Here is a 144,179-nt window from a genome sequence, read left to right as displayed (position 1 = left end):
GACAGTCAGGAATAACTCAATGGGTTGGATAATGTGCAAATCACTACACATCTTGCTATTAGTATAGTTTATTTTCTCTCAGAATATTTGGAACATGAAAAATTTATCTTTAGCAAAACAGCCGATCTGACACTTTGCTGAGAGCAGAACTGGCTGGCTAGCTTATTGTAACACCCCTCCCCCAGCCCCATACATACACAACATCTATAATCATTTAAGTGAGATTATCATATCAAACCCCTTCATTATCTTTCATTGAATTGAGACCAAACACCTAATTTCATATATTGTTTGAGGTATCCCAATAACATTGCTTGCAGCCCTCTATACTCGCTCTTCAGTTCAAATGTGTAAAAGGCTATTTTCTATTCTCCACTTCATCTGCTTTATTTACCCTTTCCTACACTCTGCCTGAAATCAACAGGATAAGTAATAGTTCATCCTCACATAGTAATAACATCCTTTAAACTTCAGTCTTCTAGCCAGATGGGAACCTGGTTTGAAATGAAATGTAGCACATCCAATGGGGCTTAGAATGAATGAACAGTGTACAAAGATTGAAAGAGAGTTACTTTCTGGTTAATTTAAGCCAGTTCCATTTTCTCTCTTTACTCGAATAGGTACCAATCAGAAGCAAAATGAAATTAATATGACATTTCATTTTACTCTAAATTTGTATTACATACAAAGCCACCACTAAGTATGACGAAGAAAAAATTCCTAAGTAGCAAATCAAACTCTGAGTTCACCTTGAGATCAAAAAGAGCTTCATATACCAACAAACAAGAAAAGAAAAATAATAGAAAATATGGCACCCATAAGAACAAAAGTGGCTAATCATGTGTGGAAATGCTGCAGATAGATTGTTCACCAGTACAAGTAAAGTGCATATCCTCTTTTTACAAGATGGAAGTTTTTCAGTGCCAGGCACAATGAGAACTGCAAACTCATTGCTTGAGCTCTCAGGTCCTGTGAAGAGGGAAGAAAGGTACATTTTTCAATCAAGTTAGGACAATTAAGCTAGCTCAAGTCAGTTGAAAACCCCACTTAACACTATTGTAGACACAGCTTAACATCTCCATCTTGGTTTTTAAGAGCTCAAATTATAACTTCCTTAGGCTATAACTCAATTTGCTAATTTGTGTGAAAACGACAAACTGTCTTGTCTTCACTAGGATTTTAACTCAAGTAAAGAGCACACTGTTTTTAAGTGAAGACAAGGTCCGAGTCTGTATTGGTGTTAATAAATTAAGCTAGCTTGATTTAAAAAAACAACAACCACCTTTATTTTTAGTCTAGACAGGATCTCAACCTGTAAAATTTACTGTCACAACAGTTCATAAAGTCAAGTGCCATGGCTGGATTTAAATCAAGATTGAATAACTTTTTGGTAAATAACAACATCTAGAGCTGTACATAAGATAAGGCAACCTCTTTTTTCAAGATGTAAAAGGGTCAGAAAAAAATTCACTTTTCCCTAGACAGCATTTCATAACTAGGTAGGTGTACTATGGGAGCTTTTCTCTTTCCTCTAGTCACTGCCAAAGACAGGATCCAATGGACCAATGGTCTGATCCAGTATGGCAAACCTTACATTTCCTGTTCAAAAACTGCTGGCTAACGAAAATTTTGAGTTTTTGTGGGCTGGGTGTGCAGTGGATGAAATGTACTATCACAGCAATAGTCTTTCACTACAAAATAATAATGATGTCAGATCTGACTCAATCAGAAACTTGGACTCAAGTGATTGCAGATCAAAATTTGTTAGTGACTGCACAGTTTAAATTGCTGAAAAATAAAAACAGAACCAAAAAATGTAAATTTTGCCCTTTATGTAAAGTGAATGATAGCACTAATTTGCAGCCATCTGCTCTCCCCAGCTCTTGATTCTTTGGTCCCCAAATGCCTCCTCCTTCTCCACAACTCTGCAAATCACCATAGTTCAGAGATGAACTGCCTTCAAACCTGAAGAAGAGTAATGTGTACGCTTGAAAGCTTGTCTCCCTCACCAACAGAAGTTGGTCCAATAAAAGATATGACCTCACCCACCTTATCTCTCTAATGGAGCATTAAGACACTGACCTGGAACAATCGTGACACAAAAGCTGCTCTGAATCATATCAACAGCAATGCAAGGAATTCTGACAAACATGGACTGCTACCAAGGGGGAAAACTAAATTAATTTTCTTCTCAGCTGCCACAGACCCGGGAAGATCAAGTCCTCACAACTATTTTGACTAATCAACCAGCTAATCAACTGCCTTGAGCTAACCTGTGTCAAAGAGGCCTTGTCTTGTTTTGATGACAAGATCAAATAAATATGGGAGAGTCTCAAGCATTCCACTTCCCTGGCACTAACAGAGTTCTGGTCTACATTTAAAAGTTAAGATGACATAGCTATGGCACTCAGGGGTGTGAAAAATCTATTCCCCTGGGTATTGTCATGATGCCGACCTAACTCCCAGTATAGACATGGCTAGGTCAATGGAAGAATGCTTCTGTCAACCTAGCTATGGTCGCTCAGGAAAGTGATGCAATACAGCACTGGAGAGACCCCTTTCACTTGCTGTAGGCTGCATCTATGTAGGGTTACACTGATATAACTATGGAGCTGTAGCAATGCTATTATAGTCCTGTAGTGTAGACATGGCCTGAATTCACACAAACTAAATGAAGTGCTGGAAGTGATGAGGCAGATCTGGAACACCTCCAGTGAAATAGATTTCTAGCCCTAGCGGCTAGTGAAAACTTGTGAGCAATGCTTGGGACATCTCCTGCCCTACATCTCCTTCAAATAAGGCAATATACTAAAGATCTTGAAATAGGCAATTAAAAGATAATTCCTTAAGAAACCATCCCTTAATGTCATTGGTCTTGCCGACTACCATGCATTGTCAAATTTCCATTTCCAAAACAAGTTCACAGAGTTGATGTTGGTAACCAAATTCCCAATATCATTTGTCTGCTGGCATAACTCTAGACCTCTAAACCCAGGACATGATGGAAATATGCCTTTGGTGACACTGATGGCTAATCTCCTTATAGCCATGGACCAAGGACAAACTTCCATGCTTAAACTATCATCCTCTTGGTACTGATACTGAATGTATGCAGTTGTCTTCACCCCCACTAATCACAGCATGCTGCTGTATCACATACACCTAGCAGGTGATACTAAGTTTGGCTTCATTCATTTTTCTAGGACAAGTACCTGACCGTTCTAATGAGCAATTGCTTTTCTTCCACAAGAGCACTCATAATCATATGTAGAGAACTGATGGGATCTGTCTTCTATCTTCTCATTTTCAACATGAAAAGGAAGCTGTCTTCTTCTCAGCAGATGCAGGCAAGTCCATCATTCACATGTCACAATGCATGTGGATAAAGAGCAATTCAGGCAAGACGGAAGTGCCAGGAGATCAGCCTTATCATTTAATGATGGCATCTGCACACCAATCATTAAAGCTGTGATCCAATTTCAAAAGACATTTGTTTTGCAAAGCTCTAAACCCTACATCTCCCTTCAGAGAAGGATATTAAAATCAATAATTCTAGGGCCTGGACCCAATCTTTAAGGGTCTGAAAGCTTAATTAGGCAATCAGGATAAATCCAGGCCTAATCATCTTCAGAGTTTGATGTAAGACCCACCTCTTAATCAAGGCTTTCCCACTATGAGAGGGGTAAAGAGCTCTTGACTCTCATGAACAGATGAAAATAGGGTAGAAAGTAGAAAAAAAGAGTGTGGAGGAAGAGAGAAAAATAAAGGAAGAGAAAAAGCATGAAAAATATCTCAAAGTTAATAGTACAGTCTGCTACATAAAAATCTTTTTATGATCCTAAATTATTGCTTCGCATCTATTTACAATGCTTATTGGCTTTATAATTACCAAGAGAAACAGACCAATATATATCCAATTAAATATAGACACTAAGGTGAGAAATAAACATTCACGATCAAACAATATTCTTAGGATCATTTGCTTCAGCCAGAGTTCCATAGACACAGTGGAACTGGTCCAATTCTGTGGTGACAGCAGCATCTGAGGAACCTGTAGAGAAGGTGCTCCCCAGGTAATCCCTATACCGCCCCACACAATGGCATTTGGAAAAAGTCATAGTCGGGTGAACGGAAAAGCAAGGATGAATCCAGTGGATCTATTGCTACACATATTCATCAGCCATCGTTCCCTGTAGAACTGGAATATAGAAGCAGACACAGAACTATAAAAGTGCATGATTTAGATGGTAGGATTCCTTCCTTCACTAACCTCTGATGAAACCTGTGCCCAAGGCCGGCTGTTTAGGCTTGGGAGATGACCCTTATTAGTTTTTATGTAACAATTCCCATCCTTTTAGATTCTGTACTTGATTAGAATTCTGAGACACATGATCAGGTTGGGGAGGTAGGTCATGAAACTGCCTTTCTCAAAATCAGACAGTATATAATTTGTGAAGTGCCTTTTGAACAGGGATCTATTACTTCCATTCCGCTTTTACGACATTTGTTCATATACAGAATGAGCCCATGCTTTATCATCCTTAAACCAGGAATTGGTTTTAGTAGTCAGCAAAACGTACAAGGCTTGCCCTAAATGATAGTGCAAACACACATGCTTTTCAGACTGCCAAATTGCTAAGTCTATGTCAACTCTGAAATGATTATCTATTATCTTCAATTTGGTCAGTGTCTAGACAGAGAATGGTAACCAAAGTATGGTTTTTCCACAGTTTGCTCTTTGGTTTTAAGCGGGAAACATATTTTCCCTATGCAGCTGGAATGAAAAAGACCCTGTTTTTGAAAACGTTTCTCCTTTTAGTTCAGGATGCCATGTCTTCAGTCAGCTCCAAGCCAGGCTAGTGAAGGTATATTAATCTAGAAGGTCACTTAACAATATGGTTTCTAGAAAGCGGAGCTTGAAATTGAAGCATATGACATATATATAAAAATATCTTTTGGAACGATGAATGAGCTACTGCTGGGATTCAGTTCCATGAGGTGTTAAACCTATGGTGTGAAGGTAAGTTAATGCTTTTCCATCACACCAGATTCAAAAGAATCTTCATATGAAAGATGAGAATGAAATTATTGCCAGTGAGTGAGCTGTCCTATTAGTATAGGAAATGCTTTGGTGAGGTCTTTCTTGTTAAAGACAATGTTCTGTTAAAAAAAGGCAGCATTTTCTACATTTTAATTTTACTGCATTTCCTTTCTGCTTCCTCAAAGCTCATAATATTCCACTAGAGAGGTCGGTGAACCACAAGGATATGTTGGGGGAGGTAACAGCTCTACTGGGACATTTTTGAGGTGCAAAAAAAGTTAGCTAGAATGCTCTACAAAACCCTTTGGGCTAATCATAGAGTTAAGTCTGGAAGGGTCCCATTCAAAAATGAACTTGGAATGTTTTGTTATTCCTTCAACTGTTTTGTCTGGTTTAAATAGCTTATCGGATTGCTCTCTCTTTGTTTTATTTTGAATAAGAATCTGTTTAGTTAGGATACTGCAAGCAAAGCACTAGAAGGGAAATCTCAAAATTGTGTGATTTTACAAAGGAAAGAGAATAATTTTAATACACACACCTTTGAGATACGTACACCACTGACAGACACAAAGCAGTTAAAGACTTCTTGCTTCTGATTCTTTTTTTATACATCTTTTATGGGATCTGATCCAATTACCAGAGCATGGGATTTTATGTTCCAGCTGTGCCACTGATTTACTGTGTGACCAGGAGGCTGCCAAGTCACCTTCCTGCCTCAGTTTACTCATCTATAAAATGAGTGATACAATTATCCCATCAAGGCTTAATTATGTTTTATAAAGTGCACTGAGAAGCTCAGATTTAAAATTCTAAGTTAGTGCAAAGTATTATTATTATGCTTTTTTCCCATATGGAATTACCACCTGTTGCAGTTTTCACAGGACAGTCATGATTTTTAGTGATCCTGTTCTTCATAGTTCACTGCTAACAGGTCAGTCAAAGAATCCTAAAGTTACTTTCTCCTGACTTAGTCATTAATTTGTGGCACACAGTGTCTTACATCCTGACACAGGATCTTGGGCATTGCACAGGAATAACATAAGGTCATAATATCATGCTTTCTCTTGCATGACAAGAACTAAAACATGTCTTTATCTATTTTTCTGTTCCATTCTTCTCCTGTGGTAGACCTGATCAGCAGAATGTGGCACTAGATCTACCAACAACTACAACAGTGAGTGGATTAGAAATCAAGACATGTGTAACAAAATGGGGCAACATTCTCTTCTCTGATCTACTCTATGGATCTCTTTTATCCTGTGAATTGTAGCAGGGCTACTGTTGTGGGTGAGTGAGTGAGTATTCTTGGCACAGTCCCAGTCCCCAAAGGACTTAGCTCCTCCCATAGGGAAAGGACCCCAGTTCAGGCAGTTATTCTGAAAGGATGTTCTGTTTGTCTGTTCTTTCTGTATCCGAGTGTGAGGGGAAACTAACATAATTTAACAAGGAAAAATTGTGCCTAGCTGTGGAAAAAGAGAGACATCACTGGATCAGGAATAAACCCTATTAACAACTGGAGAGAGGGCTCAAAGCTCCAACACGATGCGTAGCCCTATCCTGAATGGATAACTATCCCTGACAGAGTCCGTGTGTTTTTTCACACTGGCAACTCTTGTATAGCTTGTCATGCCACGTCTCATTGAACTGAACTCAACTGAACTTATAACAGCCTAACCAGCAGCAGGAGAGGTAATTTGTAATTTCTTTAAAGTCTTTGTAATTTACTGAACTAAACAATCCCTTGTGTTAGCCCCCCCAATAAGTGCAATGCCTCCATTAGCTGCTTCATGTTTTAGGATTTCCTGAGCCCTTCTTGTTTCCTACTATTGCCTTAACTCTTGGACAAGGAAGAATCCCCCCGCCAGGGCAATTGGTCAGTAGCACAAGCAGACACACTCCCTGCAATAACAACCCTGCCACACATTTATTTAATGTGGTCTATTCATTGCTGCCCCTCCCGCTGTTGGTTTTACCATCACATTCAGTTGCCATCTCTCCCAGGGGCAGGAAGAGCAAATACATGGCTGAACTTCTTCTCAGAATTACTTCCTGATCCGAGATTCCTTCCCATAGGGGAGGAATTACAGTCTTTGGGGCCTCTGTGTGTGTATGGCAAGAAACACTCACAGAACCAGCATGGTAATTCTGCTACAACAGATATACCTTCTATACTATAGCATGAGTCTCAGCAGCTTAAGCAAGCAGTCAATTTGGCCTAATGATCTTATGAACCATACTATTTCTTTCAGCGAGTTTTCAGAAATCTTTATTGTTCCTAGCCAATCTCTGTATTTATTTTTGTGTTTAATTTTATTCCTCTAGTGTTCTATTTCCAGGGGGCTCAAGAGCTGAATCACTGTTTGACTGAAATATCCCTGCATGAAAAAGCACGAAATAGCTTAGTCAGTTTCACTACTACTTTTCAGAAAGTACTAGCAAATGGGACTTGCCTGGATTGGACTGTTTGGGAGCAAATGCTTCTAAATGTTAAGTGCGCAAAAGGTTTTGAAACATGGTTTAGCTATTTAGGCCAGCAGAAAGGGGAGAGAAAGCAGGCTTACTCATCCAGTTGGGAATTCCCCTCATATAGATAAATCCCCAAGTGGTGTGAAGCTGGTATAGCCAATCCTATACCACCTCTATATTGCCTCCCTTGGAATAGGGGGCCTACCATGGTGAGAGGACCCATGTGGAGAATGTGCTGTGCTCTGGTAATACTGATGGGCAAAACAGTTCTTTGTTAAGCCATTTTAGCTGCTGCAGGTTAGAAACGTGTTGTGACTGCTCTAAATTGTGCCAGGGCCCAAACTGCCCCCATGGCTATCCCCAGGTTTGTGGGCAAGCAAGGTGAAAAGCCACTAATATCTCCCCTTATTGGGGGAGCACTCAGGCACACTTCAAGGACCAGCCCTTAGAATCTTTCTGGATTTCTTTATATTGTATGTCTGTCTGCAAATGGAAAAACTAAAATATTACTAGGGTGGGGGTTAGGTGATACTTCACTGAAGCTGGTTAGCATAACAGCTGCCCAGCGTTCAAGGTAAATGTAAGATGCAGTTAAGCTCCTTTTGGAGTAAGATAGCCGATAGAACAAGAATAGGAGCTAAATAATAGGAGCCAACACCCTAACCACAGGTCATATGCAAGGCCAGTCAACAACTGAACTATGTGGGTGGAGGGTTTTCACTAGGTTTTGTTTGATGGAGCTGTATGAGATGCAGTCAGAAATACCTCAGAAGCAGACAGAAGGTAGCAGAAAGCCAAGGACAGCCAGTGAAGCACTTGTAGTGTGTCCCTGAGAGAAAGCTAAGAAGCATTGCTTTTGGGCTTAGAATATTGAGCAAATAAAATGTCTCCTGCTTTGATTCCTACTGTGTTCAGTGAGACATTTCTTTGTGTGCATGCTTTATAAATAAACTGGATTGCATCAAAGAAATACCTGACTGATCATCAATTTTTCCTCCTAACAAAAACAACTCCAAGTAGGGGATAACCACTCAGTTCAAAAGGGGTAATACTATGATGACTGCATTCATGTCCTGTAAAGTGTATTTGATCTTGTTAATGAAAGTGCCATGCTGATAGATGAAGTATTCTTAAAATTTCCTGTTGGGATCCTTTCTTGATATTATAGGCTTATAGTAAACGCTAAGCATATCTTCAAGATGATGCTTCTCCAATCTTGACAACTGTGATCAGCCAGGGTTATTTAAAACAGTATCATGTATTTAAAACCATTTAATAAAGAAACATATCTATATCTAATATCTATATCCAACTAATACTTCATAGAAATACCTAAACTAAGTGGGAGCCCAGAAGCCAGAGAAGGATGAAAGGCTGTAACAGCTGAGACAGCTTTTGTGAAGGCTCCACAACTGGACCAATCCAAAATAGCTATAAGTAGAGATAAACCTGAGCTGCAAAATTTAAATCTGAAATGAGAATCTTCACTCACCCCACCTGCAGTTCAGCAATGTTCAGATCTAGGTTTTTGGGTCAACCAGAATGGGGTTGGGCAACTCTGTCTCACCCCTATTTAGACCAGTGCCTTAGTGACCCAATCTGACCCAAGACATTCTGCCATTTCAGATGTACATATTTAAAATCATACCTTATGAAGCTTTTATAATGGTTTGTAGAGTGAGAGTCCATTTTCCTGGCTATTACCTCAGGACTGCAAGCTGAAATTTATCAGTTGACTTTATCCTCAACATCAAAAACTACTGTACATACGCGAATACCAAATCCTTCCCATGTTTTGCAACCCTCCATTGCTGAAAGCTACCTTGATTGGAAGATTATTACCGATACAGATTATTCTGAGTTATTCCAGATAGTTTATTCCCATTTAAACAGGAAACAGTAAGGACTGTAACACACAAAATAAACAAAATAGTAAGACCGCATGCAAAATAATTATATACAATCTATTTATATGGATTTCACTTTTCTAGATTCTTATAGGATCAGAACAGCGTTTATTAGACCTGTATCTCTTTAGGACCCAATCCTGTAATGCTAGGGTCTAACCACTTGGATTGCAGGATCAGAACCATAGGTTGGAAACTCCTGAGAGCACAGACTGTAGCCATTGACACCAGTGTAGATGAGAAGATGTTTTTACACTTTCCACACACTGTTTCTTTTTAAAAGAGAAAAATAAATGCAAAACATGGGGCTAAATTCAGCAGTGATGTGAAATGGTGTAAATTACACACCAGTGTTACTGGGTCAAGACACAGGAGTGTGCGGTTGTAAGTGCAAAGCTGTTTGACTTTGGTATTTAGTGGGAGTGCAAAATGAGTGCAACTTACATTCCTTGAACCAAAGCAAGAAAAGCAGCCAATGGGAGGGTCATTTGGAAAGTTACACAAGGTTTGCGCATCCACTGAATGCCAGATTACTGCAAATTAATCTACTTTGACATTTACATCAATTTTCTGAACCGCTTACTTCCAAAAGGTCAGATCTTCAGCTGATGCCAATAGAATTACACTGATGTACAACAGCTGAGCATCTGACCCCGATGGTAACATATAGCATTGTTTAGTCACCACTGAATTTGACCAAGAGATTTTTGATACTCTGTCTTTATTCATGTATTGGACAGTGTCAAGCACACAATCAGTGATTTTAAAATAAAAGTAATAATAGTTAATTCATAATACTGGAGCTACTGATGGAGGGGGTAAAGTGCTATGTATGGGCTAAAATTCCCTAAAATATGATGAATACCCTCTATCATCTGAGGATCTATTGGTTCCTAAAGTATTACCTTATTTGGCCTGTCATCCCTTTCAAAACATTTTAAACATGCAGAGACCCCAGCAGAGATATCAGGGATTTCACTACGACAGCAAGAAGCTAGGGATAAGACTTAAAGTCCCCTCCCCCCAGCACACTTTTTTATGGCAAGAGAGATGCTGTGCCCGCAAAATCATTTCTCTAACCTTCTCAAAAGCCTCAGGCTGTCTCTAAACAGGGTGGTATAAATGATGGCCAGAAGTCAGTGATGTTGCGGGGAAAGGAGGGACAGAAAAAAAATACTTTGCAGACCCACCTGAAAACCCCAAGGCAATCTCTGAGGAGGAAGTTGGTAAAGGGATGAGTATTATGTTGGAGAAGTGAAGCATAAGGGAGACCTCAAAAGGTTTGGAAATGCTTGTAATAAGCACCCACATTTTTAAGTATATTTGCCCATCACTAGTCAAAGGTCTTATTCTTGTATCACATGTATTTCCCCTGAGTAAAATGGTCTTTACTTCTGGAAAATGCATCTCATTTTAAATTGCTGCCAACGCTAATCAAAACCACCTACACAACAATACTGAGCTTTTTATTCCCCCCCCCCCCCCGTCTTAGATTTTCTTTCATGATTACTGAAAATTGCATACAAGCAATTTTAACAGATAAGGATAAAAGAATTTAAACTAACAAATCCTGTATCCTATGTATCTGTATTTCTGTACTCTAGTACAATTCCTCAGAGAAGCTGATAATACATCAGTGGATAAGACATTCCCTTATAGTCATGCAGACACTTTGCAATGACATTAGAAACCTCCCTTCCATTAATAATCTTGAGTCAGGCTTTATCAATTTACTATATGGAAGTTGGTGATCAGCAGTGATTTATTTGCAAAATTCCCAGTGGAGGGAAAGCCACACAAAGGTTTTCTGGGGCAAATAGTGTGTTAAAATACAGAACCAGATTGGGTAATCTTTACTCAGACTGAGTAGTGCCTTCCTTCTGAGGCAGTCCCACTGAACTTTGTGGGATTGGTTGTGGAGTAAGGTGCTACTCAGAATGAGTGAGGGGATCAGAATTTGGCCCACATTTCACAAATGGAACCATGGAATATGCAGATGAAGGCAAAAATACATTTTCTAGATTTGAAGTTATTGATTGTTTAGAACCAGGGAAAATATTATTTTAGAAGGGGAGATTTCCCCCTACTTTGTCCCTCATGTTCTTGGAAGTGCCTGCGTAACAGTGCAGTCTTCCTTCTCCAAAAAAGTGCTTGTTCTTGTTATATTTCTAGATGTGATGGAATGTACTGCAGGGACAGGTTTGGATACACTTCCTATCTGTGAAGTTACTAATAAGTTGCTACCTTAATTAATGAACCGTTTACTATGTTTTCAGTTTAAAAGTAGATTGTACTAAAATATTTTTAAATACAGTTTAACAGTGAAAAAACTATATAAGGCCAAATCTAGGTGTAAACTGGCAATGTCCCATATTTGTAAAGTTACTATATTTAAATTGTGATTGGATAATTTAGAAGATGAACAATTGAACATAGAGCCTTTCCCCAATAGGGCAATACTTTTAACTTAGCCCAGGTTGATAGTGACCAAATGCCATTGCCATTTGCTGGCTCCTTAATTGTGTATCTGAAATGAGTTGGAGGTCTCCATAGTTCACGTCTAAGTTGGCAGGTGCCCACATTATAATTGAAGTAACTGGCAGCTGTAGTAGAGAGACCAAGGACTTGGAAACTGAACGACCCTTTCATTCTGAGTGGTGATCCCCTACCAGTGAGGGTTGTGGTATAGTGGCAGGATACAGTGAGGTGGTTTCACCACCACTACCCATGCTGTACCTATTTTGTGGATAGAGTTTAACCGCAAGAATTTCCGAGGCTTCCAGTTGGGCACCTTTCATGAGCAGTAGATGCACTTTTTAAAAAAGATGTTACCATTATAAGGATTTCTGATCTAAACACAGTGTTGCATTTATTTTTTCAGGTCAAGAGCTACATTGATGAGAAAATGTAAAATATATAGATAGATGAATATTCCTAAAGAATGATCTATTTGACTTTTTTGTTTGTTTTTGCACAGATTGTCAGGCAACAATTCATTGAAGGCCAGTTTCTGACAGCCTTACTTACATTGAATTCTAGAGCTAGTCAGGAATTTTTAAACAAAATGTACCAATTTTGATTATTTTTTTTTGTTGGGAAGTTTTCTTAGGTCCAGGAGACCCACACCCTCTCATTTATGTTTTATTGCAAAAAATTTTTTGAAAGGTCTTGGAATTAAACCAGAAGTTGCAACAAGTAACTTCAGTGAGAGTAAAAGGCTGATCAGTGAGAGTAAAGTGAACAGATTCTGCCACTCATTAATTCCTGCAAATAACTCTTGGCAGGTAGATTGGTCATACAGAATTCATTCCAAGTACCTGATATTTGAAAAATGATCTGTGTTGGTAGTTTTTATTAGATACATAAGTCACATGGCTTGTTCTATTCATTGACCAAATGAACATAACTGTTAGAATCAGGTTTACAATGACTTCGTTTACAAATTCAGTATTCACGTTTTATGAACATTATCCAATACTCAATTTTGCTATGAGTGTTACTAGCAGTATATTCAGTCATTTGTATATGCATGGAAATCAAACAAACACAACATTTAAATTAATTTAGGGACAGATGCCATGCTTACTCACATTGAATATTACCTTATTACTACTCTGCAGGAAAGCAGAAATTCTCAGGACCTTAGGACCAATTTAGCCCTGATCAATTTAGCCCTGATTCATTCTGAGTGCAGTCTCATTTCCTTCAATAGGATTGCATGGGATATAAGTTAGCAAATAATTTGACTTGTGGTCTCTTGAACTGGACACAATGGGTCTGAGTTTATTCCAATTTACACTGGTTTTACACTGGTGTAACTCCATCAGTTGCAGGGGGTTACTACTGATTTATACCAGGAAAATAAAGTACTTTGATGCCTTTGTTCCAGCTGTTTTGAAAATGCTCCAGGATAACTTATCTAAACCAATTTCCTCCTCACCAGTTTATTTTCTCTAGCCTAAAAAGAATGATTGCAGAAATTGTACTTTATTTTTCATTGAATTGTTCTTTCAGCGGTGTCTGCAATTAAGAACCAGCTCGCTAAACAAACTGTAATTATTGCAAATTGTAGTAAGCACTAGTAATTGATATGCTTCAGTAAAGCAGGCTAGTTTTTAGATGGCCTTTAAGAACAACAGCATAAAATGAAACTGTAACTTTAGATGATGTTTGTATTAGGAAGAAAGTAAAATCTAGGGGACACTTATTCCCATTAAACAAAAAGGGCACTAGTAATAAAGTTAATTGTGAAAATGTACAACTATGCTGTTGTACAACCTGCACTCAGTGCCCTCCCTACAAAAATGGCAATAGCCCGGACACATCCATGAATTGGTGTTATCTCTGAAAAATGTATTTTTTCTTTATGTAGATGTTTAGGCATTTCTTTGTAATGCTTACCTGGATGCAAAGAAGCTTAAAATCACAGCATTATTTTGAAACCAAAGTCTATTTTAAGTTATTTGTAGATGTTTTTAAAATGTATTACTCATAGTTTTCCTTTCTCTCTGAGGCCTGCGAAGTTGGACTTAAAGGACGGGACATGGCCTTACACAGGAGGTAGAAAAATTAGTACCAACAACATTTTTTTACAATTCTTTAAAATATTTCTAAAATAATTTCTGTAAAATACATGGCATATATAAAATACATGAGAGTGAGGTGTAAAATAAAGGCTTTATGGGTATATGTTTGGGATGACCTGTGTAACTAAGGCCTGGTCTACACTGGGGTTGGGAGGGGCAAGCTAAGTCGGTCTAAGTTATGCAACTTCAGCTACAAATATAGTGTAGCTGAAGTTGACATACTTAGAGCTACTTACTGTGGTGTCTTCACTGCGGTATGTCAACTGCTGACGCCTTCCCGTTGACTCCGCCTACACTTCGCACTCCGGTGGAGTACCGGAGTTGATGGGAGAGCTGGATCAATCATTCCAGAGGTAAGTGTAGACATGCCCTCAGTCATCTATTGACAACCAGGAGTATCGCAGGCTTCCCTAGATGATATCAATAATACCAATATATCACAATGTATTTCCTTATTCATTGTGTATGTATCTATCTACCTATAATTATAACACACACACTCACACACACACACACACACACAAAACTACATTAAAACAATTAAGTTTGCAAAGTCAAGCTCTTAAAAGTTAAGAAATGCCAGAATTAATTTGACCCCCATGTGCATTTGTATTATGTTGCAGTCTTTAATTATATGATCACATACTATTTTTCCCCACCGTGGCTAATTTCTGTTTAACACCTTTTTAAAATACTTTTAAAAAAATCTAAGTGGTAGAATTATGGCAACAACTACAAAGGGTAATAAACCCACACTTTTTATTCAGCAGTCATTTTAAATTTTCCCCAAGTGGTCATTGTAGCAACCTGCATGGAACTAGGAGGGAGGAGCATAGGTTTCAGGAAGGAAGAGTTTGAAGGAGGTTCCAAGAAGTCAGTCTGCTTGCACATCGTTGGAATGCCAGTGGCAGTTATAGCATTAACACGTCTCTTAATAAACAGCTAATTTAATTTTAGAGACATGGAGTCCTCATGTTATTATCTAATATATGATACGTTGGACAGTCAGAGCTTCAGGAACCTGCCCTAGAGATCATATTAAGTCTTTTTTGTAACTGCACTGTGGATGTTTTTAGAGAAACGTCCACCAAGCTGTTTTTTAGGGATATTAAAACAGCCCTAAAAAATCAGGCCCTTAAGACTATAATCTCTGAATTTAGTAAATGCACAACGAATAACACCAAAAAAGGGCAATATGTTTGATATGTTTTGAATAATGAAGTCATGAAGTAATTCCAGATGGTAAATGACTGTCAGACAAGTCTCTCAGCTTACCAGCATCTGAGACTCTGCTTAATAGCAACACCCAACTTTAGGAGCTCAACAACCCTACATCATCATGCACCACATTGGAAAAAAACAATCATTTGGCAAGGACATTTTGGTTCTTTACCTCAAACTATGTTTTGATCTCATTTGCAGTTTCGGTTTAATTACAAGTATTTGTTTTATGACAAAGTCTAAACATGGGGTGACTCTTCTCTTTTATCGCTTCCTTTGTTACAACAACTTTGGCTTTATATTCCATCCTGCTATGATCACAGGCAACACATTTTTGAAGTGAGTGGAATGGTGTAGTATTCTTTATGTATAACGGATTATGTGGCATCCATTCCAGAACATTTTCTATTCCCGTGCCCTTTGAATGGTGGAGAGGAGAATAACAAGGGGATGAGGTGGGAGAGCCTCCTGCACTCACAGATAGATACATAAAACCTAAGTCCAAGTCTGACTTCAATATAGCTTCACATGGACATGTACAGTTACTGGGTCAAATCACTTTTGCTCTTCTCCAGCAGAATGCCCGGGAGAGAACAGATTTCCACTCCAACAGCAGCTGACTGGCACCCTGACAGTAGAGGCTCCTGAGGAGATGCACTTAACCAGTGAATCTCCCCTGGTTGCCATAGCCACCATGTTCCCCAGGCAGAATCACACTCTTTTGAGGTTGTGCCATCTGCAGGTTCCACAGTAAAGGAGATGTTGTAGCCACATTTTTTCTATGGACTTTCTATCAATATGGACCCCTTGCCTTGGTCTATGCCTGGACCCTCCATGAATTTTGGCCACTGCATGTTACTCCACAACATGCCATGCAAGTGGGCACAATTTAGCAGTATTGCAAGTCTACATGCAAGAGAAACAAATTTGGGGGGGGGGTTAAGAAATAATGTATAAGTAAAGAGAAAATTTAGAAAAACAATGTACAGAATTATTTCTACCACCTGGGGCTGTGTGTACCCAGACAGAAACTTCATCCTGCTCCAGGCTTAAAAAAACTCTGAGTTCATTGCAAATTCAAATATAATGTCAAAGGTATGAAGGATTTAGTAGGAAATACACCTTTCCAATGTGTGTATAATCCTTGGTTTTTTTAAAATTATTGATTAGAAATGCTTACTGGGTCATGAGAGTTCCAAGTATGCGTCATTAGACAAAAAAACTTGAGCTAGAAAATGTCAGTGCTGATTTATCTTGAATACTTTCATGTCACTCCAAATGCTTTTGTGAGCTTCATTTCATTCCATGTTATTTAATTGAAGATGCTTTTACAAAATAGTTTAGCAAACCCAAAGATTTGTTGATAGTAGGGTATGATGTGTATTCTAGTAGGTTGCAGAAATGCCATATATTCGTGCTATTAGCAAACTATCCAAAGTGGTAGAACATGGCTATTGCTCCATTACCTCCCTTCTCAAACAGATTTATGAGGAGCTGAGGTAGTGCTGTTGTATAAAGAAAAGTTTGAATGATGATAGCTCTGACTTTCAGTATAATACATGTACATTCCCATTGTTGAAATGTTGGGAGCCAGTGTTCCATTGAAAGGAGACCTGAACTTGTTAGCTCTTCGGAGCTGAGTCACAGAAAAAAAGCGGCAAAGCTGTAAGTATGTTTTCTGAAATATTCATCATGATTCTTGAAAAGACTTGAAGAAATTGCTTTGAAATTGCAAGTAAAAGGATATCCCTCAGTAGCCTCGGGTAGAATTATGGAGGAGCTTTATATTATACTACACTTGGGATGGTAAGTAAATTCAGATGAATTAGTTCCCTCTACATTGGTCATGCTTAAGCACTTTCCAATATTGTCTTTGATAACTCAGGATGATAAATTTATCTAGTAGTTAAGACTCTGGATTTAAGGGAGGTGGATTCAGGTCTTGGCTCCACCTCAGACTTCCTCATTGACCTTGGGTCACAATCTCTCTCTGTCTCAGTTCCCCCTCTGTAGGCAGTTTCACTGAGGAATGCAGTGAATATTGTGCAATGAGCACCTTATCAACACTGAAAATAGAACACATAAATGGGTGCATAGTAAAAATAGGCCTAGTGGCAAATAGATTCAGCTCAGAGGAGTATTATCTGTGCAGTGATAAGAAATTGTACCTTCACCATGAGATCCCTCACTTGTGGACTCCTACAAGGATCAGTTCTCTTTCTGGTCCTTTTTACAATGACTAGGTGAACTGGTTAGTTAACATGGATACTCATTCCAGCACTGGGGGTGGGGAAGGAATAGCTCAGTGGTTTGAGCATTGGCCTGCTAAACCCAGGGTTGTGAGTTCAATCCTTGAGGGGGCCATTTAGGGAACTGGGGTAAAAATCTGTCTGGGGATTGGCCCTGCTTTGAGCAGGGGGTTGGACTAGATGACCTGAGGTCCCTTCCAACCCTGATATTCTATGACTATGGAGATGACACAGTTCTCCCTATCCTTCATCACATACCACTACCATCAAAATGGCCCAGTGCATGGATAAATGCAACTGACTGAAACTGAATCCAAGCAAGACAGAATCCAAGCTGGTGGACAAAGGAAAACATTTTGAATAGTTTTCAGTCACAGTGCAGTGATTTTGGTTGAAGGTACACTTACCATTGGTCAGGTCAGTGCATAGTTTAGTACTGTTCTTGGATTCCTTACTGACCACAAGCTGTCACATAACATCCTCCATTAGTAATTCTATTATCATCTCTGGTTAGCTAAGAGACTCCATCCCATCCTGGTGCGTGATGATCTGGTCTCAATTATCTACATCTTTGTCACTTCTCCAACAATGCAATATACCTGGGCATGAAGCCATCTCAACTAGTACAGAACACTGCAGCACATCTCCTCAGCATCACAGGTTACTACAAGCTTTCTACATTAGCTTCACATAGAATTTTGAATCAAGTTCAAGGTCTCAGCCTTTATCTTTAAAGCATTCCATGGTCTGAACACAGAAATTCTGAAAGATCATGTAAAGCTCAGTGACAAAGACCATGGTCAACAATTAAACTCCTCTGATGCAATGGAACTCTCTACAGTAAAGGTAACACTTGTCTGCGAGAGATTGAACTTTCCCGTGGGCCAGTCTGAGATTGTGGAATTAACTCCCCCAGGAACTAAGGACCATCACAAAGCTCACCACTTTCTGCTCCAAGTGAAAGGTGTATTTCGTTGACCTTGCTTTCTCTCACATAAATACATAGCAACACATATATTTAATAACCAAAAAAATACACTCTACTAAAACTAGAAAGTCCACTGCACATGCTTCTCCCCTTAGGGAAAAGATGAGAAAACAAAGAGCACCGAACAGATGTGTAGTCAGTTTTCTTAATGCGTTACTGGAAGGTGCTCAGATACTATATACAATAAAATATATACAATAGAATCTATTAAACCCATGGAGATTTTGGAAGCCATTCCAAAAGTACCTTCCCTTTAATCTTTCCCCCAAACAATATTGTTACCAGGATGAAATCCCAGCAACATAAAATACTGACTAGTTGGCACGATGAGGGTAGATGCAGGGCATTTTCAGTAGGGCATTCTAAATTCTGAATTCATTCCCTTACTGGTCCAACAGAGGCCCAGAAGTCTGTGATCTTCAGAGCATGCTGCTAACTGAGGGCCTCCTAAGAAAGGAGAATAAATGTGATCAAATAAGCACTTATTCTTGGAGGAACTGGTGGTGACTCCTAATAGTGAAGGTTGCCTAATACTTTCCATTAAAAGCATCTATTTTTGGTTGCTTATAACTATTTTCATGTATATTTAAAAGTTTCACCAAAAATGGTAGAGCCATTTCTGAGAATGAAGTTAGGGGAAAAAAGAGAGTTTTGCCAACGTTAATTCCACCTCTGCCCCACCAGTTCTTTCACTGAAGAGCTTAGCACCTACTGTGTTTGGAGGGGAAACTTGAAATTAGGCAGGGTGGTCCTGGTGTTACAGAGGTGCCTTTTGCTGTCCCTGTGAAAATCAACCCAGATTTATCTGAATCATAATCCTCTGCAAATCACCATTTCCACATTCCCAGTAGAGGTTGTTAGAAGTCTGCTGCTAAAATCTCTGAACATGCCATCTGTACTAAGCATGCTCCAGCCCTGAAGAGCTATTCTATTCTACATTTTGTTCTATTCAGCTCTATTCTATTCTACAGGCCAATTGTGCTGAATATGTTCCAATACCCCAGTTAGCCTCCATATGATTGGCCCAGGCTAGATTTCCAGTCAGTAGGTGGGCATGAATTTCATAGATGAAGCAATCCTTTTGATATTGAGCAAAGTGCCAACAGAAGTCCATAGGCGAAATCCTGGCCCAATAGAAGTAAAAGGCAAAATCCCCACTGATTTCAGTGGGGCCAGGATTTCACTCCATATATTCTATTCTCGGCTCTTCCACTTACTGGCGTTAATAGTTCTGTGCACCTTACAATACAACCTTACAATAAGAAGCTACCCTTGAGAGGTAGCACTAGCCACTTTTCTAATAAAGCTATATGGAGAAGTGACCCCAGTCATATTGTAAGAGCTGTAATTATGTCTCTCATTATACAAGATGCACTTACTTTAAGAGCAATACCCGTGGCTCTTATACCATGTGAGAACAATGGCAACCCACATTTTCTCTCCATGGAATTTCCCTTCTAGAAGATTGGAAACTGCATCACCATGGCCATTTTCACTCACCTCATATTTATATGCATACCTTTTTCTGTGCAAAAGGATGTCTGCTCTAATGTAGTCCCACTATATACATAGATAAGCACCATCATTCCCTCCACCCCTGAGGAATGCAGAGAGTGGAGACAGTTCTGCTCCTCCATACATCCAACTTGGATGTGGGAGTCATCATTGAGAAAGTCTGGGACACAGAAACAATACATCTGGAACCATTTCAGTGTTTAAAATCTGACAAGGGGATGGGGAGCGTTGAATGATGGATGACATTTCCTCCACACAGAGGAAGGAAATGGAGGACTTCCAAAGGCAGGCTCTCTATGTTTTCTGGTCATCTCCTTCTCTTCTTTCCTTGGAAGAATTCTCATCCATCATTTAAACCCCCATTTCCCTCTTTGCTGAAGTCCTCTGATATACCAGCTTCACCCAGAAACAAAGCTGCTCAGACACCTGGAAATTATCATTGGTGCCAACCAATTGGTTACCCCTATGTAATCTATTACTTCTTTTCTGAGATGATCAGCTATGATGCCAATAAGTCCTACATTCTAGTCTCCCCAAGGAACAAGACAGAAAACAAAAACTAATTTCACAAACAAATCCAGAAAAAATATTGTTTAAAAGTATTTATGTAAATGAGAGATTCCTGAAACTGTCTCGCACCTGGCATTTTCAGTACAGTACTAGTTTTCCTATTCAGGTCTGACAGTACTTCTGTCCCCTTCACCTAGAATCCATCTACTGGCTCTAGTCCTAGACCTGTACTGATCAAAGTATGTCAATCATAGCAAATTGTCTTAATGGCTTCGTGAGGTGCACAGATGTCAGTTAGGGACTAGGATAAAACCCAACTTAGTTTTACCCATGGTTTACTTTAGGCTCCCTTTGAGTAGAAGTTCCATGGCTACCTAAGTTCTTAAAGTTTTATAAAATAATGCAAAAACCTTGAAAAAACTTTAATTATACTATTTATTTAAAAAGGAATTATATTTGAACTAATATATTTATTTGAAGTGCTGTTGTAGCTGTGTTCATAGAATTATAGAAGATTAGGGTTGGAAGAGACCTCAAGAGGTCATCTAGTCCAACCCCCTGCTCAGAGCAGGACCAACACCAACTAAATCATCCCAGCCAGGGCTTTGTCAAGCTGGGCCTTAAAAACATTTAAGGATGGAGATTCCACCACCTCCCTAGGTATCCCATTCCAGTGCTTCACTTCCCTTTTAGTGAAATAGTGTTTCATAATATCCAACCTAGACCTTCACCACTGCAACTTGAGACCATTGCTCCTTGTTCTGTCATCTGCCACCACTGAGAACAGCCGAGCTCCATCCTCTTTGGACCCCACCCCCTTCAGGTAGTTGAAGGCTGCTATCAAATCCCCCCTCATACTTCTTTTCTGCAGACTAAACAAACCCAGTTCCCTCAGCCTCTCCTCATAAGTCATGCAACCCAGCTCCCTGATAATTTTCATTGCCCTCTGCTGGACTCTCTCCAATTTGCCCACATCCTTTCTGTAGTGGGTGGGCCCAAAACTGGATGCAATACTCCAGATGTGGCTTCACCAGTGCCGAATAGAGTAGAATAATCACTTCCCTCGATCTGCCGGCAATGCTCCTACTAATGCAGCCCAATATGCCATTAGCCTTCTTGGCAACAAGGGCACACTGCTGACTCATATCCAGCTTCTCATCCACTGTAATCCCCAGGTCCTTTTCTGCAGAACTGCTGCGTATCCAGTCAGTCCCCAGCCTGTAGCGGAGATGGGATTCTTCCGTCCTAAGTACAGGACTCTGCACTTGTCCTTGTTGAACCTCATCAGATTTCTTTTGGCCCAATCCTCCAATTTTTCTAGGTCACTCTGGACCCTATCCCTAACCTCCAGTGATCTACCTCTCCTCCCAGCTTAATGTCATCCAGAAACTTGCTGAGGGTGCAATCTATCCCATCCTCCAGATCATTAATAAAGACATTGAACAAAACCGGCCCCAGGACTGATCCCTGGGGCACTCCATTTGATACCACCACTAGACATCGAGCCGTTGATAACTACCCCTTGAGCCCGACAATCTAGCCAGCTTTCTATCCACCTTATAATCCATTCATCCAATCCATACTTTTTTAACTTGCTGGCAAGAATATTGTGGGAGACTGTATCAAAAGCTTTTATAAGTCAAGATATATCACGTCCACTGCTTTCCCCATATCCACAGAGCGAGTTATCTCATCATAGAAGGCAATCAGGTTGATCAGGCATGACTTGCCCTTGGTGAATCCATGTTGACTGTTCCTGATCACCTTCCTCTTCTCCAAGTGCTTCAAAATGGTTTCCTTGAGGACCTGCTCCAGGATTTTCCCAGGGACTGAGGTGAGGCTGACCGGTCTGTAGTTCCCCAGGTTCTCCTTCTTCCCTTTTTTTAAAGATGGGCACTATATTTGCCTTTTTCCAATCATCTGGGATCTCCCCCGATTGCCACGAGTTTTCAAAGATAATGGCCAATGGCTCTGCAATCACATCAGCCAATTCCCTTGGCACCCTTGGATGCATTAGACCTGGACCCATGGACTTGTGCATGTCCAGCTTTTCTAAATAGTCCTTAACCTGTTCTTTCACCACTGAGGGCTGCTCACCTCCTCCCCATACTATGTTGCCCAGGACAGCAGTGTGGGAGCTGACCTTGTCTGTGAAGACTGAGGCAAAAAAAGCATTGAGTACTTCAGCTTTTTCCACATCATCTGCCACTAGGTTGCCTCCCCCATTCATTAAGAGTCCCACACTTTCCCTGACCTTTTCCTTGTTGCTAACATACCTCTAGAAACCCTTCTTGTTACCCTTCACATCCCTCGCTAGCTGCAACTCCAGTTGTGGTTTGGCCTTCCTGATTACACCCCTGCATGCTTGAACAATATTTTTAGACTGCTCCCTAGTCATCTGACCAAGTTTCCACTTCTTGTAAGCTTCTTTTTTGTGTTTAAGCTCACCAAAGATTTCACTGTTATGTCAAGCTGGTCACCTGCCATATTTGCTATTCTTTCTGCACATTGGTATGGTTTGTTCCTGTGCCCTCAATAAGGCTTCTTTAAAATACAGCCGGCTTTCCTGGACTCCTTTCACCCTCATATTAGCCTCCCAGGGAATCCTGCCCATCAGTTCCCTAAGGGAGTCAAAGTCTGCTTTTCTGAAGTCCAGGGTCCATATTTTGCTACTCTCCTTTCTTCCTTTTGTAAGGATCCTGAACTCAACCATCTTATGGTCACTGCTGCCCAGATTGCCACCCACTTCTACTTCCCCTATCAATCTTCCCTGTTTGTAAGCAGCAGTAAGCAGTGTTGATCCCAGAATATGAGAGAGACAAGGTAGGTGAGGTAATATATTTTACTGGATCAACTTCTGTTGGTGAAAGGTGTGAACAGGAGCAGCCAACAGGAGAGTTTTGTAAGGGAGTTCTCCAGGTGAAGGAGGAGCGAGGATTCTTGGGGTGAGTTTGTCGTCAGTTTGTTTGTTTGTTTGCTTGTGTGCTTGCTGCTTGACTGTAGCATATAGTGTGGTCCATTTGAGGATCTATGCTGAGGATCTGTGCTGAGCCCACTGGCCTGCTAGGAGAAGCTGAGGGCTTCTTAATTAGGCTTTTAGCCCTAAGACTTTTAGGATCAGTTAACTGTTAACCAGGGTGCAGAGCTACTCAGGGAGAACAGGCCAGCTCCTAAGAGACCATAGGAACTAGTGAACAGGAGCAGCAGACGTGGCAGTTTTGAGAAGAAGCATAAGAACCAGATACACCTAACATTCTCTAAATTTAGGCTAGTCAATATCTTCTCCCTCCCCGAAACAAACAAACAAACAAACAAACAAACAAACAAACAAACAAACAAACAAAAAGGATGCAGACAGAAGCCCAGCAACAGAGTGGGGGCTATCCAGTTTATTGCATTGAATGCAGTATGTATGATTACCTGCCTTGTGGGCAGGTGGCATATGTGTGCATTTGGTGCAAGGAGCTCATGGACCTCAGAGACAGAGTATGGGCTCTGGAGACCAGAGTGGCTCAGTAGAGGAGCTAAGAGAAACAGAGAGGTATGTAGATGAGACTTTCTGGGACACAGTACAAGAGTCCCATCCCCAGTCTAACAGCCTCTGTGCTGTTGAGGAAGATGAAAGTCTCGGTGAAGGAGAACATCAAACTGGAGTGGAGAGAAACAATCCCATAGTTGGGAGCCTCCTTCCAGATGACTTTGTGGTATCCTCTTGCACTGAGGTTACCCCTCCAGGGGGAGGATCTATTAACAGGAATTCTCTATATTCTATAAAAAGGAGAGGATAGAAGTTGATAAAATACAGGTAGGAACTGAAGAGAAACAGTTAAATGAAAAAGAGGCTAATTTAATTACATCATCTCCATACCAGGCAAATTGGTTGAAACTAAAGTAAAGAACAGAATAATCGGACACATAGATGAACATGATTTATCGGGGAAGAATCAACAGGGTTTTCTAAAGGGAAATCATTCCTCCCAAATCTATTAGAATTCTTTGAGGGATTCAAACAAATGTGGACAAGGGTGATCCAGTGGATATAGCATACTTGGACTTTCAAAAAGCCCTTGACCAGGTCCCTCACCAAAGGCTTTTAAGCAAAGCAAACAGTCATGGGATAAGAGGGAAGGTCCTTTCATGGAACAGTAACAGGTAAAAAGACAGGAAACAAAAGGTAGGAATAAATGGTCAGTTTTCAGAATGGAGAGAGGTAAATAGTGGTGTCTGCCAGGGATCAGTACTGGGCCCAGTCCTATTCAACATATTCATAAATGATTGGGAAAAAGGGTAAACAATGAGATGGCAACATTTACAGATGAAACAAAATTACTCAAGATAAGTAAGTCCAAAGATAACTGCAAATTGTTACAAAGGGATGTCACAAAACTGGATGACTGGGCAACAAAATGACAGATGAAATTCAGTGTTTATAAATGCAAAATAATGCATATTGGAAAACATAATCTCAACTATATATACAAAATGATGGGGTCTAAATTAGCTTTTACCATTCAAGAAAGAGATCTTGGAGCCACTGTGGATAGTTCTCTGAAAACATCTGCAGTCAAAAAAGTGAACAGAATGTTAGGAACCATAAGGAAAGAGATAGATATTATATATTATTAGTATTATAAATATTATAATGCTACTTTACACATCCAGATGGTATGCCCACACCTTGAGTACCGCAGAGAGTTCTGGTCACCCCATCTCTAAAAAGATATATTAGAAATGGAAAAGGTACAGAGAAGGGCAACAAAAATGGTTAAGGGTATTGAACAGCTTTCATATGAGGAGAGATTAAAAAGACTGGGACTGTTCAACTTGGAAAAAGAGATGACTAAACGGGGAGATGATAGAGGTGTATAAAATCATGAATGGTGTAGAAAAAGTGAGTTAGAAAGTGTTATTTACCCCCACACACAACACCAGTGCTCTCCCAATGAAATTAATAGGCAGCAGTTTATAGCCCTACAAAAGGAAGTACTTCTTCACACAACACACAGTCTACCTGTGGAACTCATTGCCAGGGGATGTTGTGAAGGCCAAAAGCATAACTGGGTTAAAAAAAGAATTAGCTACGTTCACAGAGGATAGGTCCATCAAACCAAGATGGTCAGGGATGCAACCCCAGGCTCCGGGTGTCCCTAAGCCTCTCGCTTCCAGATGCTGGGTCTGGATGACAGGAGATTGATCATTTGATAATTGCTCTGTTCTTTTCATTCTCTTTGAAGCATCTGGCATTAGCCACTGTCAGAAGACAGGATACTGGGTTAGATGGACCATTGCTCTGATGCGGGATGGACAGTCTTATGTTCCGTTGGTGAAAGGCAGAAGCTATCAAGCTATGCAGGGCTCAGACCTTCCACCAATAGAAGCTAGTACAATTAAAGGCATTTGCTCACACATCTTGTCTCTCTAATATATTTATAGCATTCCGCAAAGATGATGAAATAAAAATAAATGCCACTTGAAAGTAGATCAGCCCAGTGGTTCAGTGGCAACTTTAGAAGTGGGTAGTGGGTATATTGCATGCATTGATATTTATTTATGGTTGACACCCTCAGTCCTGAGATGGAGTAGGAAACATGACTTTTCTTCAGAAGTTGGCTTCTTCACATATCCAAATGTGGGGTTTACTGAGTTAACTCTCTCAAAGTCAGTTGTGGTAAACCTTGGGATTGGAATCTATATAATTTAAAATACTCCCCCATCCCCACTAATTCATACCAGTGTTCAAAGGCTGCCAAAAAATGGAAATAGGGTATTGCCACTAAAAATGAAAGGCTTAGACACTGGATACACACAGATTTTGCACTAGTTGTTTTCTACCAAGTGGAAAACTCAGGTACATATACCAGACTCTCCCAGTCATTTCTAACTTCTACTGCAGAGGTAGAAGGCTCTTATTTTATTTATTTATTTATTTATTGGATGAATGGTTATTTTAGTATCCTGGCACAGTAAAATTGGCTGGGGTATTTTTTTGTTTTTGTGTTTTTAATTTCTACATATTTTATGGGGTGATTGGAAATTTCAACATTTTAAAAAAATGTTTGAAGGGTTGTTTGGACTTTTTCCAAAAATTCAAAATGTCAACAATTTTTTTACATGAAACTTTTCAAATGAATTTCACCCACAATTGTCTCCACTATTTCTCTTCTACAGAAACATAACCTGACTCATCAAAATCAGATTTAACTGAACTCACAAAAAAGCCTTCACAACTGGAAGATAGTTGTACTGATGCAAGATATGCTAGAAAAAGAAAAGTTACACACAGGACAAAGCCCTCATGAAAGGCATAGAGTTAAATTTCAGCTCTGCCACTGAGGACCCAGATTTAGTTCTATCCTGCCTCGGAGAGGAGGGATTTGTTCCACAGAAGACAGATGACAGTTGTGAGAATTGGAGGAGACCTGGCATTTAAGGGAACTTCCTCCATCTCCCACCACTCCCCCCAAAAAGGCTCATCTGATAGAGCATTGTTATTCAAGGTTCTTGGTAAATTAATGTACCTAAAATATGTGGTGTAGCTTGGATATATTTTAAAGGAGCATTCTTTATTTTAAAGGGAAGATGCAGCAGGCAGTACTAAGTGGCAGGTCCAATGCCCCTTGAAGTCAATGGAAGGACTCCCATTGACCTCAATGGATGTTGGATCAGGCCCTAATTGATTACTGCTAAATATGAGCTATTTGGATGCTTTTAAGTTCCCATTCCAGAGCAGAGATGCTATTGCATTCTGCCTGTTAGAAAAGCCTCTTTTCAACTCAGACAGGGCCATCTTTTGATCTTAGTTGGGGGTCTACTGTTAACTGCTGTTGGGAAGCGGTTTCAAATCAGCAGGTCAACTAAATCTTTTGAAGATAGAGACATTTATTCAGTAGCTAGAACAGCAACCGCAAGCAGCCAGAACAGCATAAATTTTATGTCTGGAGTTGGTCATTAAAACAGGGCTTTACTGTTTGTGGTCTTAAACTGACTCAGTAACACCACTGCTACAGTGAAATGATAAACGTGTATTCATTGCAGTTTTATATTTTAGTTATTGAAGATCTCTATACAGAGTGGTTGTTTGAGAATGAATGCTTGATTGCAAATACATTCTGACACCATTGTATCAATCTGCACTCGAGATGGGGGAGGGGAGAAGGTGGTGATGATGACAGGTGTGAGTAATCTACCCAGGGAATATATACTGACATATTCATGGGTATTTATTGTTCACAAAGCAGGATAGCTTTTGGTTTAACACATGCCTGAGGAGCTCAGTATTCTCAGTTGCAAACATTTAGGAAAGCAGGTGAACATTTCCCTGGTCTTTGGTGGGGACTAATTAAGCTATCCTTCTTCCAGTGGAAGAGTCTTTAATAGATCAAATATTCATATAGTGTACGTAATTTGTTGTCTCTGATAAAAGTGTAGGGCCAAATGCTCCCCATCTAATTCAATGCAGTTACATTAAGATAATTTATCCCTTAATGTTCAGAACATGGTTAAACTTGTTTCATAGTCAAAGGTGACATTTTAAGTAGCTACAGTAAACCTTTGTTTTGATTTAGGCAATAATGGATTAAATAAGCAATGCTAAAATTCCTTCCTAAATATTTTTTAAAGCAGTCACTAGTTACAGAACCAGATGGGTTCGCAGAACTAATGGCTTTTAAGTGTGCAATGTTTAGTAACAAAATAAGGTAGCTAGTTTGCCTTGATGATGTTTTTTTTCCCCTGGTTTCTACCCAGATGTGGAAGTCTGAGGAAGCCTGTACTATCTTTCCAACTTTTGATGTGGGCCAAAACTAGTCAGTCTTTAAGAAGATTACTTCCTGTGGAAAGATTCTATGCACACTAGAATTAGTGTTAATCCACAAGAAGATTATAAAAGCTGGTAAACGAGCAATGAAACAAAACCCAGTGCAGTTTGTATGTTTTTACTGCAATCAAGAAACTAAAGCAGACATGGGAAGAAATTAGGATTCTCTGCAGGTATTGTTAGTTTTGGAAGGTGTTGCATGCCTATGTCATTAGAGACTATATTTTTGCACTCCTTGAATCCTTTAACAAAATTACCTTTGGCACGTGGAAGAACTGTGTCTCCTGAACACAGAAATATTCTTTCAGAGGCTATTCCAAGATGATGTTTCGGTTTGCTCTTTGGCCTTGCAATTTCTGGCAACCCTGTTCTACCATCAGTGTTTACAGAAGGTCAATAAAACTAGCAAATTCTGATGCTGTCTAGTGTGAATGTGAGAAAACCTGCTGTTGCGGTAAATGCAGCGTCCACAAATTCATTAGGAATGCTCTCATTCCTGGAAGTGCCAGCTATTCCTGTAACCGGCCGCCGCCAATGTTTTTAACCATACTCTCCTTTCGTGCAGACATTACAGAACGGAAAACCAACCTTGTACTCTCACCGCTCATATCAGTTTGTAGTTTGTAAAATGATCTGATCAAATAACATTCTGTCTAGCGTAAAGGGAAATCTAAAGGTCTTTATAGAGTGTAGATTCTTGAGTCTGTTTTAACAGCTGAGCTTTGCGACTGTAAAGGCTTTGCCTAAAAGTTTACTTTAAGGCCAAACCTAAACATACTTAACCTATTTAATACAATGGCTGGGCGGGGTGGGGGTAGGGGGTGGAGCGGAATCAAAGAAAGAAGATAAAAAGGGATTTTTCACTGCGCTCTGCTTGCATTACTGTTATTGTTTTTAGAAAGGATAGAAACAGAACTTTATGGTAGTGTAGGGTACAGTATACATCAGTCTATGGAATATGCTCACTCCTTGTTTCAGGGTGTAACTGTGTGTCAGCTGTGAAAGCAGAGGAATAAATAAATGTCAGGCTGTCAATCTCCAAGAGGTATGAACAGCAGGAGTTCAATATACAATTGCAATATATTATTAATTATTATTATTATAAGTGGTTCTCCAAAATTGGTTGCCATCATGACCTCACAAAGCTATGCAGTTTATAATGTATGATATCCCCACTACTAAACTTATACTATACCAGACTATGTAATTAATGCGTATAACGTTCAACTTTTGTACTGTTGGCTTCCAAGTTGCCCTTATTCTTTCTCCTCCTGTTTGTTTTTCTCTCTTTCAATGTTTAGCTTTCCTGAAAAGTTTAAACCTCCTAACACACCAAGCAGGAAGAATTTAATTAAAAACAGAATGGATTTGTTAACATGCCTCTATAGTTACATACTGATTTATAAATAGATGTCTGAAATAATGGTGACAAGAGCAACATACTTCAAGTATCTGTCAAATTTAACCGTTTCATTTTTCTTCGCATATATTTATGAGGATAATCAGAGCTGAGATTATTGATATAGTATCATTTTATTGCACTAACTGCAAATGAACTTCCTCTGAGAATGGAACCCGACAATATGTGGCATCAGTTTACTTGTAACTGGCATATTAGAATTTTTCAGATGCAACAGACCCTTCTGTCAGGAATGGATCATGTCTATCCAGGAAATATTCATTTACAGTGCTGAAATGCTTTTAGTTTAACTGCCCCCAAAGTATCCTGTGCCTCATGTCAGAAAATCCTTAATATTTCCTTCCCTTTTATTTTGATGAAAGTCTTGCTATATTCTACTCTTATTAAATACCTTCTGCAATCTCCTATGTACTATTTCACAATGATGTGCATAGGAAATCATAAACTGTGCTTTGACTGCCTATGTCCAGCTGAACATGATAACCATGATAACCACTTCAAAAAACTATTACCACACCAATAAATTGTATTTCATAAACAGAGTGGCTCAGTTTCCAACCTCTGGATGTGGAAAAATAATTTTTACAGTATATTTCCATATTGCAGTAAACCTGTCTTTTGGGTGAAAAAAACAGTTTCTTTAGATTTTTCTAGTGATGTGTTCATAGATTCGTAGATTATAGGATTGGAAGGGACCTCGAGAGGTCATCGAGTCCAGTCCCCTGCCCTCATGGCAGGACCAAATACTGTCTAAACCATCCCTGATAGGCATTTATCTAACCTACTCTTAAATATCTCCAGAGATGGAGATTCCACAACCTCCCTAGGCAATTTATTCCAGTGTTTAACCACCCTGACAGTTAGGAACTTTTTCCTAATGTCCAACCCAAACCTCCCTTGCTGCAGTTTAAGCCCATTGCTTCTTGTTCTATCCTTAGAGGCTAAGGTGAACAAGTTTTCTCCCTCCTCCTTATGACACCCTTTAGATACCTGAAAACTCCTATCATGTCCCCTCTCAGTCTTCTCTTTTCCAAACTAAACAAACCCAATTCTTTCAGCCTTCCTTCATAGGTTATGTTCTTAAGACCTTTAATCGTTCTTGTTGCTCTTCTCTGGACCCTCTCCAATTTCTCCACATCTTTCTTGAAATGTGGTGCCCAAAACTGGACACAATACTCCAGTTGAGGCCTAACCAGCACAGAGTAGAGCGGAAGAATGACTCCTCATGTCTTGCTCACAACACACCTGTTAATACATCCCAGAATCATGTTTGCTTTTTTTGCAACAGCATTACACTGTTGACTCAGATTTAGCTTGTAGTCCACTATAACCCCTAGATCCCTTTCTGCCATACTCCTTCCTAGACAGTCTCTTCCCATTCTGTATGTGTGAAACTGATTTTTCCTTCCTAAGTGGAGCACTTTGCATTTGTCTTTGTTAAACTTCATCCTGTTTACCTCAGACCATTTCTCCAATTTGTCCAGATCATTTTGAATTATGACCCTATCCTCCAAAGCAGTTGCAATCCCTCCCAGTTTGGTATCATCTGCAAACTTAATAAGCGTATTTTCTATGCCAATATCTAAATGGTTAATGAAGATATTGAACAGAGCCGGTCCCAAAACAGACCCCTGCGGAACCCCATTGGTTATGCCTTTCCAGCAGAATTGGGAACCATTAATAACAACTCTCTGAGTATGGTTATTCAGCCAGTTATGCACCCACCTTATAGCAGCCCCATCTAAATTGTATTTGCCTAGTTTAGCGATAAGAATATCATGCGAGACCATATCAAATGCCTTACTAAAGTCTAGGTATACCACATCCACAGCTTCTCCCTTATCCACAAGACTCGTTATCCTATCAAAGAAAGCTATCAGATTGGTTTGACACAATTTGTTCTTTACAAATCCATGCTGGCTATTCCTATCACCTTACCACCTTCCAAGTGTTTGCAGATGATTTCCTTAATTACTTGCTCCATTATCTTCCCTGGCACAGAAGTTAAACTAACTGGTCTGTAGTTTCCTGGGCTGTTTTTATTTCCCTTTTTATAGATGGGCACTATATTTGCCCTTTTCCAGTCTTCTGGAATCTCTCCCGTCTCCCGTGATTTTCCAAAGATAATAGCTAGAGGCTCAGATACCTCCTCTATTAGCTCCTTGAGTATTCTAGGATGCGTTTCATCAGGCCCTGGTGACTTACAGGCATCTAACTTTTCTAAGTGATTTTTAACTTGTTCTTTTTTTATTTTATCTGCTAAACTTACCCCCTTCCCATTAGCATTCACTATGTTAGGCATTCCTTCAGACTTCTCGGTGAAGACCGAAACAAAGAAGTCATTAAGCATCTCTGCCATTTCCAAGTTTCCTGTTACTGTTTCTCCCTCTTCACTGAGCAGTGGGCCTACTCTGTCTTTGGTCTTCCTCTTGCTTCTAATGTACTGATAAAAAGTCTGTTGACTGGCTATGATATTCTTCACTTCCTGTCTTAAACTGTATTGTACATAGATGGGCTGGAACCAGAACATTGGAGCTGGCAAAGTTGAGATTAGACTCCACCTCCACATATTAGCCTCTAAATTTTGACCTATCTCAAGTAGTGTTGTTATGCACCGTTAAAAACTGTAGTGTTTGACCCCATAAACTCCTGTATTTACGGCTGTGCAAAACCTGACCATTTCCGTTTGCATTATCCTAGCAAACCAAATATGTAGGATTTCATTTGCCCTAGCTCCAAAGGTTAATTATTATTTGTAGTAGTAGATATATTACAGTGCTACCTAGAGATTTCAATCAAAATCAGGGACCCATTTTTCTTGGTGCCATATAAACATAGAGTAGGAAACAATCTATTCCAAAGAGTTTACATTCTGCACAGACAAAACACACAAAGAGCAGGTAAAAACAGAGGCACAGGGACGTGAAGTGATTTGTCCATATTCATATATCAGGACAGGGGCAAGTCTGGGAATAGATTCTAAATCTCCTCATTCCTAATCTACTGGCATCTCCACTAGACCATCCTACCTCTCAAATCCCTTGAGGTTATTTGAGATTTGTTAAATAAAATCACTGGAACCCTTTGAGGTTCACTTCATGCAAATTTGTGCTGGCCATCCCTGAAGAGCAGTCAACTTTCCTCAAAGACATGGAGGGAAAAAGAATATGATTCAGCCTCCCTCCAAAAGACAGATAAAGAAAAGCAGTTGGGAGTCAGGACCTTTTAGAGAAACTAAATTCATAGACTACGTAGGTTCATGAAGAGTTTTACTGAGGGGGCTCAAAACTGGGTGATTTTTTAATAGTCCTCAATTCAGACTATAAACCTCTGAGCATTGAAAGGTCTTTAGATCCAGGGTTTGGAGTCTTCAAAGCAGTTTGGGAACGTTAATGATGACAGATGTTATATACATGAAATATTATATATTCAGAGGAACTATGGGTACCTTTGTAGTTAAAATTGTATCAACACTTTCATTGTAAACCCAATTTTTCGGGCAGTTATAACTTAGTCAGAAAATGTTCAGAACATGGTTAAACTCAGCTTGGGAATAACTTCTTCTTCAAAAAAAGTCAATAAAAAGTGTTTCATAAGAATCTCCCTCCCAGAAAATAAATAAAAATAAAAAAATACCCAGAAAGTACAACACTTTTTTACTGTTTTATCTGTACGCTGCACTCGTCTAATACACTCTTTAAAATTTCCCCAGGATATCTGTTTTGAAGCTATCATGATAACCATAATATTTGGTTTAGTAGGGTATCTGTCTACGATGTCAGGGTCAAGAGCAAATAGGCAGGAGTAATGGTGGGGACAAGCTATTTCTGAATATGATTGGTATTTGAATTAAGTGTCTCCATACACAAAGAGAAAATACTTTCTGTAAGAATGGCAATTATTTTAGATTAAAGGAACAACAAAACAAGAAAGAACATAAGTAAAGTTTCCATGAGAGAGTACATAAAGGGTCTCTTCTGATAGTCTTCTGATTGAATGGACACAAAATGGCTGCCCATATCTTCATATAGAGTCCTTTGAGATTTAAAGGGGCAATACTCTGCCAACAGAAAGGTATAACACTTACATAGTTAATATACCACCTTAAGATAACTCAAACTCTATTCAAGGGAATTCAAAGGCAATGATCTACCGTCACGAGGTAGCTCCTTGATCATAGGCACTAACTTCTGGAGTTCCTGGGGGGGTGCTCGACCCCTGCTCTGCCCCAGGCTCCGCCTCTTCCCAGCCCTGCTCTGCCCCCGCCCCGCCTCTTCCTGCTCCATTCTACCCCCCGCTCCCTCCTTTTCCTGCCCCCACTCGTATTCTTTGGGCCCAGCACTGATTTAGCTGTGTCAATAATCACATCTTTGAACTGGTTCCATTTTTTCTGTTGGGTTGCCAGTGAATAGTGGATATAGAAAAAGCTTGTCATCAAAGTGACTGCTGAACCTGCACCTGATATTCAGTGTGCTTGAGCTTTGCCAGATCCTGATCCAGGCACCAGCATTCCAAGCAGGTGCCTGGGGTGGCAATCTGCAAGGTGCGGCAGTCCATGTGTTTTTGCTGCCCCAAGCAGTGCGCCGAATTGCCGCCACAGACGGCGGGGGCAGTCCGTGTGCCATTAGGGTGGCGCACGCATTTCCACAGCAGAGGCAATTAGGCGGCAGCTTCTATGTTCAGCTGCCCGCGGCAGCAATTCAGCGGCAGCTGAAGACAGAAGCTGCCGCCATATTGCCACCACCACGGAAATGTGCGTGCCGCCCTAATGGCACACTGGCTGCCCCAGCCGTCTGCGGCGGCAATTCGGTGCGCTGCTTGGGGGAGCAAAAACGGTAGAGCCGGCCCTGAGCTTTGCTATGTTGAAGGCTTTTCTGTTGAGCTAGGGGTTCTTGAGATGTGGGGGGATTATATGCAGATTGAGCACTGCTCTTACCAATCTGTAGCCAAACCAGCATTCTGTGCCACACATGGCTATGGTGATTCTGAAATTGCTGATGTCACCTTCAACATAGCAAAGCTCAAGCTCCTTGATGACCTAGCTTCCAAAACATGCAGAAGCAAGAAAACTAAAGTCACACACAACTCTCTATGTATATACAAATCTATGCATCAGGTTACCATCACAAGATGGAGTTTCTTCAGTCTAGATCATGAATTGAGTTTGTGAAAGCTCTTGCCCTATTACATTTTTAGATTTCCTAAAGTTCCCCTCACCCTAAGAGAAGGTTGTCTCTTTAGAAGATAAGGGGTTGCCCAAATTAAGTTTTCTGGTGTTTTGCATTACAGCAAGGCACCATGCAGTGGCACTGTTGATTCTAGGTTGCTTACCTTATCCAATACCCAGTTCCACAAATTGGTTCTGACTCCCCAAAGAGCTGCATATGTGTCTTGGGTACTGGTAATACCCCTTCACTCCAAAAGGAGAAAAAATGGTTACTAGAGGCTGCAGTGTCTTTGTATTAGGCAGCCAGCATCTAACTAAAGGAAAGCCAGACACCTGCGCTGTAGTGTCAGAAGAGATAAGTTACTTGTGAAATTCCTAATGTGTTGTATACATCTCATTTAATTGTCCACCCTTACACCTTTTTTTAAACAGTGTAAGTCCAAGGACTTCAGTGGAGCTACCCTGGCATAAAATGGTATAATAGAGTGGCGAATCAGGCTCATCTGCACGTTATTAAACTTAATATGCTAGGGTCTGTGGAGGTAATGGGAGTTTTCACTAACAGAGGGCTGTGGCATTTGACTCTGGTTTTGTGTTGGATTCACTAAGGGCCTGATTCCACATTGCCTTTCATTTTGTGTGGTCACTCACACGTGTGCAAAATGGGTATGAAATGTCACCATTCTGGTTTTGTAGCATTTTACATTCACTTTGTACTTTGCACCAAAGTAATTGCATGAGGTGTAAGGAGTACCCTAATTAATTTATTTGTGTGTGTGTGGGTTCTTCTCTTAGCAGGTTGTATCTCCTAAAGTATTGTCTGACTCTCCCTGGGTGTTTTAGCCCAGATACCCACTCATCAAATTCATCTCTGAGACCACTCAAGTAACACCTAGAGTTGGAGGACAGATAGCAGGAAAGTGCATGGAAGAACATCACATTCTGGTAAAGTGAATAAGATTTAGTAAGGGTGATACTTTTCCTGATTACTGTTATATTAGTCCTAATGTTATTGTTGGCTAATCCTGTCTCCCTTTTTATCTTTCAGATCTCCACTGTTGAAGACCTACTACTCAAAGTGCTTCATAAGCAGGAAATGACTATATTTCCAAATGTTATATTCTTCAGAAACTACTTCCTTTATTTCAAGACTCATGAATTATGGAAGGTTTGCACTTTTTTCCCTTCAGTAGTTTAGAGTCATCTGAGCTGCTAGTGTTTAAAAAACAAACTGTAGAAAACACTCATGCATGAAAATCATTACTGCTGCTTTTGTTATAGGGATGCTACAGGCTTCCCATCCCCCAGTAAATACTATTATTGAAATGTTTCCATATCTTGTCTTTTTTTGTGTGTGCACAGGTGCAAGGCATTGCTCACATTTTTTTAAGCACAGCCAAAAGCAGCTGAGTAAGCTCCTTGTCTGTTCTAGGACTTGCTCAGAAATTCTCAAGCAGCGTCCTCAGCATTCTCTGCCACAGCTTGCTGTAGTAGTCAGTGAAGACTAATAGCCAGTTTACTTATTATTTGGCAGTGAGAAAGCCCGCATAGAGAGGATTTATTTGGCCAAAGCACCTTAGCTACTGGTAAACATATCCTAACTAAAGCACATTAGGTAAGGTCCAGTTGTAAAGCATTTTAAATAGATGAATTTAGCTACAGCATTTCAATTATCTTGATCCTCTCCCCGGCTCTTGGCTCCTCATTTGCTACTGTTTTCGTCTGTCAGGCTTCCTGTTTACTCTTCATCCTCCTTTCCTTTGGCTTTTCCAGCTCCCTGATTTGCTGAGGAAAGTAATTCTGATAATCCAACCCCTCTGATTAGCTGATGCTTTGGGGTGTTTCTTAAAGCAGGGAAGAATTCATGTGATTGCAAATCAGATTGTTCCATCTCCCTCCTTAGTCATTACTATAAACTCTTTTGCTGAAGTTGAATAATGGAAACAATATTAAATCCAGTTCCTGTTGGCTTAGTACTTCAGGAACTAAAGATAATACTCACTTGCTGGCAACTACAATAGAACATACAGAACAACATTTTCCTTACAAGACTGTCATAACAGCAGCTGTTGAAAAGACTTTTGATGGGGTGGAGTGGGAAGCTCTAGAGGGGATGGCTTTGAAAATACTTTCAAAGGATTTTTAGGCCTTCCTGGAAGCTATATTGTGATATCTGCTGTGAACACTTTTGTGGAGCAGCTATGGATACTTGTTACTACTCTGTTCCCAAGAGCATTGTTTCTTGGTTTACTGCTTCATAATGGAGGATGTAAACAGACTGAGCCTGATTCTGAACTCACCGCAGTTCATGACAGCTGTGATTTTGTTTGCTTGGATGAAGTTATTCCAGAATTCACCAGTATAAATGAGAGCAAAATTTGACTCATTACTGCGGGAGAGCAGGGAAGGAGAAAGAGGGTTTGGAAGATTAGAGTTGCAAATTGGATGCGTTCCTACCTTGCTTATATGTTGGACTCTGAGCTGCAGAAAGTTCCATCCATTTTTGGAACTTCTGAACTGCCGGATTATCTGAGCTTTTTTTCCATCTGGATGTGACTTGAGAAAGCCATTCAAGCACACTAAACCATGGCCTGTGGCCACTGACTAAAAACACTTCACTGCAGTTATCTTTTCCCATTGCAGCCAGCAGGCACACAAACCAATCATGTCTATCCTAGATCAGAGACAGTGTGGAACAAAAATTCCATCTCTTTAGCTTTGGCTACCTTGAAAAATTAGATTCCTTTTTGGATGTCTATATTAGGCATTCCAAGTGAAGTTAGTCCTGGCTTCTGAGAAATTGCTGTGAAATTTGAAAGTGGTTAGTTGAATTAGCCATAAACTAATGCATTAGTTCTTGAGGTTTGGGCTCAAGTAAAATTAGTTTGAGAGCCTCTGCTTGCTCTTTATTGAACATTTATCTGCTGCAACAAACAAAAACAAAGAAATCCACCAAAGTGTTTGGCTCAATTAGACATCTCTGCCTAGTGGGATCTCAGCACTACAATAACAGAGTTTTGTGGTTTCAGTGGAAATAGATATTCAGTGGAGTTGGGGACTGAGAGAATTGCGGAAGAGGAGACGGTCTGCCCAGTCACTTCCTCGATGAAAGTGACAGACTAGGAGTAGAGCCAAGTGGATAATCTGCACTGTATGGTTTGTTCAGGGAACATAGTCCTTCTTTGCTCATGGAATGGCCAAAAATAGATAATAATTTCCTTTTTTGTTTGAATTTACACACATTTTGCCCTCACATTTAGATTTACTCATGGATTCATCATTAACTGCTTGCAGTGAGTTGTGACATAGCATGCGTGCATGTGTGTGTGTGTGTGTGTGCGTGAACAGTTTGAAAAAAACCAAAATGAAAGTATTGATGAAATAATGGAAACCAAGCACTAAAAAATGTTTGGTAACATTGTTGGTGTTTGGTTAAAAAAAATGCTTTTGAATACTGAAAATTTTATCAAAATTAGAAAATTACCAAAAATAATTTTAAAAAGCAGACAATTTTTCTGTGTTAAGTTATGGTTTTTCATTAAAAAACTGAATTTGTTTTTGCTGGAAATTCTGAAAAAATCTTGAGAGAAATGGGTATTGTTGACCATCTTTAATATTTTATCTTACATGATAGAAATGTATACTGTATTGATTAGTCATATAAATAATTGGGCTATTTTCCTACTCTCTTCATTTAGAAAAGTCACTATCTTATCTTTACATGATCTGACAGATTTCTTCTTCTCTATCCATTGTGGATATGTAAGCTTCCCATCATCCTGGGACCTGCCCAAGATATTTCTGATGACTGAATGGACTCAGCTCCAGTTTTGGGGCCTCACCAATGTGATTATCTGGACCAAGTTGTCTAGTAATTCCTTCCAGATTACATGATTTATTCTGGACTGATGGGGATTCTGGCTCTGCATTTCATAAGGCCTCAGAAGAGGCTTAGGTTCTTGTACGTATGTTTGACTCCTAGATGGATGTTCTAGTTACTTCACTATAAGAGAAAGTAAAGCAATCAATCTTTAGACATAGTGGCTGAAAATGAATATAGATCACAATGTTTTCTGCTAAGAAAAGGCATAGTCTGAAGAGGATAGGGCACTAGACTAGGTCTCAGAAGACGTGGGTTCTTTTCCTGGTTCTGCTAGTGATCATTGTGCCTAAAAAAAAAAAAAAAGGATAGTGATATTTACTTCCTTTGAAAAGCACATTGACATCTTTGAAGGAAAAGAATGAGTTATACTTTTTTTTCTGAACATCATTCTATGACATATTTAATTCATCTACATTTGTATCCCGAATACTCAGATATACATTAGTGAGGATCATGTCAGGGGCCAAATTTTGCTTTTAGAGTTGCTTCAGCACATCCAAGACAATAAGAGTATTTATCTGATGGCAGAATTTGATGGATATAATTAAAATAACGAGGCCAGATCATCAGCTGGTGTAAACTGAGTTAAACCAGTAATGGATTTGGCTAAAATATATACTACTGCAGACCTATGAATTATGCTTTGAGTTTTTGTACATATTGTTCCTTTTGTAATATTGCCCTGTTTTGTCTGAGTTTTAGTTAGACAAAGCTGAACATGTGGGAGACAAACTGCTAAAGCAAAACAAGGAAAACAGATCATAATTGGCTTCTTGGCCTCCTTCAGTCACTTAACATTTTCTATGCTCAATACTTGTGTTGTTTAAAAGCCTTTATTAAAAATTTTATCAGTTCTAGGAGTGAAATCTTGGCCCTGCTGTAGTTAATGTCAAAACTTCTAGTGACTTCAGTGGTGCCAGGATTTCACTCAAGATTTTTGTTGAGCATAGAAGGGGAATAATCCTAGCTGATAGCATGAAGTCTAAAAAAATGCATTTGGACAATCATCACTTGCTCATGTACATGTAAAGTACAGTCCATCAGTTTTCAGCAGGGTTTTAATTCGCATAGCTATGCGTTACACAACCTTATTAAAGTCAGTAAGTGTCAAGTTTTGAGCTATGGGCTAGACAATATTGCCCAATAACCACAATTATAGGTTCCAAAAATCTGTTGTTCCTCTTTTGTAAATCTCATTTATTCCCTTTAAGTGATACCATGCATGCTTGTGCATGCTGAAAGAGAATAACTTCTCTGCACTATGACCATCGCAGGCTGTCTTGCCATGGTGTTTGGAAATCATTTGATCCTGCCTGAAGAAGAGAAAGAAACTTTACCAAAAAAAATGGTTACTCATTTGACAAGCATTTATAGAGGGGTTTTCCTTTCACACATTGTATAATTATATTTTTCTGATGGCTTTTTGGTACTTATCCCATGTAGGATATCTACATGTCTGTGTTCAATGAGGAAAATCATAGCTAAACTGAGAAATTTGTCCATGCAAATTCTGAGTTTAGAAGACAGGTCAGGTCTTTATTGTGTGAAGTTCTCTAACCTGCAGTTTATGATTTTTATTTTAAAAATGTAGTGATGACTGGGCCTTAGCCTTCCAAGCAGGTGGAAACACTTGTCTCTTTGACCCACAGGGAGGCATATTCCATTGGGGCTCTTACCTCTGCAAGACAGTAACTGCAACATAAATATAGCTGCCCTAAAAAGGAATCCACTCCTTCCATCCAGACTACATTTGTCTCTCTTCATAATCCCATTCTCCCGCCCTTTCAGCAGCAGCTGCAATCAGTGCACTCATCTTGAGGTTGATAAAGTAAGCAGACTCCACTAAGACTGCAGTGTTGCTCTGTGGCCAGCTGTTAGGAGATACCAAAGTGAAATGCACGATATACTCTCTCAGTGGAGGCAGAGAGCATCCCATCCATAAAGCCCTGATCTTCAGGCATATGAATCCATATATTTGCATGCTGGGCTGATGCAACTCCAAACGGTTCTGGAGGTTGTGGGAAATATGCATTCATACAACACAAAGATCTAAGGAACCACATATTAAAACATTCCAACCATAGATAGTTATGTCAGGCTCCAAAACGTTGTATGGAGAGAAAAGTCTGGAATTGTTTTGACCACCTGTCCCTGGTAAAGATCAAGACATATGATGATAGCTTATGCCAGCTGTTGTTTTCCCTCTTTGCTGTTGGTTGAATGTCCTCTTGTCTGGGAGCTACTAACCTCAGGCTGCTACTGTTTGTGCGACCACCCTTGTTATTTCTATTACAGCAGTCTGTTTCTGCCCTTTCACAATCTCACAAAAATGGTGCTCCTATTAAGGCTCTAAATTTCATTGAGTGTCACATCTGACATAAATAGCCATCCCTCACTCCCCCACCTCTTCTACTTTAGGGCCCCTGTGCGCATAAAAGGCTCCCACAGGAAAGGATGGGAGACAGAGAGAGGGACAAAGAAGATTACAATGATCACAAATCACTTATCTTTCAATTTATAGTTTACAAACTAAGTCATTAAACTATTTTTGGAAGAAACTTTAGTAACGGCTGATCAAAATACTGCATTGTTGCTACATGTACAACTCATTTGTTCTGTAGATATAGAACTGCAGAATTCTTTCACACTGGAAATAATTGACCAGAAAAAGCTGGAAATGAATTGATAGTAAGAATGTATTTAAAAAAATAACACCTGCTATCACTGCTGGCATATTCCGATTCAAACCTTTGATACTGCACTGAGGTAATCCAACCACTCTGAGGCAGCAGTAAAGTGATCAAGGTTTTAGATACTATATTAAAATGACCTAAACTTTTTAAATTTTCATGGAAGGGTGGCTAAAGCTCTTACATTCAGCACTGAGTAGATCCAGGTGCTTAGATACCGAAATAATGGAGCTCAAGGCCTGAGATGGTTCAAACCCTCTCACATTATACTAAAATAATCCAGTTCTTCCCTGTGATATGCTTCAAACCTTTGACAACACGTTGATCTTTTACAAGGTATTTAATGCTGTATTAAGATGATACAAACACTCTTGCTGCAAACTATCATATGCTCCATTGTTAAGATCTAGGTTTTTTGCTACTGTGTCGGGACAAAAAAGGCTCTTAAGGCTATGTTGATTGAACTCAGTGAGGCATGTTGAGACAACCTCCTCCTCACCTAGATGGCAGGCATACATCTGTTAAGTAACAAACTACTGAGTGATGCAGTAGGACATTTTCAAATACAGTAGAATCTCAGAGTTATGAACACCTCGGGAATGGAGGTTGCGCGTACCTCTGACATGTTCGTATCTCTGAACAAAACGTTATGGTTATTCTTTCAAAAGTTTGCAAATGAACATTGACTTACTACAGCTTTGAAACTTTACTATGCAGAAAAAAATTCTGCTTTTAACTGTCTTAATTTAAATTAAACATGCACAGAAATAGTTTCCTTAGCTTTTTTTTAAATTTAATTTAATGTATTTATTTATTTTTGTCTCTGCTGCTGCCTGATTGCATACTTCTGGTTCCAAATGAGGTGTAAGGTTGGTTGGTCAGTTTGTAACTCTGGTGTTCATTACTCTGAGGATCTACTGTACTTTTAAGCATGTACATGTACTTATGAAACATGTGAAATAGTACATGACTAATGCCAATGCCATGCAGTACTGTTTTTAAAGGACTGATTAAAATTGCTTTTTTTTTATTATTGTTGGATATGAAAAGTGTCCATCAAAAATAAGTCTTGGCAGTCATCATACTCCTGCTTGAGCCTAAGTTTACAAATTCCTTCAGCCAGATAGTTCAAGTAATATCTGTGGCTTGCTACATAGTTATACTGTAGCACAGGACCAAAAGGAGGCTCTTGGGCCTTTGATTTCTGTAGCAGCTTGAAATCTCTTCCATCTCTACTCTGGAGTAACTTCTTTTTCCAATTTAAAATATGATTGTACTTTTAAACTGTAAAACTGGCAATATGGGAATCAATGCTGGTTGTGTCTCCATGATTTACATATCCAATGTGACCAGTTTACAAGGAAAGACAGTTTAGCTCACATCCTCAGTTGGTGTAAATTGACAGAACGCCACTGACTTCAATGAAACTATGCAGATTTACACCTGCTGGGGAACTAGCTATTCCTTCCTAACTGAAAACTCAAGTTGAGGTCTAGAGGTTATGTCACGCTGTATGAAAGTCAGGTATACAAAATGTTTAGGGACAGAACTGAATACACAATTTGTGTGCCTATCAAAGGGCATGCTTGCCTTATAGCACCCCCTGGTCACCAAGCATGGCTCAGCAGCACCCTGCCTCAGTTTCCTTTTTTGGATTCCTTAAAAACTACACAGAGGCTTTTCTCTTCCAGTAATACCCTATATCAGAGGGGTAGTCATGTTAGACTGTATCACCAGACTCCTCATTGTTTTAGTTAAAACCTGATTTATTACCATAAACTGTTCCAATCAAAATAAAATCCTCAGAGTCCAAACATCATCATTCCCAGTCCTACCTGGCTGGAGTCTTCTTCTTTCTTGGAGTCTGCTCTCTGCTCAAGCCCCCAGCTCTCATGCTAGAGTTGGAGTTGTAATTTAGGCCAGCTAGCTTCCCATGCCACTGGCCCTTTCCCCAATCAGTCCTTTTACCCTCAGGCGAAGAGGGTTCAGAAGGCAAACTTTCTCCTGCTGGTATGTCTTGTGTTCTGAGGAAGAGACAGAATATATACTGTCTTCTTCCTAGAGCTTGTCCCAACTGGCTGGGAGAGAGGGGGAGCCCTGCCCAGCCACTCTACAAAGGTACTGGTTCCAGCCCCTTAAGGAAACAGTAGCAGAGTTTCCCCAAGCCTAAACTATTCCCCTGGGACTATATTCTTCTCTCTCAACACCTATCTCTGCCCTTCCCTAGGTCTTCATCCACTCTAAAAAGTCCCAGGAGTTAAAGGGACATACCATGGATCAGGTGTTGATTGACCACTAGTCCTTACTCCCCATAAGGGGGTAGTCACTTTGTTACTTCATACATTTGTCTAATTTACATGTGCAATTACTGCAACTAGGCATGTATATTTAATATTTTCTATACCAAAGTGCCACATTGGATCCTATAAAGATCCAGGGGTCAAACTCTGGCCCCACTGAAGTTGAAAGCCAGACTCCCAATGGACTTCAGAGAGGCCAGGATTTCACCCCTGATTTGTTAACAGTAGTGAAGTAAAGCAGGCATTTAAATTTCTAAAAAACCCTATCATCATAAGCAATAGTATGCGTGCATATAGAATATAATATGATGCATGAATCATGTTTGTCTGTAGCTCATTTCAGCTTCTCAATGCACATCTGATATTATTTCAATGTTTACACAATTAGGTTGCACATTTTAACCCAGTTTGTGAATCTAATTTTTATTCACATTGTAGAGGTATGGCCTATCACCAGTAATTTCATTTCATTTGATCCTTTTTATATTTGGATACTTGTTTAAACTCCTTTGAAGTTATGAACCAGTAAATGTGTATTGTACTGGAGTCAGTTATACTAAGTTTTGCTATATTGCAATGAAAAGAAGCCGTTTTCACTCAACAGTGACTTTTACTATGGAAAAAAGTAGAAAGTCCAGCAAACACCCTCAGACTCACTTCCTGCCAAACCTGTATGATAATCAACATGGTCATGTTTTCTGCTAAAAAGGAAGGAACAGACCCTTTTGCTTCCCATGTGGAACCAATATCTTGGTTTTGCTCCTCTCCTGGGAATGTGTCTTGGTCTGATTGAAATCCAGCCACTCTCCACATTCTACATTTTATCAATGTTAACACTTTTGGTCTATCTTAATATCTAAAGCTATAACACAGTATTTTTCCTTCCAGGCTGGAGTTTAGTTTCCTCCCCATCACACTGTCATCCTCACATTGTTTTATGCTACTCAACTGAATTTGTATGCTACCTGCACAATATTTTTTTTCTGGTTCCTCTAGATCAGTTCAAACTTGTTAAAATAAAATAAGAGTTATCCTGAACTTTCATTCACAAACTCACAACTCAGAAACCATGACTGACAATGACTGACGTGAAAGATGATAAACAAGAGTGCCTCACCAGAACTATTGAACTGCTGACAAACAAAGGAATGTTCTGAGTAGTAGAAACAGAAGTTGCACAGGAGCTAGACCTAGTCAATCTCTTCAGCAAGAGATAAGAATGACCACAGATGAACCCTTTCAGAACTTACAGCAAAATTCATTTCTTCAGCCTAGCTATCCCTCAATCATTTCTTCACACACAGACATAGATACACAATACACATGAACGCATATATTTTTAAAAAGCGTGTAAACTAGTCAGGCTATTTTTCAGGTTGGCTGGGAATAGGCAGAGAGAAATTATTATTTCAATTTTAAAAATGCTTTGGAGGTGCTCAGATACTAGAGTGATGTGGGCAATATAAGTACATATTATTTGATTAGCATAAGGCATAATGAGTATGAATTTTCATATGTCTATAATAACATGCATAACTATATTTGCATGTGCAAATGGAAGATTTGTGGGAGCACATGCATTTTTGGAAGTGCATCCACAATGCGGAAAAATACAATTCATAGCACTGAAGTTATCATCTTTTAATTCAATGTTTAGCTTGTTTTAACAAGAACTTAACCTGTACAATAGCTAGTCATTATTAACTGGTTGTAGTTACATAAGGCTTTATTCACCCCTCTTCTTAGTTGTTTTTGCCAAAGAGGTCACAAAGTGATGGAACTTAGAAATAGAATATAAATATGTACAAATCAACAGACTATATTTTTTGCACCCGTGCACAATTCCAATATTTCATCAATCGATCTTTTTTTTTTTTCCATTTGTGAAAATTACTTATATTGCGAATTGGAAAAAACAAAGAAAATGAGAATTTTGAAACAAGAATAAACTAGAATGAATTGCATTTGAAAATCTGGGAAAGTCAGGAGAACATGCAACATATTTTCCCTTGATAAAATTCTGTGAAGCACAAAAGTACTCTTGAGACATATGTATATCCTTCTGCTGACTGACAGCCTTAAGGACAGTACATGTGAAAAAGATGTTTTTAAGGTAATTTTTTTTTATTTTAACTGAATAGCAGAGAAACCTGTGATATCTGAAGCATGTGTAAAGCGACAGTGTAGACTACACTATTTTTCTCTATTTCCTGGATATTTCCACGTTCTGCCCTCTTGCTGTCTCTGTTTAAGGTTTCGAACCATTATCAAGGAGAAATTAGATGCACAAAGGCACAGGACTTTGAAGAATCACAAAAAACACTGATGTGTGAAACAGGAACTCATAGAAATGTGAAGGAATTTTATTATCCATTAATCATATCTACCCACAGGCAACCAAAAATACCCACATAGCTGCTATAACCCCTCCAGAAGACTATATATACACATGAGGATTATGAAACTGTGAATCAGTATTTTCACACAGTAATGTCACAGTTTCATAGAGTTTAAGGCAAGAGGGGAACATTAGATCATCTAGTCTGACCTCTTGTATAACCAGGCCATTACATTTCACCCCGTAACCCCTGAATGGAGGCCAATAATTTGTGTCTGGCTGAAGCATTTCAGCCCACACAAGGAAAACTGTTGTGCACTACAGGCAGACAACAGGAGAGACCAAAGTGCCACCAATGACCAATGGTGTCACCAATGGCAGGGAATTGCTTAGGTGAGTTATACCCAGACAATCCTAGCGAGCAAACTACGCTCCATGCAACAGAAGATGGCAAAAATATATATATAGTTTCCTGCCAATTTATCAAGGTCGCACTCGCCTTTACAAGTGCCATCACCTGAACACAATTGTGTTTCCACAAAACATGTTGCTGCAAAACATAGCACTGTTGCTATCTGAGTTACATGAAAATGAAAAATAATTCAGAACTTTATCAGTTCTTGTAATAGGCATTGAGATTTTGGAGAAGAGTTTCAGTGGGTGGAGGCTATCTCATCTGAACTGCTGCACCCATCTACAATCAAAATCCCCATCCTATCTACAGTTCTGCAAAGACCCATTTGCTTGGAAGTATGTGTGTCCTTATATAACTAAAACACACATAGACAGGAAGAGGACCCACCAGATATGACTTTGAAGGAATGAGCAGAGAGTTGGGATAAGAACCAGATGTGGAAGGTGGTATGAAAGCTAAGAGAGGACAAATTTTCAACAAGCAGGTTATTATTTACTGCACCAAAAGCAGCCACAAGACCAAGTACAGATGGGGGTATAGGCCATGGAATTTAGCCATAGAGAGACTATTGGAGACTTTGGTGTGAGCCACTTTAGTAAAGTGCAGAGGATGGGTGCTAGTTTGGAGGGGATTCATGATGGAGTCAGAAGTGAGAAATTCAAGCCATCAGTTTAGATGACACACTTGTTATGTTTGGAGACAAAGGCGGAGAAGGTAAATAGAGCAGTAGTTGGATAGGTGGGTGAGGTCAAGTGTTTCTCAAGACAGGAGTGATGAGAACACACTGTGAGGGGAAGAAAGTAAGAGATTAAGGAGGAGAGTCGAGGAGTGAGAACAGAGACAAGGAAAGTCATGAAGTGGAAGAGAATGGGGATTATTAGCATTGGTAACGGTGTCGGGAAGAGATTGGTGTGGAGAGGAAGAAGGAGGTGGCAGATCATGGTGGATCTTTCAGAAAAATGCTTCAAAAATTAGTCAGGGATTATTTATCTTTGTTGTGCACTCATTAAAGTCTTCAAAAAGAGTCTATAGTTGATTAAAGGATGTCATTGTTCCATTCCTGTTAGAAGCAACTTTTTGATGTTTATATATTAGGAAGACTTTGCTGAATTGAAAACTCCTTTGTAGAATTCTGGATTAGCCACTGTATAGTAACAGCAATGATGGCATCCACTAAACTCTATTTTTACAAACAAATCAAATACAAATTGAATGTAAATGGGTTTTGCCTATATACATTCCAGCATTTGTATGCACAAATGATAGAGTGCAAAAACTGTACATTGAGTGATTTTTGTGTACAGAAACAGAAGCTGAGTCAAGGACCCTTTGAAACTTTGTCCCATAATTGTCTCCTGTTCTCAGTCTGTCTAGCATTAGAAAGTTCTCTTCATGGTTATTTGATCAACTCATTGCAGTTGGCATTGCTAATTAGAGCATTTTATAATGCCCAAAAGAGACACGCAGAGAAGCTCTTATACATATTCAAACAAAGAAACAGAATATTAAATCTTAGTAATTCTAGAAATTACATTTATAATTGGAAAAACTCTTCAGATCATGAGTTGGCTTTTTTGCACCATCCAGCCTCAAAGTGAAAAGATAAAAGCAAATGGTTAAGAAACAAACAGAAAAGGTTTTTGAGGTTCTAACCAAAACGGGGCTACAAAAGGTCTCAGAACAGTTTTTTTCTGCTGGTGGTACTTCTTCAGTTCACCAGTCACATGATTCACACATTGGTTCATGTTTTTTTCCAGAAATAGAATCAATAGAGAACAGACAAACCCACAGTTGCCAGTTTGTACAGTCTTGTGGTTTTTGTCTGGGGCTCCAGCCTTGCACAGGTCTACCAGATAATGAAGACAAACTATTTCAGTTCCTGTGTGTCCATATGCTCTTCTGCTGGGTTCTACTTATCAAATAAAAGTACAGCAAAATAAGTGGTGGTTGAAACTGTCTAGCTAAAGTCTACATTTAAAAAAGACATTGTTTAAAAACTACCCTCACATTCTCAGCAATAGTTTCTTTGCAATGTATTCCATAAATCACTCATAATTTATGTTAAAAGCCTTTTAACAGAAAATCAATATGTTTAGGCAGTTATGAAAGCATATCATGCCACAGCATTAAGTGCATAGAGCAGCAAACATTGTGCTCTGAGTCCTTTGCATTTATGACATGAATTTGAACACTAAAGGCTACTCTGACTCAAGTCTCTTCTAAGAAAGCCCTCAGCCTTAGCACAACATTTTCTCATATCCATTTTCTCATATTCCACTCCCCCAAATGTGTGCAGAACCTCTACTGACATTAGTGAGAGATTTGTGTAAGCAGGCATCAGTATATGAGAGTCAAGTTCAGCTGTATGGATCTGAGAGGAAACTTTTGCCCTAATAAAACTAAAATGGGGGTGGGGTGGGGGGGGGGGGGGGAGGAAGGCCTGAGTTATAGTGAGACCTAATAACATAAACCCATAGAGAAAGCAAAATCAGTTCTGCTAAAGATTAATAAGAATTGAAACCTTGAAATATCTGTAGGAAAAGCTTACACACCAGAGTTTTTCAGTGACTCTCTGAAACTGCTGGAAAAATAACAGGCTGGAGTTTTATCAAGCTTACCCCAAAACAGGGAAAATATCTTTCTTGGGGGAAAAAAGTTACCATGGAAAAATTTTGACCGGCTTTAGTATCATGTATTGTTTAATAAGTATCCAACAACACTGCAAATGATGAGGTATAAAGGGAGCATGGAAGAGAAATTACAAGCATTTTGTTTTTTAGGTGAATGGGCTATGATGTGGCTTTCAGCTGTTCATCCAAGAGAACATCCTCCTAGTGATCTCTCTTTGCATCAGGTTGAAATATGCTACTGACTTAAAATCATTTTGGTATTCTTATTGCAGGCACAAAATTATTCATGAGCAGGTAGAGAAGGAGCAGAGTGAAAAGCATTTGGTATGTTTATAGCCTCACCACCCTCTCTTCCTGCATATGTTGTAAATGGTCGAATACAAACAGCGTTTGAGTCTTTACAAACTTAGGTATATTTTACCACGAGGACTGTTCCAGCAAAACGTAAGTTCAGTAGAGGGATGTCTTTATGTTCATTTATGGACTGCAAAGAGGCTAAAACAAATACGGAATCAGCCATCTTCAAAACTGTATGTTCTTGAATTTTTTAAGGGCCCACTCCTGAATGATGCCGAGCACTCAAAATACCCATTGACTTTAGTGGAAGTTGAGGGTGCTCAGTACCTCACAGGATTGGACTCTATTGGCTGTCTGGTAAAATTCTAATAGTTTGTAATATGGATGCAGAAATTAGTACACATACGTTGTATTGTATATTGAATTATTGTGAAAACTGAGATTAGAAAAGGATAAATTGATTCAGATAAAATAAGGATTTACCTCCTCCACAGCTTCGTTTGAACAGGCACAGGAATCAGAACAGCCAAAACAGCATGAAAAATTCTTTTCTTACAGGATTTCCAAATTAGATGGAATAAGGAAGTAGCAGAAATCTTTCCAGAAGACTGAGATTTTCTATTCATTTCTACTGTAGAGGTTTTGATAAGTTTCAAGTAACATCTAAACTTCAGGGTGGGTATCCAAAGTGAAATTCTGAACTTCTGAGGTTTGCTCATCACTAGTTGGCAATATTCCACAGTATTGCTTCTACACTAGAAGCAGAAAGGAAAGGATTTATAGGCCTCAGTTCAAATAGGTAGTTTTGAAATTATAATAAATGTACTTTATATAAAGATTTGTATCTTTATTACTACCCAGTCCAGCCCCCTTCCTCACTCCCCAGGGCACCAGCACAGCAGGCACTGAAAGCACAGAAGAGACAATCTCTTTTTCTTGGTTCAGGTGCCCAGGGTCCCAGAAGCTGGAAGGAACAATTTTAGGGAAACTCCTGCTCAGCTTCTGCAGTCCTGGGATGAAGCATGCTCATTTGCTCAGTGGGGATAGTGAATTCTGAATGTGAATTCCATGTGTACTGAGAATGTTCCGAACTGCGATTTCAGAGGCCTATAACTTGCCCACACTTGGGTGGATTTTCACAGGGATGACAAAAGGCACATCACTGCCATGAGGGAACCCCTTCTGCCAAATTACAAAAGTCTCTGCTCCCTGAGTGTCTCAACTAAACAGTTGTAAGAATTTTTCAAACATGTCCAAAACAACATATTTGTTTCCTAATCTTGTTCTGAGAAACATTTGAACCATTTCTGGTGAAGCTTTCAAAAAAATCCAGCCTTAGGCAGACACCTGACATGGAAGAATTTCAGCCCAAATGGTTATAGTTTGGCAAAGTTTCAACTTTCTATTCTATTCTATTTTGTTAAATATACTATACTATACAATAATATAAAAGAGTCAAGTTGATAAAGTTGAAATGACATTTTCCAAAACAAAATTTGGGAATTCCTTCCTGTTCCATGGGAAATTTTGAATGTTTGTTCTGATTCAAAATGAAATTTCAGAATTTCCTGCAGAACAGGAATTCTAGTTTCTGACCAACTCTAATAAATATGATTAATTCCCCCACCATTCTACTACTTTTCTAAATAAAAATAATCCCCTACAGTGTAGGGACCTTTCTTCCAACCAACTGCTAATATACAGAAACATATTTTTATTAATTCCACTATTATGGAAGAAATTCTCTTGACCAGTGGATTCTATTTATTTGCAGCCTGCTACTGCTTCCTCTGAAGCCAATGGATTTTCCATGGGCTTCTGTGAAGGCAGGATCAGAGCTAACTGATATATACTGCAGCTCACAGCTTTACTGGGAAGTATTTATTTCTTAATCATGTATCTCTTAAATTAATTGTTTGGGATGATCAAAGGCTCAGCAGGTGGTGGGGATGATTTGGAAGCCACAAAATTGGTGTTATCTTTCTGATTGACATCCTATTAGTGTAGCATACATTTCCTGTTTGTCAGGAATGTAAAGTCTGAACATTCTGTAATAATATCTAATAATATTTTGGAAAGAAAAACCATTGGCTGACTATAATTTAACAAGCTGAAAAGTCTTTTGATTTCCTTCTGTCAGAGCTGAAACAGACGCCGAGCACATGTATCCCAACCTTTTCTGGAAGAAAACCTATCAACAAAGCAGCTGCTGCTGCCTATTACTGCTCCTGCCTTGATCCACAATCCTTCTCTCAGTGGTGCCCCCTTAAAACTATCAATTTAGTAAACAAATCAAACACAAACTAACCAAAAAAGAAAAATTCCCTAATTAAATAAGAAACCATCATTCCCCAGAATAGGCTTAGGACACAAACAGGTAGAGCTTGGTTCTAGGAATTGCTTCCCCTTACCTACCTCTAGCAGGACTGCCTCTCTTGATTCTGGTTCAGGCTTCTATAGCACTTACTCAAACCCTTTTTCCCCCTTCAGTCATAGCAGACAAACCAACACACATTAACACAAGCTGAATTGTTGCTTCTGTGTAAAGCAGTTTCTCAGGCAGTTTCCTTCTCCTTGTTCACAAAAACTCCCATCATGGAACAGGATGTGGGTTTAAATGGTGCTGCCATTTTCCCTTTTTAAGTCAAATCATAATTAGGCTTTTAGCCTTGTTATATTTCACTTCCTACTCAGACAAATGTAGCAACCCTTTTTCTTTTCCTTCTCCTTTCTTCTAATCTGGGAGAAGACAGATATATTTGACGTATGAACTTGGCCAGAAATAAAAACATAAATAGAGACTGAAAGATGGTGGCCAGATATTCTCAGTAAAGGAGACAAAGAAAGCAAAACTAGAGAGCTCAACAAACCAGGTTGTTTTTAATCAGTCACCTCTATGGGGAGAGGCCTTAGTGTAGTCTCAGCTTTGACCACAATCACACCTTCTTTCAAACATTTCTCCCTGAACAGAGAATTCCTCCTGTCAGAAGCAGGAAGGAACAACTTCCAGACAACTTTTTCAAGGGTTCACCATCAGAGACACTGTAAAAACAAAAAGCAAATCAGAGGAAACCTGTCTTTGGCCCACCCCAACAGAGTTAACTATATAGTACCCTTTTTCCAAATTTCAGTGGAAGGCAGAGGTCAAACTAACCTGATGAGGATTGACATCATCACAGTGGACATTGAGGGTATAACACATTCAATGGCAAATACTCTGCCCAATGCTCAACTAGGAGGCAGGACTGGTGCACAGCAAAGGGATCCTCCCTCTAAGTCATAGAGCAGCTCCCAGGCCACTTCACAGAGACTATTCCCATACTCTCAAAGGCCCCTTTTATGATCCCATCTCCACAAAAAGGAGGGCACGAAGATCTGTGCATTGGCAGGTTCCTCCAACCTGCTCCTACTCCTGCCTCAATCTGCTCATGCCAAGCTGGGGTATGTCCCTTGCCCAAATCTTCTTCCTACTCCTTTTGTTCAGGAGTACCGTGTGATTCTGGTGAGCTTTGTCTAGCACCACCTCACTTTTCCAGGTAGGGTGGCTAATTTTCTTTGCAGGTAGAGAAGCTAATTTTCTTTGTATCTAGAGTTCTCAAGAACTCCCTTTAGTTATGATTTCCTAGGATCATTATAGGGCAGATCTTGTGATGGATCAGATATAGTTCAGGATGCTCAGGAGGCTTAGCACCTTACAGGATTGGGTCACTATTGACCAGTATCCCTAAGAACAGTTGCTAAAACATCATGTGTAAGTTCTTACTGTAAAATTAAAGAAATTGTGGTGGTACCTTGTTGCCAAAAGGGTTAGAGTTGTGCTGTCTTGCCTCTGCTATTAATCATAGAATCATAGGACTGGACGGGACCTCAAGAGGTCATCTAGTCCAGTTGTTTACACTCATGAAAGGACTAAGTAGTATCTAGACCATCCCTGACAGGTATTTGTCTAACCTGCTCTTAAAAATCTCCTCAATGGAGATTCCACAACCTCCCTAGGCAATTTATTCCAGTGCTTAACTATTTTCTAAAGTCCAACCTAAACCACTCTTGCTGCAGTTTAAGCCTATTGCTGACTGTTACTTATCATCTTATTATCTTCTAGGTATTTGCAAACCGATTCTTTAATTATTTGCTCTATCATCTTTCCAGGTACTGAAGTTAAGTCTGTAATTCCAGGGGCTGTCCTTATTTCCCTTTTTTATAGATTTGCACTATATTTGCCCTTTTCCAGTCCTCTGGAAACTCTATCTTCTATGACTTTTCAAAGATAATCGCTAATGGCTCAGATATCTCCTCAGTCATCTCCTTGAGTGTTCTAGGATGTATTTCATCAGGTCCTGGTGACTTGAAGACATCTAACTTGTCTAAGTAATTCTTTCCCTATTTTAGCCTCTGAGCCTACCTCATTTTCATGGGTATTCACTATGATAATCATCCAATTGCTACTCACCTTTTTGCTGAAAACCAAAACAAAAAAGTCATTTAACAATCCTGCAATTTCCATATTTTCTGTTATTGTTTTCCACTACTCATTGAATAATGTGCCTTGCCTGTCCTTGGTCTTCCTCTTGCTTGTAATGTATTTGCAGAATGTTTTCTTGTTACCCTTTATGTCTCTAGCTAGTTTAATCTCATTTTGTGCCTTGGCCTTTTTATTTTTGTCTCCACATACTTGTGTTTTTGTTTATATTCATCCGTTGTAATTTTACCTAGTTTCCACTTTCTGTGGGACTCTTTTTTGAGTTTCAGATCATTGAAGATCTCCTGGTTAAGTCAGGGTGGTCTCTTGCCATACTTCCCATCTTTCCTATGCAGTGAGATAGTTTGCTCTTGTGTCCTTAATAATGGCTTTACTGAAAAACTCTCTTGAACTGTTTTTTCCCTTGAACTTGCTTCCCATGCAAGCTTACCTACCAACTCCCTGAGTTTGCTGAAGTCTGCCTTCCTGAAATCCATTATTTTTATTGTGCTGTTTTCCCTCCTACCATTCCTTAGAATCATGAACTCTACCATTTCATGACCACTTTCACCTAAGCTGCCTTCCACTTTCAAATTCTCAACCAGTTTCTCCCTATTTGTCAAAATCAAATCTAGATCAGCTTCTGCCCTAGTAGCTTTCTCCACCTTCTGAAATAAAAAATTGTCTCCAATACATTCCAAAAACTTGTTGGGTAATCTGTGCCTTGCTGTATTATTTCCCCCAACAGATGTCTGGATAGTTGAAGACCCCCATCACCATCAAGTTCTGTGCTTTGGATGATTTTGTTAGTTGTTTTAAAAAAGCCTCATCCATATCTTCTTCCTGGTTAGGTGGTCTGTAGTCGATCCCTATCATGACATCACCTTGTTTTTTACCCTTGTTTTTCAACCAGTCTGTCTCCTATTTCCATCTCAACCTCAGTCCAAGAGTATATATTTTTAATATATAAGGCAACACCTCCTCCCTTTTTTCTTTGCCTGTCCTTCCTGAGCAAGCTGTATCCTTATATACTAATATTCCAGTCATGCGTATTATCCCACCAAGTCTCTGTGATGCCAACTATGTCATAGTTGTGTTTATTAACTAGCATTTCAAGTTCTTCCTGCTTATTGGCATTCATCTCCAGGATGCATCTGTCTTTGCCTGGGCCCCTACCTTTGACCGGAAGAATCGAAGAAAACAGCACCTGTGCCCCCAGCTCCTTCACCCTTACTGCCAGAGCCCTGTGGCCACTTCTAATTTGCTCACGGTCATACCTTGCAGTATCATTAGTGCCCACATGGATGAGTAGCATGAGGTAATAGTTATAGGGCCAGATAATCCTCGACGATCCCTCTGTAATATCTCAGATATGGGCCCCTGGCAGATAGAATGCTATGTCAGGCCGACAGATCGGTGCCTCCATCCCCCTAAGAAAAGAGTTACTAACCACCACTACCCTAGGTTTCCTTCTGGAAATGGTGGCTGTAATCCTCCCAGCCTTGGGAGTACAGAACTTCTCCTCCTCCACCTTTGGGGGTGATTCCTCATTGCCAGGGCAGCATAAAAGTTCTTCATCACTATGGTGGGTGGGTTGGGAGTAGGGGTAGAGCATTGCCTACTGCCAGAAGTAACCAGCAGCCAGTGTCCTGCCTGTGCCAGAGCCATATCCTCTTCCCTCAATGGCATGACAGCCGTCCTCTCTAGCTGGATAGCTTCCTCAGCCTTGGACTCCACATTAATATTCTCAATGAATTCCTCGTGGGCATGGATGCTCCACAGCCTAGTCACCTCCTCCTATGGCTCTGTCACCTGCTTCCTGAGAGATTCCACCAGCAGACACCTTTCACACTGGTTGGCTTTCTAAGAGTGGGAATGTAGGCCATGGTCTCTACAGATCCACACCAGGATCTGTGTAGAGGCATCCATGCCGCTTTGGTCATTTGTGTTGACACTAGGTACTATAATTTACATTTCAAACCTATCACAAAAATAATGTCAACTTCCTTATAGACTTATTACCAGCCTCCTAAGCAGATGTCTAATTTTTTATAGTAGGTGCTGTTTTGATTTTAGCTAAATAAAATAAAGGCACTAAGAAATAATACTTTTCAAGCTTTCTGTTTATAACATAGGCGCTTGTAGATTGACACGGTTGATTATTTTGGAGTACACTTTTGTTGGAAGTTCATTTTATAAAAATAAAAATATTCCCTCCCCCACTTTCTTGGTTCCTTCTAATCAAATGTGCTTGTTGATGCATATGTTTACAAATACAGTGCAACATCAGTTGCAAAAAGCTTATCAGTCATTGCTCAACAGCAGCTTAGTCTCTGCTGCTAAAAAAAACAGCAACCCTGCTGCATGCTAATGCAAGGGTTAGAAATCAACTGTTTGTGGTTTTGAGTGTGTTTTAATTAACGGAGTAGGAATTAATGTGTTATTCATTGAAAATGTAATAAGCAGAGAATGCTCAAGAACAGATTCATATGAGAGAGAGCTCCAAATTAAGATACCAAGGCCTCTTTACATAACGTCAAAGATCAAGAGTGCAATAAAATGCCTGAAAAGCCCTGGTTCCGGCTGAGGGAGGATTTCCTTGGCCACAGAAGATAGCCCCAGGCTGTGTTCCAAGAAGTCCTTTGCAACTCTTGGTGTGCAGGGTGTGCTGGGGGTTGGAGGCCTATGTCCGGATTGGGGCTGCACATAGCACTGTGAAGATTCCCATGCAGCACAGAAGCCTGCAGTAACTTAGACTTCCATGGGAGCAAACTCAAGCCTTGGCTTAAACTTGTTGAAGAGACAAATGTATACAAGCAGAAAGACATAAATGTGGCTGACACATGGATTTTGTTCTTTTTGTTTGAAGAGAATGTTTTTTATTAAAATATTTTTGTTGGGGTTTTTTTATAATGTTTTTATTGTGCAGCAACCCGCAGTGCCTCTATGGGGAGGCAGTTTATATGTTCAGACTTATTAGCAGTATTTATTATTCTTTCAAAAGGCCAGATTAGATCATTTGTATGCTACAGTTACAAACATATCACAAGCTCTCTTTTTCTAAGCTTTAGGAGAACAGAAGACAAATCCTAAGAGGTGATAAGCACTCGCAATAATAATATAAATATATGAGGCCACTGACGTCCCAATAATACATATTTGGGGGCAGATAGTTATTATTTATAATACGGTAGCACCTAAAAGCCCCAACTGAGATCTGGATATCATTGCACTAGGCATTGTATTAACATCGCAAGACACAGAGCCTGTGTCCAAAAGCTTATTAAAATAGACAAGAAATACAATGGATGGGAGAATGGAAATTTCATATCCCAATTTTACAGATGGGTAACGGAGGCAGAAAGAGATTAAAAGACTTGCCCAAGGTCACTCAGTAAGCCGGTTGCTGAGCAGGGAACTAAATCTAGGTCTCCTGCATCCCCATTCAGGGGCTTAATCACAAGTCCATTTTGCTTCACCACATCAGCCCTTCTGTAGGTGTGCAATAAGGGGAAATGAGTTCTGGAGAGGGTACAAGGAGTCCTCCCCTTTGTTCAGCCCACCTAAGGCCCTGGCACAATTGTAGTCCCTGTATTCAAGGAAAGGAAGAAACTGTTCTCTCTCTTCCACCTCGGGCATGCACATTGCCACAAAGGAGGCAGTAAGGATGAGGGGACATAGTCTTGCTCTCCAATCCCCGCTCGGCTGACTGGCCTATAGAATGGGACTGGCAAATAAGCTGAACCCCTTAAGTGATGTAACAGCAAAATTTCTCTCCCTGTATTCTAGGGATTTGGGGAGTGTCCTACCTCAAACAGAATTCTATCCCAACTTCCCCCAGCGAAGGTGCAGCTCTACACCACCCTTACTATGGATTGTACCTCCATGGACTAGTTGATCCCTTTAACTTCAGTAAGAGTTTCCAGGTCTCAGGGGCGCTCAGAATATGGACCATTATTATTGTTCTCTGTAAGTCTCACTGCTATATCATCTATTTCAGACATCACTTAAATGTACAGTACTGAATTTGAACCCTTGTCATTAACTGATCTAACTTATGACTTTTATGTTATCTGTAGCAGTGATCAAGAAGAGGCCACAATAAGAGTATGTCTTTTGTCCTAAACTCATTCAGTATTCATAGTTACACAAAATAAAAAATGGTGGCTCCATACGGCCTGAAGCTCTAGACAGTAAGGAGCTCTCTGCTCTCATTTATTGGTTAAAAGAAGGAAAATGGCCACATTGCTGCTTTATCTGCTTAAGCTGGTTACCCAGAACTCCAGATCCATAGAAGATCCAGAGTGGAAGGAGCATTCTTCCTCCAATCTATTGGTAGACAGGGAAGCACAGACACAGAGAGCTTCATTAGCCCAAGCTATCTACCCAGAATTCCTCCAGTGACACTTTGGGAGTCACCATAATTGTACTCAAACACAGATTTGGTTGGGTGGTAGAACTGAGGATTGTTGAAGATGTAGAGGTGGCTATTCAATGAGGTGCAATGTAGAGAAGGTTCTTTGCTAAAGTTGCAAAAGACAGCAGTAAAGCTGAGTGAACTCTGGACAGGCCCCTCTTACCCAGCCAACAAATAAAACTGAAATTACTATAGCTGGATTAGATGATAGAACCTCAGGCCACGACCAGGGAGAACTTTACAAGAGTCTGGACGCAGGTCCGCACAAGTCACCTCATGACTCTGGGACTATGCTAACGACTGGCACCAAACAATGAGTGGTGTTTCTTGGATGGGGAAGCATGTGGTAAGGGGGGATTTGCTTATTGGACGTTTGCACATATGCGCGGAACCAAATTAATGGACTCATGCCAAAGCTGCTGTGGGAGAGTGTTTTATTTATCGTATTATCAAGTTAATGCAGTGTACCCTTTTCCCCAATAAGGTTTTCTTTCTTTCATATGCAGACTAAGTTCTTACATGTGGGGAAGTATTGTCTATGAAGAACACCCAGGGAAGATATTTAGTGATCACAGAAAGTCTGGGTATGGGCTCAAGCTGGTAGTGTTTCTTAATTTTAAGAGGGACGCTAAGTTATTTGACACTGCGCTTGTTCCTGCCAACACCACCTGCCAGAAGTTTTACATAGGGGAATAGCTTGATGGTATGGATGTACAATGGGGAAATAGTGTTTTAGGATTTGATACATGAATTACTAACTTATTGAGAAATTAGGCATAATTTGCAAATCTAATTGGGATTTATTTTTATATTTTATTTTGTTATTCCGTGTGTATTGTAAGAGGCAAGTGAATCTTGGTTTTGTAATTTAATAAAATATAAATAAAAAAATAGATTTTTTGTTTTGCTTTGAATCTGAAAGAGAGATCTTGAGCTAAGTGGAAAAAGGAAGGAGTCTGATTTTAGCTTTTTTAAGATCTAGTTTTCATTAAGTACCAAATCCTCAAGCGTCTCTGCAGGCAAAAACGATTAGTATTCTATTCTGAGCATGAATGGAGTCTGACTGACAAAGAATTAGGTTTTCACAAAGTTTGACAGCAGCTTTTATGTTGACCTATACATAATGTACCTTTTTAAAAGAAGAAATTAGTTTTAAGTTCTGTTTAAAACAAATGCTTACACAAAATTATGTTATTCAAGCTCAATTAATAAAAACATTTTCTTTGTGGAGATTTCTTCAGGAAATCTTACTAGCATTGTGGCACAGGAGTTTAGTTGTAAAATAACAGCCAAGCAAACTGGGCCTGGTTCACCACTGTGTTGCTGCAGTTTAACACTAGTAAACTCCATAAGGCTGAGACACATACATTTTGTTTGACTTAAGATAACTGTTCATTGTTTTTCTTTATTTTCCTGAACAACAATGTTATTATCAGTGAAATGTGTAAAAGTTTTGGAGTGCAAGTTCCCTTCAGATAAGCATCTACAAACTCAGATGCTTAGCTGAATAATCTCAATTACTTGGTTCTGCAAAAGAGGGCTGGAAATCTCATGAGAACATATTTTCTTGCAAGGCTTTTGGTATTACTGAGAGATCAGCCTGTGACACTTTATTATGGCACTGCAGCATTTATCTGAAACCTGTAAAATGCATAAAAATCAAGAAAAAAATTAACAAAACATTTTGAAACCTCATTTAAGGTTCACTTCAAGTTTAGTTGATGGTTTGCCTCAGTTCTTAATTCATCTGAACTGGTTTGTTGATCCATATTTTATACTTTAGGAATATTTGCTTATTTAATCTATTTTTAAGTTGGCTATGGCAAGGTATCTATGTGTGGTACAATAAGACCAAACACAAAATAAAAAAATTACAAAGGAACTAGCCGATGCACAGTCAGACAATGACAAACACTATGACACATGGACAAAATGAATAGCCACCAAGCAAGCCACCGCACCACTAACTAATAAGAGAAAAGGAGAACACAAAAATGTTAGGCAATATAACAGCGAGTAGGGGGAAGTGGTAAAATAGGCCAGCTGAAATAAATGAGACTAACACCAGGCCCTGATCACAGTAACTGAGACATTCCAGTGCTCTCCTCCGGGATAAATTTCTACAACTGAAGAGTATCAAGCAAGAAAGATCTGCCTCAGGGCTAAGTGCTGAATGAACCTAAGGATTGAGAGCCCAACAGTCCCAGCTGATGAGAGCCCACCAGCCCCAGCTGATTGCAACTGCTACCTACAGTTCAAAAATGTTATAAAATGAAAACTATCAGAGCCCCTCAGCTAGACCTTGGCACTCTAAAATGCTAAGGTCCCTTTTACTCTGCTTCCAAGAAACAGTTTCGCTGGGACCCAGTCCTGATCCCACTGAAATCAATGGCAAAACTCCTATTGGATTTAATAGAAGCAGGACTGGTATGGCAATTCCTGGGTTCCTGTGTCCCTGAGAATGCACATACTATTCAATACAGGGGCCAGATTCTGCCACTCTTATGTTAAGTATTATCATGAATAGCCCTATTTAAATTAATTAGGCTACTTGCAGAGGAGGATTATACTCAACATATGTAACATTGGCAGAATTGGATCCAGGTCAATCTCCTTGTTTCCATTCTTCCGCTGCAGGATAAGGGTAATACCCACTGATTTCAATGGCAGCTATCCATATACTGGAGGAAGGAGTAATACGAGCCCTGGTCGCTATCCATCTGTCCTTTCTACCCTGTCTCTTCTTCTCAACTTATTCTAGATACCAATCTACTAGACCTAGCCTGTACACAATTCTCACAAAGACTTCACTGAATTCTCCTGAAGCATTAGCATAAGTGGTGCTTCTAAGTCACTTGAGTATGTCTACACAGTCCACAGCAGCGAGTCTTCTAGCCTGGGTCAACAACTAGAGGTTGGGCTCTGGAGCCCTGCGGCTGGGCTTCAGAGCCAAAGCTCTAGCCTGAGCGGCAACTTCCAAGTGCTGTCTACACACAGGGCCGGCTCCAGGCACCAGCTTACCAAGCAGGTGCTTGGGACGGCCACTTCGGAGAGGGGTGGCACGTCCAACTGTTCGGCGGCAATTCGGCGAACGGTTCCTCACTCCTGCTTGGAGCGAAGGACCTCCCACCGAATTGCCGCCACAGATCGCGATGGGGGGGGGGGGGGGGGGGGGGGGGGGGTTTGGATTTTTGGGTTTTTTTGTTTGTTTGTTTGACTGCTTGGGGCAGCCCTGTCTACACAGCTATTTTTAGAGCACTAGTATGAGTCTCACTAACCCAAATTTGTTGAACCAAGCTGTGAGGCTCACTGCTGCAGGCTATGTACACATACAGGCTTTTTGGAAAATTTTACCCTGTGCTCCTATTTATTTACTGACGCAAGCCGCACAACAGCTTTATATAAAAAATAGTGTTTGCAATATGAACGTATTGGAAATAGGAATTTATGGTGGGGTTCCTGTATGGGAGATCTTCAGTACAGTACAACCGACAAGGTAAGACCATTTTTTAGACTATGACCCTTGACAGTGTATCCATATAGATGGGGGGGGAGGGAAAAAACATGATATGTTTGGATTCTTTCACTCATCAGAGAAACCCTCTTCTATTTGAACTTCATTCTGCCTGATCCTAATGTGGCCGTACAGGATGCAAGTGGGGGAATAGAGAGCTTCCCTACTCCTTTTCATGGGTTTATCAGGACCGGGAAAATTGCAGTGCAGCACAGGGACTGCTTCCTCAGTCCACACACAGTGAGCACCCACTATTCTGTTATTTCATATAGCTTCAATTGGTAAGGATTTAACATCAGGGTGTGGAGGTCAACAGAGCTCAAGCCTTTTCTTAATCTTATTATTTTTTATTTGTATTGTGGTAGTGCCCGTGATGGTCCAGAACCCCATTGTGGTAGGTGCAGTAGAACAAAGAGCTTACAATCTCAGTGGAAGAGAAGAGAAAACAGGTAGCTACAGACAGAAAGATGGGGTGGACAAGGAAATAATGAGACAATATTGGTCAGTATGGCAGACTGTGCCCTCAGCACACAAGCTGCCTAACCATTATCAAGTTTTTTCATAGACATCATAGCAAAGGAGAGTTTTACCATGGTATTTGAAGGAAGACAACGAGAAAGCTTTGTAGTGAGCTCCTCCAAAGCAAGAGGGGCAGCGTGGGAGAAAGTACAAATGAGCTTGTTTGAAAGCCCTGCACCTGATGTCCTACAAATTGCTCATCTGCTCCCATGAGTAGAGAAAGACCAGTGCTTACAGGCCCCATCAGGTGGGGCTTAAAAAACGGGAAATGGTCCTTTCACAGTTTGCTTCCCCCACAGAAGGTCTTCAGTGGGGTTAAAGCCAATTCCCCCATTAAATGTGGGAAATACCTAGAGGAGTATCACTGCCTAAGAATGACGGCAGAACCACTAATTGAAACCCTTCACCTACCCACCATTTGGCTCTTCCTACACACAACACCTCCTTACCACTCATCTGGTGCACCCCTAGGACCAGCTGTGAACTCTCACACAACCATGCATAGCCTCTCTGCCCATGTGCATGCTACTCTTGCTGTCCTCAGTCTCTGCTCCATTGCCCTCTTATCTCTACCCAATGCCTTGTCCCCCATCTCTGTATCTGGGGACTGCTGTCGAAGCTGCTGAGGCTGAAGACAACGAGTTAAGTTAAAATCACTGTTTTCTACATCCCATCACCACTATATTTATTTATTGGTTTCTCTTTTTAAAATCTTTTTTGGTAAGAAATATTTTTGGAAAATTCTCCCACCTACCCTCTGTGTGTTTACTACAGCTCCTGTGGATTTAACAAATTTGAATAAGTTTTAGACCAGATTTGGGCCTTAGAAACATGTGTACAGAGTCTACCGAAATCAACAGGCTTTGTGCACAAGGCAAAATTTGACAAATTGATTTTTCAGCTACCCTACTTGGAGCAGTTCACTTTCTTCATAGTATCCAGCCAGCCACGGTGTCAACGTCAAATGGAAAATCTCTGCCAATTGCTTCGTTTTCCATCCTAGCTAATAAACATCTAGCTCTGTGTCAGACTTGAGCTTACAGTGAAGGAGAGGAAGATTTCATATTATCCTGGAAATATATTTCTAGTGCTCTCTTTATATTTGTATGAGCAATGCAGTCTTCATACTTCTTTAATCCTTAGACTGTTTCAAAGGCTATGGCTGGTACTGTGCCAAATGCAGTGATTATGTAACGTGAACAGAAATCCAGTTTGGAATGAGCATAACAGATCAAAATCATTTCATCTAGGACCTTTTATAGTAATTTGATGTAATGATGCTCACTGATTTTTGAGGTACTAAAAACCAGCCACTGAGACAACGCATGATTTGAGTAAACATGTGACTTACAAGGTGAAACTGTGGGTATATCATGGTCCTTTACAAGACTGTTTTACATACAAAATAATGATATATATGCAAAACTTAAATCCCATGACAAAGTTTCTGACTCACTGACTTTTACACTGTTTCCTGTTAAGAAATGCTTCCTTTTCACATGCCAGCAGTGCTTGCAGTTGTTCTATTCAGTTTTCTTTTACAGGCTGCAAAAATAGCTTTCCATTTTCCCCTCCCCCACGACTTTCTCAATCTTTTTTCTTAATTTGTTAATACAATAATTATCTATATTTAGAAAAAATATTTAACAGTTTAAGCTATCTTTTTAACTCATGAAAGGTATGGGACAAGTTCTTTGCTGTTGATTCACCCAATCTGACACCCATCATATGGTATGTTAATAAATATCATATTTCACAGGCTGATGTAAATGTCCTTTATGCCTGCTTGTTATGGACATTAGAAGGAAAAATACTGCAAAGCTCAGATAAAAATTTCAACGGTTCTCCCAAGGCTTCTGTTCTTTTCATTATTATTATTTTTTCTTTCTAAATTTTTAAATTGAATAGAGCACTTGTGAAAAGTGCTAGATTGACAGCCCTGGCGTCTCTGTTTCTCTACAGCTTTTCTCAATCATTTCCATGGTGAAATAGAAAAGACAGCATTTGGACATGCTCAAGCAGGAGTAAGCCCATCTTCTGTGCCTTTTCCTCTGATAACAAAAGGGGCTAGGACTCTTTCAGGACTGCAAATGGTCTCTACTCTTTTGCAGCTCTCTGCAGCTTTGGCTAACAACGGGCCAAATTCTCTGCTTAAGTAAACTGGGGCAGCTCCATCAAAGACAACAGAGCGGTCTTATAGCCTCTTGGAATTTGTCCCATGCTCTGTTTGCAGAGAGAGAGACTTTTATTATAAAATATCATTTTGAAAACTCTTTTGACTCTTTGGTGAATCATGCATGAAATCTACAAAGAGCAGTTGATCATCTCCACATTCAGTGTATTTTTTTAATGGACTAGTTCCTAAGAAAAGCCTCCCTGATCAGTTTAGGCAAATGTTCTAAAATTAGGTAATTTGATCATCTTGGCCTTAGATTTCTAATACATGGATTCTTTTTTTAATTTTATGTCAATGAGAGGTGCCAGAATGACAGCCCTGGAGGGTGTCCTCTTAGCTAGGTCAAGGAACTGGTAATAGGATACAGAGCCTTTCACTATTACAAGTCCCCAGGGCTATCTAGTCCTCCCTGCTGTATATTTTTAAAAGACTTTGATGTCATAGATCTCCCTATCCAGAGTTTTGCCCATGAGGCATGAGTACTAGCTACTGAAAACTGGTCCAGGATGGAAGCAGTTAACATTCGATTTGCATTAGCCTAAGGCCCATCATTGCTGGTACAAACTGATGAACCATTACCCCAAGTGTGGATAGGAGCTAAAATAAATAAATAAATAATGGACTGATTGAAACAAAGCTTTGTTTCTGAGACAGGATGTATATGTTTTACTGCCTGAAAAGTAAGCATTATTACAGAACTAAGGTAAAATAAACTAAATACAAGCAAGTCTACATATGCACACTAGTACACATAACTGTTCCAGGGCCCAGGAAGCATTGACAGTGCGGCCAGGAGTACCTGAGATCCTTTACCTGCCTGTTTGCAAAAGTCCATATTACTCAGCAGCCTGGCTTTGCCGGGGGTGCTGATGATTCTATGGATGAATGAATGTCTTAAATTTCCCCTTGTCTTTCTGAATAAGTTTGCCTACAAGGCTTTAACTTGGATTCATCATAAACATATTACAAAAGCAGTGTAAGACCTGAATGCTCAATTGTGGCTGATCTGATAAAGATGAATCTTGTACATGAGAAAAAATCCCAGTCCTCTTTCATTTCTCATACATTAACTTTGATGTAAGCTGTAGGAAAATGTCAAAGGAAAGAAAGAAGGCAAAATAAGGTATTTAAGGCTTAAGTGTTGGGGTTTTTTTCCCCTCAAAATTATACATGGGAGGATGGGAGGTACAGTACAGGCACAAATCACATTACCTGGCCTGTTTGCGAATGGGATTTGTGTGTGCCTCCAATGCACCATTTTGAAAAGATACCTTAAGTCTTTGAACATTTTTTATTTGTCTTTAGTTTTTTGAAAATGTAATGCAGTGAGTCACCCACTGAAAACAGGGCTATGGACACACTGATTAAAGGTACTTTATTGTCAAAAATAGGACTGCACATAGAAAATAATATAACTGCAAACTGCAGAAGAATGTATTCTTGCTTCCTTTCTAAATTCAAAATATCAGTGTCTATGCATAAGGAAACTTTTATTAAATTATTGATATTATTATCATCTTTAATTTTATTTGTGGTGCTCCAGAGTCAGCTAGGAACTTTACAGACAAGTATAAAGAGGTGTTACCTGCCCTAAATAACTTGCAATCTTTCTACTCTGTTATTACTTTTCAAATTATTTTACAGTATCACAATCTGTACTTACTGTAGGTGAATAGTCATACCTGCAAACACCACAAACATGGAATTAAGGCTTCAGTCAGCAAGTAGAAAAAGATAAGCTATGATTGAATCAGGAAGTTTTTGTCTCTTTACAGATAAACATTTTAATAATTAGCTAGTTGGAGAAAAAGAACAAAGCACAAAGTTGAGAACTGGACTCTGCTTTTTAATGCCTTATTGCACATAAAATGTATTGTGTAAATAGAATTTAGAAAATTGTTGGTATTTAGCATGAGACTGTCACTTGCCCTTTTCAACCATGCAGGAGAGTAAGGGGAGATGCTATGCACCCTTACTCTTCTACACTGCTTACCCGTATCATAATTAGCAGTGGGGGTGGGGGTGAGGCACAGCCTCTGTGGCTACTACTTCTTCTGCCCAAGGGCAGACAAGGAGTCAGCATATTGGGCTGGGGAATGAGTGGCACATTGGCTCTGCTTCCTAAACACTGGCCAGGTCAGTTGAGTCAGCCAAGAATAGGAAGCAATTTAGCACATATAGGGCTGGCACAGATGACTTCCCCTCAATATCCCACACAAGCAAAGGGGGAACCAGGAGCCAGATTGTGAGTCAATTTGTTTGGTTCCTGGTCTGCTTTTGGGGCAATGCATCTATTCACTGCCTCTTACTCAAGGCTAGTGGCAAAGCCATTACTCATGTAGTCCCAGCACAGTTCTTAAATTGTGCCAGTATGAATTCTACCCTAAGAGCACACGAGAGCCTTCCTTTGCCTCTCGGGCACATTTCCTGGTCACTGACTCTCTCTGGTACCCCTTACAGAAATGGAGCCCCCCAGCCTGCCTGCCTTAGGTCCCCAATACCAGTGCTGGCCCCCAAGATAGCCCACTAGCTTAAACACACCTTCTTCCAGAATCCTACCACAGGTGTGAGCTTTCTGGATTACACATTAACTCTCTCAAGGGGATTGCCAGGTGTAAAGCGTGAAACACACATATTGAGAGGATTTGCACAGAATTTGAACACCATTGCTCTTTTCCTTTACAGATAAGGAACAAGAAAGTACAGCTCATTTAGAAAACAACAAACATCCAATATGAAATGCCCCTCTTTATCTCACCCTTGTCTTGGGTATCCCTTGGGAGCCCATCCGTGTTCATGAAGGAGTGTTCCCTCCTGCCTCATCAGACTCCTACATGCAACTCCTCTCAACTTGAGCAGGTGAAAATAGCCAAAGAGCCTGAACAGATCAGCTCCTGACCATTTGTAAACTTCCAGACCCTCTATCAAGTGACCTCCTTATCAGTCCCAGTAGGTGACCTCATTGCTAGGCAACTTCTTTCCTGCTCAACCAGTCCCTCTGGGCAGGGACCAGCTTTTTGCTTAGTGATTACTTTTCTGTGGTTGTGCATATAACTAAATGACCCTCTTTTCTTAGCCATTTGCCACCTTTGAAATTTCAGTCCAATATAAAGGCAAACAAAAGTACATGAGAGAAGACAATTAGACCCTACATTTAAAATGGAGTTTGCATATTAGTGAAAATACATCCAGAGAGTTCATAATCTCACACAGAATTCATTAATTGTACAGGCAGATTCCCAAAATCATCACAGCTTTGTGTGGGCCAATGGCTCTGGGCTGATTTATTCAGCCCCCTCTTTTGCAGTCGTGGAGGGCTACTTGGCACCAGAAGCAATGTGGGTCCACTCTGCAATGGTGAGACAGAGCTGGATGCCAGGGGCCATACATGAAGTCTTTTTATTGACTTTTATGGGAATTGGATCAGGCACTAACTGTGTAGCTAGATCTAGAGACAGACCTGCACACATGATAGTGTGGTATAAATGTTCTATCAGACTGAGTATGCAATGACCACACTACATATGAATGGCAAAGCCATGACTGAGTTAAGCAAGTCACTCAAAAGCCAATAATACCTTTGTATCAGACCACTCTGTCAAGAATTCTCCAGAAGCCATATATTTTAGAGCAAGTTTATTTCAAAACCTTTTAAAATATTTTATTGGCATAATGAAGTCCCCGATAAAGGCAATTTGTCACATAATTCTGCAATTTATCACATGCATAGCAGTGCTGCATACTGTTTCTTGAATATATATATATTCTTGCCAAACACTTGTATACTTGCCAATTAATTATACATTTGGCCAAATTTATGGGTTTCAATGGATTTACCCCAGGCATGAAATTGACCCAATGTTTGTGAAGTGCTAAATGAGAACTGAGTATAATGTTCCCAGATTATACAGTGGTTTTTGTGTTATGGACAAAATTCTACTATTAATTAGGCTAAGCCCATCAAACACACTTTCATTAATGTGACTTTGCCTTGGATCAGAACCAGGGATCCAGAAGCAAAGGCTTTTCTATTTCCTATTATCTGTATTCATTGTGTTTCTTTTTTTCAAACCAGGGCACATTTCAGTTTAATTGTATTGTTTTCTCCTGCTTTCTATCTAATTTTAAGGCTTCATGAAAAAAATAAAAGTAGAACATTCAGGAAACTTTAGAGGTTAAGTAATTAAAAATGTAATAACTTGATCTGGTTTGTATGAAAAAAAGATGAATTAGAAAAGCAGATACTGTATCTCATATCAAATGGACATAATATGAGCTGAGCAGCTCATTGGAATAAGGAAAGAAAGTAGTAAAGGACAGGAGAAGAAAAATTAAAAGTCTTTGTATAACAATCATTGTTTACTTTAAATGCAAAGGATATTCTTTTGAACTGAATATTGTGGTAAGCCAAAACCAAAATTATATGAATGGAAACAAAGTAAAGGCTTTGAGTCCCTGATGAATTTTTTGAATTCCTGTGGAAAGTTTGATGGGCTGTCGTTCTTTATATAAATAAACTATTGTGGTTTTAAGACATGTGTTGAGTCTTGGTTTATTTAATTCAGAATAGCCAGGAAAAAAAGGAATCCAGTGTGTACTACACAATATATTGACAGTCAAAGTAAACTGTGGCCAACATAAGGCAGCCTAAATTCATATGTTATGGAGATAAGACAGTTTACAGATTTCTGTAAAATGTGCATATGGCAAATTTTTGAACAGCTTAGGTGGGGATGGTGTTATATGTTGGTTGAAGCATTTAAGACATAGTAATGGTTCTGAGTTAGGTAAGATGATCACAGCAGGCCTGCCAACTCCACTGCTTTTCCAGTTGGGTTACTGCTTTTGCCCTTTCTAAGCTCTGCTAGGAAACCTGACCAAGCCACTATCATCTTTGGATGAAATACTGGCCACACTGAAGTCAATGGTAAAACACTCCCCAAATTCAACAAGGCCAGGATTTTACCCTCACATCAGACTCTGAGCTCACAGCAGGCTAATAATGAAATCTGAAAATGTTTTGTGTGTCTTAAGAAATAGCCATAACACAAGATGGCAAAAAAGTATGGAGTTGGTGAAAACAGCTCGACATTTACAGTGTTAAGTGATTATTAAGTAAAGGGTAGAGTGGCATCAGGGGATACTACTGTGACTGAAAGTACCCCTGTATTCATACCCTACACACCAGTGCAATCATCTTTGTACAAAGTATGCCTTGTGAGGTATCATCTGAAAACTGATAACTTGCTGGTCAATAATATCATGGTGAAATGTATGTAGCAACATTATATGTTATGAAATGCCCCTGTATGATGTTGGGAGCACAAGTTCCAACCCATCAGCCCTGACTAGGCAAAAATTGTTAAACAGTTCTATCCTAAACGAAGGAATTTGTCAAGTATCAAAGGGGTAGCCGTGTTAGTCTGGATCTGTAAAAAGCAACAGAGAGTCCTATGGCACCTTTAAGACTAACAGATGTATTGGAGCATAAGCTTTCGTGGTTGAATGCCCACTTCCTCGGATGCAACACAAAGGAATTTGTGTTTACCTCGATTTAAATATAAGTAGTAAACAGGGTCCTTGAGACAGCAGGAGGGGGAAATGGCAGGAGACAAGGCAAATCTGCATTTCAGCATACACAGGGGAGAAGAAAGAGCATGGAGCCATCTTCACCAACAGACTCTGCATTACCTTTTTTATGGTTTGAATAAACTTTGCTTTGAGGGGTGATCCTCAGAAGAATCCACTTCAAAGGGTGACTGGACTATAAAAGTGAGGGGCAAAAACACCCCGAGGTTGCTCTCTCTCTCTCTCACACACTCACACACACACACCCCTAAGATGACAAAGGAACCAGCCCTTTGATTTTGGTGGAGGATGGGGGGATCCTGACCTGAGAATTTGGCCAGCCATGTTGCTGGGAACACGTGGTAAGGATTTTACCTTGAACCAAGTTTAGCGTCTTAAGTTTTAGCTACTAGAAAGTGTTTTATCTTTATTTCTCATCACCATTTCTGACTTTAATGCTTTGTACTTGTATTCACTTAAAATCTCTCTTTGTAGTTAAATTAACTTGTTTTATTTTTTAATCAAAACTAATCCAATGTCATGTTTAAACTGAACTGTTTGAGTAATTCCAATTAAATTAGCAAACTGTTGCAAATAGACCCCTTATGGGGCAACAGACCTCTAATATCTGAACTGCCCTTGGGAGTTCTGCACTGTCCAGCCCTGTCAAAGTTTTGGGGGGGAAATTGGGATTGGGAGTATGTTGGGGGAAGTAGTAACCAAGGCTGTTGGAAGCCAGATTGTGACTGTAATGTTGCTGGCAGGCTGCTGCAGTCAAAGCTCCTGGGCCACAGACACTCAGGGTGTGACCTGCATGCTGCTAGGCTGATTGTGAGTGGCCCAGGTTGGGAGTTACGACAGCAAAGCATTGTGAGGCATCCAGAGTTATGGGGCAGGTGGTGACAACCTCTCACTGGTCTGGATTGCACCCTGGAATGTGACAGCTACCATGAAAACAGAATAGGAGCAATATTGGAAATAGAGCATGAGCATGCAAGTGCTGTCCCTCCTGCATGTGTTTGGGATGCTGAAGCTGACCATTTCCTCACTGGTGGAGAAATCACTGACACAAAGACTCAAGATATTTCTTCTAGTCTGTTTTATTCATAATATGTACACATTGTGTCCTGTTCACATTGAACTAAGATGGTAAAACTACAGCAAAGCTGCAGAGGGACAGTTCTATTTTGAAAATCAGGCTATAGCACTTGTATGTTGGACCTCTTACCAGCTGCTTCTCCACATGATTCTTTGGCTTGCTACTTGGAAACATAAGGTTACCTGTCAACCAGATTCAACCATATTACACGACCACTGAAGCCCTGTCTCATGTGCAGTTTTATGCTCTGAATGAGAGCCTTAGAATATGCATTGAAGCAGGTGTGTCACTTTTTCAATGAGGGAACGGCCTGATGACATCCTTGGCTACTTCATTCAGTGTGCTCTTCCATTCATTGAACAAGGCAGGGCTCCTGCCTCATTCAGAATATCCCACAGAAAGCAGACCTCCTTCACTTAGAGCATGTTGTCAGAACGTATTGTCGACAGGGGATATTGCTGCTCCAGTAGCTTCAGCATTACTGCCTGGGAAGAGGATTTTTCCTCATGGAGCAGAGCAGCATTGATGAATTTGCCCCTAAAAGCATACACTTTTCTGTATGATTGACAGTGATAACACACATATCTTGAAAGCTTTACTGTCGATGATTAAGCCTTAATAAAAGCAAATAAGGTGGTGTCTGTGAGTACCCCAGTCAGCCATCCAGATATCTACCTGGCATCTTGTAAATTAATCTGGGTGTTTATGCTGTAGATCATAATGAACATGTTGCTATAGCAACATACATTTCTTCCAAAAAAAAAAATTTTTGCTGCTAATTACCCTAACATCAACACCAGCTACTAAATCTTTGAATTCCTAATGAATGCATGTGGAAAGCAGTGTCTTGATATATCTCTTCTACTATATCAGCAGGACAAGGAAACAAAAGATTAATGGATATTGATTATTTGGGTTTATTGGATCCCATCAACCTTTAATTCTAATACATGTGTACACATGCACACTGAAGGTCTGACTGCATATGACTCCTTCTGCCAATGCTGCTCCTACTGTTAGCTAGGGCAAGTCATTCAAGAGTGATACACTTTCTCTAGCAGATGCTGAATGTGCTGTTCTCACAGGCTCCCAACCCTTGCCAACTTGGGAGTCAGCATGGTACCTGAATTCAACTCCTTTACTGGGCAGTGTTGCCATTACACCCACAAACTGGACACATTTATTTATATACAAGAAAAAATGAAATTTACACGCAGTATCCTGGGAGGGATGAATGATACCTTTAACAAACAAACAAGACATTTTAAAGTGCCAGGGACTGGTCTAGGTCCTAGTACACAAGTAAGGGGCCAGGCCTCCTATATTTTTCTCCTCCTGCAATTTACACAGAGTCCTTGCTGGGGTGGTGTAGGCCTGGTCCCCTTGAGTAGTAGGTCTTGAAGTCAGTATCCTTTTGAGATGTATGGGGCAGTTCACACCTCTCAGAGCTAATGTTTCAGGCTGCCTGCAGACTCAAGCAGACACCACTGCGCTAATTACTTTGAGGGGGGGTCAGCATTTCAAGGCAGGTTTTCAAGGCAGGTTTGGTTTTCTTTGCAACCATGAGGGCTAGAAAGAATGTTAATGAGGCTGTATTTCTGATGTAATCATCTGACTTGAGGAGCAAGGGCCCTCTAGTGCCTGTGCCTTAATCCAACCTTGCTGCATTTTCCTTTCCTCCATAAAGTCTGGATTAGGAGAGCTGCATTTTAGATTACACACTTTGGCTATGATGTCAGCCAGGTCCTCCCAAGATTGACAATTTTCATTCAGGAACAAAAGAGGGAAAACAGGTCCTGAAATGTTAATGTAAAAATAAACAAGGAAAACAAACACCTCTCACACAACCATGAGGGAACAGTAAAGGATGATGTTCTTTTCTTTCTCTCTGAATTTGATTTTCAAGAAGCAATAATTCGTCTTTCTTCTTCTTTTGTTTTTAAGTTAATAATACTAACCTGAGGGACAGGCTATGGGAAAAGCACTGCTAAAAGTTCTAGTAATAAACATCTAACTTATAGGAAGAATCAGGAGAACAAGTTAAAAGGATGGCAATTAGAAAGCCATTACACATAAATGTACATAGCCATATTTTGTAGGACTTTTTCTTGTCTTTAGGGAAGTACATACATCATAATCAAATCTACTCTATGGATTGTTTTATTCCCTGCTTGAGTGCCAAAGTAGCTGCTGTGCAAACACACTGGGCCAGATTTTGTACTCAATTACATTTTACAGTGGTGTAAAAGTGAATTCCATTGACATCAATCTGAATTTAGACCTAAATCAGAAACTGGAGCATTAATTTTATGTATTAGAAAAGCTTTAAGCATTTTGATATAAAAACATCACAATGGACAAAATATTTTTGGAAAAAATGTGTTTAAGAAAATTGCTTTCTAGCTGAGATCTTGAATGCCAGCTTTCAACAGAGAGTGAGGTTTGAATGTTGCATTATAAACGCCTAGAAAATAAGGTTTAATACACAAATGTTAACAAACCCTTAATTAGAGTAGTGTTTGCAGCAAGCCAAGCTATAATATTTCAGTAGACCAAAGCTTCGCGTGTATATTATGTCCACCTAATATAATTACTTTTCACCATAATCAATAAGTAAGTAATAAATCAATTAGGTTGCCTTTCAAAGTCATCAAAGTAGTAGGAGCATACAACCTTTTGTTCCAACCTTGCTGTGTGACTCCTGCAGGCTGGCAGTATTAGAATGATTCATGACATATACATATTCATGCCAAAGAAATGCTCTATGTGCAATGAGATGATGGAAGTTTGTGTTCCTTCTGGATTTTCTGCATGAGGAAATGCATCTTCTCATGGGACAGAAGTCAGAACAAAGAAATGGGTGTAATTCCTAAAAGTGAACATGATGAGTCAAAGCCTGTGGAGTAATACCAGACGTGAATTTGTCTTATTTACTCTATGCTTGAACTCTACATGAAATTAAAAAGAACTACACCCAAATAGCTGCTATTTCCTCACTCAGCAATATTAAATAAGTTGTCTAAACCTATGGAAGAGCATTTTAAGTATATATGGGTGCTATAGGTCATCATTAGTGCTTCACAATGAAACTCAAGCAAGCTCAGACCAGATTCACTGAAAGGCTGCAGGCTTTACAATGCACGTCAGCAAAATTTTGATCTGAGCTAAATATAATGCAAACCTGGACCAAGTTATAGGTTTGGGTGGAAATCATGTATATCTCTGGCTTTGCATACTTTCCGGTCAAAGGCCGTTTCAGCTGAGTTTTGCTTTGAGTTTCTTAGCTCATTTGAAGCTCAAAATGAAACTCTGAGTATGAACCAAAACTGGGGGGAGGGGGAAGATTCAAAAAGATTTGGACAGTATCTTACTAGTATGACCATGTCATCATAAGTAATGCTATGAACTATAGGCTGGCTCCTGTTGCACAGGTGCACAAGACATGGGCAGAGTGACCAGGTTGCCTTTCCTTGCCTGAGGGTTCCTATGCAGGGACAGATGGAATTCCATTCATCTCTGTGTACAAATTGGACGGATCATAGTAGCACCAGCAGTACTAGACACCCCATAGGGGCTGTGGGAGATGTCTGTGTGTGCACCTGCACCTATGTGTGTGTGAGGAACATGGTGATAGCTCCACTAGCTTTTGAAGGTGTTGGATGTCCCAGGCCAATGAGTGGGTGCACTCTTGAAAAACAGAAAGCTGTTTCCATTTCTGTTCTTGCATGTACTTTCCAAGCAATGCTGATCTTACCTATTTTAGAGGAAGTTGACTAGAGCAGGGGTAGGCAACTTATGGCATGCATGCCAAAGGCAGCACATGAGCTGATTTTCAGTGGCACTCACACTGTCCAGATCCTGGCCATCAGTCTGGGGGGCTCTGCATTTTAATTTAATTTTAAATGAAGCTTCTTAAACATTTTAAAAACCTCATTTACTTTACATACAGCAATAGTTTAGTTATAGATTATAGACTTATAGAAACAGACCTTCTAAAAACATTAAAATATATTACTTGCATGCAAAACCTTAAATTAGAGTGAATAAATGAAGACTCGGCACACCACTTCTGAAAGGTTGCCAACCCCTGGCCTAGAGGAACAACAGTTTCTTCATTAGTACTTCTGGCCTCCCACACCCAGGGACATCTCTTTCCTTTTCCACTAAGAAGACACTCATTCTTATTCTTTCCTTCTTTTTACTGGTTTATTATTTATATTACCATACCCCTACCAAACCCCAAATAAGATTGGGGCCCCTTCTTTAAGACACCATAAAAGACACACAGAATGAAATTCTGGCTCTACAAAAGTCAACAACAAAACTCCCATTGACTTTAATGAGGCCCAGGTTCCACCCGTAAAGCTTATAGTCTAAATAGACAAGACTGACAAAGTGTGGAAGAAGAAATGGAGTGAAATGACTTGCCCAATGCAGCGGAGCCAGCAATAGAAATTAGGCCTCTCAATGCTCTATCCATTAGACCGCACTCCCTTCTATGCTTTATTGCCATATTCTCAGAGCTTTGGCCACCAAATGAAATGCATGGGCAAGGGGCACCATATACACCTGTGTACTTCACACATCTATAGGACCTAATCTATCTGGAGTCATTTTTACCCCCCGGAGTTTTCACCAGGCACAGTCTCGAGGAAATCTGCCTGATGCAGTGTATCACTGATCCTTACTGCTACATGTCTAAAACTACAGTCCTATGCATGGTGTCAGGTCATTGTACTTGACAGAGGAAAATATTAGCACACCAAATAAAGCTGATCCATCCTAATCATTTTATTTATAGTTTCAAATCTTTGTGCTGACTTTAATTGAAGAAATATTTTAAACATTTATCCAGGCTTTCAAAAGCATGTATTAGTCACTGACTTAATATATTCTCATACATGTACTCAATATTTAGGCAATTTATTATTTCTATCTTAATTAAGATGGGCTTTTCAGACAGCAACACGCTACGTCATCTGTACTGTCATAGTACTCATGTCACTGAGGCTTTGAATTCTGGATTGTCTGCCTAAGTGAGAGGGTTCCAAACAGAAACACTCATTCTTGTTGTGTTGCTGTCATTTAGAAAGAACTATATATAAACCCGCCTTACAGTGAGAGACTAAAGAAGCTCAGACTATTTAACTTAACAAAGTGAAGGTTAAGAAGTGACTTTATCACAATCGATATGTACCTATATAGGGATAATATTTCTGAGAGTGGAGGGCTTTTCAATCTAGCACAGACATAATGTGATCTAAAAGCTGAAAGCTGAAGCTAGACAAGTTCAGACAAGAAATAAGGCACATATTTTTTACAGTGAAGGTAATTATCCATTGGAACAATTTACAAGGGATGTGGTGTATTCTCCACCACATTAAGTCTTTAAAACAAAATTGGATGTCTTTCTATGAGGTATATTCTAGCTATGGGGTTCTCAAACTGTGGGGCATTGTGACCCCATTTTAATGGGGTTGCCAGGGCTGGTGTTAGACTTGCTGGGGTCTGGGGCCAAAGCCTGAGCCCCACCACCCAGGGCCGAAGCCCGAGGGCTAAAGCCCTGGGCGATGGGGCTCACATTACAGGCCCATGCCTGGGGCTGAAGCACTTGGGCTTGGATTTTGGCCTCCCATGTGGGTGGTGGGGCTCAGGCAGGCTCGGTCCCCCCCACTGGGGTTGTGTAGTAATTTTAGTTGTCAGAAGCAGGTCATGGCACAATGAAATTTGAGAACCGCTTTTCTAACTCAACCAGATATTATGGGCTTGATGCAGAAAGCACTTGGTGAAATTCTATTACCTTGGTCATACAGGAAGAGGTCAGACTAGGTGATCATAATGGTTGCTTCTGGCCTTAAAATCTTTTAATCCATTAATATGTACTGCATTAGATCAAACTTTATATATGTTTTATATGTAGATAACATGATCACTAGCAGAAATTGGCCTAAAGAATTATTTTAGCCTCTTTTTTCCCCAGAATAAACCATGAAGATCCTTTAATGATTATAACAATATTTCTATCAGCACTCAGCTTCTAGCAGAGTAGTTGTATTTCAGAAGATATTTATTTTAAAAATGCTTGATACCCCGCCTGAAAACAAAGGACTGAATTTAGTAGTAATAAGCAAACCTTAGAAGTTTAGAAATTCTCTTGATCATATAAACATTCTGAAGCTTATCTAGACTGGTCAAACCTCATGAATTGGAAACACTGGCTTGAAATTCCCATGAGATTTCTTGTCACTGCTGAACTTAGATGTATCAAATGGCAAGAATAATCTAGTTTTGGTATTTTACAAATTTTGATTTTGGTCCCTGCAAGAGAACAGAGATATACAAATATAGGCAATAATGAAAAAAAGTTAACTGGGACTTTTTGAATTTCAAAAACTGCCATGCTGCTTTAATCTGAGTTCTGGGCAGATGTTTGGGACACTTTGTATTTTTATCCAGAACAGTTCTTTCATCCTCACTTATGAGTTCTAATATACTCTGGAGTTCTATAAAGGTTTCTAAGTTCTATGCCCCTGTATTTTACATTACATGCAGTCTTATTTTAACCATCTTGTAGTAACCAGGAAAATTGGTGCCTAGGATTCAAGAGTAAAGGTCTCTGAGATTTGTGATTTCATACATATATAAGTTAAAAATCGTAAACAATTGCTACTTGGTATGTGGCCTGTCTGAAAAATGCTTAGTGATAAATTCTGGTCCATGTCCAGTTTGAGTAGAGAGGCTGTGTGAAGGGATGCTGCCCCCAGCAAAAATCTTTCTGTATGTTGTGGGGTAGAGGAGTCTTCTATCCCCAATGGCTGATGTCAACATAGAAGGAATAGGTGGTACTTCCAAGATCTGTCCCTTTTCCTCTTCTGGGCAGCTGTCCATGCTCCAGTCCCCAATTCCAAAGTATTTACCACTAAGAGATTTGACTCCCACAGAATCTTGCACCATCACCATCTTCCCCATAAGACCTACATCTGTTCACGTGCAAACGTGGCTTCTTGCAACCACTGAGGGCTGGGCCAGGATTTGCTCCCTATGAATTAGTTCCCTCCCCAGCTCCCATAATGAAGATGACAGCATTATTCACATCATAGATTTATCTTCCATGGTAACACTTCTAGAAGTTTCTCTCTTTCACCATAACAAAGCACACTGAAAAAGGCGGGGGAAGGGGCATACCAAAAATCCCTAAAATTGTAAGAGTATAAGTTGAACAACAATATGGTGGTGGTGTCAAAATACAAAGTGTTTACTGCAATGCATAAAATGCAGATATATTTTAAATGGACAAATCCTAACTCTGCCTTCTTGAATTCTAGGAGTTAAGTATAGTTCAGCAATACTTTAATTTTCTATTATATTCATGCTAAGTGATTTTCATGCACATCACATTCAGTACTTGGTCTGAAGTACCACTGGATAGAGAAAACTGAAATCCTTCTAGCTGGTACTGAGAGATAAAGAGACTGAGTTGTTTTAATATTAAAAGTAGATTTATAGTGAAATTAGATGACACTATCTGCACTCCCTTCACAAAATGAGCTCTTTTCTCTATGGTCTTTGCATATGTACATTTACAATGTTGTCTCCTTAACTCATCAAATTCTGTCTAAACAAAATTTGATCAAGTGAGGGAAATATGGTGAGTTGACTCTTGACAAGGAATACCTGAGCATCTATATCATTGTCAAACAAAGGCCCACAGACTTTATTCGGCCCTAAGATTGTGGTTTTGTTACTTGTGTTACCATTTGAATTTGGGATCATAATAGAAAGCATTTCCTGATCTCCCTGTGTTAACTAAAGGAAACCAATGTCCTGAGCATTGTTTCCCAACAGGGTTAGGAGGGGACAATGGCAGAGTGAGAAAAAAGGAAGAATCTAAGGACCTGATCTTGCCACCCTTACAATAAGAGGTCTCTTACATGTCCAGCAACCCCACTGAAAGCACTGAATGGGACTGCTTGCAGAGCACGGTGTTACTCAGCATGAGTACAATTGACAAAATCAGCCTATGTGGGAGTAGTTTTTACTCAAATAAGTAGTCCCATTGCTGTTAGCGGTAATAGTAGCCATATTGCCATAGTGTCTCTGGGCCCCAGTCAGGGATTAGGACCCTATTCTTCTAAACACTATACAAACTGCACAAAAAGAAGGTCTCTTCCCCAAAGAGCTTACAGTCTAAGTAAATTCAGTGGGACAATCATGCACGGGGTGTCTAGTCCAGCAGTCCTCAAGCTATGGTTCATGACCCCTTTTAAATGGGGTCGCCATGTTGGTGCCTGGGGCCAAAGCCCGAGCCTTACTGTCCAGGGCCAAAGCCTGAGAGCTTCAGCCCTGGGTGGCAGGGCTCAGGTTACAGGTCCCCTACCTGGGGCTGAATTCCTTGGACTTTGACTTTGACACACACCCTACCACCCAGGGGGCGAAGCTTGGGCGGGCTCAGGCTTTGGTCCCTTCTCCTGGGGTCGTGTAGTAATTTTTGTTGTCAGAAGGGGGTCATGGTGCAATGAAGTTTGAGAACCCCGCTCTAGTCATATAATGATGGTTTGCAGAAGCATCTCTTATACAAGCCATGACAGCTTGGTGTGGCAATTTGTCCCCCTCTAGTAGTGGTTAGACCAACTAGAGATTTATGAGCATTAGCTAAGAGATCTGGGTCTTAGACCAGGCAATTGACACTCATACCTTGAGATTCTAGGTTAGATCCCTGCTGCTGACTCACAGGGATGTGTCTGTTACACTAAAATTGCTCTTCTTCAAAGCACTGAGCAAATCAGTGGGAGTAACAGCACTCAGGAGTAACAACCTTCTGGAATAGAGGCCTGCTACAAAGCCCAAAATTGAATCAATGGATGCTATAAGAAAAGTATCTGAGCTTTGAGGTTTCTACTGGCACTGACCTGAACAGAAAGGAGGGTATGTGACAAAATAAGGATACATTGTCTCATTGTGCTGATCAGAATAAACTTGAACTTCTCAACTACAATCATATCAGCATTGCTCTTTCAGAAATGGCTGAACCTTTTATCCAAATGACGAAACATTTTTCTAGCCAGGGGGACCAGCATTTTCTGAACTTTTATTACAAGAGTTCTGTACCTATCATTTTCATGTTTCCTTAACCAGCAAATGATATGGTAAAACTGTGGGTAGTGGCAGCATGAAGAACAGAACCATTTTATTTCTCCCATCTGGCATATTAACATTAATAAAAGATGTTTATAAAGAGATGCCTTGAAAGGCTTTCACCTACTGATTTAACAAGATAATAAGGAAAGCTTGCAATCTGCCACTAAATATAACCGATAAGAATAAGTGTGAGTATAAGATGATGATCACAGAGATTAACCTCCAAAACACTGATTTTTTGTTATGAAAAACCCATGCTGATCACAACATATGAAAGTTAAAACTGGCAACTAACCCCTCTTTTATTTTTGGCTAATTGGGTAAATCCAGATACAGAATATAGCCAATTTAACAAAAATTACATACCATCTAGGGACAGTCAGCCAATCAGGTCACTGTAAAGATTGAACATTCCTAACCCTATAATTGCACACAACGGGTACCTCATGCTGTGGAATTAACTACTCTTTGATTGTTCCATTAAAATTTAACCAATGATTAGTTCTATTTTAAGGCTACACTAAGGGGAAAGACAACCATTTTAATTTCACTAAAATAATTATACCATTAGTTATTTGGTTATTTGTATTTCAATATTTAAATGCCCTAAGTGGTTTGTCAAAGATAGAACTGACCAGCTTCCGGGTGTTATAACCCATATCAACAAGCAGATAGACACCCCTAAGATCAGATTCATTGAAATAAATGAAATTATTCATAGTTTACACATACGTAATTGAGATCAGTAACTGGCCCTTAATGCAGTTCTACAGCTTCTAGGCAAAAGATGTCAGGCCAGAGCTTTGGCCCTAGATCATCTCCTTTGTTCTGTGCAAAGGGGGAAAAAACTTGCTTAAACAGCCAGCTTGGAATTTCCTTTGCACAGAGGATTCCCCAAGTTGCATAAAGCTGGCTTAACTCACCCTATGCCATACGACCTGGATGCCCATAATCATAGGGGGCATTCTGACAACAGATGGAATTGTGGTCCAAGTATGCCATGCTCCCAATATCCTGGGCTTAGAAAATGGTACTTAAGGTGTCACTGCAGCTATTGTACAATAGACTTTGAACAATCCAAAGGCTGTGTGCATGTGAATGTGTGGTATTCCTATTATGCATCTGTTTATTTTTTTACTCCAACTAAGAAATGATATCTTGCTGCCATGAATTCCACAGGACAGCCATGTGTGCGAAAAACCCTATTTACTTTATCATTTTGAAAGTTGTTGCCTTTAACTTTTATTTAGTGTCCTTTTAAGACTGTATATTATGAGAAAGAATAAATAGTATAGCCTCTTTTACCTTCTCTTTGCCATTCTTTGTTTTGTGTACCTCTGCCAAGGCCTCTTTTACTTAACTCCTCTCTGAACTAAGCCACCCCAGGCTTTTCAATATCTCTTCCTACTAAAATCTTCCTGGACCTGTAATTATTCATCACCAACTCTGGACCCTTTCTGCTTTATCTATTTTTGAGGTTGGATAATCAGAATCATTGAACAAAAAAACTTCAGAAACAGACTTCAAAGAGAAACAGCAGAACTAAAATTCATTTGCAAATTCAACACCATTAATCTGGGCTTGAATAGGGACTGGGAGTGGCTGGCTCACTACAGAAGCAGCTTTTCCTCTCCTGGAATTGACACCTCCTCATCTATTATTGGGAGTGGACTACATCCACCCTGATTGAATTGGCCCTGTCAACACTGGTTCTCCACTTGTGAAGTAACTCCCTGCTCTCCATGTGTCAGTATATAATGCCTGCATCTGTAACTTTCACTCTATGCATCCGAAGAAGTGAGATTTTTACTCACGAAAGCTTATGCCCAAATAAATCTGTTAGTCTTTAAGGTGCCACCAGACTCCTTGTTGTTTTTGTAGATACAGACTAACTCGGCTACCCCCTGATATTAGAATCAATCTCAGTACTCCAGAGAGGATATCATCAATTCATTTAATTCATTGTAATATAGTCATCAATATTTTCTATCCCAATCTTTATGCATCCTGACATTTTGTTTGCTTTTTTGACTGCACATCAAATATTTTCTGGTGTTGACTTATCTTACTATTCATCCCCCTTTCCAAAGATCCTTAGGAAATATTAAAAATTACCATTTATAATAGGGAGCCTTGTGGCACCCCACTGTTAACTTTTCCCATGGTGAAAACTGACCATTTATCCCACCTCATTGTTTTCTGATCCTAAAACAGTTTTTAATCCAGGGCCTCACAACCCATGACAACTTCATTTGCTTGATATACTCTTGTAAGGAACATTACCAATGACTATTTAAAGGGCCAAACAAATTATCAACCGTCATTCTTAGCAAATCAGTATACATATAAAACAAAACCATAATATGCTCTCTAGAGACTAAACCTGTCTAACAAAGCATTCCCTATCTCCTTCAAGAAAGCTCACCCCAAATTCTTTTCCTACCATTTTCAACAAGTTTGGTTGAGACCTCTTCTCATAAGATGAAGCCCACTGACAGCTTATTCTTACAGACTGAAGGAATACCTAGGGGTTTATCTGTACCTCAGATACAGTTTCAAAAGTGTTGTCTTACCCCTAAACAGGATAATTTCTGGCTTTTTACCTTTGCCTATTAATGTTCTCTGTTTGAAGATTTCACAGTCCTTCACTCACAAGTCTGAGCTGAGAATGGGTGCCAGTTGTAAACCAGACAGTACTTAATTTACATGTAAACAGACAGATATCTTGCCTGAAAGAAAACCTGCTTTTCCTCTTTGCTGGTGACAAGTCACTAGACACAGACCTTAAGAATATTTTTCCTTAAGTGTGATACAGGCTTTCATTAGAGACCTCATACGACACACTTCAGTGAGCAAGAATGTAAATACCACATCCAAGCGGTTCCTGTAACCCCTATACACTCCGTATGCCTGCTGTCAGTTGACAACAAAAACTGCCTGGGTCACAAAAACTATACAAATATTCCATTCCTAAATGCTACATTTCTACCTCACTTCATGTGGTATATCTGCCTTTTGTGCCTATTGGTAAAAAGCATCACAATTTAAAAAAAAATTGAACAATTTTAGTGCACATGTAAGTGAGATACAGGGTATCAAGCCAAGTACACAATGGGCAGACACTATCAGTGTCCCAATACAGTTCTGCCAGTGACCCACCATCGTGCCCTCCACAATGCCCTTGCTATTCCAATCCTGATATGTTCTTGAGCCATACTAACAATCATGCAGAATTGTGCCAAATAGTTTTGTAGTTTTGTGACGTGCAGAAATAGGGAGTAGGGTGGGAACTATTTTCATATCTCATCAAATCTAATAATATTGTATCAGGAAGCTATGGATCATATTAGAAAAAAATCATATGAAAAATACATGAAATTAACATTAATGCCAAAATATTTTAAAATAATAATTTTCATTTAGCTGTATAAATAGAACAGCAAGAAAACAATGACAATGGCTGTAATGTAGCTGTGACAATGAGACAGTGAGAAGTAATAGCATGTATCATTGTTTACAGAAATAATGGGTTTTATTTAGCATATCTATTTTCAACTGGTTAGACAATATACATATTCCAATGTTTGTGTCTTGAAACCAGGGATCTGATTACAGAATATGACAGATGATGAATTAGAAACTGTGAAGATAACAAGAGAAAAGATTATTGAAAGGTTAAGGGCTCTTAAAAGCAAACTAGGTCTATACAAATTATGCCCATGAATGCACGAAGAAGTTGGCTGAAAATTGGAGAAAATGTGAGAAGATTTAATAGACATTTTTACGTGTTTACTCAATTTTGGAGAAACCTTTGTGGATTGGAAAATGGCTGGTATCACTATTTAAAACAGCTTAAGGGACACACTAGACTATGATAGATTAGGTAGTTTGAAATCAATTTTGAGGGGAAATGTAACACTGTAAGGTATTTGAGAACAGTAACAATAAGAACAGTTTATATTAAAGAAAGAAATCCTAAAAAATCCTAAAAAGAAGTATAATCCTTAAACACTGTGGTAGTGCAGATGCTTTGAGAATAACAGTCACATTATTCTAAACATCACACAATCAGGTTCCTTTGGTAACTACTTCAGGACATCATCTATTTCCAGGGCTTTGTCTTTCTGACCTCACAGCTGTTCTGTTTCTGCATCCAGGAGAAGATAAATTCCAGATGAAAACTGCTGCAGGGTCAGCAAAGTGGGGCAGTGCCAGTGGGCTACTTAGCTCCTAATTTCTTCCTGTATCCATAATTATTATTTTATGTTTTAATAATGTTCATTAAATGCCAGCACTCAGAAAGGTTGAACAAGTTTTATTCGATACAATATTAAAAGTCATTCAAAATTCCCACATGTTCTTCTAACTACTCCAGAAGTCATTTTTAAAAACTCCAGCAAGCAATGACTTTAGCTGAAGCACTATCATATTTGTCTGATATTGCTGATATCAACTTCATAAAGAGATGTTTTAAGAAAACACTGAATTTCATTTAGGTACAATCTGAGAGAAAGAAGTATGCCACATCTGGTTACTCACTGAATTATAAATCTACAATTAAAATGTATCCAAGATTTAGATACTTAAGTGCTTAACTGATAATGTCATTCCTAAATATGGCACAAGGATTTTATTCCAAAAATAGAGGGACATAGGTGGATAGTCTGACACATTCACATGTCAGATTCATGTTTCTTTTATACCAGCATTTTAAAAAAATAAGGTATGAATAAGCCATACAGTGCAGTTATGCACTAGTAATATAAATATTCGGTTAAGGCACACATTATGATCCTGTTCCTGGATTCTTTGCACACTCAAATCTGCCACTAATTCATGTGAAATTTAGATTAGTCAAGAAATTCAGTCTGTTCCCCATCAGCAAATGATCATGAAGATGAAGGATCAAATAAGATAAACATACAGGCCAGATCTCAGCTGATGTAAGTTAGTGCACACCACTGAAGTAAGTGGAGATACACCTATTCACACCAGCTGAAGATCAGGCTCAAATTGTTTTTGTTGCTATACTACCATTTCACCACATTAGCTTGATAACTAGAGCAAAACAAGGTGGTTTATATTATACGTGAAGAGTGGCAACAGAGTTACAAGAGTGTGCAGTATCTTAAGGAACCCAATCATGATGTGACATTGAATTAACTAGAAATCCACAAATAACAGAAAAATGGAGCTTTGAAGGCCACCGTTTCTGAAACTCAAACCTATGTAGTCGTCCCCCACTCCGCCCACGGGTGGAGGAAAGGGGAGGAGAATAACATAAAAGAAAGTGTTTTTCCTTATCAAGTGCTTATACAATACAAGTGCTGCTCAGGTTTAATAAATCATAAGTGATCCTGTTGTAGTACAGGTGAAATAAGATTTGGAATGAAGAACATTCTGTTTTTGAAGTTGTTTACTTTGAGCAGGCTAACCTACCATGAATATACATCCAATTGACACATGCATGGAAAGATCCAAGCTTGAATACACCTTGTGGTTTGCGACGAGGGGGGGAGGGGCGGAGTGGGGAATGGAAGAGCATGTTTGAGCTTTGGAAGAAGATGTTTATTTTCCCTGGTCTGCCATTACTGTTATGGTCACACAGCCTTAGATTATTGTATTACACGTTTTGCAAGAAAAAAAGAGCTAGAATGTTTATTTGAAGCATTTGTAAAGCACCCATACCCATTGTATCTTGGTTCCTACAATTTACCTCATTAGAGTGGATTCAAACCCACAACTCTTAAAACCAATGAGAGCTGTTTATGGCCTGATCTAAAGCCCATTGAAAGCAATGGGAGTCTTGCCGGTGGTTAATAGCGTTGCTTGCTTTGTTTTAAGGGAAAATACATAAATTATATATCATCATCTCACAAGAGGTATCTCTGAATGTCATACAAAATTACTCAAATCCCCCTCACCTTAAACTAAAACAATAAAGAAACAAACAGCAACAAATGCAATAATCTTGTTTAATATGATACATGGTAAGAGTTGAGTTTTAGTGCAATTTTCAACTTACTGAGGGAAACAAGTTGAAAATGTAAGATGGAGAAGTGATCCAGAGGAGTTTTCAAGCTTTTCATTTTATTTTAAGATACTAGAAAATAGAATTGATCAACTGTTTGGCTTTTTCCCCCTTCCCATAAGGTTCTACTTTAAGACCTCCATATGCTCAATTTTAATAATTTGCTTCTAAAAACCAGGAATGAGTCCAAATGTAAGTTATGGAAATATTATGCTTCTTATTAAAAAGAAAGAAATCTAAAGCCCAGGTACCAAATCTCTAGCAGATCTGTACAAAAAGGTTTTACGTGAAAGGTTTTGGGATTTTTTAATCACATTTACAGGTTCACTTCATTTTCCCCTACAACTGCAAACTGCTCTAATAAACTTGTGTCACTTTGGTGCCTCAGAATGGGATTCACAAAAGCCTGCACCCTAGGTGGCTCCTTGCCTAAGCTAGCAGAAGGTACCAAGCCCAGGTGTGTGTGCTAAACCCTACCTTTCTCTTAGAGATAGGCACCTAAATCCAGGTTGCAGGGAAGCATCTCAATCTCCTTGGGATTCTCAGCCAAACCCTCTCTTAGGGTTAGGTGCTAACACCATTTGTCTTCACCTGGATGTGAAGGGCCCCCCACCACACACAGTTCATGTCCCCCATCTACTGGAGGAACAGGGATTTGCTACCTCTGAGATGTGGTCTTTAGCCACTAGGCTAAGTGATATTCTGACATGGGGTTCTGTGGCGGGGCGACGACTCACCGGCACGGCGCCTCCTGATGGTCGTCCTGGGAATTACCTTTTCCCACCCAGAGCATCTTCTCCTGGCTGGCACCTTCAAACAGGAAACACTGAAAGACTCTCTCCAACCTATCAGAATATCCCACAGCCCAGTGGTTAAGGCAGTGAAAGATCCTTGTTCAAATCCCCTCTCTCACTCAGGTAGAGAGGAATTTGAATCAGGGGTGCCCCACATCCCAGATGAGTACCCTAACTACTGTGCTAAAAGTTATGAGGGAGGGCCTCTGGCCATTTTGTTTAAGATCACATATAAGGGCCTGATCTCTTAGGTAAGTTCAGAGATCACCTATTGGCTCGATTGCCTCCAGCAAGTTAAGTGGAGGAATACATTTTCCCCAGCTCATGAATCACTCTGGGGCTTAGGAGTCTGGACACCAGGTATGGAGCTACAGTGTACACGCTCAGAGGCAAAAACATAGGCACCCAGAGAGATCAGCCACCTACAGAGTTAGATGGCAGATGAGCAGAGGTTTTGTGAATGCCAAGGAGGCCGGATTCTAGTATTTAGGCACCTCAAGTGGCAGTTAGGCACCTAAGTCCTTTTGTGAATCTAGTCTGTGTTCTCTATGTCCCCCTCACCGTTGTTAAGATCTTCTCAAATGCTCTTGATGTCAGTTTTGAAATTCAGCTTTCTAGGACCAGGAGAGCATTTCCTCAATAGAAAATGTAGACCCGTGGAATCTGTTCCCTCTGCATAATTCATGACACTCTGATTTTGTCCATCTTCATGGCATGATGTAAGTCTTATCTGTCTACCCAGGCTTGTAACTTAATAAATTATTTTGTTACCATGGCAGCAAGGTATAAGTTGCTCATAATGTTATTATGCCATCCATTGGGTTGGATTAAGTTTATCTATTTTATATCAAATGTGATGCACTATAGATGGAGACTGGGCTTCCTCAGACAACATACCTTGTTTTCAATCTAGGTGTGAGAAGCTAGACAATTCAATTTCTGGGTCATAGTTTTTGAAGTGTTGTATTATAAAATCAGCCCATATTTTTCAAGTGCTGAAGAGTTTGTTTCCCTGTCCCCAGTCTCAGGATGGAAGTCTGTATTGGCCTGAATTTCAGAAAGGCTGAGCACCCTTCTCTCCAAGCGAAGTATCCTGGGGGTATGTTTATATTGCAATTAAAAACCTGAGGCTGGCCCATGCTAGCTGATTCAGGCTCAGGCTAAGCAGCTGCTTAATTGTGGTGTAGATGTTTGGGCTTAGGCTGGAGCCTGGGCTCTTGAACCCTGCAAGGGGGAGGGTCCCAGCTCAAACATCTACACTGCAATTAAACAGCCCCTAACCCAAGCCCCATGAGACTGGGTCAGTCGGTACAGGCCAGAGGCGGATGTCTAACTGCAGTGTATTCATATCCTGGGATCTGAAACTCACCCAAGTTTCAAAAACTGTGGATTTTCTTACTTTAAATAAAGATCAATGTGAGCAAAGTTAGTGAAAGGGATTAAGCCAAAATCATTTGATCTTTTATAGATCAAAGAGATGTTGGGCCTGTGCCTGATGCCTGACAGCACAAGCAGGAAGATGGGTGAGTCAGCGACCACTCCCCAAGAAATTACCATATAATGGATAGGGGGCTGAAGCCTTGAGCAGCCAGTCTCTAGAACAGGCATAGGCCGAGGGACGTACTGGCCGCCGCTTCCAGCAGCTCCCATTGGCCTGGAGCAGCGAACCGCAGCCACTGGGAGCCGCGATCGGCCGAACCTGCGGACGCGGCAGGTAAACAAACCGGCCCAGCCTGCCAGGGGCGTTTCCTGCACAAGCGATGGAACAAGTTTGGGAACCACTGCTCTAGAAGATGGAAGAGGGAGGAGCAGCTGGAAAGCTCCATCCTTGAAGATTTCTATCAAGGCCTAATTCCCAGCCCCCTAAAGTCAGTGAAAAGATTCCCACTGACTTCAATGGGTTTTGGATCAGGCCCTAATTGATCAAATGGGGTAAAGGGAGGCTGCATCTGTGTGGGATCAGGAGGAGGGAACATATTCAGGAAAGAGACATCTCAAGAAAACAGTTGTTTTGGGGAGATTTTGCTTCAGATATCGGGTATAAATCATTTTAATATTTTAGATAAAAATCCAGATCCTGAATGCTGACTTTGGTGGTATTCAGAGCCCCACTTCTAAAAACATGAGAGAACACAGTTTAATTCCCTATACTGAACCAGTCAACCAAGCTTGGCTTACAACTATCACTGACGCTGAAGAGATTTCTAACTAAACTGTAGGGTTATGATCATGTTCACTTTGCCTATAATTTATCTGAAATTAGAAGCACCATGCTTAGAGAGAGCTGATTGGTTCTTTAAGTCTAATTTGTAGTCTCTTTCTGTAGCTCTAACAAGGTGATTTTTAGCTGTACTACAGGAAAGAAGCACGGAGTTTGATAGGAGACAGTAAGTTTTTAATCAAAGATATATGTTTTTTAAGCACATATCACACAAAAGCATACAAAAGCATGAATCATATACAAGTAGCTCTTTTGCAGTGGTTATGTTTTCTGAATTCACTATAATCCCCATTCAATGCATTTCAGGACATGGTTAACTTTAACATTGTTATCAATGTGACTTAAAGCTAAGCACATGCTTCAGTGCACTATTGAAATAGGGCCTATATGACTTGACTTCAGTAGTAGTTTTGCATTAGTAAGGATTGGTTAAGTACTCAGGATATGGCCAATAGTTTATATAGTTCAGTTGTGGTGTCTGTAGTTAGTGGTGGATAATATTTAGGAGGTCTACGGTCTAAGTTTGGATAAGAACCCAGAATTTCTGTATTGAACTGCTTGAGTTAGAAATCTCATCATGCAATGAATTCTCTAGCTTCCACTTGAATAGTCACCAACATGGGCTCCCATTAGTTTTCTGGAACTTTCTACTTCCTTTGGGATAAAAATACCATAAGTGTCTCCCTTCTTTATGGTAGTTTAGCATTTTTCCTTCCAGTCCTGACTAGAAACAGTAAGTGCAGAGGCACCTACAAAAAGAAGTTATCCACTTTTTTTTTCAGAACCCCAAAAATTGTGTTCAAATTTGTTATGAAGTTTGGGTAGAGGTTCAGATGATTGCTTAACTCATTCAAACCAGTTCACCCCCTCCTACAGACGTGCATCACATTGTATTACAGATAAAAAGCCAAGACTCAAATTTGTTTTGAACTGTTTATGTCCAAATAAATCTAACAGTGCTATTTAAGAAAATGCTTAACAGAGAAACTTGTCCATCCACAAACTTACTACACTGATGTGCATTTTAGACTGCAATTCATTTACCATTTGTTTTTATGTTGCAATTAATTTTTTTAAACACACGTGACAGTGAATCTACAACTTTAAAATCAAATAGCACCTCTGAGGTGAAATAACCTAAATAGTTTCCACTGGGTAACTAGGAAGACTGGTGCACTTTTCTTCTGATCCCTGCCAGCTTGTCACAGAATGCTAACCACTTACTCCTCACTTGAAGAAGGGTGATAGGCAACAGCTACAGTATCAAGTGGATGGAGGAGGAAGAGAATAAACAAATGCATGAGCCATGCAGATAACTCTGGTGACAATAATGAGGGCTGATAGCATGACACAAAAATATAAACCAACTTTATGCATGAACTTTGGGCACCATTCCTTTCTTTAATAAAGGACAGTACAGTGCAATTTCTTTTACTAGAAGAATCCAGCAGAGCTTGTGACTGCACAGTTCATGTTAAAGACGGAATCAGGAAAAGAAACTGGGATAACCTTGTTAGAGAGAATGGACTTCACAGTGCCTTTCTGACACTGCACAGCATCCAGTTACAATAACTAGTTTCAGTCTGGCATAAAGCCCCTTGAGGCACTGAGGATTTCATATAATACAGAGGTTCTCAAATAGTGGTCTGTGAGTCACTGGTGGTCCACAGAGCAATTGCTGGTGGTCTGCAGAGAGTTAGCTTGTCATAAGGTACTGACTCCCCTCATTCATAGCTGTTAAATTGCATTAAAAGGCAGCTGAAACTACACAGAATGCTTTCCTCATATAATATTTCCATGTAACCAATTGCTGGAGTTACCACAGGGATGTCATATGATCACAAAAGGGAGAGGATGTGTTGCTCTGAATCACAGATGGATGAGGAGGTGGTCCATAAGACAGTTCTGTATTCAACTGTGATCCATGCTATGAAATATATAGATATAGATATATGAACCATATAATATGTCTATAACAAGATTCAAACGCAAGACTCAGAAAAAAGTCCTATTTTCCTGTTGTTCTAGGTATTTTAACAGCAGCCTTCAGAATGTTTTATTTAGAAGTGGTTTTATAGATGGACAGTTGAAACAGAATCAAATAAAATTTAGTTTATATAGCGTGTTTCATATTCAATAGGCCAAATCCCCAAGCCTTTCACACACATAGGTAGCGTTGTTGACTTTAATAGGACTACTCCAATGAATAAGGTTTGCAAGATCCAGGGCAATATGTCTAAGATAACTTTGTTGAAGTTATGGGGGCAGCGAATAGCAACTTCTATATTTAGGTTGTCTAACACTTTCTAGTATGAAAGATCCTTGTGACCTCTTTTGAGAAGTTCCAGCACCTCCATTGTTTGCAGCAGGCCTTTGAAATTCAGCAGGGAGAAAGCATTTGGACTAGAAAAAGTTTCTTTCTCCCATGAAATTCTGTTCGGTTTGCCTGAGACATAAGTTGTTAAAACTCACCCTTTACCTTGCTGTGGCTTGCCTGCCTCAAGAAAATTTTGGCAGCATATCAAAACAACAACTGAACATGAATATTCTAATCTAACGCCAGGCCCACACTGCCACCAAAGCAATAGCAGCAGCACCACATACTGCACTGGGAATGCATGGGAGCTGCATAGCACTATGGGAGCAAGGTAGGGAAGGAGGGGAGAGCTGAGGTGGGCTTGTGGCCCTCCTGGCTACACTACTACACAGACCTGGCATATTCTCCCCCCCCCACACACACACACATCTCCCACACTTCCTGGGGTAACTGGAAGAGATCCTGCCCTGGGGCCACACACAGGAGAGGAGTTACCCTTCCCCCCTCTCCCCCACACACACCAGAAAGTTTGGGGGAGAAACATTCCAGGCTCCCCAAATGCTTGGGCATGTGCATGATAGTCTTCAGTTATATAACCATATCCTATTTTTTCTCACAGGACCTCTGCATCATTCAGTGCAGAAGGGAGTAGAAATTAAGGTTGCATGGGCAACTATAAATCTGGTATTACTTAACTTTTGAGTGTTTGCCACCTAAATAATACTCATTTAACATTTTTTGTATGCCCTATGTTAGTGCAGTCCATGTGTAGGCACACACAGCAGCCAGTATGCATTCAGGGAGAACTCCTACACCTTGGAAAAAAGAGCCTGATTTTCTGTGGGTGGGCATGTTGGCTAGGGCAACGGGGCTATCCCTCACAGCACTTTTCAGAAAGAGTGAGATCTTTAACTTCCACTTGGATAGCCACCAGAGCCAGGCAGAAGGGACCTCAGTTTAACATCTTAGCCAAAGCACAACTCCTAACAGTGCAGCTCTCCTAGTATTACACTCCAGTATTAGCATTGGGTCTGAGCCCAAATCCTGATGTGGGACTTTAACCTCAGTTTTCTGGCCCAGAGGCAAATAAGCAATGCTGGCAATATACAGTAAATGGGCTAAACAGACACCAATCCTAAAATTATTAACATACATAGTATCCAAAGCTGTCTGAAAAAACACAAGGAATATATCCTCTAATATTAAGGGTAGAAACAAGTATTCACAAGTGAGGCAGCCAGCCCCTGTACGAAATTCTATCCACATATAATCTGTTTTTACTACGCTTCTGCTGTTCAGTTTGTAAACAGCTGTTCGCCAACTGTAATTCAGATTTGAACCCGATAACATCATTTCTATTGCTGTTAGGGAAAAAAAACTATTATTTTTGCCTATTTAAAAAAAATCAAAGAAAACGTTGAGATTTACGTGTTTCTCTTGACACCATATGTAACCCTTTGGAAATGTCTTACATAGCAATGCACTGAAAATTAAAACGGTCTTGTCAAAAGAAGCCCATGCTAAAGTTTGTTACAGAGACATTAGGATAAGTGTTCCCAATTTTGAGCAGGTGGTACAGACACAAACCCTACTGAGAAATAATGAGATGTGTATACATAAGATGGTTAGGAACCTCCTGTGCATCTTGTTGAGAGATACATAAAACAACTTGCAATTAAACTTCATTTGATGCCAGATGAGAAACAAATGTTTTGGGGAAAGTAATTTTTAATACAATAATTTTTTTACATGTGCACACCAGCAGCTTTTCATACCACTTCCCTAACCAGCAAATATAATTACAGTCATTCAGCCAAAGATGAAGTCTTCCATTTTGTTTGTCTCTATATTGATGTTTTCTCTGTGTCTAAGCAAACTGATTGTGCCATCTTTGCTAATAGAGTTGTTTTTAAGGTCCGGATCTAGCAAAGCACTTCAGCAAGTGCTTAACTAGAAGCACATGAGTACTCCCATGTTTAAAGTTAAGCACATGCTTGAGTGCTTTGCTAGATTAGGGTCTAAAAGTCCAAGATAGGCTACTGTAACATTGTAAGTGCCTTTTTGTGGCCAGTGTGCCATAAGCAGCAAAATTAGTGCTTCCTAAAAAATTGACTCTTCTGGGTAGGAAACCATTAAGACCCTGCAACTATTATTTGCACACAGTATATACACTATTCACATAGACAACTGCACTTCACAGAAGTACATACTTTTGTGCTCTAAAGTTTATGGGCCAAATTCAGACCTGGTATAAGAAGGTAGTGTTCCACTACCTCAGTGGCGCTGACCCCACTAATGCTAGGTCTGAATTTGATCTGTGGTGTGTGCCACTGTGTCTCGTGTCAATGCACAGACCCATAAATCTGGGATAAAATAAACTCTGAATATTGTATTTAACATCTTTCTGCACATACAGTATATTTTAATCCAGTTATTTTTTTGTTCCCAGTGCTCTTCCAAGTTGGGAAAAATGAGTCTGAAGAACAAACTGAAACTGTTTTCGCAAGTTTGCCTGTTATGCAACTGGGGCAACACAACTAATGCAAATTAAGTTTAGAGAGCCAGTCTCCTGCATTCAGAAAGTAATACTTTTAATAGTGTGATACACACTGACAATGATTTTTGTACTATTGCCGCTGTCATTGAGGTCAACTGAAACTTTTAAAGCATTTTTTAAACTGGAACACCACTGTTCAGATCTTGTTCTAATAGGGCAAATCCAAACAAATATGTAAGAGCCTGGATAATACCTCAAAAAGGAATTACAAGTGAGAATGTTGCTGAAAAATACATTTTCAAAGGGCTACAATTTTTAAAAATCCAGATGAGAGTTGTTGGCTAAATTATTATTTTTAATGGAACTCTTAAAGAAGTGGATTTTTTCTGAACAGCATAAAGCCCTGTCTGAAAAGGGATGAGGAGTTTCTGCAATGCATCATTTGACAGGAAGTCAAGCTATCAGAATGAAGTCTTATAGGTATCAATCTTACACCCATACATGGTGTATGTCCTAGTTACCATACAGATATGAAAGGCCCATTAGGGTCTCTTATCAGCTGTATATTGGTGTAATTAAAGGGTTTGATAGCATTAACCTGAACTGTGAAAGTCTCCAGACAATGCACTCTATCAGTCATCTGACCCTTGAGTTTAAACAGTTACAATAAGTAGACTTTCTCCTCCACTTTCCAAAGGACACTGAGTTTGCTTAAATGGAAGTCAACTGATATTTTATCTAGTTTTTCCTGGACTTGATTTGCCCTTCAAGAACACAATTCTCTTTCCAGCTATCCTTCAACTGCAAAGAATTATGCTTCATTTGTTCCAGAAAGTATTACAATATTCTGATCAACATTTTAAAAACATTTATGACAATAATTACTAGCTGCTTTTTACAGAAATTCTAGTAATTGACTTCTATTCCATTGAGCCCATGTTGTTTAGTAGCCATCTGATATGAGATTTTTGTGACAGTATGTTTGAGGGTCCCTTTGACATGCCCATGTCTCCAAGATTGGCCTTTCACCAAAAATAAGTGAGGAAAAGGGTGAGCCTAAGATTCTTCATTTGGGCCAATGATCCAAGTTAAATCAGAAACTGAAGACTGATCATAATTTCTCTTGGGTATTCTTTTGGGGCTGTTATTTGAACTCTTATTCACCCTCACTCCTGTGATTAAATGTATGGGACAGATTACCGGATGCAGTACGGCTGCTATACACCACAACACCAGCAGGATCTGGTTGTAGAACTGGCTTCACCAGCCCAGGGAGGATTGCCCCATTTCCCGTGTAAGGGCAAGGAAGAATCCTCTGGTGTAGAGTCACCTCTACAGACATCCCTGCCTCCTGCCAGGTCTGGGAATTTGTCTGGTTACCCCACACTAGTCCCCGGGCTATGGTTTCAGCCACTTGGCCATTTGAGAATGAGGTAAGATCATGAAGCCTGTTCTTTACTTATGCTTGAGGACAGGTCTTCCACAATGGCTCCACAAGCAGAGTGACTCCCACCTCCCTCCCCAAAGAAAGATTGTGTGCAGTGTGCGCCTATATGTTTAACTTTAAATTAGCTTCCTTCTATGAAAATGGCAAGGTGTTCTGTGAATAACTTTTCACTACTCAAGCATATTCAGTCTTAAAAGACCAAACTGATTAATAGACTACTACTCTATTACTTAGTGTGTAGTGCATTATTCCATGAATAGTCCCACTGAAGGCAATAGGATTGAGTAGTACTTTACTCCTTGAGCGATGTAAGAACATCAGAATTTGACCCTAAAAATCACTGCAGTGCTGAAGAACCAGAGATAGAGAGTCCTGAATCTGTTCCCATGTGTCTACCAGACAAGTTAACAATATACATCTTTTAAATTAAACTATAATAAGTTTCCAGGGGCTTATGAAAACATTTTGGCCAGCTCAGCCTGGGTCTGATCCAAAGCCCATTGGATGATAAAAGGACATCTTTCCATTGACTTCAGGTGACTCTGGATCGGGTCTCTATGCTGTGCACATGTGGCATGTCATAAAGGGCTTATTCTGTTGGTATTTATTTCCATTTGAATTAAATGGGAGCCTACATTCACAGTATCAGTAAATCACTGTTCAGTGTGGTAGAGATTGATATCTAATAAGACTGTCATCCTTTGTGTTTAAAGCTAACAAGGAAGGGCAATTCCCACACTCTACCACCAGTAGCATCTCTGAGGCAGAATCCTTCTTTATACTCACAGGAAGCTATAAATTGTCAAGTACATTCTTCCCTGTTGACTCATGATTTGTGATGGGATAACGTCAGATATAACTGGACTGTAATTTATCCTGCTTTCTTGTTCTTTCTTTGGCTTCTGAGGGTTATGTGGAAACACCAATATTAGTTGGAGGGACAGAGTCCACTCTAATTCGTTAGTTTTACCAAAACAATATATTACAAGCTGGTGCTAAAAATGCAGTATGCTTCACCCTATTCCGCCAACTCAACTTATTTTTACCCTGGTCAGATCTCTTTGTGAAGGGAAAAGAAATTTCAGTTTCTTGTTACCTGAATCACTTAAAAGAAACAACCCCAAAACTGTCCAGTTTTGCTCAGCATATTTAATGAGGGGTTTTGTCAAGCAGTCCACAATCCAGTTTGCTGAGGTGTATGATCAGCAAATCAATTTCACTTATAGCCATGAGCTAAGGATAATTCTGAACCAGTCTGATCTGGACCAGGGTTGGATTATTTCATTTCTTCTTTCAAGCTGAAAACAAAAGCTAGTCAAAAAACAAGAAAACTGTTTCACAAAAAAATTGGGGTTACTTCCATTTCACAAAGTTTGAAGGCTTACCCATTAATGTTTCATTTACAAAAGAGTTGGTTTTCAGTAAGAAGATATGGGTTGGGTTTTTTTGTTTTTGGTAAATGAATGATTGAGAACAATTTTGAAAAATATTGTTAAAAGTTTTGGCAAAAAATTTCCCCCAAAAAATCAGAAAATTTAGATGTCTATAATGCTTTAGTGTTTTTAAGGGCATTTTTCACAGAAGTTTTTTGTGTGAGAAACGTCAACCATTGCTACTTAAAGCTTTCCACTTTTGATAATTTTTCTAATATTGAAGCTTTAAAGAACTACATGCCATAAAAACGCTATGTGTAAATCATTCTCAATTTAATAGCTAGGTATCTACCATTGGCGAACTGCCACTCTGCAGCCATCTCACCCTTGGATTAGCATGGTCAAAAGCAACCAGTCTATTCTCCACTCCCGGTCCCCCATACCATGTACTGCCCTCCTATCTAAAACTGAACAGTACATGAGGTTGCCAAGAGAGCTTTAAAAAAAAAATCTAGTCATTTGCTAATTCTGTTTTCTCTACTAAGATAATATTTCATTTTTCATGGCTCCTTTTTATCTGTACTGTATACAGTACTTGATCAAAAACTCCCTCCTATAAGTGCTAGTACTTCCTGTGTGAAAGGAATATCCACAATAAACTTTCCGAAGCATTCTTTTCCCTGTCAAACAATTGCAGTCCAAATATCATGTACAATATCTGTCCATCTTAAACACAATTATATGCAGGACTGACAGAAGATGTGAGAGAAAAAAATCTGGCAAAAGTGGTTAGAGCCATATGTAATGTATTTTTCCATGTACAGTATGGCAGTAAAAGCATAGTTTAACATTGCATTAAACTAATCATGTTTGATTTTTTCCCCCTACTAGAAACCTTATCCTAAATATGTTACTACGGATCAAGTAGCATAAAACTTGAAAATAAGAGCTTTAATTCAGCTGGAAAGCAAAGGAGAGTTTATCTGTGTAATAGGGAACTTGAACTTTTTGTGAACGAATCAAATTAACTATGGTAGTAAAACAAACAGCTGTGCATGGTCTTGCAAGTTTTGGATGGAACCATCATGTCGTACTCTGCTGAAATGTAATTTCTCATGATACTGTAGGTTTTTTCTCATTCTCAAAATAGAGGTAGGACAAGCTTTCCTTGTCACAGTGGCAGTGATACTTAATAATTTACTTAGATGAGTGTGACTGGATCTGTCCTTGAGACTTACCATGGGGGCAGAGGGAAAGGGGAGGATGATATTTTGAACTGTGGATCTCAACCAAAGCCCAATGAAGTCAATGGAAAGACTTGATTTGGGAGGCCTGCTCCAAAGCCCACTAAGTTGTATTACTATATCTGATTAATATGAATTTACTTTGACCATGATTTTTCCTCCCTTGTGTTCATACATCAACATTCATGCAATCAGGTTTTACTGTCAAAAAGGCCCAAGGAAAATAACCTTCAAATCACATGAAAGAGTCTAAGTGGAATTTAAATATGAAACTTGTATTTAGTTCTCATGTGGGATGTGCTTATGCATTCATCCAATCAGGGAACAGAAATAATATTACATGGCATATGCCACTTACAACCAACCAACACTATTCAAATAATGTAATACAGAGAACTATTTGTAATTAATCACTAGAGTTAAAAAAATGCAAAAAAATTGCTGAATGCTCTCAAAGGGATTAATATAACCATCACAAATTCTTTGAATTTATTAGCTATTTTATGTATTGTGAGTTCTTCAGTCAGCCTTAAACAGATTAGATGTGTGCTGAACACTATAAGGTTTAGTAAATACCACTTGGAAATTCAAGTTCACAGAAAGTAATCAAAGTTTATGGCTAGAAAGGGAGAAGCTAGATCAGAGGTCAGCAACGTTCGGCACGCGGCTCGCCAGGGTAAGCACCTGGCGGGCCGGGCCAGTTTTATTTACCTGCTGACGTGGCAGGTTCGGCCGATCACGGCCCCCAGTGGGCGCGGTTCACCGTCCCGGACCAATGGGGGCGGCGAGAAGCTGCGGCCAGCACATCGCTCGCCCGCGCCGCTTCTTGCCGCCCCCCATTGGCCCGGGACGGTGAACCACGGCCAGTGGGGGCTGCGATCAGCCGAACCTGCCGCGTCAGCAGGTAAATAAAACTGGCCCGGCCTGCCAGGGTGCTTATCCTGGCGAGCCGCGTGCCGAACGTTGCCGACCCCGAGCTAGATTATGATTTCTTATATGTTGATCTTCTTCCAAATGCCATTACTAGAAACAACAATGCCACTAGGCAGACAGTAGCCATGTAGCCACTGAAGAAGAAACTAAGCATATTTATTCTGGTCAGCTGCTATTAAGATTCTCCCTTATATGCTTGCAGGGTTTTTTATATTTAGATGCTATGAAAACAGAGCAAACTTTCCATGGGTCAGGTCATAGGAAGTGGTGAGTAAACAGTTGAAATATTTATGATGTCACAGATGTTTGTATGTGGTCTGTATGCTCTGAATAATTCTGGAAGAGTCTGAACTGACATGGGCAATGTTAGTTAAGGAGGACTAGTAACTAACTCAGCTGGCAATTGCAAGAGATCTTGCTTATAACTGAAGTGTATAATAGAGTTCTTCTTCCATGCTAATATTTGAGTATATAATCTCTTCATTTCAAAAGGGACTTAGTTTCCTTTCCCAAAGAATCCTGCAGTAACAAGTTTAGTAGCTAATACATTCTTTGCACATGCAAACCTCCCACCCAAGCTTCAATGGGACTTTCATGTGTACAAAGAATGCAGGTTAGGCCCCAAATATTTGGCCATGAGGACCATGTATTATATATATATAACTACAATTTAAAGTTATCAAGGCCAAAAAACATTACTTAAATTGATTATTTTCCAGCACCAGCCCATATGTTCAAAGCAATGCTCTAAGTACTTCACAAATGCCACAATCAGAATTGGTACAATGTACCATTCTAATCAGCAGAGAGAGCTCAAGGAATGAATCAGCATAGGAAGTGAGCTACCTTACCACCCTATACATTTTCCAAAATGGAGTTCGGGCATATTTGCAAGGCTTATTCCACTACTGCCCATGCTTTTATTTCTGCAGATGGAGGACTTCAGTCTTTGATTATGGTGATCCAGCATCTTTCTCCAGCACTAGAATTTATTCAAACATTTAATTATTTTAAATACCAGCACACTAATTCTAAACCCATGACAAACTGTAGCTGTAACAAGTGGAGAAAAACAACTCAGATAGGTATAATAGTTCAGGTCTAATCCAGAGTAATTTTAGATCACATTCTAAAACTAGACCTTTTTCCTAGAAAATAAGAGGTATTAGAGAACAATGACATATTACAACAGATAAAAGTAGATTAAGTTAATATTCCAGTAAATGAAGAGTGTTTACCTTTTAAAATCTCCCTACTATTTCAGAGTTAAAAGCCTTTTTCTTAAGATCAAAAATGAATATGCCAATCTATTATACCCATTCAGTCTTCAAGAATAATTGCTGTGTTAAACCCAGGGTTGAAAAAACTGCTATTTTAAGGCCAGTTCTGATAGTGGCAACACATGCTGCAACTCCCACTGATCTCAGACTTGTTTGTTAGCTGTGTGAACAAAACGGACTGATGTTAATGGGAGGTACACATATGGATGGAGGAAAGACTATGGCCCTGAGTGTTGACAAATATGGGGCAATCCTACTCTTTACATCACTATGACATTTCAATAAAGTAACCCCTTGCTTTCTTTACATGTTCTATTTGAGAAATGAAGAGCCTAAGACAGATCCCCAGCCCAGGCTAAGTCCCCTTTGCACTGCTACAGCAACACAAATGTTGCTTAAAGCTACCCTAATGCAACCAATAGATATTCCCTTGACACAGAGGAATCTCAGTGGCATAGGGGATATGTCAGAGAGGTGCAGGAAGAAAGTAGCTACATCCCACTGTGCTTTGGTGATCAAAGGCTGAAGGAACAATCTCTGGGGTCTGTTCTAGGTAGCATAAATTAGAGCACTTCTGGGGTTGCTCCAATTCATATCAGAGGGAATCAACCCCTGGCAGCCCACAGCACTGGGCAATCAGATAAGGGAGTGTTCTAACTTTGCATCCCCTCAGATGCACTAATTCTGATACACATGGTGAGCAGTCAAATTATTTTCACTTCAGTAAAAACTAGCTATTAGTTTTGAGCAATATTCCTTGCTTATAAAAAATGCAAATATTGGACACAAGTATCAAGTGAATCTTCATGTACCTTCCTCCTTTCTTCCACTGCAACAGAGCAGCTATTGACCAAATACGAGTCCAACTGTACATGTACACATGTAACCTTTGACATCTTCATTTCTCACAGCAACCTTGTGTTTATAAGTGAAATGACGTTTTGCTGTAGTCAAAGATTCCTGTCTTTCAAGAGTACATCAGACTCCAGTCAGATCTCTATCCATCTTCATTTCATTCCTTTAACAAGCCAATTTTTCATAATCTTTGATTATCTGTGGAAACTATACTAAAAAACAAAGACAAATGTAACATATTTGAGGACTATAGATATGCATATATTTTGATAACTTTCCAAATCCTAGTGCTTAAATAGCATCTCAGTATTATTTTACAATTTAAAATCTATAACATAATCGATGGGCAGCATTAAGTTAAAAAAACAGTTCCCTAGAGACCTCTAGAGAAATCTATAAAGCATCATAGTAAGTGTCAAGTTGTTTATGATGTCCACTGGCACATAGGCTATGGAATGGTTTGTTTTTAACTAGAGACAAGGCCAAAGTGGAATACCGTATCCAAGCCCTCTTGAGCTTGTAATCCATATTTGAACTTTGCAGCTCAGACACCATTTATCACTTCTCATGACATAGTTCCAGGACTTTTATGGTGGAAATACTGGCAGCACAGTGAGGTGGTGTGGAACTATATGGAGTTTAAGGCAGTTATGCAAAGGATTGGTGGGGCAGTGGAGTATGCAGGATCTGATCCAGCCTTCACTTCATTGGGAGTTTTGCCTGACTAAGGACAGCATGATCAGGTCAACTGCTACGAGCCAGATGCTTCCTTCTCTGACCCCCCGTTTAATTAGAAAACAAGATCTGGATCAGAACACGTCTACTTCTAGGACCTGATGCAAACTCAAGTGTTTTTTTAACCAGTGAGATTTTCTACAAGCACACACATACTATACTTTAGACACGAAAAATAAGAACCATGTGCTGAAACTGACTATTTCCGCCACCTAAAAATTAGTGCTTCACCTTGTGCACTTCTGAACATAAGGGTGTCATACATGTGGGGTGAAGATAAGTTCTGTGATCGTAACAGGATGATCATCCAGTAATGACAGCATAATCGTTACATTGTGCATTTCTGTAACTATAGCATGTAGGGAGCATTACTTTGGTTTCTGAACTTAAAAGTCTCAAATGTGTCTTGAATATCTGAGACAATGTGCATGAGGTAATACTTTGACTGGACCAACTTCTGTTGGTGAACGATATAAGCTTCTCAGCTATCAGAACTCTTCTTCATGGCTTTTGAATGTTTGTAGCTTAGAAAGTCAAGGAAAACCTGAAAACTTCCAAGATATTTTCCAGATTGTACATATTTTATAGGAAATATAAAAGCATCATACAGTCAGTTTTAATAGAGGCAGTGATCCCATTAGGGGCCTGATTTTTCTGTAACTAAAATCACTGGGGGGGGGAGGGGGGACTGTCATTTACTTCAGAGGAAGTAGGACTGGGCCCAAAGTATTACAATACTTAAACGAAGTGCTATTTGTGCTCAAATTAGGCACCAATGGTATTACATTTTGAACTCAGGCCCCTCGTATAGCCTGATATTTTCTCCATGGTGGGTTTGTAGATTCATAAGTTTTAAAGGCAAAAGGGACCATTATGATCATCCTGTCTGACATCCAGCATAACCCAGGCCATAGAATTTCACTCAATTTCTGCATCAAGACCAGGTAACTGACACACTTTCTGCTGAAGAAGTCTCTTCGTATTTTAGACTTTTTCAGCAGCAATTTTAGCCTCTGACACTAATAGATGGACAATTTTTAAGCTCAAAGTTTTTTGGTGTCAAGAAGCTTCCTATATCTGGTCTGAGAGCTTAACATTAGATTCTTTAAAATTCTTTAAAAATTAGTAAACTTATGGGAATGTCATAGAACTGGTATATGGGTTTGAAAACCCAGAGGGCCCTACATAGGACATCAAAGCAACTTAATATAAAACTAAGGCCTTGAAACCAACTACAACATTGGTTGAAATTATCAGTGCTTAAATAATCATTTGGCATTTTTTGTTTGAACACAGTGGCTTCAGAAGGAAATTTAACTTCTAAAAACATGAGACTGAGGCCAGCTGGCACAGAAGAGGAATGGCACTTGTTATCCAGGTTTGGGGTCCTGATACAGAGATGGCCTAGATAGTTCCCTGATAATTGCCTGAAAACTTCTTGGTCTCCAAACTGTCAACGCCAACTCAAGTAAGAATCTAAAGGACAATTTTCAACATTCTCAAATCTTTGTTTTATTTAGTGATAACATTTATTCAATCATTTCCATTTCTACTATCAGCTTCAATTACATTTCTCTAACCTGAAAATACAGATAAGGGCCGGGGGAATACAATGTTTCCAGGGTGTCATTGAAAATATTTCTGTGCTATACTTTGTGTGTTCCAGATTAAACAATCCTCAAGGGAGAAAACAACAGCAATGCAACATAGCCCCTGTGCTCTTCACTTGGGAAGAGCCTCTCACTACTGTGGTCTCAATCCTGGGTCCAAGTTCTTTGCACAGCTGAGGCAGTGCAAACAGAAAGAAAGCTACCCTAAAGGGCTGCTGAGGATTCTCCCTGTCATTGGAGAACACAGGGTGCAGGGGGAGAAGGTGGCATACTGTCACAGAAGGGGACAGGTGGAGCACACAGTACTCAGCCAGTACTGGCTATGTCCTGAGGCTGTTCTAAGAAACACAAAGGGTCATATTGACTCCCCCCCCCCACCACTGACTCATGATTGGGAGCATGAAAATGTGGCGTAGACCAGCTTTTCAATCCCATTCTTGTCTGTTCCTAGTATCGGTGTAGCTGAGGACTGAGTCTCATATTTCTTTTTATACATTTTGTAGCTGGATTTCCCTACAGTAACTGGTTAGGCCTTCATCTTTTCCCCTCACCCGTAATTCTGTGCCACAGTTACAGGCCAGCTTCATATGCAGCACAGAAAGGGGTGGAGCTGTAACTACATATAGGAGAGATGGAGAAGGAGTCTGATACTATGTCTACACTACTGCGGTAAGTCGACCCACGCTACGTAACTCCAGCTACATTAATAATGTAGCTGGAGTCAATGTACCTTAGGTCGAGTTACTGCAGGGTCTACACCGCGGCGGCGGGGGTCGATGGGAAAAAATCTCCCATTGACTTACCTTACTCTTCTCGTTGGCGGTAGAGTACAGGGGTCAACTGGAGAGCGATCTGCAGTCGATTTGGTGGGTCTTTACTAGACCCGCTAAACTGACCGCCGGTGGATTGATCTCAGACTGTTGATCCCGGCTGTAGTCCTGCCCTGAGCTAACAACTAAGCTAGTTCACTCTCGATAATGGCAACACAGAAATGACACTGTGGGTACTCAATACTGTCTCTCTACTTTTTAGAGAGAGAAAAATGTTTAATGGATCCCTAGACAGAAAACAGACAAATGCACCCCATAGAAATAAATTAGGGCTGACACACACAAAAATATCTATGCTCTTACTTGAAACACTCATGAGGAAAATTCTGCAGTAAGGGTCTCAGTAAAGGAGCCATGAGATTATAAATACTACATTAGAATTCTGAATTAAAACAGCAAGAGCAAATATATTCAAAATGAGCATCTGCTCATGCTGTATTGCTTAGGCAAATGTGGCTGCTTAACACCATGCACTCTGAGACCTCTGTAATGTAGGTAGATTATCCCAAACTGTTTTCAGTTACATTCATGCAACCATCCTACTATAACATAGGTCGGACTGAAAGCCAGTCCTGGTCCACCAAGAATAGCTGAGCATGGTGTAGCAGTCTTAAAGGGAGGGTTACCATCCCATACACAAAATCATTGACTCCTGGGGTAGCTCGTCAGTTCAGGCAAGTGAGGCACAGCCTAACCAAGGATTCCCAAAAGCTACAAAATACATTTTGCATATTTTTTATTTAATTGATAAACATATTGATTTAAGGACAAATTATGATTTGATTTAAATGTCACAACTCACTCTCTCCACCTGAGAAACGAAATGCCAGAAAGTTTGAAGAATGTCGTGTGCCCAGGCTGTAGAAGTTTTCAGGGGACAGACCCTATGCATGTGCACAGTGAGCCACCACCAAGCCCCAGGCCCACCTCATGCTCTCCCTTCTCCCCCATCCATCCTGGATAGCAGTGGTGGTTGTGGCAGCTCTAGCTGCTGGTTCCACCTGCTGCTTCTTCGCTAAAAATAAGGTACGCTTTTAATAGCTACTAAATTATACATTGGGCAGGGGGTGGAAACAACTATTTTGTGACTTGTGCCTCACTGGTCCAAAAATTCATGAGCTGCCATGGCTCCAAGTATTGCTATAGAAATAAAATCATTTAATAAAATAAATTAATTCAATGAAGCAATTTCTCTCTTGTGACAGAGCTCTGTTCAGTACAGAAGAGGGAGGTTATTAAGGAGCTGGTTATGATTCCCTGAGTCTCAAGGCCAGGCCAGGTCCAGCAATGCCTTGAGCGGGTCTTCAATGGGCCTTAAGCCAGTGGAGCACTGCTGTGGTAAGAATGGAGCTTTGGCATGCCTCCTCCCTACCTACAACATGTAGATGACTTTCCCTGCCCTGCTTCAGCCGTCCCCCCTGACATGCCCTTCGGGGTAGAATTTGAGGTGAAGGTGCAGGACTTGGCTGCAGCCCACAGTGGGAAACTTCTGTCCTGATATTTGTGGCTTGATTACAGCCATAACTGACTTTGAGAATCAGGCCCAGTATCTGCAGTTCAGTTTTTTTTCCCTATCTAAGCAAAGTGCCTGATCCAAAGCCTGTTGAAGTTAATGAGAGGTGTTCTATTAGCTTCAGTGGATTTTGGATCAGGTCCTGAGTGAGTGAAGCTTAGTTAAGACACAATCTATAGTTACAAAATGGGTTAGGCAATGCCTATTGGATCATTAAATGGCTAAGGGCAGAATAGTTAAAGCAACCTCACAGTGGATGTGAGGATTTAATTCAGAATGGAGAAATGCATTGTGAAAATGAAAACAATTTTCCTTCAAGTGTACATTTGCATGTATTTGAGTGCACCATCACTCAGTTTCAAATCCCTGTATTCTTAAATGAGGACCTGACCCAAACACACTAAAGTCAATGGAAAGTCTTGTGAACATGTAAACATATCTGTTCACCACTTTCCAGACAATACACATACAGTCTATATTCAAACAGTGTCATTTGCTTTTACCTTCACATATGCCTCTGTTTGCCGCTACTATTAATAAAACTTAGAACTGTACATCTTCAAAGTGCTGTACAAATATTCAGGTACTTATGCCCAATTTGTTAAACAATGCTATAGTTCAACTGAGAGCCCATTAGCGTGTGGGATTGATTTTTACCAAGATGTGCAGAAAAAATACCAATAAACCCTTTTAATAAGTAATGGGTTTTACATGTTAACTTCTTACACACCACTTGTGTATCTCTTTGTATTAAAGGATTAAACAGTATTTTCATACAGTTTCGGAATCTTAAATTTTAACTAACTAGCTTTTTAAAGAACAGATAAATTGGAGTCAAGTATCAGAGGGGTAGCTGTGTTAGTCTGGATCTGTAAAAAGCAACAGAGAGTCCTGTGGCACCTTTAAGACTAACAGATGTATTGGAGCATAAGCTTTCGTGGGTGAATGCCCACTTCATCAGACGCATGTAATGGAAATTTCCAGAGGCAGGTATAAATATGCAGGCAAGAATCAGTCTGGCGATAACGAGGTTAGTTCAGTCAGGGAGGGTGAGGTCCTCTGCTAGCAGTTGAGGTGTGAACACCAAGGGAGGAGAAACTGCTTCTATAGTTGGATGGCCATTCACAGTCTTTGTTTAATTCTGATCTGATGGTGTCAAATTTGCAAATGAACTGAAGCTCAGCTGTTTCTCTTTGGAGTCTGGTCCTGATGTCTTTTTGCTGTAAGATGGCTACCTTTACATCTGCTATTGTGTGGCCAGGGAGGTTGAAGTGTTCTCCTACAGGTTTTTGTATATTGCCATTCCTGATATCTGACTTGTGTCCATTTATCCTTTTACGTAGTGACTGTCCAGTTTGGCCAAAGCAAAGGGGCATTGCTGGCACTTGATGGCATATATAACATTGGTGGATGTGCAGTTGAATGAACCAGTGATGTTGTAGCTGATCTGGTTAGGTCCTGTGATGGTGTTGCTGGTGTAGATATGTGGGCAGAGGTGGCATCGAGGTTTGTTGCATGGATTGATTACTGAGTTAGAGTTGTTATGGTGCGGTGTGTGGTTGCTGGTGAGAATATGTTTAAGGTTAGTGGGTTGTCTGTGGGCGAGGACTGGCCTGCCTCCCAAGGTCTGTGAAAGTGAGGAATCATTGTCCAGGATGGGTTGTAGATCACTGATGATGCGTTGGAGAGGTTTAAGCTGAGGACTGTAGGTGATGGCCAGTGGAGTTCTGTTGGTTTCTTTCCTGGGCTTGTCTTGTAGCAGGAGGCTTCTGGGTACACGTCTGACTCTGTTGATTTGTTTCCTTATTTCCATTTGTGGATATCGTAGTTTTGAGAATGCTTGGTGAAGATCTTGTAGGTGTTGGTCTCTGTCTGAGGGGTTGAAGCAGATGTAGTTGTACCTCAGTGCTTGGCTGTAGACGATGGATCCTGTGGTGTGTCTGGGGTGGAAGCTGGAGGCATGAAGGCAGGCATAGCGGTCAGTGGGTTTTCGGTATAGGGTGGTGTTAATGTGATCAGCACTTATTTGTACTGTGGTGTCTAGGAAGTGGACCTCCCGTGTAGATTGGTCCAGGCTGAGGTTGATGGTGGGGTGGAAGGTGTTGAAATCATGGTGGAATTCTTCCAGAGTTTCCTTCCCATGGGTCCAGATGATGAAGATGTCATCAATGTAATGTAGGTAGAGAAGGGGTGTGAGTGGACGAGAGCTGAGGAAGCGTTGGAGTTTTCAGAGACAAATTTGGGCTCAGCAAGTGAACTGATGTCAAGAGAATGGTATCTTGTCAGTAGCTGAATGGACATGTGAAGTGTACACATATACATGTACTTCCCACACCCTGCTGTGGGCAGCTTTTTAATACAACTGATGTCTTGACTTCAAACCATTGATGGGAACTTGAGAGGTTATGAGACAAATATAATTTATCCATTCAGAGACTGATGTGGGTAGATTCAGAATATTTAAAGGTACAGTGTTATTCGAGGCTCAGAAGATGATATGGACTGGTGGGGACATCATAGATTTCAGCTGAAAAGGAAAAATGAAATCACCAACATACACATGTGTTTTCTTCCAGTGCTACTGTACATCTCATTGCCAGATAAACTAACCAGACTAATCTGGACCAGCCTTGTGGACAGGACCAACTCCAGGGTTTTTGCCGCCCCAAGCGGCGAAAACAAAACAAAACCGCAATCGTGATCAATGGCAGCTCCACCGTGCCGCTTTCTTCTTCAGCAGCAATTTGGCGGCAGGTCCTTCCCTCCGAGAGGGACAGGGACCCTCCGCCGAATTGCCACCGAAGAGCCCGACGTGCCGCCCCTTCCCCTTGGTTGCCCCAAGCACCTGCTTGCTCAGCTGGTGCCTGGAGCTGGCCCTGCTTGTGGAAGTAAATTATACAGTCATCTACTGCATCTGATTAGAATTTTGCACTTGGTCCTTGACTCTTTGGTCTATTACAGGGATCGGCAACCTTTCAGAAGTAGTGTGCCGAGTCTTCATTTATTCACTCTAATTTAAGGTTTTGCGTGCCAGAAATACATTTGAACGTTTTTAGAAGGTCTCTTTCTATAAGTCTATAATATATAATTAAACAATTGTTGTATGTAAAGTAAATAAGGTTTTTAAAATGTTTAAGAAGCTTCATTTTAAATTAAATTAAAATGCAGAGCCCCCCGGAGCGGTGGGCAGGACCCGGGCAGTGTGAGTGCCACTGAAAATCAGTTCGTGTGCCGCCTTCAGCATGCGTGCCATAGGTTGCCTACCCCTGGTCTATTATCTTGAGCTAGAAGCACTCTGGAGATGATATTCTTTATTTCAAGGATTGGGGTGAGGCACATGTGTCATCCTGCAACCATGCCAGCCCCCTGCTAGCTGATTTGGATAAGGAAAACTCTGAAGAGACCTGTTTGCTGATGGATACTTCTGCGGTATAAGCCAAATGCAGAAAAGAATGAAGCTGGTCCTCTTGGAAGGCTAGTGCTGTCTGAACTATCAAGCAAAAGTGATATGAGAAAGAGAAATGAGACCTGAAAAAAGTTATGAACTTTAAGTCAGACACAATATTTTTCTCAACCAGGTATAGCCAGGGATTAGGCACTTGCAGTGGGGAAAATTCAAAGAAGGATTGCCGATGGCAGCTCTATGGGAATGAAGATAAAGTTGGTCAACATTTCTGGATCTTACTCCAAAGTATTTACATAAACTATTTTCAGGCAATTTTTTTCATAGTGAAGTTTGGCTTAACTATTGAAGTTTTGCTTCTGGCTGATTTAAATGGAGGGATAAGTCTTCCCTTTTCAAAAGGCCTGGGGGGAAATAATCTAAATTAACCTACTTTCATTTTAATTAAAAAGAGTCCAGCAGCTTTAGTTTCAGAGGGGTCAGTATGAGTGTAGTAAGACATAGCTGATCATTATGATTGGTTCTTCAAATAATCCAGAATGAACTTTGGTTGTTAAACATCAGACCCACTTTGTCCCAGGACAGCCTGGAAGAATTGCTGCTTTTGACTGTAACTAAAGGAGCCCTTAAAGTTTCAAAGATGGAGGTCAAGTATCAGAGGGGTAGCCGTGTTAGTCTGGATCTGTAAAAAGCGACAAAGAGTCCTGTGGCACCTTATAGACTAACAGACTTTTGGAGCATAAGCTTTCATGGGTGAATACACATGCATCTGATGAAGTGAGTATTCACCCACGAAAGCTTATGCTCCAATACGTCTGTTAGCCTATAAGGTGCCACAGGACTCTTTGTCGCTTTTTAAAGATGGAGGTAACTCCAGAGAAATTATACAGATGGTAAAAGGGATGCAATTCACTAATATGGGATCAGAATGCAGAGTTCCTGTGCATCCATTCTATGGCCACCACATCAGAGCTTTAGTCATATTCATAGCCTTTGCAGCTTCACTGGCCAAAGTCCCCATGTGTAGTCTCAGAGCCACTGGCCACACCTCCATCAATCTACTGACAATTTTGCTAAGAAAATATGCTCTGCAGGGTTATAGATTGCACAGTTCCCTTCCTAAGCGTTTTCATATCCTCCTCATCACCATCACACTGTTTCACTGCATTTTGGTCCTCAGTCTGCTCTTCTATATTCAAGAAGATTTGCATCCCAGTAAATGATCATTTAATTTAAAAAGTGTAGGATAATATCAGACATTTTGTACTAGAGCTAGTGTAAGCTCCCATCTCTTCCTGAACTTGGAGGTTGGTGACTCCTTTATTTGATTTGTTTGGTTCAACTGGGTTCAACCCCATCTGAATTCTGCTTTCAGTCACTGGTAAAAATGAAAACTCAAAGTGAACCCAGCTGAAACCATAGAATTTAAGCATGATTTCCACCCAAACCAAAAATCTCTTCCCTTCCCCAGAAGATTCCTGGCATCCCCCAGCTCATAAACAGAAGGACTGAGCTGGAACACACTCACACAGACACCTTCCAAGACTTTTGGCTTCCCCCTTTATTCACCACACCTACAATATCTTCAGCAGGGAAGAAAGACATTTGTCATGGATCTTTGGTTCGGCCAGCTAGTTAACCTCCCCATTCAAGCATCTTCAGCATAGGAGAGGCAGGATCAGCACCTAGCTACTTTTATGAGAGGGCTGAAAAATTCCAGCATCTCTATCCATGAAGATTTACAAATCTGATTAAGCTAGTTGAATGAGTCATTTTGCTTTGAGTGGTGGTGAAGAAAATCTTCTGTTGAGTTCTCCATTGACAGCAAATCCATTGATAGGATGTGCCAGGATGTTCACTCAGCCTCTGGTGAATGGTTTTATCATTCCAAACTGTTTAAAATAATCATCCTTATAAAATATTAATGAACACTGCTTTCTCCTGCTGGAAACTAGCGGGAAGCATCCTAATTCATTTGCAAAGGTTTGACTCAAATGCCATGTTAGTTGCATTACTCAATCAAATCCCATCAGAAAAAAAGATATTTCCTGCCAAGTGTTCAAATTAATTGTACAGTTTGGTGTAAAATACATAGGATACTGCACATACAAGAGAAGAAAAAATGCATATGCATGTTCTAAAATAGATATATTTTTCAATAAGTGATTTGAACAAACTGGACTTGAAAATTAAAATAGTTATTAAATACAAATAAACAGAAATAAAATTCTGCTGTACAACAGCGTAACTAAGCATAGCTTGGCCGATAGTGCAAACTGGATATGTCACATGCAGGCAATAAATATGCCTTTTTATTTCATTAGTTAATAACTTTACATCACCACCAGACCTGATACTATGAGTCATCTATACTAGCTCGCCCTAATAGGTACTGTGAAAAAGCATCCTCCCTGTGTACACATACAAATCGTGTTTATTCCAGTTCAAATTTCTGTCCTACTTGGTATTTTACACTTGCATTTTGTTCTCAGGCTCCCAGCCAATTTGTTGTGAAGGTTGCAATGCCATCTGGCTGCTAATTCAACAGGTAGCTGTCTTGGGCCTCATCCATTACCCACTGAAGTCAATGGAAAGTCTCCCATTAACTTTACTGAGTTTTAGACAAGGCCCTTTTTATTGAGTTGCCATTTGGAATGTAACCAAGCCACTAGTTCATTTTTCGCCTTCCCTTTCCAATTTTGACACAGGTGTGGAATCACTGATGGCAGATTTGAGTAATGTGTGATGACAACTTCGTATTGCACTCTATGGAATATATGTTTTTGCATTTCATATCACAGGGAAAATATCTGGATGCATTGTAATCTATTTATGAACAACATGCTATAAATGTCTAGTTGCATATCACATATTTGGTGTGCAATGAAATCTGGCCCTCATTCCTATATCACATTTAGTTTATATGCACATTGAACCAACTATTCAAATCTTGGGTTGGTAGGTTTCCAAGGAATCTCCTTGGTTTTATTTTATTGGTTCCTTCCTCCAGAGGAGCAGATGAAGGCTCTTGACTCTTTGGATGACACCAGAACCTCAGCTTTCATTAAAAGAGAAAGTATATAGCCTTCTTGGCTGGGAAGAAGAGCTTGAAAACATGACCTGAGAACAATTAATGCAGGACTGTCTGTCTGAATCAGCAGACAGCCTGAAACAAAAGCTCTGAGAGGCATGAAGTGCTTGTGCATCTCTGTACGATGTTAACTCCAAGAGCCACTGCTATTTCACCAATACTACCCCAGCAGAGAAAGAAGTGCAATGGTCCTGGCCCACTCACCCACCCAAGCAAATACACTCTGGCAGCTGGGTTGATACTGAAGGCTCCCTGCTGCCAACCCTGCCTCTCCAGGAGCAGACAGGACCCCTGCTGCTGCTGCTCTAGGAAGATAAATGAGGCTTCATGCCACAGTTCCTGATTCTCATCACCCTCACTGGCCTACCCTCCCCCAACACACACAACACTTCAGTTGCAGGATGGAACCATGAGGAGTCTTGTATTACAGTGTGACTTGAGCCCCAGATTGCCTTAATCCAGTCCTGTCTGCAGTACTGAATAGTGATCATCTATCAGGATCAGATGGGAGTATCCCACATGACTGAACCCAAACGTTTAGCCATTAATGGAGATCAGTTATTCTCATCTATTTTTATAAAAGCTAAACAAATAATTAAATGTCTTCCCTCCCTGCATGGCCCTCCAAGTACCATACAGAGCTGTGGAGGAGCCCTAGTCACACAGACAACTTCCTGTTCATGCTAAGAATGTATAGTAGCTCTACAATTATGTTCCTTTTCTTCTTTGTAATATTATGGGAAATTACAGATATTCAACTGCCATTGAAATATCTCTGTAAACTATGCAACCTTTTACACAAAAGATAATTATGAAAGATCTAACATTCATTTGACCACAACCAATAAATAATTTATGAACTGGGTGTTTGAAATTATGCAAATATTATAAATACTTTTTGTTGCCTGTATATCTCAATAAGTATGATTCAGAAGAAAGTATGCTATGGATTAATAGATTCAACACTTAGCAGATTTGCATTTCTACAGTGTTCTTTTCTTTGCTGGTTCCTACTATCTTTAGTATCATAGCTCAGAAAACAAGCCTTGACAATACTGTCTCTAAATACATTTGAATATACTGGCATCCCTATTTATCAGTTTTTTTGCTTTGATGCTTTAAATATTTTTTTCTTCCTTCCAGAGCTTTTTTAAGGTAGAGATGTGCTGGTATCACATTATCCACAAGTCTTATAGATCTCCTACCTACTGTACAAAATGCTTTTTAAATATTTGATTCATGTACTATTTCATGTTAGAACTATTACTGTGAGTATAGTGTGCACCAATTTTCCTACTGCCTAAATGTGGTTATTAGATTTATTCACAGATTTTTAAGGCTAGAAGGGACCATTATAATCAACTTGTCTGACCTCCTGCTAACATAGGCCATAGAATCTCAACTAGTAATTCCTGAATCAAGCCCAGTAATTTATGACTAATAACTTGTGGTTGAACTAGAGCCATCCTGATCAGCCGTGGTCCTGCATCGCTTGCTCATCTCAAGCTAAAGCGAATGTGAATTTTGTATGGGCAAAGGAATGTAGGACTAAGGTGCCTATGTGAGACATTGTACAGTTGAGCACTGTAGAAATACCAATAAATAGGTAGACATGTTTAACAATAACAGAATTATTGATAGGTCCTTTTATAGTTAGATATACTAAAATAACTCTTACAAAGGGCATATCACAGCTCGGGTTTTATGATGGTACAGTAGCACTTGTGCCTTTTTATAATTTATGACCAATTATTATGTATAGAAACTGAGGAATTCCCATACTGGATCTGATCTTTTGGGTTCTGCATCTTACTGTCAAAGGTGTACTTTACATCCTGGACAGTTAAGGCAAAAATGGAGTTACTATGCAATTTATTAAAAAATCTGATATAGCTCAGGAGAACTTCATTTTTTTTCTTATAGCGGATTTGTCTGTTTCCTGATCAGACTTGCCTCCTGTGACCCACGTTTTTAAAGTTTGGCTTTGTATCCTTGGATCATTTGAACCTGACACTCACAGGGAAAATCAGCATAAACCCACATGGATTGCCACTGAGGAAAATGTTCACACAAACCCTGCAAACCCAAGCTGCTGTTGCATTGCTTCAGTTGCTATCCATCAAATTGAGTGACTGGCTTGTGATAACTTGATAGAACCTGTGCAACACATCATAATCCATATGTGATGAGGGGGGACATCATATGCTGAAATTTCCATGAAATACATGGAAAATTGGGCATGTTGGAGATACACTAAGGGTGAGAGCCTGCAAGCCTTCTGTTAGCAGAACTTCCATTGAAGTCGGAGGGGTTCCCATACTCTGAATGCCTGAGCCCTAATTTAGCAAAGGTCATCACTCTGCATAAAAGAACTAAGGACAGAGGCAGACCTAACAAATATAAGTCATCTCGAATAGACACTGGATAAGTATTTGAAGACCAAAAATAGCTTGTCTGTGTGAGCTCTTGTGGAGACGGGGAGAGGGGAGCACAAGCGCCAATTCAAATGCAGGGACGGACTGACCTAGATGGGCTTCCTGACCTCTTTCCATCTTAAAAGTTCCTAACTGGACTGGAAGTTGGCTGGTTCTAATAAGGGAGGTGACTGTTTTCTCTGGCTTCCTCCTTTTGCATGTTAGTTGTGTTTGGCATTAAGCAGTGGTGTTTGAAGAGTGCCACTGCTCAGGGCCCCTGGCATTCAGTTAAGTCAGTCTGTAGTAAAAACGACAATACTGTCTGGCATAGAATACAGGTGTTAAAATACATTTATTAAAATAGAGGAAATAACACCTATTAGGAAGTGAGCCTGCAGTAACGCACTTTATTAGGGATGGTGGGGGAAGACATTTTCCCTTTCAGTATACTGTAAATGCTCTTGTATCTTTCACAGTAATTAATGGCAGGAATGGGTGTAATCTATTTTTATTGCATACCATTTTGTTGTAGAATCATGGGACACTGAGCAGTGACTTAGCAGATTTCAATAAAAGTTTTTGTAGATATTTAGCCAAATCATAAAACAAACTTAAAAAACTCTGCTGGCAACTTCCCAACCACAGTGCAAAGCTGAGGAAAAAGAAAAGTTTGTGGGATAAATCTGAACCTGCCATCTAAATTTCTTCTGAGAAACAGCATTCTTTCCTACCAAAGAAGGTATTAGGGGGCTTGACAGAAGTGAGCAAAACCTCACTGATTCTAATTCTTCTGAAACTAGTCCTTAATGCTGAGCTGTGGGTGCATGTTGAGCTGTGGGTGCAGTCATGCATGTCAACTATCTACAACTATATAAAACCACTTTAAAGGAGCACACAGTGCCTGCTCCTTCACCTCTAAATGAAAAGCATGCTTGGTGATTCAAATGTGTGTTCCTGCTTTGTGCTCAAACAAGAGAGTATTATTTTCAGAATGATCATAATATGTTCCTAATATGCAAAGCTGAAAGGGCATTTCACAGACAAGAGGAAACATTTAAATGTATATCCATTTTACCTAACATTGTTACACACACACACAGTCTGATTCAGGAAGGCTCTTCAGTACATACTTAAATTCTATTGATTTCAATAGGACTCAAGCGGGTGCAGAATACTCTTTCCTGAATAAGGATGCTTTGATAAAGATGGGCCACAATGCATAAGTTTCAACTTGCAAATGCAAGCTAATACATTTAGGGAAACATAATTGAAAACACTTACTCAATGATAGAGAGAAATGTGGAAAACAGCAATACTCAAAATGACCAAGGGATGAAGTGGAGAGCAATTTAGACATGAGTCAATAATGTGATATGGTAGCCAAAATGGCTTGTATATTTCTTGGCTGAATATGCAGAAACATCATTTCAAAGAACAAGAAGGTAATACTCCTCTCTCCTCAGCTATGGTGAGACCACACCTGGAACATTGTGTTCAACTCTGAGACCACATTTCCAGTAAATATTGAGAATTAGGGGAAATTCAGAAAACACACACGTACATATGTATCCAGGGCTGCCCCATGGAGAGAGAGACAGCATGGCAAAGCAACAGCTAAGGACTAGATTTTGCGATATACACAGAGACCTCTGAGGGAATCAGTGTGGAGCAACATTGTCCCTGGGGTAACAGGGAAAGATTGTTTCTCAGAACCTGCAATTTTTCCCAAAGTCCCTTGGAGCACCACGTGCACTATCTACCATCAATCAGGATGGTGAAGATTGCTCCCCTTGGTACACTGTCCCTACTTTGCAGACTAGCATGGAGTTGAAGGAGAACATGGACATCACCCTCATCCACCATACTTTTGCATAATTTGCTCATAGAATTTAAGGCCAAAAGGGACCACCAGATCATCCAGTCTGACCTCCTGCATATCATAGGCCACCAACACCATGCAGCACTTACACATTAAACCCAAAAACTGAAATTATCCCAAAGTATTACAGCCCACAAGAGACTAGATTATTATGTGCCACAGGCAAAGAATAGGTGGGACTGAGGTCTACCAGTGCCTGAGGCCCCTGCAGTGGAGGTAAATGGCCTATACCCAGATAATCCTGGCAAGTGACCTGCACGCACATGCTGCAGAGGAAGGCAAAAATACCCTGGGACATCCTGGGGGAAAATTCCTTTCCAACCCCACATATGGCAATCAGACCCTGAACATATGAGCAAGGAGCAGCCAGCCAAACACCTGAGAAAGGGAATGCTTGATGTCACCTCAAAGCCTTGGCCCACCCAATCCAGTGTCCCATCTCCAGCCAGGGCCATCCCTGATACTTCAGAGGAAGGAGATGTTTAAAAAAAAAAACATTGGCGGGGGGGAGGGAAATCTCTTCCTGCTCACTGGATGAGAGAGGGGATGAGTAGTACCTGTTCATAGGGACAGCTATTGTGATCAACTTCTGTATTGGCCCTGTAAGGGTAGTGGCTTCTTGATTAGCCCCTGCTTCTCCTCCCCAGCTTGGCATCTACACAAGGGTCAATCACAATCTAACCCTGGGATGGGGAATATGATAGCCATATACAATTTGAAGGACATAAACATCAAGGAGACAAAAATTATTTAGGTGGCTGGGGCACATGGGTATAACTAGGAGTAAGTAGGTGAAACTGAGAAAGGGAAAAATTCTTGATTGTGATCTCTACTGTATGAGGAAGGGGAATGGTCTCCCAAGGAAAGTGGCAGGAGCTTTTCAGAATGTGGATGTAAAATAACACTTGGTACAAGAGTACAGTTGCAACTGTGTAAAATTACATCTACTCTGTGTCTGGGTGTATGCAAGAACTTACTTAGACACCTAATAATTTGCCTGTAATGTTAAAAATGCACTCTACACATTTTGCACTTTTTTTTAAGCTGAATTCAGGACTCCATTTTGGAAAATTTGGCCCTGAACACCAGAATGGACTAAACACTAGAAAATACACTGTAAGAAACAAGCCTGCATTGGCAGGAAAATGGACTAATAAATTTCTTCTATCTCTAATTTCTGTGAGTCTGAGGATTTTATTCTTAAAGAGTTCATTTAAATAATGACATGTAGGGGGAAAAAAGCATAAGTGTTTCATAGCTCAAAAATATACATTTCCACCCACCACCCCATCTCTGAATTACCCCTTCTGCCAATACGATCAGTCCATGGTACTCCAGAGCAATTGTCATTCCTGATAGCATCACTTTTAAAGAATTTCTAGAGATGCTTTTGTCAAGAGGGCAGCTCACAGTCAAAGCATGCTCCACAGCCAATGCTGAGATACACCAGGATTTGCAGTTCAGAATCTCAGTGCATCCCATCTTATCTCTTAATTAAGCTGCAGACTCGCTTTCTAACTTTTATCCCTCCTACTGTACCTTGTGAAACAACTAGCAAGCCAAGTGTATTCTGCAGCTGGATCTGCAAGGTCACACACACAATTGCACTTAACTCACACAATGGTGTTTTATTTACCACCTCTATTGCCAGCTTCTCATAGGTCACACCCCAAATCTTGTTTGAGCAGTGAATTATTTATTTTGCTAGCAGAAAAAAAATATTTCATCCATATAAGATCCAATGCTTAAGCAAGAGGACAGCTTCCCCTTCACAACTAGATATTCTGGGTGGAGGATAGATTGTTTTGATTGCATTTCTATGTTCCAAATTATTTAGTTCATCTTGTTGGCACTTCCACAGCTTTTTGGCACTGGTCATTTAATAGCTCACTAAACAGAAAAGGGAGAGAGGAAAATGTTGCTCAATGGTGTCACTGTTGGTTTGCTAGGGCTGGCAGCTCTCTGCATACTGCGGTGGACGTATTGCTTCAAAATGTCATAGATGAGTGTAGATACTTGGTGCCAACAAGGACTTCCAGGCTTTCCACAGCTCAATCTCTCAGTACAATTACAGCAAACATTTCCAATATAAAATATCTGCTATGTCACAGATGAAAACATTCCAGATGGCTGCTATTGACATTTTATTACTTGAGCTTTCATAAGCATCCCTCCTCCCCCCTACACACACACAAAATCACACTTCCCCTTTAATTCTTGGGCCAGATTAGAAAGGAGGAGATTAATGCATGAAAGACCACTCTCCACATATAGACCAGGGGGTGGTGGGGAGGGAGAGGAACAACATGGTAACGCACCCACCCCTTTAACACTACTTTGAAAATACCCCCCTTGGTGTCCACCAAACAGCAGAAAAAAGGCTGCAGCAAGGCAAGAGTACATCCCATATTTTAATTAAAAACCCCAAAATGTTATCAGATGTCATATACAGAGCAACAAATAAAAAAAAAATCTTACCCTGATTTATTGGGCGGAGAGAGAACTGAAGACATAGCCACTGTAGTATAATGCAGAGAAAAAATAACTTTTCAGAAGCTGAAACACCTCAGGTTCCAGCATAATAAAATGGTGTTCTGAAAAGCTGACTTGCATATTTTGGCTGTGAGCACCAGAAAAATACCGCAAACAAAATATTTATATAGCTTATAAAACACTCAGGCTGAATATTAAAAGCATCTGTTTTCAAGGAATATACTGTAATTAAAAAGTACTTGAAGTGAATCAAAAGGCTAGATTCACAAAACATTAAGCATGTCATAAACAAGCCAATTGACTGGTTCAATATACCAAGTAATAGATGGACTGCAGTGTAACAAGGAAATCATTCCATCCATGGGCTCTGTGTATGACATAAACCACATCAGTAAAGAACAGGTGATTCATAAGGGTGAGTTTATGCTAGACTAGTGCTCTTGGTAAATGAAATTGATGTGTTTGTGTGTGCATATGAGAGAGTGAGAGGGAGAGAGAATTTAACATTGGTGAAGGTACTAACCTAGTTGAATCCAGAAAAGGTGTGCAAAGCCCACCAGGAACTAAAAGGCCTGCCCCCTCAGGCAAGGGAGGGACCACAGGACTGAGAAACAATTGAATGCTTGGGACCGTGGGGAAAAATTGGAATAGGAGAAGGTGTCAAGGTATAAAATGAGGGAACTAGTTGGGGACACTGAGCAAAGAATTCTGGATAACACCCACTAATCCATAAATGAGTCCAAAGAGTCAGTGGATGACACCTAGAAGAACTCTGAATGGAAGTTGCTGAATTGACAGCTCTGAAGACTGGAGTCTGCTGTTTTTCCCAAAAGTGGTACAGTGTGCAAAATGGTAATGCAAGGTCCTCCACCATCAGGTCATCTTGTCTTCTGTGACCACATTGCACCCATCATATGCCTGGCACCTCTTGTGAAAGGAAATCTCCTGACACGTGAAAAATAACCATACTGTCACTCAAATTAGTTTTATCTGCCTCTGACCTCAGAACAGCCTAATCTCTTAAAAAAAGGTTTTGAAAGGTTTTTGGGGGCAAATATTTTTTTAAAGAGGAGTCCCAAGAACCAGGGACAAATACACACACATTTCAGGATTGGTTTATGCACTTCTGTGTGCAAATTGGGTGAACAAACTTGTAAAGGGCTAGTCAGTCATCTATATCTGCCATTTCCTACCTCCATCTTCTACTCTTACTTTATACTTCCCTTCCTGGTACCCCTTATGCCAGTACTTCTCTCAGCAAGCACTCTTGGACCGCTTAAGGGGTTAAAAGATGGGAATCATGCAAATATTATCAACCCAAGTACACCAGACACTTAGGTGCCTGAGCTGATGTTGGCAGGGTATGCCAGAACCCCAAATCCAAATGGCTTTTCGATCCCAGTAAAGCCATTCACTCTCTATTTTTATTGCCATGCCCTGAGCCACCCAGTCTCACTTGCAAGACTGTTGTAAAGCCTCAAAGCATTTTAAAGAAACCTGCCTTTACTTTGCTCAATGCAGCAATCTGAGCATTACACAGTAAGAACACAGCATGTAAACTGTGAAGTGTAATGGCAAATAGGGGCTTGATTTTACAATTGGCATTTTCCTAAAACTTGTGCTGGTGGCAGCCATCTTAAACAAAGATGTAGAAAACAGCCATCTTCCAGAAAACTACCATATGTGACACTAGTGGAATTGTAACTGAGTTGCCTTTGTGGTCTGTAGCAAAGCGAGACTCACCAGTGCGGTGTCTCCTGCTGGTTGTCTTGGGAATTAGCTCTCCAGCACTCGGAGCGCCTCCTGGTGGCCAGTGACTCGCCTGCCACTGGCCCTCGTGTCCCTCCTAGACCCCGGTGCCCTTTACTTCAGGGTTCTGCCCCTGCAATACCCCATCACATTCTGGGTCTCCCCTCCCAGGGGAACCCCCAACCCTCTAAGCCCACCTTGCCTCAGTGTTTACTGCCAGTCATCATTTAGCCGCTGTTCACTGGGGCAGACTGCAGTGTAATGGCCACTCATCATTGGCAAGAGGGGTTTGGACCTGCTGCCTTTCCCTGCAGTCCAGTACCTCTCTAGGCCTTCTTGTCAGGCCACAGCATGGGAGGTCACCAGCTCCCCAGCTCAGCCTACTCCTTCCCCAACACTGCTCTGTCCACAGTACCCTTCGCTCCTTCAGGCAGTTAGGTCCATCTCTCTCCAAAGCTAGAGAGAGACTGACTGCCGTCTGGCCCTGCAGCCCTTTTATAGGGCCCAGCCTGGCCCTGACTGGCTACATCTCAGCCTTTTCTAATTCATTCTCAGCCCCAGCCCTCTCCAAGGGCTGACTATTAACACTTGCTGAGCTGGAGCGGGTAACTTCCCCGCTACAGGGCCATCAGGGCACAACTCACCCTGCTGTGAGTGCCCAACAATCAGATGTTGTCCCCAGAGGTTTGATATCATGGTGTCCTAGCTGTCCGTCCATGGCACACTTGGATCCCACCCCTTCTGGAGTATTAGAGCCCACAGTAAAAGAAAAACAGTGAACTCAAACCCAGGGTCATCCTAGGATTTGTCAGGTAGGACCCCACACTTCTACTCAGGGTTTGTCTCCATGCCACCAGTCCTTTTTGACAGTCTGCCTGGGCCACCACCCATCCACCAGGAGGCCAGTCCAGGTATCAAGCTGTCTCAAGCTCTTGGCTAGAACCAGGTTTCCCTCATCAAGGAAGAAGCAGAGCTCTATTCTCCTTCCTGGTCAGCCCCTAAGTAAGCTGGGCCTCTTCCTTTTAACTCCTCTCTGCGCTCTGACAATGGCTGCAGGTGTAGTAGGGCAGGGCCAATTGTCCCTCATTAATCCCCGCCCTGCCAGTATGGGGCCTATCTGCCCCATCAGAGGTGGGGGATTCCAAAGACTTCATCTTGCTTTCATTTTAGGTTCAAACATACAAAAATCCATTAGAGAAATGCAGCGACATTTCTGAGCAAATATAGTGTCCATTCCTTCTCCAGAAGTATCAGTGGGCGTTACTGCATGTCAATATATGAAGGAAAAAGCTGAACCTCAAAACCTTCTGTTTAAATAGTTAAGCTACTATTAAACCAGAATGGAAACTGGTTTACACTGAACTTGTACTGTTAGTGTCACAAATGATGCTACTGTACATTCAAACAGTTGTTACCAGCAAAATACTCTAATGGTAATTATAGGGGCTGATCCAATTCCCATTGAGGTTAATAGCAGCCTTCCCATTGACTTCAAAGGTAGTTGGATCAGGCCCCTAGTTACCACTTCAAAATGTCAAGTCCTGTTCAATTTCCATTTTAAAAACAAACAATAAATACACAAATACCACAGAAACAAATGTTAGTGTTGAGCACTTAAACTCCCCCAAAGCAATTGTGAGTTAATCCTATCACAGCAAATTACCCTAGCCCTCTTGGGTGGTGCTTGTGCAGCCACTTGCATTTCTATGGGTTGTAATTTAATTTTTATTTCATTTTTCCTATTTTGTATGATTTTTTTAAAAACAGTTATTTCATTCGACAGCTGCCTGGAGTCTATGATCCAGCTGACATTCAAAACACACCGAATGGTAACACTGGTAACCTTTCACAGCCTAAACAAGTTTACCCTAAGGTTCCAGTGACATCGCTGACCCTCTCTCTCTCTCTCTCTCTTCTCCCACCCCCCACCCCTGACCCCCCAACGCCTTTGAAAATTGGAAATTTTAGCCTGATTGCCAAAGGGAACAAAAGCCTTTATCAAGATGTGAAATTCCCCGCAGGAGTAACTGAGGAAAAAATAATTGTCAAAATTGGAGTCCAATTTGGCAGCCATTGACAAGACTGTTATGGCTCCAGAAATTACTTTTGAAGAATGACGCTACCACAAGTACTCTCAGACAACTAGGTAAAGAAGGACAACTCCTGGTCCAAGCCATCTTTTCAGGAGAGTCTTTAGCTTCTCTGCCGTGAAACTGAGCTCTAAAATGGAATATGCATACCTGTATGTTGAGGGGAAACCCTGTGAAATAATGTTATAGAACTATATGAATATCCATCCCCACCTCCTATGGTACTGCTGGAGATTGATGTGAGGGGAGGCAGTAGCTTCCTGTCCTCTCAATTGAAAGAACAAGTTCTTCCATAGGTGACTGAATTAGCTACATGGCCCACGAGAGCTGATGATTATAAACTCATAGACTTTAAGGCCAGAAGGGACCACTGTGACCATCTATACTGACCTCCTGAACATTGCAGGCAACAGAACCTCACCCAAATGCTCCTGTAATAGACCCATACCCTCTGGCTGAGTTACTGAAGTCCTCAAATAATTTTTTAAAGACTTCAAGTTACGAAAATCCACCATTTACTCTAGTTCAAACCAGCATGTGACCCATGCTACGGACTGCAGAGGCAGGCAAAATAAATAAATAAATAAATTGCCCAAGGGTAAGGCTCTGTGCCCTATGAAAACATCAACATTCTCTTTTTTTATTAGAAATTATAATACCGAAGTTGCCTGAACAAACCCAAAATATTGATTTGATGGTTGTACACATAAGTCTAATTTGAGACTAGGTGAGGAAGGGGAAGAGCTGCTGGAAAAATGCATAAAGCAGGCAGAAACCATTTTGGAACAATACCTGCCAGCTAGCTCTAAAAGTAGATGGGATTCTTTCAGTTTTTACATTTTTTAAAAAATTGTATTTTTAATATATGCCATTGGTTAATAATGCACACCAGAACAAAAGAGCTAATCTTACTAGCAGCTATCTGTTTGATAGGGGTTTTGGGGGAGGGATCATGGGATGCTTCCTGAGTGATGAAGAGGTAGAAAGGAGCTTTTTTTGTATGAGCCCTGGCTAGTAGAGTTCCTATCTGAATTATTATTTTAATGTTTCCAGGGTGTTGTTAGAATACTAATTATGTGTTAGGGCACATTAGGGCACCTAGAGCCTTGTATAGGTGTAGTTTTAATTATTGAAATAGAAATAAATTTAATGTTATATAGAATCACAGAAAGATCTCTTAGAAGCTCCTCCTCATAATACTATTCAGTAGATTGCATATGTGCTTTGATTGGACCAAACAAGGATTTCTTACTAAGCAAACATGGGCTTAGATTCTCCAGAGCCCAAATTTGTTACCCTTTTGGGCACACTATAAAGCCTATCTCTTCAAACAAGAATTTGGGGATGATTCAAGTTGAAAGGGAACTCTATATATCTGTTAGTGTTCTCATTTGCAGTTTATCTATTTAGACCCTGGTTATTCAGCAGAAATATTAAGGCACATCAGATGATATTAATGTAATTAAATAAAATTTATAGGTAGTACAGCAGGGTGATTATTGTTTATTAACTGTAACACCAACTATATGCTCCGAGCTTTTCAATCAATCAACAACAGTCGCAAGGCTGAGGAACTCACAATCTAAGGACAGACATCCAACTTGATGGCATTTAGAGAGAAAAGATGGTTCAGGGGTTAGACTACCAGTTTGGAATTTAGGAGACCTGGCTTCAAGTCTCTGCTCTGCTACCAGGGGTGGCTCCAGGCACCAGTGCACCAAGCATGTGCCTGGGGCGGCAAGCCACGGGGGGCGGCCTGTCGGTCGCTGTGGGGGCGGCAGTCAAGGAGCCTTTGGCGGCATGCCTGCGGGAGGTCCACCGGTCCCACGGCTTCGGCGTCAATTCAGCAGCGGGTATGCTGAAGCCACGGGACCGGCAGACCTCCCGCAGGCATGCCACCAAATCTGCGTTACCAGTGGACCTTCCACAGCCGCACCACTGAAAGCTGCCTGACTGCCGTGCTTGGGGCAGCAACATACATAGAGGCGCCCTTGTCTGCTATGGACTTTGTGTGTGATGCTGAGTAAGTCTTGTAGGGCCTGATTTTAATGGGAACTAGGTGCTTTTCTAAACCCCACAAGATGCATATTTAGGTGCCTAAATACCTGACTCTTAATCTCTCTGTGCCTCTTTTCCCAATTTGTAAAATAGGGATAAATAGCACTTCCCTGACTCAGAGTCGTTGTGATACGGTAATAGGGGCATAAAAGTACCCAAGATAGAACTACTTTACAGTGCGGCCATGCTAGGCCCTGGGAAAGGCCTCTTCCATGGGACTCCATCTCATGGAAGTGCTTCAAGGCACAGCACAGAATCTCAACCACTGTCTTATTGTCAGAGGAAGTTGAAGTCCAGTGTTAGTGTTCACTCTGTGCCTATGGTATATATTGGCATCTGTACATGCTATTGATAAAACATCTGTCTTGGCAGTAAATCAAAATGTTTAAAACTTTCAGGTTTCTCTATATGATATGAGTACTTCAACAGACTAGAAAGACATGTTTTTAGAAGGGCAAGCATGACAGGACATATTATCAATTCATATTTGATTTAATCCAAATCCTCTACTGATTGAACAGAAAAAATCATTGCACTATATTGAGTATATTTTTCCCTTCACTAGTTCCTCAGTAAGAATTATTAGAGTCTAACACGGAATGTTTTCTTATGATGCCTTTTTTTTTTTACTTAACAGAGTGTTTAACACTATTAAGAACAAATCAAAGCTTTCTCTCTCTTAACAACACTTCTTCTACTCTTTACACTTGTTTGTTCTTCAACTGCTTCACATTTCCACTATCTTAAACCTAGATCAATAGAGATCATAATATTTACAAATATGAAAAGAGTATTTTATATTTTGTCCTTGCTCCTACTTTGACTTCTTTAAATTATTTATTAATTATTATTATTATTTATGATTTATTCAAATTATGGTAGTGCCCACAGGCCCCTGCAGAATGAGAGCCCCATTTTGATAATTCCCATACATAGATAGTCTGAGACATCTCCTCCTTTTAAGAGTTTACAATCCAAACAGAAAAATGAAATATCATCATAATCCCTATTTTGCAGGTGAAATGCTGAAGCATAAAGTGATTTATTCAAGGTCACACAGGAAGTCTGCAGCCAAGTCAGGAATTGAACAAAGATCCCTCGACCAATGCTTTAACCATATTTAACCATAAGAACATCCTTCTGGTCAATGGCTCTTAAACGTTTTCCTTACAAAGCCTATCAATTTAACTGACTTAATCCTTAATGCTTATTGTTTTTTAAAATATGGAATTTGATCCATTGTGGCAGCAATTGTCATTAACTAAAACCTGCCACTTGAACCATGTCAGTCACATGTGTATCTCCTTGATGTTGGAGGTATGTTATTTTATTACTACTTCTGTTTAGGAATTCCTGTTGCTATTTGGCATTTATGTATTTCAGCTGTTGCAGTGTTAGGGTGAGAGAAAGGAAAGCATGCAAGAGCCAAGGTTTAGGGGCATGGAGCAAAAGAACAAGTGGCTTAAGGTTATGGAATAACAACGTCAGCCATGTGACAGCAATAAACCACACAAACCACATCTTTGCTTAGGAAAGACGTGACATGAAAACAGATGTAGCTCAGACATATCCTGCTGATCTGCGGGAGTCAGTCCTGCATAGAATATTAGTAGTAATGTTCATTCTTCAGTATTTATGATTCCACATAACACCTCTTTCAGCTCAGTACTAATGTGGACACGAGAGCAAATGGATATAAACTGGCCATGGGGAAGTTTAGGCTTGAAATTAGATGAAGGTTTCTAACCATCAGAGGGGTGAAATTTTGGAACAGCCTTCTGAGGGAAACAGTGGGGGCGAAAGACCTCTCTGGCTTTAAGATTAAGCTAGATAAGTTTATGGAGGGAATGGTTTGATGGGATAACGTGATTTTAGTCAATTAGTCAACAACGTGCCATCGCTGGTAAATAGTATCAATGGTCAATGAGGGTCTGGCTGGAGAATCTTGCCTGCATGCTCGGGGTTCTACTGATCGCCATATTTGGGGTCGGGAAGGAATTGTCCTCCAGGGTAGATTGGCAGAGGCCCTGGAGATTTTTCGCCTTCCTACGTAGCATGGGGCGGGGTTCGCTAACTGGAGGAGTCTCTGCGACTTGAAGTCTTTAAATCACAGGATTTGGGGACTTCAACAGCTGAGTTAAGGGAAAGGGGGTGGGTCAGCTTTTGTGGCCTGCATCATGCGGGAGGTCAGACTAGATGATCATAATGGTCCCTTCTGACCTTAAAGTCTATGAGTCTATGAGTCTCTTCTGATTAATTATTGTTTACTCCACTGAAACTGGACATGAGTGGAATGGACAGTAAAATAAAGTAGATAGAAACCTGTTCCCCAAATCTCACATATGAAATTTCCTTGGTACATTTTCTTCTGGTTCTAGCTGACATGAACTTCATATGAGATGCTTTTCAAGCTTTCATTTGTAATGCCTAAAGTTCAGAAGGCAAGACGAAATGAGTGGGGAAAGCAGGCTAATATGGAAATCCAACAGACACATTTCAGAGTCTTAGAGAAATCTCATCCCCCTCCAATATTTCCCACAGAGGAAATGAAAGGGCTTTATGCCAAAATCTTTCAGAGGGAATAAGCTGAGGTATTGCAGTACCAAGCTGCCTGCCTCTGACCCTGCAAAAGCCACTCTGTTCAAAACGTATACAGTCAAGTGTAAGTGAGCTTTGTGAGGAAGGGATGTCTTGGTGGGGATGAGACATGGCCAATGGAAAGCCATTCTCCACATCATGTCCCTAGAAACACAATGAGATTTCTCTGAGTAAGTAAATGATGATACCATCAGCACTGATGCATAGGGTTCTGGGACATCCAAGGGTTAGCCAAGCCACACCACCTGATCACACCAAGGATCTGTGGGTGGTCAAATCTGCTGCCCAAGTGCATGATGCAGAGAAAATTTCTAAGCCTCAAGGCTGCTGGTTTTTTTCTAGGTAACTTTGGCCCTGCTGCTTATACTTCCATGGGCAGGAATTATTTTCTACAAAATATTTCTCCATTTGCTATTTAAATTTTCTTTAGCTACCAAATATAACAACTTTACATTTTCACTGTAACACACACAGTATGAATTAGCTGTGCCTGAACTGTCTAGAAGCCTCAATAGGTCACCAAACCACTTAAAATGTTCCTTTTGCAGAAAATTTTGCTTACAAGTCATGTCTCACACCAGAAAAAAAAGTGTGACAAAGAAATAGAACAATAAAATACATTTGAAACCAAGGTAAATTAAGGTTTAGGTGCTAGACTGGGACTTAAAAGAGCTAGGTTCAATTCCCAGCTCAGCCAGAGATTTCCTGCATGACCCCAGGAAAATCTTTGTGTATGTGTGTGTGTATATATATATACATATGACTCAGTTCTCTCTTTGTAAAATGAGAATAATACTGCTCCCTTTCTCCCACCTTTTCCCTTGTCTATTTAGATTAGTACTGTCTGTCATGCTGGGGACTTATTATGCGTATGTACATGCTGGGGTCCTAAGCTCTGTTGAGGCTTCTAGATATTACTGTAACTCTAAAAAAAATAATCATCATTCTCTGGCTTTTAAAGTAGATCCTCATTTACTGAGAACCTCAGCTTATATATCTTGTCACACTGTCCGGCACAATATAATAATGAACACAGCATATAACATTTACAAAATTGATGTATCTGTTGGTAACTGTGCTCTCTTTCCTGAATGTCAAGATAATGCCTAAATGGGATCTAGAATACTAGCAGAAAATGCACTGAAATCTGTACTTCCCTGAACAGGAAAATTTTAAAAACAAATATGATTATTTAATTTCTAATGTGCTACTGTTCCTAATTTGAAGCAGTTTTATTTCAGCCCAATCAATGGGAGACAAGATATGGCTAATTATTTTATAGAAATCACAGGCTGAAAGAATGCTTGTTGACAACAAAAATCTAGCTTAAAAAAGCTTTCTCCAGGACGGTAGATTTCTTGACTCCTGGATGTTTTGAGAGTTTTAATTGTACTTTTTCCAGTTGTGTATCCCACTTTTAAAAAGGATTAGTCAAATGAAACATTCAGAGACAGGGTTCTCATACAATTTGACGAGTATCCAGAATGTAGTAAAGGAAAAAATGTTGTCTGTTATCTCCTTGAACCTTTTCCTGTAGTATCAGTTGGATGAGAAAAACTGCATTTTACACACAAAAAGAAAAGAGGTTAAGGACAACTAAGAGATTGATTAACCCTATGTTATAAAGCAAGTGTCAATAACAAAATGCAACTGAGCTCCTGCATTGTTTTCTTCTAAATTTCCAGTCTCACACCTGTCACATCTCAAGATAACTATCCATCATGGAGTCAAAGTGGCAAACAACTGTGTGGTCTTTTGATAAAGAATAGTGACACAATTTGTCTCCTCCTTCCACAGATTGCAAATAATAGGCTAACAGCAGGTTACAAGAGCACAAGGACGGATCTAAATGACTATTAGGGCTGGAAAGCAAGCACAGCTGCAAAACAGCCTAAAGAAACACTTCAGTTTAGATGAAATCTGAAGTAACATATACAAATAAAATCTAATCAATCTGCAGATACTCTTTAAAATTAATTATTGCATATATTGGAGGCTTCTTTAAGATACACTCCACCCTGTTTAATGGGAAATGATTGCAGAAGTCAAGATACATCTCCGATTTGTCAGACAGCATTACAGTAGAAGCAATTCCAATAGGATGGGGAATGTATAATGAGACCACATAATATTTTCCAAAGGGGATCCCTTGACATGGACATTTAAAAATGACATATATGTAACAGTGTAAAAAATGTAAATGCAACTATACAAATATGTAAAATAGGATCTTGGGGCAAATTCAGTGCTGTTCAATGAAATCTTGCTAGAGTTCACTTTATTTAAGATGACAACACATATTTTCACAGTAATATCTTCGCACAGAGCAATAAATATAAGCGGTTTCCTGTCCCAAAGAGAAGAATATTATCTGTACAAGGATATGTATATTATATGTGGTGTTTCAATTAAATAGTCCCAGGTAAAACTACTTTAAGTTGGAGTGAAGTAACTGTCAGTAATTTAAAGAAAAAACAGTATATGAATGTCAGAATTATTCCCAATAAAAGTATTACAAAGCCAAGAACTTCAGGGTTAAGGTAACACTTAAAAGAAATCCAAGCATGTCCAGACACAGAAATGCATAGTTAAGGCACCCAAACAACCTACACTCTGCCCTATAGCGATACCATGAGAAGAAAAAGAAAAACACCACCAAAAAAGCCAGCTCCCCAAACCTAACGTATCTTTAAGTCTCTGTCTGTCTTTTGCACGTTCACCTCCAGGAGCCAGGTACAGGTCATCCAGTGTGATGTAGCTGGTGCATGCAGGGCAATCATCAGGGAAATACTCTGCTGCTACTGCCACAAGAAAATTGGGATGGCCTATTCTCAGGGGTAGATTCTCAGCTGGGGTAAACTGTCACAGCTCCATTGACTATCTCCACTGACTAAGGAGCTATGACATCTTATAGAAGCTGAGGACCTTCCCCTTAGCACCTAGATAGGTGCGGCAGCAGAGAGATAACAGTGGGGAAGTGAGCATGGGAAGAAGTGTCTTGTTTGTATGGAGATTCAGATGTTGCTCCGAATAGTGTCTCCGACCTCTACCCACTAACATCAGCAAGGTGGCCTGGGGGCCTCACTTTTTAGCCTAACTCCAAAACCACACTTCCTATTACAGAGAAACGGCTGGACTCATAGCCTCCGGTCTACTTCAAATCAGCATACTCAGCCACAAGCTTGTCTATTGTTGAGGCCAAACCAACAACAGGCACTCAGCATCATCATGTGGGAAGGACGAAGACTCCAAAAAGCCCCCACATAGCTACATACCTGAATATGATTATATTTGCGTAACTATTAATTCTGTCCCTTTAACTGTGGTTTTTCAATCTGATGCTTTTTGTTATTTGTTATTGTTATTGCTCTGTGTAGAGCAGTTCCCAAAGGCATTCTGCTTGTGGAGCAGAGATGCAGACAGAATGCCTTCACGGTGCAGGGGATTAGGAAATGATAGGAGTAAGTGGCCTGAGCACTTTCCCCAGTGAGGGCTTCCGTTTGCAACCTGTTGTGGATAAGTGTGATGTAGCAAGGAGGCAGCGTTCTAAGAAAGAGTGTTACTAAACCTGCCGAGAGGCCAGTTTTACAAACTGAGGGCTGAGCTCATTACTGAGCTTCTGGCCATTCACAAACAAATCTAGAACTCTCCTGAATGCCTATCCTTATTCTCCAGTGCCACTCTTCACCTTACATGGCCCAACCCACTTCCGGGTGGCTGGTGCTGCTGAAATAGCTACTGCTTCTCTGGTGCCTGTGTTCACAGAGCATAGAATGTTATACCATAGGGAGCAGGATTCTGGCTCCTCTCCTCCCTTTGAGCATTCACTGAGGGCAGGACAAAAATCTGACCTGAAAAAGTAGAAAAAATTAATTCAAACAAGTCTCTTTAACTCTACAGGTTGGAATAAAAAATAGTTTTAAACAATAAGCTGTGGCAAGTTAACCACTTTTGCTGCAAGCCCCTGCAGCTCCATAGAGAAGGAAATTCTATTTTGTATGAAATGATCCCCAATCAGTAAATCTGAAGTACAATGTTGCTGAGACAAGCAACAAATATCCAATTTTCAAAAGCCACATCACTGATAGTGATATCCATGTGATAAATAGAAAAATCATGCGATAAATAAAACATATCGGGTCATTTGGCAACTTATCATGAATCTTTGACCACTTCACCACCTGGCTCTGGCAAGCTGTCCACTAATCTATCTTCGCTGGAATTACTTCTACCATTTTTTATCTCTGAACTGCTTCAAACAGCCACCACTTGCATTTTTAAGCAAATGTCAGAAACTCTTTCCTTCTTTCTTCCAAGTGTGGAATTTTCCTCCCAAAATTACCCTGCCCCCAGCCAAGGGCAGGCGATGTTCAATACTGGAACATTTGTAGGTTTAAAATCTGGTACATCACAACCTTACACAGTTAGAAATTGGGGCTTTATCCATTTGGGAAAAGGGAGATCCAGCCTCTCAATAAGACCCATCCCTGACTGATAGCCCTTGAAGGGTCACCAATATTTAAAATCATTACATTTTCAGACACAGATAAACTATTTCACATTATTTTTATTAGTTTTTTATCTTTCTATCCTCTACATATAATTGAAAGCAGTAGCCAAGTCCTGAGTGGATTGTATGGTGTCTCTCAGAATTACCCCTTTTGGGGGTAAAAGGTCTGCTTGATGTAGGATTTGTGTTTCTAATTTTTTTAGATGTTTGGGGAATAGGGTGATTGGAGCTTTTTTTGGCTGGAAGTGGGTGTCAGTCTTGTGAGTGTCATTCTTATGGTGGAAAGGCCCTTTTGAAGAGGAATGTTTTATGGCTCCTTCTAAGCCCTGAATCACCAGACTTATAATAACTAAGGCCCCTGGTTTTACAGGCGAAAGGATACAAAAACAGTTTTGACTTTTTAAAAAAAACTCTTTTGAACTCCTTTATTAACAGGAGTCATATGTAAGACATGGTTGGTAATTATCCTGCTCTATTTGGCACTGGTGAGGCCTAAGATGGAGTACCAGTTCTGGGCATCAAAATTTAGGAAAGATGTGGACTAACTGGAGAGAGACAAGACAAGAGCAACAAAAATGTAAGTTTTTTGAAAACCTGACCCATAAGGGATTGTTAAAAAAAATGGGCATGTTTAGACTTGAGAAAAGAAGATGGAGGAAGGACCTGATAATAGTCTTCAAATATATTAAGAGCTGTTACAAAGAGAATGGCGTTTCTCCACGTCCACTGAAGACAAGATAAGAAGTAATGGGCTTAATCTGCAGCAAGGGAGATTTAGGTTAGATATTAGGAACAACTTTCTACCTGTAAGGGTATTTCTGTTTTGGAACAGGCTTCCCAGGGAGGTTGTGGAATCCCCATTGTTGGAGATTTTTAAGAACAAGTTGGACAAACACCTCTCAGGGATGATCTAGGTTTATTTGGTCCTGTCTCAGTGCGGGGGCTAGACTTGATGACCTCTGGAGGTCTCTTCCAGCCCTTCATTTCTATGATTTCCAAAAGAGATTATTAAAAATGTATCAGAGTAGCAGCCGTGTTAGTCTGTATCCGCAAAAAGAACAGGAGTACTTGTGGCACCTTAGAGACTAACAAATTTATTAGAGCATAAGCTTTCGTGGGCTACTGCCCACTTCTTCGGATGTATACCGAAGAAGTGGGCTGTAGTCCACAAAAGCTTATGCTCTAATAAATTTGTTAGTCTCTAAGGTGCCACAAGTACTCCTGTTCTTCTTTTAAAAAATGTATGTGGCATATACAGAATACTTGATGAGGAGGTATAAAGCTACTATAGGCACCCATTTAAGATAACCTTGTAGCTTCTTCATTTGTGACTAATGATATGGCTATCACAAACTCTTGCTGATAAAACTTTCATACCACAGCATACTATTGTTTTCTCTTTGTAAATACACACACACACAAACTGAATATGATAATTCTGCTTTCCATATCATTTGATAAAGTGACTGTTTTAAACTGTATTAGAACATTTGTGTAACAAGCTTAGAATTCTGTTTTATGCCCCATTTTTCTGGACAGATGTTGAAAAGCCATAAGGAGGATTTTAGAAGTGTTATGACTAGTAAGTTATTGCACAGTTAATGTGGGCCGTATTGTAGCAATAGGAGCTCTAGGAAAACATGTTTTCTTTCTGTCTCTTTCTCTCTTTAAACTTTATTTATAGCCTTGCAAAATACTTGCAGTCACATAACCTGCCTTTGCAGACTTGCCAGAAGATTAATGATATCACAGTGTTCTTGAGAACAGAAATGTGTCTACCACTGTGTTGAATAATCTCTCCTTTCACACATTAAAAGTGAGATGAGGCCTACTTTAGAAAGCAAGGACAATGTGTCACATAGCGTTGGCTTACAGACATACAGGAGTATCTGTCCTGAAGCACAATTTGTTTTCACGTGAGTTATACTGAGAAAATGAAAGCCTTATTCAGCACAGTTTCTATTTTTTTAAATTGTAAACTGTTTGGGACAGGGCTGCATCTCCCTATAGAGCACTGAGATGTAAATTACATGATTCTGCACCAGTTTAGAGGAATCTAGGCCCTATAGAACAAATACTGAATGAGAGACTTCACTGCAAATGTGCTCAGTGCTGGCCATGTACCCACTGTGCAGGAGCTTATCATTTTGTGTGAAGAAACATTGACCTGTACCACTTGAAATGCAGGGATAGCCACTCCTCTTAGAACTGTGCCTGGCCCACAAACGGCATTCAGAGTAAAATTTGGTGACAAGTCCCAAAATGACTTTCTGAGCATGTTAAATATTTTAATTCTTTTTCACATCTGCCTTCAAATGATACACCTGAAGGGTTATTCTCTCTATGTTTAAGGGCTGGGTTGATGTTTTTCCTTTTACCTTCTGCATTAAAATGTTTTTCTTTCAGCTTTTACTCATCTGTCAAGGGAGGGGAGATATTTTCTCCTTTGCTATCATATTATTAATCATCACTTTTATTTGTGAAGGCTTTTCTGCAGCATTTGAGGACAGCTTCACTATGTGAGAGAAAAGTCTTGTCATTTTTTTCTTCTAATCCACGTATTTTCTATCTTCCCCTTTGCTGTAAAACTGATTTGTTCTATTTTTTTCTCTCTTGCTTCCTTTGACTTTTCCTCTCTTTATGTCTTTTTTTCTTCTATATGCATGTTGGCAATGGTCTTTAGTTTGTATGCTTTTATGAATCCTCTGTTCCTTTTCATTTCAACTCTCTGGGCCTTACACCTCATGTAGTAATTTACACATGTGCAATGCAGGTGTACAATGCTACCTTTCTGATTTAGTAGAGTTTTACTCTGACTTTGCACTCACTTTGCTCATGTATAAATGGTGGCACAAGAGAGAGGAGAATCTGGCCATCACAGAGTGAATCAGCAGTCTGCTGAGTGGGATCAGTACTGCATGATGGAGTGAACAGACTCAAGTGAGTTATTCATCCTTCCTGATCCATCACAAACTATCACATGTGACTGCTTAGTCTTGCAGTTTACTATTGTTTCCCAGAGTTCCTTTAATCCAGAATTATTTTCAGACACCGGATGTGTCATTTCGATTTGTATTACATATTCCAGACCTCGGAGAACTAAGTTAAAACATACATCATCCAGGTATCCAGGTGTAGTATGTGCCTCTCCTGAATAGCAACTGCTGCTATGGCTGGAAGGAGAAACCTGAAACATGCATTTGTTTGATTTGGAAAACTTAATAGTCTGCTTATTTTTAAGCTTATCTGAATTTATCCAAATCTCTTTGGCCCGGAGAGCTCACATGAACAGACTTTCTTGTGAGATTTCAACTACATTTGGGTTTGGCTGTGTCAGAAATACTCTGAAACCAATTTTTGTTGCAGCATTTCCACTTGTAGAGGAAACCAAGAAGTCCTGAAATTCACAAACATGTAAATAACAAAAGAAAGAGTGAATTGAACTTTTTTAGCCACAAGGGAGATTCAGGTTCAGATTGTTTCAAGTTCTGGGGAAAGGCTTGGGTTGGCATCTGAGTCTGTCTGGCTCTTCACTAATATTCATGATACAATGTAAACAAACTGGTTCCTTGAGGGCCCATTAGGCAGAATTCAAAACTTTCGTGAACTATTCACTGTTCACTGTTACTTGTCTGTGAATAAAAGAGCAGCTGACAGACTGCTAAGTCCAAAGGAGAAAGTCGGCCTGTAAACCTGTCAGCTATTTTTTTGTTGTTGTTATTTTTTGGTCATGGTTTTATTATTAAGTAACAATGCTCCATTAGCTATTTTGCTGTTACACGTTTCACCACAGACAGCTTCTCTAAGCTGCCTACTCATATGTGCCCCTGTGATAAATTTTATCAGTGCTCAGCTGGACAGTTTTACACTGTGCAAGAGCACAGTGGCTTTTTATCTAGCTTGGCACCCTCCAAAAACCATCATTTTCCTGACTTAATTTATGTTGTGGCATTTCTGTCAGTAGATGTGGAGTCAGCAGTTTGTGTTCCCAGAGGAAGTTTACATGGAAAGAAGGAGCTTAGCCACAGAATAAAATAAGGATGGGATAAAACTAATAAAAATTGTAATTAAAAAGTATTAGTGACTATCTACTGCTAAACAGCAAAGAAAATGAGGTGTCTGTTTAGTTTAGTTTAGAGGTATCTCTCTCTTTTCAAATTTCACTTGTTCATACCAGCAGTATTTGCAGTGCTGCCATTCATACCCTTCAAACTGAGACTGGTTCAGTGTTTTTATATATTATCAGTCCAATATTTTAGGTAAAAACTGTTCTGTGTTAATGTTAACTTGATATAAAAGGGGCAGATAACATAGTCAGAGAGGGGAAGTGCCAGCTTGGAATTTTAAACCATTGCTGTCCCTTGTGATTTTTAACATACCTCCCTGTCTTGTCTTTCCCTGAGATCTTTATTTGATTTTACCAGCCCCTCTGGTAGCTTCTCTGTTAAGCTGCAGTTGTCAAACATTAAAAGAATAAACAATGTTTTAATCATTCCCCCCCTCACAATTTGTATTGTAGGACATGGCCCTGTAATGATCCCAAAGATTTGTCTCCCAAAATAGGGTGTTTTTAATAGGGTGGAGTTTACTGTAAATAAGCCTCCGGTATGCAGGATAATGAATTTTAAAGAGAACCTGCAGAATTCATTTCAGTTTTACATCTTATTTCAGATTTTCTTCTGCACTGACATGTTTCGTGTTCTAGACACAGATTTTTGCAGTAGCAAGAGGGTGGTTACAGGTCTTCATTTTTAAACTCATCACCCTGCAGACTTTATTTAAAATGAAAGTTTGCAGGCCACTGATCTACCATTTGGATTTCAGAACAATAAAAATACAAATTCCTTATTATGAATGAAATAACTCAGTCATTTTAATAACATCAACTTATTGCTATGGGCAGCGTCAAAATAAATATTAGCCACTAATGGTGTTTAAGAATCTGTCAAATGTATGAACTCTGATAACCTTGAACTAAGAAAGAATTATGGTCAATTGGCTAAAACTCTGAATTTCATAAGCTGTCTAAATGCTTGTCCTTGGTTGATTAGATTTTTTTTCCAATGTGCATTTCCAAACTGTGTACCTACAGTAGCCATGTTTACTCAATAGGCTGTAATGACTCTGCAGGAGCATACCAAAATACGTATACTACAGGTACCAAAAATATATATTTAACTTGGTAAATATGCCTTTAAAATGCTTCAATGTTTAACCAAATATGTATTTACACAAGTCTACCTTCTGTGTTTACCCCAGTGATTGGAAAAGTCTCTCAGGCAAATAATATGGGGCTTATAACCTTCCATGAAAGACTTTTTTTATTTGCTTTTTGGGGGAAAAAAAATACTCACTTCAGTTTCTTACTGTTTTAATTTAATTTATATTTTCACACATAAGATTTCTTACTTGTGCTTCAAAGGAAGAACCAAAAAGAGAAAAATCCTCAGTGGTGTTAGTCAACATGTTTTAGGCCAGAATTCAGCAAGGGACTTAAGCATGCACCTAACTTAAAGCCCATTGAATAGTCCCATTGACTTGAGAGGACTCATGTGCTTTAAGTTAGGCATGTACTTACGTACCTTGTTGAAGTGGCACCTTGCTATGGAGTTGCTGTGAGTTCCCTTGCTAAAGAGCAGAAAGGGATTTTACCGAGCCATAGTAATAACAATGGACAAAAAGAGAAGTGTTTGAAAAACTAGAAAAAGGACATTTTAACCTGATATTTAAACATTTTTTGGTTTCTGACTCAGGTTATGATGTTTAGTTGAGGGGAGAGAAGTTTCGTGCATTTCTAGTGAAAATGATGCTAAACCTGTGAAAAAACAGCCTCTAAAGTATTGCTATAATGAGCAAGTAAAATGGGAGCTAGCAGTTCAAAGTATGTTAAGTGGTCCAATTTCCTCCACAGTTCCCAATCTAATAATGAGTTTCTGGTACAAAAAAAGCAATACTTTCCACAGTACATTCTTCTGAGGATGATATTTGCTAAGAGTCTGATCCTTCAAAGTGTTGGACACTTCGAACAAAGATGTTTCCGTTGATTTCAATGGGAGTCAGAAATACTCAGAATTTCACAGGATCAGGCCATACGTTCAGGCAAGGCATACAATATACAGTTATAGCCAAGGCATGGGGTCTAGTCAAGGATTCTGGCTTGTCCTTATCATCCAAAACATTGAACCAAGCTATTAGAACTTAAGTGAAAAGCTTCTTGTGACCATGAGGAAATTATGGCATTTTTGGAAACTGAGCCAGCAACCTATTCTGAGATCAGTTTTAACCTTCATCTTACATACCTTTAATTCTTTAAGATGAGTTAAAGGATTATAACAAATGTAATTAATATGTATGGGACAAAATCCTAAGACTTTTACTTATTACCTATCATCAGTATATCACTGGATCACAATGGAGCAAGTGACAAAGAAAAAAGTCTGTGCCCCTACTTCCTCCCATGTCCTTTGCAATATTTTTTAAGAGGTAAGTCAACTTTTGGTCCTACACCCTTTCCATTTTAAATTGAAAGAAATATAGAAAACTTTGACTCTCCAGAGAAAGTTTTTAACTTTTATGGGAAAGCTGAACTTAGAAGGCCAAATTTTCAGAGTCCTCAAACTAGCCACTAAACAGATCTACTATCTTGTATTCACAGTCCACAAGATCTGTGAGCAATAACAGCATCTATGCACGAATCACCTATGGTCAAACGCTGCTCTCAGTTACATTGCAACTCCTGTTGAAGTCAATGAGGGCTGCAGGTGCTCTTTACCTCTCAAAAATCATGACCTTTATTAGGTGCTTAATTTTAGGTAGTCAAATATTCACTTATGAGTTATGTTAACAATCGGTATGAAAAAGAACAATAAGATTGAAGCTAATTCAGAGTCTTACCACTTTTAAGACCCTTCTTTTTGATAATCTGATCGACTGTAATCAGAATGATATGTTTAAAAATATTAATACCCCAAGTTGAACTTGCTTCACCAGGAAAGCAGAAGACTCCATGAGGTCCACTACCAACCTTGCTATGTTGTTCTAATTTGAATGGGAAGAATTACAGTGACAGGAACTACAGAAAACCCTGAGGTACATAGATAGAACGCTGCCTCTCAAAAGTGTTTTAAGACTTAGCTTATTGATGTTGGAAAAGCACTTTGAGACCCTTGGATGGAAGACCTATAGGATGCAAGAATTATTATTTCAGATATGGATAACAACAACAATACTGAACAAGTGTGACACAAAAGGTTTGATGTTTTTTTTTCTTGCCCCCTCTCTAACAAAGCATTCATTTGGGGCACATTTACTTGTTCTGACTAAGAAGCGGCCTCTTTCAACATTGTTCACTGTCTGACAATGGAAATCCCAAAGATTCCACAGTCATTGCATGCATGACCTAGCATGCATGTGTTGAGAGACAGCCTGAATCTGAGAGCCTCACAGCATAGGACTACTTTACACTAAATTTGTGTCTTTACTACCCCAGCTGTGGTACATGAGTCCTTTATCACAGGCTTTTAGAGAAGTACATACAGAATTTCTGATACATCCTCAAAAAACTAGGGGTATACAATGAACAAATGCAGCTGCTTTTAGAGCCCCTTCCGAGCTGCATATGAAGCCCATAAAGCAACCACTTCTTACTTCTTGAAAATTACAATGATAATTAAAAACTGCAATGATGTTTTGTTGTGCTAACAAACAATTCAGACATTCTTCCATTCAAACAGCTTCAGAAAGATGGCATCTACATAACACCCTGCACAACAGGATAGCAGACTCTGAAGTTAGTCTTTCTTTGTAATTCTTCTTTGTTGTTAGTTCCAAGATTTTCTTTACAGTTCAGGACCTTGCAACTTCTGAATCTTCTCAGCAGCTTTTTAAAGATAATCAGATTGATTCCAGATTGTCTGCCAGTCATGCTGTATCCTGTGTTAAAATTGATGATAGATAGATGAGAAGTGATTCAGGTAGGACGTAAGGCACATCTGGCCAACATATCATATATTCAAAGGAAATCACTCCAAATTTAGTAAAACAGTTTTCCTTTATGAATCCCTTTACCCATATTAGAAAACTAGCAAAGAGTTCTTTGTACCTGTAGTTTTGTATCTTTACAAACACTGAACTCCAGCTCATTTTAAAGAATGACTTAACAAGGGGAAATTTTTATTCAGTGGTATGTTATTGTTACAAGTATTCATTAGTGCTCATCAACCTAAGCCAGAGAGATCTACATTCTTCATACTATTCCTGGGAGCGCCACCTGTATCTGTGAGCACAGTCTGAGAGTGAGATGTTAGAGGTTTGGCAGAGCAGCATATCTTGATGTTGTGATCTCATTCCTGGACGTACCCTTTTCATGACTTCTCTGTTTAGTGTTTACTACACTCCATTTAGTATTTTCTACAAGATCCAAACTTCAATAGCTGCTATGTTTTAATTATTACCAGTGGGCAGATAGTTAATACCTCTTGCTATCAGTTTTTTTAATTAAATAATATGTACCTGACAACATTTTCCTTTGGAGCAACCTCAACAAGCTTCTGGAGGAGTGTCTAATACATTTATCCTCACTCATAAGAATAAGGAAATGGGAAACCTATCATTTGCTTGGAGGGTGCGGGGGGTGAAACATCAACTGGTGCCCATTTTTCTTCAAATCCGTCTAAGTTCTGCATGATGATTATGGACCAAAATACGTTCTCAAATGGGATTCATCGATCCGAGGTTTATTTGATAGTCTAAGACATCATAATAAGTTTGTTAGCAAGCTCCAGTAGTGGCCCTAAGGCATCTGCATGATGCTGAATTATAGTATTGCTATAATGCCTATAAAAGTTGGTAAATTTTAGGAGTGAATGAGAGTTGTTCTGAGCAGAGCACTAGTTGATTCAAAAATCATTCCAAAAAGTCTGTACAACACTGCACTATCACATCATATGGAAAACGGATGCTTCTCCTTGCCCATACTTTGCACATAGGTTTTGCTATTATTTTTTAACAAATGATATCATACACCCATTGCAAAAAGAATTTTTTGTATGACAAACAGCTGCATATGTGCTATTCCATCTCATCTTTATGAACCTATTTCCTGTTGTTTCAAACCCATTTCTCTTTTTTAAAAACATTTTTCTGAAGCTCAGTTTTCATGAACTTAGATTTCTAATATTTTATAATTTTGTGCACATCGCTCATGGCTTTATACAAATTACAGAGGAACCTCTTGGTTCAATTTCAACCTCCCCTGCGCAAACCTTGGGTCTTGGTGCACGGAATCGTTGGGGTTTGTAGTGGATAGAATTCGTCTCCACCCTCAACTTGCAGGGAGCAACAGTTTCATCCTCAAGAGGGTGGTGGGCTATATAATTTTGTCTACCAAAGTTCAGGTTTTCAAAGGAATCTTAGGCACACAAATCCCACTGAAATTCACTCATAGGTAGTGCTTTTTCCTCAGTAAATCTCAAAGCACTTTACAAAGGAGGTATCATTCTCATTTTACAGAATGGAAACTGAGGTACATAGGTGAAGTGACTTGCCCAGGGTTACCCAGGAGGCTAATAGCAAGCCAGGTATAAAACCCAGGTCTTCAGAATCCCAGTCCAGTGCTTCATCCACTAGGCAAATACTGTCCCATTTACAATGTATTAATTTCTTGCATGAGACTCATGCTGGGTATGAGGCCTCTGATTTGGAGAAATTAAAATCATCTAACGTCCTTAACTCTATTTATTATATTTTAGCCAGGAGAATTGTTGAAGATGAGCAAGTCCCCCACAGCCCCTGGTTCTGACACTGATAGCTATGTCTGCATGAAGAACATACTTTTCAATTGATTTAAAATATAGCATATATATTTTAAAGTTTGTGAATGTCAATCAGGGATAACAACTGATCAGTTAGAAAAGCAGCCTGAGCCTTCATCAAAAGTTCCATCTAACCGCAAACCTTTTCAGGGATTTGAAAGGGATATATCCCCCCACCATTTTTTCATTTTGTGTGCATTGGCATGTTGGCACCCATTCTGAAATGCTCTAATGCAGGAGTTCTCAGAGTACTTCTAGCATGACCAGAAGCAGAATGTACCAAAAATGTAGCCAGAAAGCTTGTGCTTATTTCGAGAGATTCACAATCAAATTTTCAGACCTAAAGAGATTCTGAGAATTTGAGTAAGCAGAACAACTTGTGCAGGCTTATCCAAATGAAGCCTTTTGAGTTTCAATCATCACTAATGAGAAGAAGGAATGAACGCATGTTTATTATTTTCCTGCAATAGTTAATGACCCTGTTTTGGTCAGTATCACTGTTCTTTAAAAAACGACTTGCTGACTCTCTTCCATGCAAGTAATGTTAATTGGGAAAATTTTCAGTTTCAAATGTTGAGTACCACTGGGTCAAAACTTAGATTTTCTTTTAAATGGACTGGTTGCAAGATGGAATTTGTATCCATTGGGCACTTAAAGCAAATTTACAGTCTAAGGATATAATACTGTGAATGACTCAGTCGCTCATCCATGATCACAAGCCTTTCTCAAAGCAAAGTCTATGAACTTGATCCATAATCATAGTACCAAGCACACTGCTAGTTCTCCATAAACAAGAATTGAAATAATCATAAATCAATGTCCTCTATATTGCAAAATTCATAAGTATTAGGGTGCATCTAAAATACACAATCATTTAACCTTCTTATAAGGTCATATCATTGATTAAGTTATAATAAGAACCAACCCAAACCTTATTTAAGGTTCACTAGAGTATAGATAATCTACTCCCCCACTTCTCCCTGGTGCTAAAGTGAATAACTTTACCAAAGCTTTTCCCAAAAGTGATCAGGTAAATTAAATTGTCTTTTCCCATGCCCGTGGAAAACACTCATTTTTAGGTGGCACTGAAGTAATACAACTGCTGAATAACAGTGACATACATTTTGCTGATGAGCTGTGACAATGCATTAAACCCAAAAGGAACTCCACTCTGTTGTTGTTCTCTTTTTATAAGCTCTACTATGTTGCCATTTAGAAGTTGGAGGATCATCCAGAGATGGAGAGCAAAATATTTGATTTGGCTGATGACTAGGATGACATCTCACCATAGTTATAATGCCTGAATTGCCAGTTTCCTCCTTTGTTTTTCAGTGAGTACATAAGGTATGGTATAGATCAGGGCTCTCACTAATGAGGAATAATATGTACTAGAGAAGATGTTGACTTTTTGTGGCACTGCTAGTAGGATCAGTATTATGAGATGTTTAAGATAGTGAAGGGATTCAACTAAGGAAGAGAAAACAAGTAATTTGATCTAAAACTTGGGTAAGAGGTAGGGTTGCCAGGCGTCCGGTTTTCAATTGGAACGCCTAGTCAAAAAGGGACCCTCATGGCTCGCGTCAGCACCACTGACCGAGCCACTAAAAGTCCAGTCAGCGGTGCAGTGGGGCTAAGGCAGGCTCCCTGCCTGCCCTGACTCTACGCAGCTCCCGGAAGCAGCCAGCTCCTAGGCATCCTAGGCACAGGGGCGGCCACAGGGACTCCACATGCTGACCCCACCCTGAAGGCCAGCTCCAGAGCTCCCATTGGCCGGGAACAATGGCTAATGGGAGTTGTGGGGGTGGTGCCTGTAGGCATTGGCAGCGCACAGAGACCCCTGGCCCCTCTGCCTAGGAGCTGGACATGCTGGTTGCTTCCGGGAGCCACCTGAGGTAAGCGCCCCCACAGAGCCCACACCGCCTCCCGCATCCCAACCTGCTGCCCCAGCCCTGAGCCCCCTTCTGCACTCTGAACATCTTGGCCACCGCTCAGAGTCCCCTCCCACACCCTTAACCCCTCGTTTATGGCCCCACCCTGCAGCCTGCACCTCCAGACAGAGCCCTCAACCCTTCC

The sequence above is a fragment of the Trachemys scripta genome, chromosome 6 (genome assembly GCF_013100865.1).
Source record: "Trachemys scripta elegans isolate TJP31775 chromosome 6, CAS_Tse_1.0, whole genome shotgun sequence".
Taxonomy (NCBI): Eukaryota; Metazoa; Chordata; order Testudines; family Emydidae; genus Trachemys; species Trachemys scripta.
Note: the sequence above shows the minus strand (reverse complement) of the source record.